Consider the following 121,556-nt stretch of genomic DNA (forward strand, 5'->3'; position numbering starts at 1 on the left):
AGGCCAAGGTGGTGGATCACTTGAGTTCAAGAGTTCGAGACCAGCCTGGGGAACATGGTGAAATCCCCCATCTCTACCAAAAATACAGAAAAGTTAGCCGGTGTGGTGGCACACGCCTGTAGTCCCACCTACTTGGGAGGCTGAGGTGAGAGGATCGTTTGAGCCTGGGAGGTGGAGGTTGCAGTGAGCCGAGATCACGCCACTGTATTCCAACCTGGGTAACACAGTGAGACCCCACATCAAAAGGAAGAAAAAAAAGAAATTGGAAGTCTTACAAGAGTATTTTTTTCAGCAAAAGATTTTTTTGCACACATTCTGGATTATGATTATAATGATAGCATTATCAGTCATTGAATTTCAAATGACCTATAGTGGATTTTTAAAAATTTTATTATCTTTACAAAGAGACTTTTATTCTTAAACTAACTTCAATTGTCTCTTCTATTTTTATTTAATAAGATGTACAATTTATAGGCAGTGATTAAAAGGTTGGAGGTCTTTTGTGGTTTTTGTTAAGATAATTGAGGGATATTAAAATGAAGGAAGTGAAAATGTCTGAGTATCAATATAGATACACATACAAAGTAGGATAAGTAATGTACTCTAAAGTTGTCAAAGGCCTTGAAATTTTTTTGATTCTATGCCATTTAGGTCAAAATTAGAAAATTTTCCTCAAAAGAAAGTGATTCTGAAAACAATATGCTTTTGCTTTTTTTTTTTTTTTTTTGAGATGGAGTCTCACTGTATCGCTGGGTAGAGTGCAGTGGTATGAGATCAGCTCACGGCAACCTCAGCCTCCCAGGTTCAAGCGATTCTCCTGCCTCAGCCTCCCGAGTAGCTGGGACTACAGGTGCAGGCCACGACGCCCAGCTAATTTTTTGCATTTTAAGTAGAGATAGGGTTTCACCATGTTGGCCAGGATGGTATCAATCTCCTGACCTCTTGATCTGCCCGCCTCACCTCCTAAAGTGCTGGGATTACAGGCGTGAGCCACCGCGCCTGGCCACAATGTGCTTTTGCTTTTTAAAATTAAGTTGCTGATTGTATGCCAGCCATGATCAGAGATGGCTGTTAGTTTGAGAACTGTTTAGTTTAGGACCCCTTTACACTCTTAAGAATTATTGAGTTCCTCCAAGAGCTTTTGTTTATGAGGATTTTATCTATAGATATCTGCCATATTAGAAATTAACACTAATTTTAATTTAGTTTAATGTTTAAATTTTTTAATTTATTACAAAATAACAACAAAATTGTTAACATAAATAACATTTTAAATGAAAAATAACTTTATTTTCCTAATCAAAAGAATTTCGAAAAGAATGACATTGTTTTGCATTTTTATTTTTATTTTTGAGACAGAGTCTTGCTTTCTCACCCAGGCTGGAGTGCAGTGGCATGATCTCGGCTCACTGCAACTTCCACCTCCCAGGTTCAAGCAATTCTTCTGCCTCAACCTCCCAAGTAGCTGGAATTACAGGCGCCCACCACCACGCCTGGCTAATTTTTCTATTTTTTTAGTAGAGACGGGGTTTCACCATGTCGATCAGGCTGGTCTCGAACTCCTGACCTCAAGTGATCCGCCCACCTCAGCCTCCCGAAATACTGGGATTATAGGCATGAGACACTGTGCCAGGCCGACTTAAGTGAAGAAAATCTGGCCTCACACAGATACATAGTTAGAAAAGAGAGTTCCTTAAGGAGCCCCTGAAAAGGTCTCCAGGTACCCACGGGGCTTGGAACTATACTTTGATACACTGAGAAACTCTGCTTATAGTACAACTAATTAATGTGTTTCAGAGACTCTTTTTGTTGTTACTGCTCTAAGTAGGATAAAAGTATGGTTTGAAACATAAATAAGTAAATCAAAGTGGATATTATTTTATTAAATGGCATATATATACGAAATATAGGCTGGGTGGGTGCGGTGCCTCACGCCTGTGATCCCAGCACTTTGAGAGGCCGAGGCGGGTGGATCACCTGAGGTCAGGAGTTCGAGACCAGCCTGGCCAACATGGTGAAATCCCATCTCTACTAAAAAATACAAAAATCAGCCGGGCGTGGTGGCAGGTGCCTTAGTCCCAGCTACTTGGGAGGCAGAGGCAGGAGAATCGTTTGGACTCGGGAGGCGGAGGTTGCAGTGAGCCGAGATCGAGCCAGTGCACTCAAGCCTGGGGGACAAGAGCGAGACTTCTCTCGAACAAACAAAAAACAAAAACGATGATAGAAGGGTAATGTAGCTGGAAGGAGGACACAGCCAGGAATTGAAGCTGGAAAGGCAAGCTGGGTCTGGACCATGCTGGGTCTTCTTGCACAGCACTGTGATATGAATTTTTTTTTTTTTTTTGAGACGGAGTTTCGTTCTTGTTGCCCAGGCTGGAGTGCAATGGTGGCCTTTTGGCTCACTGTAACCTCCGCCTCCCGGCTTCAAGAGTTTCTCCTGCCTGAGCCTCCCAAGTAGCTGGGATTACAGGCGCCGGCCACCACGCCTGTGTAATTTTTTTGTATTTTTAGTAGAGACAGAGTTTCGCCATTTTGGCCAGGCTGGTCTCGAACTCCTGGCCTCAGGTGATCCGCCTGCCTCGGCCTCCCAAAGTGTTGGGATTACAGGCGTGAGCCACCGCGCCCAGCCGAGATACTAATTTTGGATTCTACTAAGGACGACGGGAGCCAGCTCAAGGTTTTTAAGTGACTCGATCAGATTCACGAGGTTGGTTCACAAGGAACTTCGATAACCCCAAAGTCTAGTGAGCATAATTCGACTTGGAGAAGACACTGCTGCAAGGAATTCTGTGAGTCAGACAGATTTGAGGGCACCAACCAGGGTGAATGGCAGATAAGGTCTTAACAGCCTCAAGGTGATTTGCTTCCTTGTTGAAGGCTTTAATTAATCCTCTTAAGTAACTTTCAAGTTCTTGAGTTCAAGTAAACACATTGGCACACTAGGGGAGGAGTGGCAGGCTATAAGCATTTTAATAATTAAAAAAAAAAAAAAAGCCTTTTATTGTTCAAAGTGTTCCTTTTCTACGGAGTGCTCCCAACCAGAAGATGAGGGAAATGGAGATAATGAAACACGTCCCTCCTACCAAACACGATAAATTCTAGAGGCACTGTAAGATCAAGAATTTAAGATTATTTTTGTCCCACCCTATTTTACAGGTGAGGTATCAAGCACAGTAACTCGTAATTTTATTTTGGCCCAATTGAAAGGTATCATATAAAATAAGAGAAAGCTGTGTGTGCGTGAAAAGGATCCGCCTTTCTTTCTGAAGAAAAGGGTGGTTACGGCTTCGGAAACGCTTTTCAAGCCAACTCTGCAGCCCGGCTGGCGGCAGCAGCGGCGGCGGCGGCAACGTCAGATTCCTGCAGAGGCGGCGCCCGGCAGGGGCGGCAGGAGCTCAGGAGAGGCCGCCGAGGATCGGGCTGGGCCCCACGTGAGAGCTAAGCGACTGCCCTCGCGCCCGCAGAACAGCAGGGCCTGCATCGACTCTAAGGCGAGACCAGAAACTTGCTAGTGGAGCAATTCTGGTGCCCCTGCCCGGGCTGTGAACCCTCTGAGATCATCCCTCAATCAAACGAATAGAAATCCTCGGGAAGAAAAAAAAAAATTGCGGCAATCCGGCTAAAATTCAGCAGCTTTCAGGGACCGATTCAGGACATTATCCCTGCGGTTCCCTCAGTGAAAGGAGACTCGAAGCGCGACTGGAAGTCGCCGGGCCCCATAGAGCTGCGGTGCCCAGGCCGTAGGCGGAGGCGCGGGCAGAGGCGGCGGCGGCGGCTGGAGGACCCGGCGCTGGGGGCGCTGAGCGGCAGCCTCGCTTCCGGAGCTCGGCGGGTGGCGTCAGCGGAACGGGCGGCGTCAGCGGAACGGGCGGCTTCCGGCCGCGGCGTAAACAAGGCCGTGGACTGCAGGAGGCGGGGCGGACGGGCTGCAAGAGGGAGCCGGCCCGACGCGGACCGCTTCCCTGCAGTGCCCCGAGTCCCGGGCCCGCGCCGCCGCCGCCTGGCTCCGCTCGCGGCCCTGCTGTCTGCAGGCGTGCCCCGGCGGCGGCGGAGAGCCGTCCTCGGCCGAGGAGGCTGGGAAACTCGAGCGCAGGCGGCAGAGAGGCCTCAACGCCGTCCCTTTCGCCACCGCCTTCTCCTTGCCTCGCGCCGCTGTGCATTTCTCTCCTTTTCCTTTGTTTCTTTGGCCCCTCGCGGGTGTGGGCATTGTTGGTTAGCAAAAGTGCAGCCTCAAGATGGCTGATGGCAACGAGGATCTGCGGGCTGACGACTTGCCTGGGCCAGCCTTCGAGAGCTATGAGTCCATGGAGCTTGCCTGCCCCGCTGAGCGCAGCGGCCACGTAGCCGTCAGCGACGGGCGCCACATGTTCGTCTGGGGCGGCTACAAGGTCAGTGAGTGGCCGGGCCGCGACGGACGTCGCTCGGCTGTGACTCGGGTCTGCGTTCGCGGCCAGGCGGGGAGGCCAGAGCGGGCCGCGGAGGGCGCTCCCCGCCTGCGTCGCGCGCCCCACCTCAGACTCTGCCCGTTGGTTGTTTTTTTTTTGCGCGCGGGAATCTTCCTTCTCTCGAGTCCCCCAACCCGTCTCGAACCTCCAGGGCTGCTGTCATGTCACCCTGGTGCTCACAAAGCCAACTCACTCCCACCCCCGTTGTTGCCATTGGAGCGTTATTCCGGGGAAGGTCCTGTTAATGTTGCTTGGGCGGTGCATTCGGAAGGGTTGGGGTGTGAAAGGTGACGGTGTGTGATATCACTCAGACGCGTTATGAGGACGGCCTACGAGGACTTCACCCTCTGGAGCTGGGAACCGCTGCCCACTTACAGGGAGGCCGAGGCGTAGGAAAACTGGAATTCCAAAAGGTTACAGGAACCACCTTATTCAGCCTTCCCGCCTGTGCAAATGGCCATCAGGACTGTTTTCCTTCTGGCTTCAGCTGGGTTGAAGTTTTTCAGCAGACACCCCTATTAAGATAATGGAAAAGCTCCACCAGTAACCAAAAAATCCCCAGCATCAAATGAACTACAGAGTGCAGCTCTTTGACTCTCCGATCCCCTGGTTATAAACAACGTGATTAGTTAGCAGTTTAAAGCCAGTTGCCATTCTTTACCCTGCTAACCTCGGAAATCTAGAATTTTATTTGCTAGGATGGCTCTGAGCCAGTCCTACCACAAAATTCCTCTTTGGTCTTGAAAATGTTCTCCGCCCTCCCCACGCCCGTGCCTTGGATGACTTGCTTTGTGATTGTTTTTAGCTTATGGTACAGCTGACTTGATCATAGTTGACCATTTTTGAGATAGCTTTCAAAGATAGCTGTCCTGATACTTTAATTTGGTTTAACTGCAAAAGTAATTTTTTGCCAATCCTAATGAATCTGCAGTGTTTTCCCCAGTTTCCAATGAATGTGGTTAGAAAATAGAAAGGGGGCCGGGCGCGGTGGCTCACGCCTGTAATCCTAGCACTTTGGGAGGCCAAGGTAGGTGGATCAGCTGAAGTCAGGAGCTCGAGACCAGCCTGGCCAACATAGTGAAACTCCGTCTCTACTAAAAATACAAAAAAAAAATTAGCCTGGCGTGGTGACGGGCGCCCTAATCCCGGCTACTTCAGAGGCTAAGGCAGGAGAATCACTTGAACCCGGGAGGCGGAGTTTGCAGTGAGCTGAGACGGCGCCATTGCACTCCAGCCTGGGCAACAAGAAGGAAACTGTCTCAAAAATACTTTAGAAAGGGGTAGAGAATTGCAAGAAGGGGGGCGGGGGGGGGGCAAGCATGTAGTCACCCTTATAAAAATGTAAATTAATTCCCCTGGAGAAACCTGTCAATCACACTTCTAAGCTACCTAATTCATAATTGTATTTTTAAAATGGCAGCATGAGAGAATAAGACTTTGGGAGTGGGGCAGGGGAGGATTCTTAGTGTGGAATATTTCTTATGGATTTAAAAGGGCCTGGATGATTGGGGCCGATTCAGGGAGGAGCAGCACAATCACTGAATTGGATGGTTCTGAAACAGACTGCCCTCCCCATTTATGGCTGGTGGCTGGAACCCTGAGGGTAGGCACAGAAGTCCTTGGAGATTGTTTCAAAGGCAGTAAACCTTGGCTTCCTACATAGTAGGCAGTTTTCCTCCCCAGGACAGGCTGGTCCCCTGTGGGTCAGCCCGCTTCCAGCCTTTCCCTTCATCACTGGTGGGGTGGAAAAAGAAGTTGTTTTACGTGGTCAACTGTTCTGTTTCTGTATGTTTAATATTCAAGCTTGCTGGACTTTGACACTCATTTTTGGCTAACCGCAGTCGTTTACTGTGTCAACATTGTTCAGAAAGTGGCTGGGGAGGGTCAAAGGCTGGGAATGTCAGGCAGTTGTTAAAGTTCAGGGAAAGGATAGAATCCTGGCTCCACCATTACTTCATAAATAACCTTGGGCAAATTACTTAAACTCTAAACTTGTTTTCTCATAACATCAGCTACTTTTTAGGGTTGTTGTGAGGATTAAATAAAGCAATCCATGGATAGCTTTCAGCTGTGGCATATGGTAGGCTCAGTCTGTGTTAGGAATTAATACCTGAAGGGAAATGGAGCAGAACAAAGAACTTAAAATTCTACATAAGGATTTAATATTTTGCATATTTGCAGTTCTGCCCTCTCTATTGCTGCTTAGAGAATGGATAGGTGAAAGGAAGGCATGGCTAGAAAACCACGCATCGTGTTAGCGTGGATCAGGCACTTTCAGTAACAGCCTGCTGACCATGGCACAGGCAGTCTCCTGAAGTCATGCAGCTGAAATTTGGTGCATGGTTCTGTTCAGGATAAAGCTGCCTTAGAGAGTTCCCAGAGATCTCTTGGCTGGGCACAATGGCTCACAGCCTGTAATCCCAGCACTTTGGGAGGCTGAGGTGGGTGGATTGCTTGAGGTTGGGAGTTTGAGACCAGCCTGGCCAACATGGTGAAACCCTGTCTCTACTAAAAATACAAAAATTAGCCAGGCGTGATGGCGAGTGCGTGCAGTCCCAGCTACTTAGGAGGCTGAGGCAGGAGAATCGCTTGAACCCAGGAGGTGGACATTGCAGTGAGCCAGCCAAGATTGCGCCACTGCACTCCATCCTGAGCAATAGAGACTTGGACTAAAAAAAAAAAAGTTCCCAGAGATCTCTTCTTGTCCTATTGCAACTGCTGTATCAAAATTCTGAATTAAGAGCTATCTATGTTGAGCTTTACCTTGAGTGTGTGGCATGGGTGGGGGAGGATTGTGCACTGTAATACCTATTTTTCATACTAATTATGAAATTAGTATCTCAAGATCGATTTAAAAAATACAGTAGTGCCTCTTTAAAATACCAGTTTTTATATTTACAATTTTTTTTATTCTTAGAGTAATCAAGTCAGAGGATTATATGACTTTTATCTGCCTAGAGAAGAACTATGGATCTACAACATGGAGACTGGAAGATGGTAAATGTGGATATTATAAGGGGGACTAAAAAATTCAGATAAGGGCTGGGCACGGTGGCTGGCTCATGCCTATAATCCCAGCACTTTGGGAGGCCAACGCGGGCGGATCTCTCGAGGTCAAGAGTTCAACACCAGCCTGGGCACCAGGCTGGGGTGAAACCCCATCTCTATTAAAAATACAAAAATTAGCCGGGCGTGGTGGCATGCTAATTCCAGCTACTTGGGAGGCCGAGGTGGGAGAATCGCTTGAATCCGGGAGGCGGAGGTTGCAGTGAGCTGAGATCGAGCCACTGCACTCCAGTCTGGGTGACAGAGCAAAACTGTCTCCAAAAACAAACAAATCAGATATGGCTGCAAAGAAAAAAATGTAAAACACTTTCTAAGCTACTTATATATTCTAAAAACACTGTTCTGCTACTTTAGCTTAGCTGCTAAGCTTAATTTAGCACCTGTTCTGTAGTTACTAGATACTTTTATGAACTTAGAATAAATTTCTATCTCAAGTATCATAGTAATATTTAAAATAGATGTAGAGGCTTCAGATCCAGAATGGAAAAATAAATGTTCCATTTTTTTCAAGATGTTAAGTCTTCTGTTATATGATCTCTTGAATAAGGAAAGGAATTTATAAATGGTTAAATTGTTAGATTTTAGATTGTATAGAATTTTATCTGCTAAAAATACAGGTGGTATTCTATTTTAATAAGCTCTCAAAATTTGCATGCAAATCTTTTTAAAAATAGTGTTGTTCTGTTTAAAAACCAAAATGACCTCCAGTTTGCCCTTTTTGTAAACTGGAGATAATCTGAAATGATCTTTTGCAGTTTCATAACAGTAGTAGTCAAGAGCATGTCCCTGGTAGAATCAAGGTGTTTCTCAAAATGCTGGGTTAGCCATGGTTGCGGATTTACAAAGTAGTTTTCCCCATGGTGTGCTTTGTGAGAACTTTATGCTTTAAATATTTTACTTACTGTAGATCTCAGAATTAACATAGTAGTCCCACTTAACAGTTAGGCTGGATGCTGTGGCTCACGCCTGTAATCCCAGCACTTTGGGAGGCCGAGGTAGGCAGCTCACCTTAGGTGAGGAGTTCAAGACCAGCCTGGCCAACATTGTGAAACCCATCTCTACAAAAATACAAAAATTAGCCAGGCATGATGGCAGGTGCCTATAATCCCAGCTACTAGGGAGGCTGAGGCAGGAGAATCACCTGAACCCGGGAGGCAGAGGTTGCAGTGAACTGAGATCATGCCATTGCACTCCAGCCTGGGTGATAGAGTGAGACTCCCTCTCAAAAAACAAAAACATTTAACAGTTACAAACTAAAAATAAGTCATGATTATTTCTGTATATAACAAATTGGTGTTAATATGAAGCTGTTTCTTAATCTTTTTCTGGAGAATTGGAAATTTATAATTGTATTCTCTTAAAAGCAGAATGCTACATATTTTTAAAGATAATTTTTAAGGGGCCGGGCACGGTGGCTCACACCTGTAATCCCAGCACTTTGGGAAGCAGAGGCAGGTGGATCATGAGGTCAGGAGATCCAGACCATCCTGGCTAACATGGTGAAACCCTGTCTCTACTAAAAAATACAAAAAATTAGCTGGGCGCGGAGGCACGCGCCTGTAGTCCCAGCTACTCGGGAGGCTGAGGCAGGAGAATGGCATGAACCCGGAAGGCGGAGCTTGCAGTGAGCAGAGATCGCGCCACTGCACTCCAGCCTGGGCGAAAGAGTCAGACTCCATCTCAAAAAAAAAAAAAAAAAAAAAAAAAAAAAAAAATTAAGGCCAGGTATGGTGGCTCACACCTGTAATCCTAGCACTTTGGGAGGCCGAGGTGGGAGGATCACTTGAGCCCAGGAGTTCAAGACCAGCCTGAGCAATACAGTGAGACCCTGTTTCTATTTAAAAATAATAACTTTTTTTTTTTTTAATGAGAGGGAGTCTCGCTCTGTCGCCCAGGCTGGAGTGCAGTGGCGCAATCTCGACTCGCTGCAAGCTCCGCCTCCTGGCTTCACACCATTCTGTTGCCTCAGCCCCCTGAGTAGCTGGGACTACAGGCGCCCGCCACCACGCCTGGCTAATTTTTTGTATTTTTAGTAGAGATAGGGTTTCACCATGTTAAACAGTATGGTCTCGATTTCTTGACCTTGTGATCCACCTGCCTCAGCCTCCCAAAGTGCTGGGATTACAGACATGAGCCACCGCGCCCAGCCAAAAATAGTAACTTTTAAAAAAAGAGCCTTCTAAAACTTTTGTTTAGCAAAGATAAATATTATTATATCTGACAGTTTTAGCAGAAGACCTTGAGTATACTATTAGAATTTTAAATCTTAGATTCCTTAGGTTGATTCAGATCAATTTTTAGATTCAGAATGAGTTAATACATACAAAGCACTCAGGAATGCCTGGCACATGGCACTACCTGTTTGTAGTGTTACATAAAGGACTGAATCTGATGCATATGAACAGCTAAAAGGGGACTGAAGAAAAAACACTGAATTAATCTATCAGCACTGGGAATGTTGAGGTTTTCCTTCTGGGCTCCTGGCCCACTCAAAAGCAAAACAACTTATGGCCATGTAAATAAATAGCAAACAATTTAGTCTGAGAAACATAAAATGGTATGCTCCTAGAATAATAAAATATGACTTAGGCTTTCAGAATCTCTCATGCCTGTACACATGGGGCCAGCTGGCACTGTTTGTGGAATGGGTAAAGAGGGAAAAGCCCATTCCTTGAATTAAGTTTAGACCTAGGAGAGATCCTAGCGGCACTGTCTACTCTGCCTTCTCATTTTATTCCTTTATTGTGAGGATATAAGTAGAAGAAGAAAAATTAATAGACTTTTGCATTTCTTCCCTTTAACTTACATACATTTAATTTATTCCCCCTCAGGAAAAAAATCAACACTGAAGGTGATGTTCCTCCTTCTATGTCAGGAAGCTGTGCTGTGTGTGTAGACAGGGTGCTGTACTTGTTTGGAGGACACCATTCAAGAGGCAATACCAATAAGGTTAGTGTTTCTAAGGATTATGGCTTGAGGCATTTTTATTCTTATTATCTTTCAAACAACTGCAAATTTCTAAGGTTAGCCCCAGACTTATTTGTGTCACAGTTAAAAATGATGTGTACTTGATTATGATATGAATGTGCATTTTAGTATTTTGTGTGCCAATCTGTATTTACCTAGGCATTATGTAAAATCAACTTTTGTTGGTAACCTGTGTGCAGTAACTTCCTGGGTGGTTTTTCTTTGTGCTTTTTGCAGCTACTTGTTCTCTTAGAACCTTAAATGTTAGATGAACATTAGTAATAAAATTGCAGACAAAATGAAGACAAGATGTAATGGAGGGAAGGGTAAAAATGAGCAGGCAACCAGTCAGAAAGCCGTAAGGATAAATTAAAACTGACAAAACTTTACATGTTAACATTCCTATAAAGTGGTGCCCAAAGACAATGCTATTCAGACTTTGCCGTATTTTGTTCCAAGTAGGAAAAAATATATCACTTCTTCTCTTTCAGACCAATAAGAGACAGATTAAGTCAATCAGAAATGATACATATGACATATATTAGCGCTTACTGAGTTGCCAAATAAATGAATCCATAGGAGTCTATTAAGTTGGCAACTTAGTAAGCACTTTATGTGCTGAGCACTTGGCTGGACACTGGAGACAGAAAGAATGATATAGTTCTCACCTCCTGGAACTCACATTCTAGAAGGGACACATATAGTAAGTAAACCACTGCAGTAGCACCTGCTAGAGAGATACACAGCACCTGGCATATAGAAAATAACTCAGTAAGTATTGTTGAAGCTGAAAACTTTGACATTGTGTTTGGTGGGATGAGGGAACAGAACAAGGAAAATCTTGACCGAAGAGGTGATGCTTGAACTGAATAATAAAATTGGAAGGAGTAGCCAAGATACAAAGATATAAGCAAATGTCTTTTTTTTTTTTTTTCGGATGGGGACAGTCTCGCTCTGTCGCCCAGGCTGGAGTGCAGTGGTGCAATCTTGGCTCCCTGCAACCTCCGCCTCCCAGGTTCAAGTGATTCTCGTACCTCAGCCTCCTGAGTAGCTGGGATTACAGGCATGCATCACTACGCCCAGCTAATTTTTTTATTTTTAGTAGAGACAGGGTTTCGCCACGTTGGCCAGGCTGGTCTTAAACTCCTGACCTCAGGTGATCCACCTGCTTTGGCCTCCCAAAGTGCTGGGATTACAGGCATGAGCCACCGTGCCCGGCAGCAAATGTCTTAATTATGGAAATTCCAAGTGGATGGAATATGTGGCTGAGATGGTTTCAAACTATGTTCCTAGAAACTTTAGGGATTTGAGATGCCTTGGGACACCTGTGGGAGGAGCATATGGTGTTAGGTAGGCTCCAAGCTGCCCCTTCCTCCTCCATTTTAACAAGTGTAGCTCCACTTTTGTTTGTATACGTTGGGCTTTTGCTTAGTATTTTGCTTGAAGAAGAGTTCTATGCCTGAAAGATTCTGTGAGGCACATCTATAGGCTATCATTGAGCCATATGTATTTCAGAGCCAAGGGGGAGAATAATAACTGACACAACTTAAAAGCTTGGGGGAGGAGACAAGCTGTGGTTTTATGGAGGTAGTTACAGAAACAGTAGTAGTTTGTCAAGTGGCTAGGGTTGTGTGTTTTAAGTTTGACTGAATGGAAGCTTGAGTGTCTCAGAGAAGTAAAAAATATATAGTGGTCGGATATATTCAGTTGCCTGGATGTGAACCCTTTAAAGGAAAGATGAATATTTAATCTTTTAAGTATTGATCCTTAATAAATCTCTTTAATCTTAAAGATTAACTCAATTAACTCTTTAATCTTAGAGTTAGACACCGAACACATATTTGTTAAATTGAATTTAAAGGTAAAATTACTAAACCTAATTTTTTTGGGTAATACCATTCTGATACCCATAAAATAAATATCAGGGCTGGGTGTGGTGGCTTATGCTTATAATCCCAGCACTTTGGGAGGCCCAAGTGGGCACATCACTTGAGGCCAGGAGTTTGAGACCAGCCTGGCCAACATGACAAAAACTCGTCTCTACTAAAAATACAAAAATTAGCTGGGCATGTTGGTGCGTGCCTGTAATCTTAGCTAGTCGGGTGGCTGAGGTACAAGAATTGCTTGAACCCAGGAGGCAGAAATTGCAGTGAGCCGAGATCATGCCACTGCACTCCAGCCTGGGTGACAGAGCGAGATTCTGTCCCCACCAAAAAAAAAAAAGAAATATATATATATATATATATATATATATATATATATATATATATGGCTATCAGCACAATTTTGCAATTGCAAAAATATGGAACCAGACCAAATGCCCACCAATCAACAAGTGGATAAAGAAAATGTGGTGCATACATATACCAGGGAATACTACTACGCCATAAGAAGGAACAAAATAATGGCATTTGCAGCAACCTGGATGGAACTGGAGACGATTATTCTAAGTGAAGTAACTCAGGAATGGAAAACCAAACACCACATGTTCTCACTCATAAGTGGGAGCTAAGCTATGAGGATGCAAAGGCATAAGTATGATACAGTGGACTTTGGGGACTCAGGGGTAAAGGGTGATAGATGGGTGAGGGATAAAAGACTACACATTGGGTACAGTGTACACTGCTTGGGTGATGAGTGCACCAAAATCTCAGAAATCACCACAAAAGAACTTATCCATGTAACCAAACACCACCTGTTCCCCCAAAACCTATTGAGATAAAAAATAAAAAAATAAAAATGGGAAAAGAAAATGTCCGGCTGTCTTAGCCAGGTATGGTGGTACATGGCTGTAGTCCATCTATGTGGGAAGCTCAGGTGGGAAGATGACTTAAGCCCAGGAGTTTAGGTTACAGTAATCTATGATTGTGCCACTGCACTCCAGCATGCGCAAGAGAGACCCTGTCTCTTAAAAAAAAAAGTGTGACTATGAAAAAAAAAATTAGTTGAGCTAAAAGTGTGCTTAGTGACTTAGGAAATTGGTATTCAGTCACAGAATCCTCATCTGGACTCTGAGCAGTCTGGCAACCAGTCTGCAGTCACAATTTCAGTAGCACTGAATTAGATGGCACTCTTATCATAAATCATAGTAAAATTAAATGCTAAACTTGAATTTCTTTCATATAACCAACTCTAACTGAAATCATTGCTTCTGACAGTTCTATATGCTGGATTCAAGGTCTACAGACAGAGTGTTACAGTGGGAAAGAATTGATTGCCAAGGAATTCCTCCATCATCAAAGGACAAACTTGGTGTCTGGGTATATAAAAACAAGTGAGTTGGCAGCACTACAGGTTTGGGTTTTTATGTGTAAAGTGGTTTACCATTCAGGTATCCTTAGCCAGTAAACATTTGCACAGAACATACCTCATAGGGCCCATATGAAGATTAACTGAATTAATACATGAAAGCATTTAACACAGCACCTAAGATAAATTGCTTGTATCCTATCCTATGGGTATTTGAATTTTTAGTGTCTTGGTTTTTCACCCAACAGGTTAATATTTTTTGGAGGGTATGGGTATTTGCCTGAAGATAAAGTATTGGGAACTTTTGAATTCGATGAAACATCTTTTTGGGTAAGTGAAGTTTCATATTTGCATATGGCCTCCTTAGTATGTTGAAATAATACATTTTATAAGTTTTGTGCATTTTTCTTTGGTAATCAGGCAGGCTGTCTAATTTTATAAATATCATTTCTAAAATAACGCGGATTCTTATTTTCTGTAGAATTCAAGTCATCCAAGAGGATGGAATGATCATGTACATATTTTAGATACTGAAACATTTACCTGGAGCCAGCCTATAACTACTGTGAGTTACTAAAGAATAATGAATTGTTAAGGATACTTAGAGGCAGTAGGGAGGGGTGGGGTAGGGGAGAGGGGTGCGCCAGAGTTGGAAGATACTGTGAAAGTGACGGTTCATTCTTGTTTTCTGGGGAGAAGATCCATAACTTTAATGATTTCCAAGGAATCTAGAACTCAGAAGTTTAATGAATGTATGAAATGACTAACCCAGCATCTATTATCTAATAATCTAATACTTTTTTTTTTTTGAGACAGAGTCTCGCACTGTTGCCTGGGCTGGAGTGCAGTGGCGGGATCTCTGCTTACTGCAATCTCCACCTCCCAGGTTCAAGCGATTCTCCTGCCTCAGCCTCCTGAGTATCTGGGATTACAGATGCCCGCAACCACGCCCAGCTAATTTTTTTGTATTTTTAGTAGAGACGGGTTTCATCACATTGGCCAGGCTGGTCTTGAACTCCTGACCTTGTGATTCGCCCACCTCGGCCTCCCAAAGTGTTGGGATTACAGGCATGAGCCACCGTGCCCAACCTATCTAATACACTTTACGTGGTAGAAGTGTTTCAGATTTTGGAATATTTGCATTATATACTTAACAGTCAACTATCTCTAATCCAAAGATCCGAAATGCTCCAATGAGCATTTCCTTTCAGCATCATGTTGGCACTCAAATTTTCAGATTTGGAGCATCTCATATTTTGGATTTTCCGATTACAGATACTCAAACTGTAATTAAATAACTCTGCACTAGATTGCAATTTGTATTACTTAAATATTAGATTTCTTTTCCCTCTGACAGATGATTATATTTCTTTTCCCTTTGACACAGATATTATATAATATGCCAGCCTTTATTTTAAAAGAGAAAAAATAAAGCAGCCTATTGTGTTAGCCAGCCCATTCAGTAACACATTTCAAAAATAGAAAATTAAAATGCCCAGTTTTGGTAGTCAGCTTGTAGTACGACTGTTGTCTAGAAGTCTACACTCCAACTTTTAAAAGCTCAAGTGCCTTACATATTCTTATCCCATATCCAGAGTAGACATTGGTATTTTCCCTGTTTATAAAAAGTTCACTAACTTGCTTATGTGCCTCTAATAGGGTAAAGCACCTTCACCTCGTGCTGCCCATGCCTGTGCAACTGTCGGAAATAGAGGCTTCGTGTTTGGAGGCAGATATCGAGTAAGTATTCAAACAACTTCAATGACTTGCTTTTGAATTCTTCAAAATGATAACTTAATTATCCTTTTTTAGGATGCTAGAATGAATGATCTTCACTATCTTAATCTGGATACATGGGAGTGGAATGAATTGTAGGTATCACTTTAGATACATTTTTCCAAAATTCAGATTGTTTTTACCCTATACTCCCTACTATTGGTATATAATGTCCTTGCTTAACTTTTCTTTAACTATGAAATTAAATAAACATAATTACTAGGTCCTTAAGGAATGAATTTTATTTTTGTGTTTCCAATTCCTGTAACTATGTGCCTAGTACATAGCATGTGCTCAGTGTCTGTTGAAAGGAAAAGGTCTGAAGTTGATTCTAACGTCAAAGAAAATATTTCAGTATAAAGCATGTAGTTTATACCAAGAAGCCTTTTTAAACTTAAGGTCTCTTTTTTCATAACATGTACATATAAATTTTAAAAGAAAACTTAAAAATACAGTAGCTGCTTCTAAATGCAGATATTGTAACTTAGCTATTATTTTCAGAATTCCACAAGGCATATGCCCAGTTGGTCGATCTTGGCACTCACTAACACCAGTTTCTTCAGATCATCTTTTTCTCTTTGGAGGATTTACCACTGATAAACAGCCACTAAGTAAGTCCTTGAAAAATATGATAATGAAATCATCATATATCATCCATATCTAATAGCTGAAAATGAGTCTATTAGAGACTGATGAGACGGCTTATAGGGTTGGTTGGAAGGTTTGAAATTAATTTTGATCCTGTAACATAGCTGTGATTGTACTATATGGCATACTTCTGTTCAATAAAGAACCTGGAGCACTTAAGAGCCCTGCTGAAGGGCTATAACATGCAAAGGGCTTACTTGGCTAATTGCGGGGGGGGGGGGGGGGGGGAAGAAAATATACTCTCTGTATCTGCTCATGATCTATTACCTTTCTTGCCAAAGCTGTGCCCTTTAAATGTCAATGTCATATTGACAGACTAACATACTTCATTTCTTTGCTTGAATCAGGTGATGCCTGGACTTACTGCATCAGTAAAAATGAATGGATACAATTTAATCATCCATATACTGAAAAACCAAGGTATTTAAAAGCAATTCATATACTGAATATGCATAAGACATAAGAATTGAGGTTTTGGCTGCATTATATCCAGCATTCTTAGTTATAAAAATCTCAGCATTCACTAAGGTTTGAAATACTTCTCAAAGAAAAGAAAACCAATGTTATCCTAGTATCGAATGATCTCCTTTCCGTCATCTGTGCATGAAGAGTAGGGCTGGATTTTTATTTTTGCTTCTTCCTTCTGTTATAAAATTGACACATAGTTAAAATATACAATCAAGCTTTTCACTTCAATGAGTTGAACTGCATCTAAGTTTATTAAAAATGAGGGTTGGCCAGGCGTGGTGGCTCATGCCGGTAATCCCAGCACTTTGGGAGGCTGAGGCAGGTGGATCACCTGAGGTCAGGAGTTCCAGCCTGGCCAACATGGTGAAACCCCGTCTCTAGTAAAAATGCAAAATTAGCTGGGCATGGTGGCGTATGCCTGTAATCCCAGCTACTTGAGAGGCTGAGGCAGGAGAATTGCCTGAACCAGGAAGGCAGAGGTTGCAGTGAGCTGAGATCGTGCCATTGCACTCCAGCTTGGGCAACAAGAGTGAAACTCTGTCTCCAAAAAAAAAAAAAAAAAAGGGGGGTAGAGGTGCTGGAATGGGTAAAATGTTTAAACCTTAATCACATGGGAGGCGAGGTGCAGTGGGATTACAGGATTACAGCTGTAATCCCAGCACTTCTGGAGGCTGAGGCAGGCAGAGTGCTTTAACCCAGGCGTTCAAGACCAGCTTGGGCAACTTGGCAAAACCCCATCTCTACAAATAATAGAAAAATTAGCTAGGTGTGGTAGCATATGCCTGTAGTCCCAGCTATTCAGGAGGCAGAGGATGTAGTGAGCTGAGATTGCACCACTGCACTCCAGCCTGGGTGATAGAGCAAGACTCTGTCTCTTAAAAAAAAAAAAAAATACATGGGGAAAAAACAAGAACTGTCAATTAGACTTGCAGTAGCACTGTATAACAAAGATGAAGAAATCAAATCATCCAAAAAAAGCTTATTAAACACTGATAATTTTCTCTTGTTAATCTCAGAACAAAATGCTAAAGGAAATGATACAGTCAAAATTCATGTTCAAAGCCTGCATTTTTTCCCCAAGTATCTAAACCAAGTATAGTCATGCAAGTAAGACTTCATTTGCACAAATGATCTCTCCATAAAACTACCAGGCTTTCTGAGACTTTATAGTTTACTCAAGCGGGGCTTTCACCATCCCTCAGATGTTCTGTGTAAGGCCAGTTGGCCCTACCTATGGAAGAAGAAGGCATATACTACTCAGGTCCCATACGATTTTTATTGCTAACAAAGACCTAGAGAACAGATCGTTCAGTTCAAACTCATTGCATAAATGAGAACGACCAGAGAGAGAAAATAATATCCAGATAAAATAGATATTGATTGATCTGCTTTTGCTACTTTCCCTTAAGATTTTACTTCTCGCCATGATGTTTTGGTCTGAACTACCTTAAGATCGCTAGTCTTTATTTCATAGCTCTATTCTGTAGTATAAAATGGCCAACTGGTGTTCTGGGTGGCTTCAAACTCGTTTTTGTTTTAAATGCAGGTTATGGCACACAGCTTGTGCCAGCGATGAAGGAGAAGTAATTGTTTTTGGTGGATGTGCCAACAACTTGCTTGTCCATCACAGAGCTGTAAGTATACTACCTTCACATTATTACTGAAACTTACTTGCAAAGCATTTGCTTTTAAATGTGTTCTTCCTATTTATTTTTCAGGCACACAGTAATGAAATACTAATATTTTCAGTTCAACCAAAATCTCTTGTACGGTAAGTAACTTTGTACTTGGCACTTATTTAAAATTGTGTTTCCTAAGACTTAGCACTCTCGAAAAACTAGGTTTATGGATTATTTAAGGGCAATAAAACTTCATTGCTATAACCAGTTCCTATGAAAATCTTTGAAGAAAGAAAGAGGGATGTTTGATGTAGTTTTTCAAGTGAATGTACTTCCAAACAGTAAAGTGAAATTACTTTTCTCTTTCCTTGTCCACTTTCAGGCTAAGCTTAGAAGCAGTCATTTGCTTTAAAGAAATGTTAGCCAACTCATGGAACTGCCTTCCAAAACACTTACTTCACAGTGTTAATCAGAGGTTTGGTAGTAACAACACTTCTGGATCTTAAGGCTTCATAAATAATGCCTATGATCACCTTGCATGGACAGCAATCCTGTAAACATCACAGAGTGGCATCATTTGTATAATTATATGCATTGTTGTAGTTTGCACCTGTTGGTTTTAATGTGCATGTGAATGGCCTAGAGAACCTATTTTTGTGTCTAAAGTTTACAATAAATGTATTTAACACCAGTAGCTGTCCTCTATTAAAGTAAAGTAAAGTAATGGTTGGGCTTTTTACCCTGAAGAATGGTTGCTACATTTTCTTTTCAGTAACTTCAGGATATGTATCTGTAGAAACGTTATAGTCTTACCATCATCAAAATGCTGAAGTCATTTTTTAAAAACATTATAGATTTTTTTTTAATGGCAAGAGTAGTCTATAGTTATGTAACCTAGTGTTGTAAATACAATATAATAAAGGTTTTTTTTTAAACATTAATATTCACATTATGACGAAGCTGGGAAAACAAAGTGTGGAGGGACCAACAACTGTTTAGTACTTTGACCTTAATGCTTCAGTGTAGGGGCTGGAGCAAGTGGTCATGCTGAATACAGGCAGGTGTTGTCCAGTCAATTAAGAAGTTTTTTTTTAATTAATAAGTTTTATAGCTCATGAAGGAATGGAAATAATGATGACATCATTTTCCATTCTGTTAAGAGACAGAGGAAAAGTGGGTTAGAGTCTTTAGTGGTAAGCCTAAAATGCGCTTCTGATATTATAGGTTAAGATACTCTAACGTGCTATATTGGTAATTAATTACTAAAGGTGGAAATTAAAATGGTACAGAACTGAATCAGATTACAAGGAAAAAACTAAGATCAAACCTGAAGGTCTACAAATGAACAGAAATGATTAACACCAATTTCTTCTAGGAGTTATTAAGCTGAGTCATGAGAATTATTACTTATATTTTACATTTTGGTCTAATATATTTTTTGACAAGTATCAATGAAAGCAGAAGAAAATCCACTCCAATACTTAGTTTTCAAGACACAATCCTAAATATTTAAACCCCTTGTAGCTGGCCTATAATATATATATTAGATGTTATATACAGTAGACTTACCAAGTCAATAGTTTAAGCAATCAAGCCACTTCACTGTTCAGTTTCTTTACATCATGAAATGAATACTTGGTATTAACCTCTCAAATTTCAAGAAAATGGAGAATAACTACAGATGTATATAATTAGCATTTAACTGTCCACAAATACTTTAGGAAATCCTATCATAGTGTTTCCTCTATATAAAACTGGGAAAAAAAACAAGAATTAAGTCCTTTTGGTGAATATAGCAAGGCAATGTTTAGTTCATTTGGCCTGTAATATATATATTAGATGTTATATACAGTAGACTTACCAAGTCAATAGTTTAATTAGATGTTATATACAGTAGACTTACCAAGTCAATAGTTTAAGCAATCAAGCCACTTCACTGTTCAGTTTCTTTACATCATGAAATGAATACTTGGTATTAACCTCCCAAATTTCAAGAAAATGTAGAATAACTACAGATGTATATTAATTAGCATTTACCTGTCCACAAATACTTTAGGAAATCCTATCACAGACAGTGTTTCCTCTATATAAAACAAAACTGGGAAAAAACAAGAAGTAAGTCCTTTTGGTGAATATAGCAAGGCAATGTTTAGTTCATTTTTATAATGCGGAAATCCTGATACATGGTGCTTTAATCTTTGAACTTCCAAAACGCTATAAAATTGGCTCTTCTCAAATATTTTAGAATTTCATTTCAGCTATTTCCTTTTTACATTCAGAAGATTGGGTGCAGACACTTTCACTTTGCCAGGAATGTTTCTTGATAAATCTGTGTCCTAAAAAAAGAAAATTGCTGAATATCTTCACATCCTGTATGGTCAATCATGTTTCTTTTATGACAAAAAAGAAAAACATTTCCAAACTTTTAGCTGAGATGGTTTTACTGCTTCTAATAAGACAGCATTTTCTACTAAAATAACAAAAAACTGCTAACATTTTAAATTGTACTGTCAGTCTCCACATTCCTTTTCTGAAGGAGAACTTTACCTTTACGCTGCGGAATAAGTCTTTTTCTCTTGCTGTTGCTTCTTTGGAATGCATGAAACTATTCAAGGCTGTTTTTGCAGCTGTAAATACAAAAAAGAGTGAGAATAATCTACTGTTAAGTCACTGAACTGTTTAAAATCATAATTCAAAAAAACAAATTTAAATACCTTTTCCCTTTTTCTGCACTCCGGGAGTAAGTTTCACTTTATATCTTTAAAAAGGAATTACATGTGTTACTAAATAGACGTTACAAAACAATTCACAAAAGCCATTCTGTCAACTAATGGTAACTTACTTGTAGTTTGTCATGGTGGTGTAAGGGGCACATATTGGAATGGCAAACAGTAGTACATCTTCAGGATGTGGCTGGCCTGTCAAAGAATCAAATAGGTTTTCCTAAAAAGGGAAAATAACAGTTACAAAGGCAATTTATACCGCCCTTTACAAAAAATGCTAAAACACTTGAATTAGTATCTCAACATATTTTCTATCTTTTCCTGATATACATACCATCTAAGCTGGAACAGTGGTACTTAAACTCTGCTTCATAGTTCCAAAGAGTTGAAGACCAATGTTTAAATATATTCTTTACTACTTAATTTTTGCCTAGCATAATAAGTAATGAGAACAATAATTTTCAAAATCCTACCTACAGTTACATTTAAGAGAAAGAAGGCCCAGGAGCAGTGGTTCACGCCTATAATCCTAGGACTCTGGAAGGCTCAGGCTGAGGCGGGTGGATCGCTTGAGCCCAGGAGTTCAAGACCAGCCTAAGCAACATGGAGAAACACCATCTCTACAAAAAATATAAAAGTTAGCTGGATATAGTGGGTGCCTGTAGTCCCAGCTACTCAGAAGACTGAGGGGGGGAGGATCACCTGAGCCCAGGAGGTAGACGTTGTGGAGAGCCATGATCCTGTCACTGCACTGGGTGACACCAGCCTGGGTGACAGAGACCCTGTCTCAAAAAAAAAAAAAAAAAAAAAAAGGAAAAAAACTATTGGATATTACCTGAGTTGCAGAAACCTGCTGTGGATTAAAATGATGCAATAATAACCACAAATAGATTTAAGTCCTATCACATGGAAATGGGACTAATACCTTGGCTATACCACTATTTCTCGTCCTGGGGAGATTCTGCCCTCAGAAGACAATGGGCAATGTCTAGAGATAGTTTTGGTTGACACAATGAGGGGTGAGAAGGAATAGGTAGGGGCTGCTACTGGGATCTAGTGGGTAAAGGCCAAGGATGTCGCTAAACATTTTATAATGAATGGGACAGACCCCACAACAAAGAATTAACCAACCCCTAATGTTAACAGTGCCAAAGTTGAGAAACCCTGGGCTAGAACAGCCTTCTCTGTTACCCATTATTAAGGAGAAATCCCAGAGTTCTTATTTGCTGTGCTGCCTGTGAGATTGCCCCCATTTATTTTACAATATGAATAAACTTAGATTTAGGACAGAATGCTTGGTGCTGAAGTATAATTAATATTTGAGTGTTTGCTATGTGCCATAAACTTTTCTAAATGCCCTTTACATACATTAGTTATCAAAACAACCCTCTCCTGGGTAGGGACATTATCCCCATTCTTCAGATGAGGAAACTGAGGCACAAAGAATGTTTCCAAGTTTGTACAGTTACATATAGCAGAGTTGGGATTAAGACCCCGAAAGCTTGACTTCGTAGCCTGCAATCTTGTCTTAGGTTTCTAAGTTTTAATAAGTTGTGTTTCAAACATTCTGGGAACTGAACTGTAATCACAGTGTTGTAGTAGGAACCCCAACATAAAATCATACCTCATTTCCCTGTTGATCCAGATCTTGCTCTTCCTGTTCCGAACATATAAAAATAAAAATGTCAGCTATAATGTAAAATGAAAATTCCACACCATTAAACCATAAGGAGAAAGAAACAGTGATACAACCAGACTGTCATTTCTGACCCACAGGATAGGGGGCCTCAAGGTTATATTCTTCCTAAGACTCTGAAGTGGATTCGTATATGTGTTTGTGTGTGTCTGTGTTTATTACTTAAGAAAGTAATGTCATTCAAGAGAAGAAGGGTAGTTCTCTGAAGTAGAGGAGGTGGGAACTGAAACTTTCATATAAAGTATATGTTAAAGCAGCAAAAGTTACAAGTACAATTTAAAATGACAACTAAGGTTGATAAGTTTGCCAAGAGAAAAGCAAATGGAGAATTTTGGTCAACAGAACTTTTATTTTTAAATATCTGTTCAACAGTTTTGGATAAATTTTTCCCATATCCCATAAAATATGCTTAATTTTGTTTGCTTAAGAAAAATCTATCTGGAGATAACTGACTGTCTCAGTCTGTTCAGGCTGCTGTAACAAAATACCTTAGCCTGTATAATTTAGAAACAACAGAAATTTTACTTCTTACAGTTCTGAAGGCTGGGAAGTCCAGCATCAAGGCACCAGCAGATTCAATGTCTGATAAGGGCTTGCCTCAAAGATGGTATCTTAGGCTGGGTGTGGTGGCTCATACCTGTAATCCCAGCACTTTGGGAGGCCAAGGTCGGGGGATCCCTTGAGCCCAGGAGTTCGACACCAGCCTGGGCAACATAGGGAGACCTCATCTTAAAAAAAGATGGCACCTTATTGCAGTGTCCTCACATGGCAAAAGGGCACTCATCTCATTCATGACAGAAGAGCCCTCGTGACTTCACTTCCTAAAGGCCCAACCTCTTAATACCATCACACTGGGTATTTAGGTTCTCATATATGAATTGTGGGGGGATATTAACATTTAGACCATAGCACCTACTCATGAAAGAACATTAATAATTAACACCTCTAGTGAGTATTTGTGAGTCTAGGATTTACAGAACATAAGAATATTGTACAAATTTTAAAAGCCAAAATGAGTTTTAGTATTACTAAACAACAACTGTTCAGCAGGAAAAAAAAGAAAATAGTAATACAGAATCCCTGTAAGCATTACCTGCACTAAACTGAGCACACAATTATAACTCAAGCTTTACATAAAAAAAATGCTGGTGACAAAGGTAAAAATTTTTTATCTGGCCTCTATTTTAAGCCAGGTTATTAAAAAATAAACAGGCTGGGCATGTGTCTTACGCCTGTAATCCCAACACTTTGGGAGGCCAAGGCAGGCGGATCACCTGAGATCAGGAGTTCAAGACCAGCCTGGCCAACATGGTGAAACCCCATCTCCACTAAAAATACAAAAATTAGCCAGGCGTGATGGTGCATGCTTGTAATCCCAGCTACTCAGAAGGCTGAGGCAGGATAATTGCTTGAATCCGGGAGGTGGAGGTTGCAGTGAGCCGAGATTGTGCCACTGCACTCCAGCCTGGGCAACAGAGCGAGACTGCCTCAAAAAAAAAAAAAAAAAATTCAAGAAGATGTACATATTCATGTAAGAAGATATACAGAAGGCTGGGCTTGCTGTACTGTTAATAAAACAATTAGGCAATCATCTTAGCTGGAAAAATACGAACTCACTGGTTTTGTAACCAGAGTACTTGGCTCTTAAATGGTGTACTCATTTTCAACATTATGTACGACCATATGGCATAGATTCCTATAGAAAAGCTTAGAGAAAGTGAAAATTTATTTTCTACACATCTTCAAGACAATCCCAATTTTCTCTCTCTCTTTTTTTTTTTTTTTGAGATGGAGTCTCGCTCTGTCGCCCAGGCTGGAGTGCAGTGGCGCGATCTCGGCTCACTGCAAACTCTGCCTCCCAGGTTCACACTATTCTGCCTCAGCCTCCCAAGTAGCTGAGACTACAGGCGCTCACCACCACACCCGGCTAATTTTTTTGTATTTTTTTAGTAGAGACAGGGTTTCACCACGTTAGCCAGCATGGTCTCAATCTCCTGACCTTGTGATCTGCCTGCCTTGGCCTCTCAAAGTGCTGGGATTACAGGCGTGAGCCACCGTGCCAGGCCTCTCTGTCTTAATTTAACTCAGTTCCCATCAGAATCAAAGCCTCTCCGTAAAACTGATTACTTCCTAAAGGCTTGTAACAAAATTGTTATCAGCTATCAGTACTACCATTATCATGCTTAGATAAGATACCGCAATTTTAGTCTTTCAGGTTGTATTTCTGGATGACATTCCATTAAGAATAGGGTTACTCACTTGTCTTGGTTTTAGCACTGAAAGTCCCATGTCCTGGGAACTCCCGGATGGGTAATCACCCTAATTAAGAAGCAGAAGCCCACAAAGTAGCCATACCTTGTCATCATGTGGATCATCTACAGCAAAGTCTTGTAACTCATGAGTTATAACCTCAAGGAACGGAGTTTCTTTCTTAATGTTGTCAGAGACCCTCTGTCCACCTCTAGGTTTCTGGGGCTGTTTCTTCACAGGTTCGTCCTTTGTTTTTCCTTTCTTCCCCTTCTTCCCTTTTTCTTCTTTGTTTGAACCTGCAGACTTTGATTCATAGAGGAAACATCAGTCAGTGTTGTATTTTCAATATTGTGAATATTTTAACAAGAATGTATTGAATGCCTGTCATACGCTAGGCAGTGGGCTAGATGCCCATTTGAAAAGCAAAAGAAAAAATGTTTTTAGATGTTATTTACCCCCAGCAACTTCATGATAAGTTCACGGTCTTCTTCATCCTGGTCTTTGTATTTTTCTTTCATTTTTTTCATTTTACTCTACAAAATCAGAAGATTTTGGTTGGAAATATTCAGCAGCAAAAAAATGTCAACAAATACTTGCAAAGAAATGGTGTTACTTTATATTCTCTGTCAAAAATGCTTACTGAATAAGGCACCATTATAATAAACAATATGAAGGCTACAAAGTTGGATAACCGAAGTCCTCATCTTCAAGGAATTTACCATAGGGTGGAGAGAAGATACACAGAGAAGAAAGAAATACATTAACAAAACATAAAGAACTGTGAGGAAGAAATAAAGTAAAACAGTATTGGAAAAGCAAGTCTAAAAAGGAAGAGAACAGTAATAGCAAGTCATCACATTTGGTTTGAGTCAGGGTACACATGGAGGAAGAACAGGAAATAAAGCAGCAAAGCTAGGCTAGGCACTTATTCTAGAGGCTTTCAAGACTCTGTATTTTATTAAATAAACCAATGATTCTTTACCCTGATTACATCCCCAAATCACTCTAGGGGTTTTAAACTATAAACATCTAGGCCCCGCCCTAGATATTTTTGTCTTGATTAACTGTGTTAACTGGGACCGAAATAACACATTTTGAAAATTGTAAAGACTTCCCTAAACAGGACACAAACACCGTAAAAGACTGATACATCAGACTCAATTAGAATTTAAAAATGCTACTCATCAAAAAAGACTATTAAAAAGTGAAAAACAGCAAGCCCCAAAGTGTGAAAAGCGCTTGCAATACATATATCCGAGAAAGGACTTGTATTCAGGATTGCAGAGAACCCTTATACATCAACTAGAAAGACAGGACAAACCAATTTTTAAAATAGGCACTTCGAAAGAGGATACACAAAGGTCCAAAAAACATGAGAAAGTGCTCAATATCATTAGTCATCAGGAACATGAAATAAAAGCCAAATGAGCTATCAGCATATACACACTTAAATGACTGAAAAAAGAAAACAATACCAAGTGTTACTACGGATGGGGGACAACTGGAACTCTCATACACTGCTTGGTGGGAAATTGATACAGGTGCTCTGGAAAACTGATTGACAGGATCTAATAAAGGCAAACAACATGTATGCCACAACCCAGAAAATTCCACTCATATGTATATGAACAGAAATGCATACTTAGGGATCCAAAAGTCATGTGAGGGTCTGGCACGGTGGCTCACACCTGTAATCCCAACACTTTGGGAGGTCTGGGTAGGTGGATCACCTGAGGTCAGGAGTTCAAGACCAGCCTGACCAACATGGTGAAACACCATCTCTACCAAAAATACAAACAAAATTAGCCAGGCGTGGTGGTGCATGCCTGTAATCCCAGCTACTTGGGAGTCTGAGGTAGGAGAAACGCTTGAACCTGGGAGACAGAGGTTGCGGTGAGCCGAGATCATGCTATTGCACTCCAACCTGGGCAACAAGAGTAAAACTCTGTCTCAAAAAACAAAAAAAATGTCAAGTGGGGATATTCTTAGAAAGTGGCAAGCATGAGCCTTCTGGCTGGGCGCAGTGGCTCACGCCTGTAATCCCAGCACTTTGGGTGGCTGAGGCGGGTGGATCACAAGGTCAGGAGATCGAGACCATCCTGGCCAACATAAGTGAAACCCCGTCTGCACTAAAAATACAAAAATTAGCTGGGTGTGGTGGCGTGTGCCTGTAGTGCCAGCTACTCAGGAGGCTGAAGCAGGAGAATCGCTTGAACCCAGGAGGCAGAGGTTGCAGTGAGCTGAGATCACACCACTGTACTCCATCCAGGCTGGCAACACAGTGAGAACCCGTCTCAGAAAAAAAGAAACTGGCAAGCAAGCATGAGCCTTCTGGGATGCTGGAAACATTCCAAGTAAAGTATCTGTATCTGAGTGGTGGTTTCACAGATGTGTGTGCTTATAAAAATTCACTGAGGCCAGGCATGGTGGCTCATGCCTGTAATCCCAGCCCTTTGGGAGGCCGAGGCAGGCGGATCACAAGGTCAAGAGATCCAGACCATCCTGACCAACATGGTGAAACTCTGTCGCTACTAAAAATACAAAAAGTAGCTGGGCATAGTGGTGCACGCCTGTAGTCCCAGCTACTCAGAAGGCTGAGGCAGGAGAATTGCTTGAACCCAGGAGGCGGAGGTTGCAGTGAGCCGAGATCGCGCCACCGCACTCCAGCCTGGGCAACAGAGCGAGACTCCATTTCAAAAAAAAAAAAAAAAAAGTTCACTGAGCCAAAGATTTGTGGATTTTACTACTATGTACACTGTACCTCAAAAAAAAATTGAGAAAGAATATTGTAACCAATAAACAGGACTGAGGAATGGAAAACCTGATGACAACAGAGTTTCTTAGAAAATACAACTTCGGAAAACCAAGTTCAAAAAAAATCCCGGAAAACCTGAATAAACCTAAAATCATTAAAGAAATTGAAATTAGTTCTTACAAACCTCCTCAAAATAGCCGGGCATGGTGGCACACACCTGTGGTCTCAGCTACTAGGGAAGCTGAGATAGGAGGATTGCTTGAGCCCAGGAGGTCGAGGCTGCAGTGAGCCAAGATTGCAACACTACATCCCAGCCTGGGCAACAAAGTAAGACCCAGTCTAAAAAAAAAAAAAGTCTCCTCACAAAACCCAAAACATTAGGTCTAGTTTTATAAGCAAATGCTATCCAATTTCAAGGAACAATCTCCGTTTTTTGACAGAGTCTTGCTCTGTCACCCAGGCTGGAGTGCAGTGCATGACCTTGGCTCACTGCAACCTCTGCCTCCCAGGCTCAAGCAATTCTCCTGCCTCAGCCTCCAAGAAGCTGGGACCTACAGGTCCCACCACACCGGGCTAATTTTTGTATTTTTAATACAGATGGGGTTTCAGCATGTTAGCCAGGCGGGTCTTGAACTCCTGACCTCAGGTGACCCAACTGCCTCAGCCTCCCAAAGTGCTGGGATTACAGGCATGAGCCACCGTGCCCAGCCACAATCTCCATTTTATACAAAGTTCTAGAGAGCAGAAAAAGAGGGAAAGGTCCTAAACTTATTTTATGAAACTGGTATAATGTAAACACAAAAAACAGGCAGAGACAGTACGAGAAATTAGAAGCCAATTAATAGATTTTTCTCAACTAATATACCATACTGACTGATTAACAGATAAAATAATACAATAGTCTGGGCATGGTGGCTCATGCCTGTTAATTTTAGCACTTTTGGATAACAAGCAGGAGGATAACTTGAGCCTAGGAGTTAGACCAGCCTGGGCAAATAGGAAGAGCCTGTCTCTAAAAATAATAAAAATAAAAATTAGCCAGACATGGTGGCACATGCCTGTGATCCCAGCTGTTTGGGAAGCTGAGGTATTAGGATGGTTTGGGCCCAGGAGATCGAGGCTGCAGTGAGCCATAACCACACCACTGCAGTCCAGCCTGGGCAACAGAGTGACACCCTGTCTCAAAAACAAAAAAACAAACAAAAAGAATGCAATAGACACAGAAAAACCATTCAGTAACATTTAACTCATTGTTATTAAAAATAACTTTCAAAAAGGTGTCCTTCAACAACCCAAAGGAAACATCCCGCAATGATAAAATCTTAGAAACAGTTCCTTTAATGGAATTAACAAAGATATACACGATTACTACTTCTATGAAACATTATATTTTTGCTTTTCAGTCACTGCAAAAAAAACATGGGGAAAATAAAAAGATATTAAGACTAGAAGAAAAGCCATAATTTGCAGACGATATGACTGCCTACAGATGAAGTATTAAAATTAGTAAGTGCTCTATAAGATTGCCCATTACTTGATCAACATGAAAGTTGTCTTCCCATGTACCAGCAAGTAACAGCTAGGAAATGAAAGTTTTAAAAACAGGTAGGGCGCAGTGGCTCACGTCTGTAATCCCAACACTTTGGGAGGCTGAGGCGGGCAGATTGCTCAGTTATAGTTTTATAATTGCACAATTATAGTTTTCCACAGGAAGACTCAAAGTGGTAAAAATGACAATTCCCCAGAAAATAATCTAAAAGTTTAATGTATTTTAATAAACATTCTATCAGGATTTGCCTTGAAACTTAACCTATCTGCAGAATATTTCATTGTAAAAATGCATCATTTATTGTTATTTCACATTGTTGTACACTTAAAGATTAATTGCAGTATTTTTTTTGCTACTACAAATATAAACTTCAACGTCCTCAGTGCGTACCCATAATTTTTTTTAGGATAAATTCCTATAAGAGGAATTGCTGAGTCAAAGGGCAGAAGCACTGTTAAGACTTTTGACTGGAATTCCCATGTTGTACACTCAAACTGACAATGTAGTATCTATTAATTTGATGGGTAAAAAAAATTCCCCAGGTTTACACAGCATTTCTGTCATCACTTTTTTTTTTCCAGATTTGTCATTTGTTTTTTAATTTTACTGGTGGTTCTTTACTTTCTCCACCTGCAATTCACCGTGGTACCGTTTTCACATGGTTACCCATCATTTTGAATATTTCATATCTTCTCAAATGATCTGCAATATTATTTTATCACGTACTAAAATGCTAAATATCAGGTAGTGGTCCTCTGTCTAGATTTTATTCTGTCTCATTTTTTTCTGTCTAGCTATTCCTATGTTAATAACATGCTGTTGTAAAAATTCTAGCATTAAATATTTTACTACCTCATAGGGAAATCCCTCCTTATTTCCTTAGCTATTCTCAAGCATTTACTCCTTTCAAAATAAATTTAGAATTATTTTATCAAGCATTAAAATCTCAATTCTGATTAAAGTCATGTTGAATTTATATATGAGGGGAATTTATATTTTTATTATGTTGAGTCTTCCCTTCCTTATGCACATGTCATTTGCAGCTCACTGGAAAAAAGCATAGGAAAATCTGACCTGTATGGAAGAAGGAAAGATCATAAAACATCTTTATAAAGATTATAGCCTAGTGTGGTGGCATGCACTTGTGGTCCCAGCTACTTAGGAGGCTGAGGTAGGAGGAATGCGTGAGCCCAGGAGTTCAAAGCTGTAGTATGCTACAAACATGCCTGTAAATAGCCACTACACTCCAGCCTGGGCAACAGAGCAAGACCCTGTCTCTAAAAAAAAAAAAAAAAAAAAAAAAAAGAAAAGAAATTTAAATTTTAAAAGGGGTACACTGATAAATTAGCCCATAATCCCCTCATTTTTATACTGCTACAGCTTTTTTTTTTTTTTTTTTTTGAGACAGGCGAGTCTCGCCATGTCACCCAGGCTGCGGTGCAGTGGCGTGATCTTGGCTCACTGCAACCTCCGCCTCCTAGGTTCAAGCAATTCTTCTGCCTCAGCCTCTCGAGTAGCTGGGACTATAGGCATGTACCACCATGCCTGGCTAATTTTTCTATATTTAGTAGAGATAGGGTTCACCATGTTGGATAGGCTGTTCTTGAACTCCTGGCCTCAAGTGATCCACCTGCCTCAGCCTCCCAAAGTGCTGAGATTACAGGCATGAGCCACTGTGCCTGGCTGCTACAGCATTTTGAAGAGTGTATTATATCATAACCAGACATGGTGGCTAACACACCTCTAGTTACAAGCACTTTGGGAGGGTGAGGCAGGAAGATCACTTGAGCCTGGGAGTTTGAGACCAGCCTAGACAATATAGTTAGACCCCATCGTTACAAAAAATAAAAAAATTTAGCTGAGCTTGGTGGCATGCACCTGTGCAGTCCCAGCTACTTGGAAGACTGAGATGGGAGGATCACTTGAGCCTAGGAGTTAAGGCTACTGCAGTGAGCCCTGACTGCACCACTGCATTCCAGCGTGGGTGACAGAGCAAGACTATCTTGGGGGAGCTGACAGCGGGGGGTGGGGGGGTGGGGAGGTGGGGGCAGGGGCAGTGTGGAAAGAGTATGTTCTATCATAAGTACTTCTTTCTTCACCATCCACCTTTAGCGAAATATCTAAGAACTCTAACCAAAATCTAAAAATTACTGAGCTAAATTCTCAATAAATATCAGCTCTGCTACTTAACTAGCTGGGTGACTTTGGCAAGCCATAATCTCCTATTACTCTTCCAGATAAAATGAGAGCTTCTGTGCAGATGATCTTGAAAGTCTAAAGAACTTCTAACAGTGATCTCTATGTTCCCTAAATGCTGTATCTACTCAACTAATTTTTAGTCAAAGGAAATCACACAGGATTATTTTTTGGCCTACATTTTCTATTTCCCTTCAACTTTAAAAAATTAAAAAGGAACCTCACAAATTAACTGTGAACCATATAGATCATCCTGAAGTTTACCTTTTGTCCTCGTTTCATTGGCTGCACAGCCGCAACATTTTTGCTTGTGTTCTGATGAGTTTCAATGTGTACAGTACTTTCTTTTTCTTTATCCTTTCCCTCTAACGCTTCTAAATCTCCTGAGTCACTTGGAAGTTTTTTCTTTTTCATTTCCCTGAATAAAAAAGACATGAAAACATTTCATTCTTAGAATTTGAAATTCTTAGTGCCCTAAAAAAGTTCCATGGGAAAGGCACATATACAGTATATAAATGGTCATGGCTTCTGCTTCACTTGATAATCACCAAGTTAGAAAATACAAAGATGCTCAAAATCATCATGTGGGAAAAAGATGAAAGTTTTTCATCTCTCATGGATTTATCTTTCTTTCCATCATCCAAGCTCAACATATTGTCACCCCTGACTCATCCTTACTCACTAGGCACATTTTGCCCCTGATCACCTTGATGGCCAGGCACTGGGATTTGTAGTCTTTGTACCAACATAGCATTGGCAGGTCTTAGGCATTCAATAAAACATCTGTTGACTGGTTGGTTGACTAAATGGATTAAAAAATACACAGGTTAAGAAGGAAGGGTAAATTTTATTACTGTGGTATTCTTCTTTCTGTTCCCAATGCCAACGTCTTAGTTCAGATCCTCATTACATCCCACCCAGACTTCCTCCAGAGTCTACATACTCTGAATTTTTTTTTTTTTAAACGGAGTTTGTGCCACCACACCCAGTTAACTTTGTATTTTTAGTAGATATGGGGTTTCACCATGTTGGTCAGGCTGGTCTCAAACTTCTGACCTCAGGTGATCTATTCGCCTTGGCCTCCCAAAGTGCTGGGATTATAGGCGTGAGCCACCACATCCGGCCATTAACTTCTATATTAATCTTCCTTAATCATTTGCCTATGTCACATTCTCTTTGTATCACTTTAAAGGGTATAGTCCAAAATCCTTAGCTTTTAAGTACTCCACTTTTAGTCCAAATTTACTTCTCCAATCATATTATCTACCATTTAATACACAAACTTTCTCTTCCTTCCAACTCAGTCTATTTATCATTTCCCCAAAGCACTATGCATATTACCCCAAAGAAGCACTCCCCTTTGTTAATGCTAATTCTCCTTGGAGTCTCCCTCCTTCATTTACTTAACTGCTAACATATCTTTCAAGGTATACTTCTGATGTTATTTCCCCCAAACATCTCAACTCACAGCAATCTCTTACTCTTGAACTACTTTATCACTTTCAGACACTATTTACATATTTATGACTACTTCCTGAATCCAGGACTCAAAAGTTTCTTGAAGGCATGAGCTTTATACTTTACCTCTTTGTATACTCAGTAAGTATCTAGCACAGGGCTATGTGCTCAGAATTCTCTGTACTTGTTCAATGATTATGTTTCTCAAATGAAAAGGCTTTATTGTCCATTCTGTTCTAGGGCCTCTTCCTGGAGTGCTTTAGTTTGCTTAGTCTTTCCCACCCTACAGTAGTTGTTCCCTTCCCTTCCGCCCTTCCCTTGCTTCTACTTGCTTCCTGAGACCTGCTATTTAAAAAAAAAAAAAAAAATCGGCCAGGCGCGGTGGCTCACACCTGTAATCCAGCACTTTGGGAGGCCAAGGCGGGTGGATCGCGAGGTCAGAAGATCGAGACAATCCTGGCTAACACGGTGACACCCCATCTCTACTAAAAATACAAAAACAAAATTAGCCGGGCGTGGTGGTGGGTGCCTGTAGTCCCAGCTACTCGGGAGGCTAAGGCAGGAGAATAGCATGAATCTGGGAGGCAGAGCTTGCAGTGAGCCGAGATCGCAGCCACTGCACTCCAGCCTGGGCCACAGAGCGAGACTCCGTCTCAAAAAAAACAAAAAACAAAAAATCAACTATTCTGCCTTACATAAAACTTTCCTAATTTCAGGTATTCATATTTATTCCTGACAATATCACCCTAGAACTAGTCTATGTAATACACTGAAATCATTATTGTACATGTTTATGTAATAAAAGGTCTTATTAGAGCTAGTCCTCAAATAACATCATTTCATTCAACATCATTGTGTTATAACTTTGATGAGAACAAAATTGATTCCTGGCCACGGCTACCATCTGTGCAGAGTTTACATGTTCTCCCCATGTCTGTGTGGGTTTTCACCAGGTACTCAGGTTTTCTCTCACATCCCAAAATGCGCATGTCAGGTTAACTGGTGTGTGTAAATTATCCCAGCATGAATGAGTGTAGGTATGTGTGCCCTGCAACAGAATGACATCCTGTTCTAGGTTGGTTCTGGCCTTTTGCCCTGACCTGCCAGGATAGGCTCTAGCCACCAATGACCCTTAACTGGAATAAGCGGTTGAAAAACGAATGAATGAATGAATGAATGAATGACTTAATAAAAATGATTGTCAAAAATTCCTAAACTATAGTCATACAAATGTATAACAATCAACAATGTAGTATGAAAGTGTTTAATGAATGTGCCACATTTTTCTTTTTGAACCTCATGGTAGTAGGAGGTACTCTATAATTTTCACTTTGCAAATAGTCCTTGATTTAACCCACTACCACTACAACTGCCATCACTCATTGATTTACCAAAAATTGGGTAAATAATTATCTTGCTCGCTTTCATTCATCTTCCTTAAATATACGTACAGTTTACATTTATTTTAACGTTTAATATTAGAAGAGTTTTCAGTCTTTATTTAGAAGCTTGGTGATGGTTTTGTGACCAAAAATATGCCAGAGGAACTTAACTCTTGTTTATATCAATTAGCCCACGGCAAAACTGGTTTCATTACACACTGTTTCCCTGAAGTCCAAGTTTCCAAGAACCTATTGAAAATGTTAAGTGGGCCAGGCGCGGTGGCTTATGCCTATAATCCCAGCACTTTGGGAGGCCAAAGCGGGTGATCATGAGGTCAGAAGATCGAGACCATCCTGGCTAACACGGTGAAACCCCGTCTCTACTAAAAATACAAAAAATTAGCCGGGCATGGTGGTGGGCGACTCTAGTCCCAGCTACTCGGGAGGCTGAGGCAGCAGAACGGCGTGAACCCGGGAGGTGGGGCTTGCAGTGAGCCGAGATCATGCCACTGCACTCCAGCCTGGGCGACAGAGCGAGACTCCATCTCAAAAAAAAAGAAAATGTTAAGTGAAGGCCGGGCACAATGGCTCATGTCTGTAATCCCAGCACTTTGGGCAGCCAAGGTGGGAGGATCACTTGAGCCCAGGGGTTTAAGACCAGCCTGGGTAACATGATGAAACCCTGTCTCTACAAAAAATATAAAAATTTTTGTAGTGGCACACGCCTGTAGTCCCAGCTACTCAGGAGGCTGAAGCAGGAGACTGCCTGAGCCTGGGAGTTTGAGGCTGCAGTGAGCCATGACTGCGCCATAGCACTCTAGCCTGGGCAACAAAGCGAGACCCTGTTTCAAAAAAAAAAAAAAAAGAAAAGAAAATGTTAAGTGAGGACTTACTCTACTAGGTCTATTTCATTGATTATAGTTACAGATTAGGGCCCTTAAACAGAAAAATGTATTAGAGCTTAATATTAAAAACTAAACATTTGTGCTAAATCTTGGTAAATTTAATGAAGGAAGTCTTTAAACAGCTAAGTAATCTGTGGTAGCTGAGCTATCAATTAAAAAAAAAGAAAAACATGCTTTTTAGTTAATTAACACAGATGTGTTTACCTTCTTTCCTTGGCTGACAAATGTCTCCGGCTCTGTGATTTACTGTCACTCTATTAAAACAAAAAAACAGGCAAATGCAAATATCACTATTAACTTTTTTGAAAAGTAGAAAATTATTCACTGAGAATAGGATGTTCTTCATAAAACTGAAAATAGCTTACAGAATTAGAAGATTCCTCTTTTGAAGCCAATTTCTGGATGGACCTATGAAAATAAACACAAGGGAGTCTCTACTGGCCTGTAAAAGACATGCATTTACAAAGTCCCAAAACATTCCCATATCATACTCTTAAGTACTGGCAATCCAACAAATTTTCAAATTTGGTGAAGTGAGAAAAACATACAACCAAATTGCTCCTCTCTCCACACTTCCATATACATTTTTAAATAGGTGACGTGTATTGAAAACTTACTGCGTGTCAGGCACTGCCAGATGGTATACACACATGAAACCTTCACCAAATCCCTATAAAAGGGATACCATTCTGTTTTCACCAAGAAGGAAACTGAAGCTTAAGCACAAAGTAATTTTCCCAAGGACACACCCTAAGACCCAATACTGGTCTGTCTGACTCCTAGACTGTTCTGAATTACCCCTAAGTTAATTATGCATTTATAACTATGGACTATTCACCTGATGATCTGCAAAACATTATATAGACTAAAACACATTTCTTTGATGGAATTGTCTTTGTTATGTTTTTAGCATTTATAACCATTTACTTGTTTCTATTTGGATCTAGTTTGGCCACTCTATATGCACTGTATTTTTCTACCCTGGTCCTGGGAATTTCTTTGCAGAGAGACCCAATCAAATGTTGAAAAAGTATTAAGACAATGGAGTGTAAAAGTACTGATGTCAATCTTGGTATTATCTTTGTAAGGATTACCTCATCATCATTCTCAGCTTACACAATAATATGTAAAATTTTATTTTTTAATTACCTTTGGGGTTGAAGGTGAGACAAGTCAATGGTAGTATCAGGATAATTTAATGTCTCTTCCCCTTCATCCTTCATTTCACCAACAGAATCCTGATCTTTTCTAACCTCTTCATATTCTCCTTCATCTTCAGAGCTTTCTTCCTGAATGAGCTCCTCACTTAGTTCATCTCTGCCACTCTGAAGAGTGATATCCTCTTGGTCAACCTGAGTCATGAGTTCTACTTCCACAGGAGTTTCATGTTCTTCTTTATCCTCATCACTGCTAGTGTCACCTCCATCTGTAGAATTATCATAAGGAAAGTCAGTGTGGGACTACCAACCAAGCCAGGTGATTTCCTAAAAATGTCATAAAAATATTCCACTGTTTCTCCCATATTTCTCCAAAAAATCAACAGAAAAGTGCCTCATCATTCCCAAAGGGTACTCTTAGACAAAAGAATAAACTGTATCATGAATAGGTTGAACTAAATGATCTCCAAGATCCTTTACCACAATAAATTTCTTGGACATTGCTATCCTTTCAACAACGAAAACCACAACTCTGCCTTAGTTGGGTATTTCCAAAAACCAAGACAGCAAAATTAGTTGCATAACTTTTGCTGCTTTTATTATAATTTGCACATAAAAACTTAAATACGTATTATATAACGCCCACATAGCAGGTGCTCATTCTTCTGCAAAAGGAACACTGTCTAATAGTAGTAACAGGGTCTACCGCCTCACCTGTAAAATGAGATGCCACCACTCATCTGACAAGGATGGTTGTGAGAATAGAAAATAATGTAAATAGGCCAGGTGCAGTGGCTCATGCCTGTAATCCTAGCACTCTGAGAGGCCGAGGTGGGTGGATCACAAGGTCAGGAGTACAAGACCAGCCTGGCCAAGATGGTGAAACCCCGTCTCTACTAAAAATACAAAAATTAGCCAGGCGTGGTGGCAGGCGCCTGTAATCCTAGCTACTCGGGAGGCTGAGGCAGAAGAATTGCTAGAACCTGGGCGGCAGAGGTTGCAGTGAGCCGAGATTGTGCCACTGCACTCCAGCCTGGCGACAGACTGAGACTCCCTCTCGGGGGAAAAAAAAAAAAAGAAAAGAATGTAAATAAGGCACTTTATACAGTCCCAGGGAAATGGTGAGCCTCAATCAACAAAATCTTGCAGCACAACAGTAATAGTAAATGAAACAATGCAATATTACCTGTAAAGAGGAATGACATTAGCAGAGAGAATAACTACAAAAGTAGTTTAGTGGGAATATTTTTCCTAGTTTCCTCAGGTAGGCAGGTGAATTTATTCCAGCAACTATAATTGCTCTCTACTTGAAACAAGTATTTTATTAAATCAAGCCAAATTTTCATATGAGAAACTGCACTTTATAAATTCATCTATCACTTGTAATTCCTAAACCCAAAACTAAATGCTAATGCACATTTACCTGAGTCTACCTTTGTTAAACACATTTATGCATTACCCATTAAATACTGAAGTCTCACTATATAAACATACATTAAAGTATGTTAGTATGGATCCAATTAAATACTTTTTTTTTTTTTTTTTGAGACAGGGTCTCATTCTGTGGCCCAGGCTGGAGTGCAGTGGCAGTGGCGTGATCTAGGCTCACTGTAACCTCTGCCTCCCAGGTTCAAGCAATCCTCCTACCTCAGCCTCTTCAGTAGCTGGGACTATAGGCGCTCACAACGCCTGGGTGATTTTTTTGGTAGAGATGGGGTTTTGCCATGTTGCCCAGGCTGGTCTCAAACTCCTGAGCTCTAGCAATCCACCTGCCTCGGACTCCCAAAAGTGCTGGGATTACAGACATGAGCCACAATGCCCGGCCTGATAAATATTTTTAAATTCACTAGAATAAGTATATTTAGCATTTCCAAAAAAAAATTCAGTAAAACAGCACGTACTTTGGGTTTTCGGGGTTTTTTTGAAATTTAGATTATCCCAAAGAGACATGATCATCTAAGGATTTAGAAGCAAAACTAGGTAACAAAAAACATCACAAGCTAATTTCTTAAAATCTATAAACTACCTAATTGTTCCATTTCTTCTGATATGAGTTCACTTGTACAACTTGCCAGTGTCTCCATGTCTTCATCCTGTACTCTGACTTTTCGTTCACCCTGATGTCTCCAAACACAAGACTCATCTACCTAAAGAAACAGTTATTTTTCAGTGATGGAGCTTCAGACAAGACTAATGAAAATCAGGAAAAAAACAAATAAATAACCAAGAAGCTGAAGAGTACCTTAAAAAGGAAGCTAAACCCCATCATTAGGTATGAGGGAGGAAGAAAATTCTTTTTTCCTACAAAAGATAACATACATTAATGCTTTAAAAATCAGTTTTCTCCATTTTTTGCTTGTAAAACAAAAAAAAATTAGTGTCAGATGACACTAATGGTCATATCCATTTTGTCTTTTACTATGTCAAGAATAACATTTCCCATTTATAGAACTGGGCAGTATGTATAGGAACAGTTATTAAGAAGTAAAAAATATACACACTTGCTCTGATATTCTGGGTCAGTCAGACCCTGAATATTCTATTTTCAGAAATAAGTTCAGGCTATACTTTCTTACCCTTATAACTAAACTATGTGAAAGTGCACTGCCCTCAATAAAAATATACATGAAGAAGATATGACAAACACTAAACTTGTCACACCAAGGCAAAAATTTCTTTACTTCATAGCAGACTTCATATAGGAAATCCGAGTAATTTGTTTTTGTTCTAAGAGTATTTGTAAACTGTCTCAAACCTGTCTCCATAATCCATTGACAAGTCTAGTGATATTTTTCCTGTCAAGACATTACCTCTTATCATGAAGCTTCCTGTTGTCAAATATTCTCCAGTTGGTGCTGTTTTAGATACCTGAAGAACACAATAATACATTATATTCTTATTTAAAAAAATACTCTAGTTTTCTTTTTCCACTTGAGGAGAAAGTAAAGTCAGAGTCAAGTAAGCCACACTGTCTTCTGAAAAGTTTATAATTTCGTACAAATTCTCAATACTAAAGGGAAAGATACCCCTTTAATGACAGATAAGCCTTTGGAAGTAACAAAGAAAAAAACAAAGAATCCACTACATCAATAATTTTCTTTCTTTTTTTTTTTTTTTTTGAGATGAAGTCTCACTCTGTTGCCCAAGCTGAAGTGCAGTGGCACAATCTCGGCTCACTGCAACCTCCACCTCCTTGGTTGAAGCGATTCTCCTGCCTCAGCCTCCTGAGTAGCTGGGACTACAGGCACGCACCACCATGCCCAGCTGATTTTTGTATTTTTAGTAAGGACGGGGTTTCACTATGTTGGCCAGGCTGGTCTTGAACTCCTAACCTCATGATCCGCCTGCCTCAGCCTCCCAAAGTGCTGGGATTACAAGTGTGAGCCACCACGCCCGGCAATAATTTTCAAATGCCATGGACGACAGACAGAACTGGTCCACTCATCTCTTCCAGCATGAGATGTAATGAGAAAACTAAGGATAGGCTAATGAGCTTATCATAAAGCTATGTTTACTAAAATAAAGCTCTATTTATTAAATAAAATCCTTGTCTAAGATACTGTTTTTGATAATAAAGTTTTGCCTTTTTTTTTTTTTTTTGAGACAGAGTCTCACACTGTCACCCAGGCTGGAGTGCAGTGGCCTGATCTTGGCTCACTGCAATCTCCACCTCCCAGGTTCCAGAGATTCTCCTGCCTCAGCCTCCCAAGTACCTGGGATTACAGGTGCGCACCACCACGCCCGGCTAATTTTTGTATTTTTTAGTAGAGACGGGGTTTCACCATATTGGCCAGGCTGGCCTTAAACTCCTGACTTCATGATCTGCCCACCTTGGCCTTCCAAAGTGCTGGGATTACAGGCATGAGGCAAAAGTTACCTTTGTCTATATGAAATAGCAGATTTTTAAAAATATATCCTATTTTGGCAAAACAGAAAGTGAGTAAACTTATCCCATAATTTAAAAAAATTTTGGGGCCAGGTACGGTGGCTCACACCTGTAATCCCAGCACTCTGGGAGGCCGAGGCAGGTGGATCGTGAGGTCAGGAGTTCAAGACCAGCCTGGCTAAGATGGTGAAACCCTGTCTCTACTAAAATTAGCCAGGCGTGGTGGTGGGTGCCTATAATCCCAGCTACTTGGGAGGCTGAAGCAGAGAATTGCTTGAACCCAGGAGGCAGAGGTTGCAGTGAGCCGAGATCGCGCCATTGCATTCTAGCCTGGGTGACAGAGCAACATTCTATCTCATAAAAAAAAAAAATGTATACATCTGTGAAACCCCCAAATCTTGAGAGTATCTTTATTAGTCATAGTTATTAAAATAGCAAGGGGCCAAGTGTGCTAGCTCATGCCTGTAATCCCAGCATTTTGGGAGGCGGAAGCAGGAGGATCACTTGAGGCCAGGAGTTTGAGACCGGCCTGGCCAACATGGCAAAACCCCATCTCTACAAAAATAGAAAAAGTAGCCAGGTATGGTGGGACACTCCTGTAGTCCCAGCTACTCAGGAGGCAGAGGCAGGAGAATCGCTTGAACCCAGGAGGCGGAGGCTGCAGTGAGCTAAGATTGCACCACTACACTCCAGCCTGGACAACAGAGCAAGACTCCATCTCAAAACGAACAAACAAACACAAAAAACCAGCAAGGGATTAAAAACACTAAATTTCATTCTAAAAAATTTCTTAATGAAAGAATTAAAACCACTTTTATAACAGCACTGAGGTAGCAATTTATAATCCCCCTATATGACAATATCACAGCACAGCATATAATATAAAAAGATATAAAAATGAAACTAAATCTAAGGGAGTATAATGAAACTGAATTCTTTTTATCCTACTGTACAGCTTTAGGAACTTATAAAAGTAAATCATCATCAATTATAATTCTCAAAAGTATGATAAGAAATCAATAGCAATGTGAGGTCAAATATAGAATGAAGTATCACCAAACTCAACAGCACTGGCCAGGCACCATGGCTCACGCCTGTAATCTCAGCATTTTGGGAGGCTGAGGCAAGAGGACCACTTAAGGTCAGGAATTTGAGACCAGCTTGGCCAACATGGTGAAACCTCATCTCTATAAAGAAAAAAAAAATGCAAAAAAACCCCAACAACATCATTAACCACAAAGAAGGGCAATTAATAAAAACAAGTGAATTTAAAAAACAAACAAACAGGATATGCCTACTTTTCTGGAAGGGCCCAAGAGAATTCAGAATATTCCAACAAAGATGAACAGAAGAAAGGCCTTTTAGGTCAGTATGCCAATAATAATCAATAATAACTGGAACACTCTTTATCCTGTATAATTGTGTGGATCACTCTCTCTTCATTTACCTCTCCGCTCAAATCCTACCTTCCTAGAAAGGTTCCCCCAATACTTCATCCAAAACGGTATCCCCTATCACTCTCTATCCCCTTCCATGCTTTTAAAAACACTATTTTATGGCACTTATTACCTGACATTATGTACATATTTTCCTCTACCAAAAAGAGTTAGCTCTATTGAGCCTTGTCTGCTTTATTTACTTCTATACTCTCAAAATTTGGCACACAGTAGCTCTTAGTAAATTAAGAAAAAGGACAAGAGCCCTTATTACCTGATGATGGTACACCCACCAAGCACTAGTGATAACTCGTGCATCCCAAGCAGCACTGTAGCAAAGTGCCATTGTGCCAGCTTCAGTCAAGGTCCGTGGGGGGATGGGTTCTCCTGGAATAACAATGCATAATGTTTCAATACCAAAGTATGGACTTTCTCCAGAGCAAGATATGAAAATCACATGCCGCATGACAGGGTCAATGATATATATATATATATATATTTTTTTTTTTTTTTTGAGATGGAGTTTCGCTCTGTTGTTCTGGCTGGAGTGCAATGGCGCAATCTCAGCTCACTGCAACCTCCGCCTCCCGGGTTCAAGCAATTCTCTGCCTCAGCCTCCCGAGTAGCTGCAATTACCAGCGCCCGCCACCATGCCCGGCTAAATTTTTGTATCTTTAGTAGAGATGGGGTTTCACCATCTTGGTCAGGCTGGTCTTGAACTCCTGACCTCGTGATCCACCCACCTTGGCCTCCCAGAGTGGTGGAACTACAGGCATGAGCCACCGAACCCGGCCGGTCAATCATATATCTTAAATACTAATACATTTTTACTTCACTATTATAAAAAGTTATTATTTTAATTAAAAATGTATTTTTAATATTCCTATTTACAGAGCAAGCTTTTAAATGACCTACGTAAATAAAACATGTCAGAGAAGAAATATCCTCTCACATCAATAATTCTAACTTCACTCCAGAAAAGATAATTTAGAGAAATCCATTTAAAGTTTGAAGACTTCCAAAATTAAAATAGATTGGCTGAATCATGAACATGAAGAGCATATATGAATAACATGTCCCTTATGGTTAGATTTCAAATATTTTAAAATTGGGGTATAATTCACATGCCATAAAATTCACCCCTTTAAAGTATACAATTCAATGGCTTTTTGTATATTCATAATGCTGTGTGACCATGACCATCAATACTATTTAATTCCAGAATATTTTCATCATCCCAGAAAAGAAACCCTATATTCATTAGCAGCCACTCCCCATTTTCTCCTCTGTACCCAGCCCCTGGCAATTACTAATCTATTTTCTGTCTCTACGGTTTTGCCTATTTTGGATGTTTCATACAAATGTAATCATACACAGCATTTTAGGTTTGGCTTCTTTCACTTAGCTTAATGTTTTTCAAGGTTCATCCATGTTAAAAGCACATATAAGTACTTCTGTTCTTTGCAAGTCTGAATAATATTCCATTATATGGATATATCACATTTTGTTTATTCATTAATTGAATGACATATGGATTGTTTCCATTTCTTGGCTATTATAAATAATGCTGCTATCAATATCTGCAAACAAGTTTTGTGTAGACACATACCTTTGCTCATCTTGGGTATATACCTAAGAGAGGAATTGCTGGGTCAATTATGTTTAACATTTTTTGGAACTGCCAAACCACTTCCCACAGCAGCTGTATCATTGTCCATTCCTACCAGCAGTATTCTATTTTCTCCACCATCATCACCAACACGTGTTATTGTTTTCTCCAGCATCATCACCAGCACATGTTAGTGGGTATAAAGTGGTATCTTGTGATTTTTTTTTTTTTTTTTTTTGAGACAGAGTCTCTCTCTTTTCACCCCGGCTGGAGTGCAGTGGCGTGATCTCGGCTCACTGCAACCTCCACCACCTGGGAAGTGATTCTCCTGCCTCAGCCTCCTGAGTAGCTGGGATTACAGGCATGTACCACTACGCCCGGCTAATTTTTATATATATATATATATTTTTACTAGGGATGGGGTTTCACTATACTGGCCAGGCTGGTCTCAAACTCCTGACCTCAAGTGATCTACCTGCCTCTGCCTCCCAAAGTGCTGGGATTACATGCATGAGCCACAGCGCCTGACTGGTATCTTGTGATTTTGATTTAAATTTTCCTAATAACTGATGATACTGAGAATCGTTTCATGTGATTCTTGGCCATTCACGTATCTTTGCAGAAATATCCATTCAAATCTCTTGCTCATTTTTCAGCTGGGTTACTTCCCTTTCTATTGTTGAAACTTAGGAATTCTTTGGACACTAGACTCATCAGATATATGATTTGCAAATATTTTCTCTTATTCTGTGGGTTGTCTTTTTACTTTCTTGATAATGTTCTTTGGATTAAGGTTTTATTTATTTATTTTATTTTTTGAGACAGAATTTCACTCATTGCTCAGGCTGGAGTGCAATGATGCCATCTCAGCTCACTGCAACCTTCGCCTCCAGGGTCCAAGCGATTCTCCTGACTCAGCCTCCCAAGTAGCTTGGATTACAGGCGCCCGCCATCATACCAGGCTAATTTTTCATATTTTTTAGTTGATACAGGGTTTCACCATGTTGGCCAGGCTGGTCTCGAACTCTTGACCTCAGGTGATCCACCTGCCTCAGCCTCCCAAAGTGTTGGGATTACAGGCATGAGCCACCGTGCCGGGCTGAATTAAGGTTTTTAATTTTATGTCTAACTTACCTGTTTTTTGTTTGATTACTTATGATTTTGGTATCATATCTAAGAAATTACTGCATGATACAAGATCATGAAAATTTATTTATTGTTTTCTTCTAGCAGCTTTATACTTCTGGCTTTTAAGTTTAGGTCTTGGATGCATTTTAAGTTAATTTTTATAAATGGTGTGATTAAGAGGTCTAACCTCAATCTTTTGCATGTGGATATCTAGTAGTGCCATACTACCGTTAAAAAGTTAAGCCACTGACTGGCAGAAAATACTTGCAAAAGACATAGCAGATAAAAGACTGTTATCTAAAATATAAAAAAACTCTTAGAACTCAACAGTAAAAACACAAACAGCCCAATTAACAAATGGGCCAAAGACTTTTAACAGATACTGCATCAAAGATATACATATGAATATCTAATAAGCATATGAAAAGATGCTCTGCATCATATGTCACCAAGGAAATGCAAATTACAACAACACTGAAATACACTATGCATTAATGATAATGGCCAAAATCCAAAACACTGACAACACTAAATTCTGGTGGCAGTGGAACAACAGGAACTCCCATTGCTGGTGGTGATGTAAAAGGGTACAGCCACTTTAGAATAGACAGTCTGGTGGTTTCTTACAAAACTAAAAATACTCTTACCATGTGATTCAACAATATTGATGTTTGGTATTTACCAAAATGAACTGAAAACTTATATCTGTACAAAAACCTGCACAGATGTTTATAGTAGCTTTATTCATATTGCCAAAACATGGAAGCAACCAAATTCAGTAGATTAATGGATAAACTGTGGTTCATCCAGACAACTGAATATTATTCAGGGATAAAAAGAAATGAGCTATCAAGCCATGAAGAGACATGGAGGAAAGGTAAAAGCATACTATTAAGTGAAGAAGCCAGCCTTTAAAGATCAGTGGTTGTCGGGGGTTGGGGGAAGGGAGGGATGAACAGGCAGGGCACAGAGGACTTTTTTAGCACAACCAAACTAAATCTGTATGATAATACAATGGCAGATACGTGTTTTATACATTTGTGCAAACTCAAAGACTATATACATCAAGAGTGAACCCTGGCTGGGCTTGGTGACTCATGCCTGTAATCCCAGCACTTTGGGAGGCTGAGGTGGGCAGAACACTTGTCAGGAGTTCGAGACCAGCCTGGCCAACATAGTAAAACCCTGTTTCTTCTAAAAATACAAAAACTAGCCGGGTGTGGTGGCACGTGCCTGTTAATTCCAGCTACTCTGGAGGCTGAGGCAGGAGAATCGCTTGAACCCGGGAGGCAGAGGTTGCAGTGAGCTGAGATTACGCAACTGCACTCCAGGCTGGGCAACAGAGCAAGACTCTGTCTCAAAAAAAGAGAGTGAACTCTAATACAAACTATGGACTCTGGGCCATAATGATGTGTCAATGTAGGTTCATTAGTTGTAACAAATGTACCGTTCTGGTGGGGGATATCGATAATAGGGGAGGCTACGCATGCATGCAGCACGGGGTATGTGGGAAATCACTACACATTCTGCTCAATTTTGTTGTGAACCTAAAACTGGTCGAAAAAAATGTCTATTTAAAAAAAGAGGCCGGGTGCAGTGGCTCGTGCCTGTAATCCCAGCACTTTGGGAGGCTGAGGCGGGCGGATCACAAGGTCAAGAGATCAAGACCATCCTGGCTAACACGGTGAAAACTCGTCTCTACTAAAAATACAAAAAATTAGCCGGGCGTGGTGGAGGGCGCCTGTAGTCCCAGCTACTCGGGAGGCTGAGGCAGGAGAATGGTGAGGCAGGAGAATGCCCAGGAGGCAGAGCTTGCATGAGCCGAGATCGCACCACTGCACTCCAGCCTAGGTGACAGTGCAAGACTCCATCTCAAAAAACCAAAAACAAAAAAGAAAAAAAAAAAGAAAAAAGAAAAAAAGAAAGAGGAAATTCTATCCCCATTGGTCTTGGCACCCCTGCTGAAAATTAACTGACCATAAACTACAGGTTTATTTCTGGAATCTCGATTCTATCCCTTGATCTATTTGTCCATCCTCATGCCAGTACCAGTGTCCTGATTACTGTTACTCTGTAGAAAGCTTTAAAATCAGGAAACATGAGTCCTTCAAAATTTGCTCTTCATTTTCAATACTGCTTTCGCTAATCTGAGTCTCCTTGCATTACCACATGAATTTTAGAATCAGCTTCTCCATCTCTGAAAAAATAAAATAAAATAAAATGCAGGGCCAGGGGCAGTGGCTCATGTCTGTAATCCCAGTACTTTAGGAGGTCAAAGTGGATGGACTGCTCGAGCTCAGGAGCTCGACACTAGTCTGGACAACATGGCAAAACCTCGTCTCTACAAAAAACACAAAAATAAGTTGGGCACAGTGGCAAATGTCTATGGTCCCAACTACTCAGGAGGTTGAGATGGGAGGATCGCTTCAGCCTGAAAGTTCAAGGCTGCAGTGAGCCAATCGCACCACTTTATTACAGCCTGGGTGACAGGAGACCCTGTTTCAAAACAAAACAAAAAAAGCAGCTGCAATTTTGAGAGGGATTACATTGAATTCCTAGATTACTGGGGAGTACTGCTATCAGAACAATATTAAGACTTCCAATACATACACATGGGATATCCAATTTAGGTCTTTAATTCCTTAAAATAATTTTATAGTTTGTTATCTATAAGCGTTGTAAGTGTTTTGGTAAATTGATTCCTAAGTATTTTATTCTTTTTAATGCTAATTATAAATTGAATTGTTTTATTAATTTCCTTTTCAGATTGTTCACTGGTAGTGTACAGAAATACAACTGATTTTTGTTTACTGATCTCATATCCTGGACATTGCTGAACTTGTTTATTAGCTCTGATAATTACTGGTAGATTCTTTAGGTTTTTTAAATGTGTGAGACCATATCAACTGTAAACATAGGTAGCTTTACTTTTGCCTAATTTGGATTTTTTTTCTTTTTATTGCCTAATGACCTATATAGAACCACCAGTATAATGTTAAATAGAAATGGCAAGAACAGACATATTTGTCTTATTACTGATGGGAGGAGGAAGGTACCCAATCTTTCAGCATTAAGTATGATTGTTAGCTGTCGGTTTTTCATAAATGCTTGTTTACCAAGTTGAGGAATATCCCTTCTATTCCTAGTTTGCTGAGTGTTTTTATCACGAATGTTGAATTTTGTCAAATGGTTTTTCTTCATAAGTTGAGATAATCCATGTGTGTTTTTTGTCCTTTATTAGTAGATTATATTACATTAATTTCCATATACTGAAACAAGCTTTCATTCCTGAGATAAATTACACTTTGTCATCGTATATAGTCATTTTAATATGCTGCTAGATTCAGTTTGCTAATATTTTGTCAAAGATTTTTGTCTATATTTATAACCGGTATTGGTCTGTAGTTTTCTTGTGTTATCTTTGGTTTTGTAATACTGGCCTTGTAGAATGAGTTAGGAAGTGTTCCCATTGATCCTATTTTTTGGAAGAGTTTGTGAAGAACTGGCATTCAACCTTCTTTATAATTCACCAGTGAAGCCATCTGGCCTAGGGTTTTCTTTGATGAGTATTTTTTTAATGTTTTTCTTTATTATTAATCCAATCTCTGTACTTACAGGTTTATTTCAATTCTCTATTTCTTCTTGAGTCAGTTTTAGTATTTATATCTTTCTAGGAATTTGTCCATTTCATCCAGGTTACATAATCTGTTGGTATATAATTGTTCATGGTATTCCCTTATAATCCTTTCAATATCTGTAAAGTCAGTAGTAATGTTCCCTATTTCATTCCTGATTTTAGGGATTTGAGTCCTCTATTTTCTTGGTCAGTCTAGCCAAGGGTTTATCAATTTTGTTTATCTTTTCAAAGAACCAACTTGGGTTTTGTTCATTTTCTCTATTTTTTTTCCTATTCTCTGTTTTGTTCATTTCTACTCTAATATTTACTATTTTCTTCCTTCTCCTTGCTTTGGGTTATTTTTCTAGTTCTTAAGGTGCAAAGTTAGGTTACTGATTTGAGATCTTTCTTCTTTTTAAATATAGGCATTTACAGCTATAAATTACCCCCTAAGGGCTGCTCTTTTTGCATCTCATAAGTTTTGACACACTGTATTTTCATTTCATTCATCTCAAAGTGTTTTGTGGCATCTTTTGTGATTTCCTCTTTGTTCCATTGCTTATTTATAACTGTGGTATTTAATTTCCACATACTTACGAATTTAAAACATTTTCTCTACTCCTGGTTTCTAATTTCACCCCATTATAGTCAGAAAACTTACTTTGTCTAATTTCAACAGTTTTAAATGTATTGAGGCTTTTTTTTTTTTGAGATGGAGTCTCACCCTGTCGCCCAGGCTGGAGTGCAATGGCACCGTCTCAGCTCCTGGGTTCAAGCGATTCTCCTGCCTCAGCCTCCCGAGTAGCTGGGACTACAGGCGTGTGCCACCACGCCCAGCTAATTTTTTGTATTTTTAGTAGAGACAGGGTTTCACCATGTTAGCCAGGTTGGTCTCGACCTCCTGACCTCACAATCTGCTTGCCTCAGCCTCCCAAAGTGCTGGGATTACAGATGTGAGTCACCGCATCCAGCCGAGGCTTGTTTTATAGACTATCCTATGGTCTACCCCAGAGAATATTTCATGTGCACTTAAGAATACAGGGTGAGCACCCCAAATCTGAAAATCTAAAATGCTCCAAAATCTAAAACTTTCTGAGTGCAGCATGATGACTCAAAGAAAATGCCCACTGGAGTTTGCTAGAAACGTTTTGCAGCATTTTGAATCTGTGATTTTTGGATTTGGGATGCTCAACTGGTAAGTATAATGCAAATACTTCAAAATATAAAAACACTCTGGTCCCAAGCATTTCAGATAGGATACTCAACCTGTATGATGCTGCTATTAAGTAGAGTATTCTAGAGATGTCTGTTAGATTTAGCTTACAGTGTTGTTCAAGTCTTCCATTTCCTTGCTGATTCTGTGTCTAGTTATTCTATCTATGACTGAAAGTTGGGTATTAAAGTCCTCAACTATTATTGTAGAACTATCTCTCTCTCCCTTCGATTCTGTCAGGTTTGCTTTATGCATTCTAGGGCTCTGTTATTAGCGGCACATATGTTTATAATTGTTACATCTTCTTGATAAGACTGATCCTTTTATCATTACATCTTTTTTTATTATGTGTGTGTGTGTGTGTGTGTGTGTTTTAGAGACAAAGTCTCACTCTGTCACCCAAGCTGATCCTCCCACCTCAGCTTTCTGTAGCTGGGACTACAGGTGCATGCCACTGCACCCAGCTTTTTAAAAAAATTTTTCTAGAGATGAGGTTTCACTTTCTTGCCCAGTCTGGTCTCAAACTCCTGGCCTCAAATAATCCTCACACTTCAGCCTCCCAAAGTGCTGGGATTACAGGCATGAGCCACCACATCTGGCCCTCTATTAAATTTTTGTCTTACAGTCACACTAAAAATATTTTAAAGAAAGGAACAGGAATTCTGAATAGAAAGAAATATATTACCTGTTGGATTCTTAATTACACAGCTAGTAGCTCCATGAAGATCGGCATGTACATAAATGTCTCCTTAAATACAGACAAATAAAAAATGACACTTTAAGTCCTAATTATTCTTTTTTCCTTTTTTTTTTTCAGATGGAGTCTCGCTCTGTCACCCAGGCTGGAGTGCAGTGGCACGATTTCAGCTCACTGCAACTTCTGCCCCCGAAGTTCAGGCAATTCTCCCACCTCAGCCTCCCAAGTAGCTGGGATTACAGGCGTGCACCACCACGTCCAGCTAATGTTTTTGGTATTTTTAGTGGAGACAGGGTTTCACCATGTTGGCCAGGCTGTTCTTGAACTCCTGACCTCAGGTGATCCACCTGCCTCAGCCTCCCAAAGTGGCTGAGATTACAGGCGTGAGCCACCACGCCCGGCCAAGTCCTACTTCTAGGTGTGAAAAATGATTGCAAACTTTAACACCACTACAGTAAGCTTTTAAAAATTTGACCTACAATAACTTTGAAGACTGAAAGTTATTCTGTTAATGTAATAGAGTACTGAAAGTCCAACACTGCAGATTAGCTCAGCAATACCATTTTAGGAATATTCACTTAAGAACTAAAAGCATCAAAACACATATGCAACAAACCATGAAGCATCATGCATCAAATCTTTCTACTAGTTAAATGTATCAAACAAAAGAGTATAACAAGAAAATCAGTCCCTAATATTGAGATAACTGATCCAAACATTCAAGAGAAAATTTTTCCGAATTTTAATCTTACCTACCTGGTGTCAAGTATCTTTTCACAATTATTTCATTCTGTTGCTGATCTCGTCCACCTATAATTAGATAGTTCTCTGAGCTAATGAACCATAGAAATTTCTCAAACCTATCAAAATGAAAGAAAAAAAGTTAACTTTTCTTTATAGCTGCCTGAATTCATACCCTTTTTGCAAACAAAACAAAACAGGAAGCTATCCTGCCTGTGTAGTTTAAGACAAGTTGATGGTTTAATTTTTTTAAGGCATCAAGCTGAATTTTACTAAAAACCTATAATACAAATTGCCCTAGGATATTCTTTAGACAGTCTTAGAAAAAAGAAATTAAATTCTATGTTTAAAAAAGTTATCTCCTTACTCCATATAGCCTTCTTAAACTCAACTTCTAACAATAAATTTCATAAAGCAAAAGTATAAAATGTCATATGGTCCTTAGGTTTAGCTTTCTTTTAGTGAGGCACTGAATAGGCTTTAGACCACTAATAAGAAAGAAATGTTGTTTTCCCACTCTGCTCTCAATAAATGAACGTAATTAATCTTTATATATGATATTCTTTACATTTTTTTAAATACAAAAGACCAAAAATTGTCTTTAGGAGGATAAAATTACAACTTTTCTCAAAAGACAAAATAACTTGGGTTTTCATGATTAATACCTGCAAGATAAAAAGTATAGAGTATATTATCTGTATGACATTTAGAAAATGACATGCAAGATAGATGAACATAAATACTTGCTACATTATATATGACTACAGAGATTATCTTCTGTATGATTTAATCCACACTTTTTAAAACTTTTGGTTAAAAATGGTAGACTAAGCACAGATACTTAACTTAAACTCCCTAATATAATAGTGAAAGGACTTTACTATTTTCTAATCTGATTTTTTGATTGGGTAACACATACTCATGGTTGAATAAAATTTTTTACTTATATAAAAAAGGTCAGCTGGACACGGTGCCTCACGCCTGTAATCCCAGCACTTCGAGAGGCCGAGGTGGGCGGATCACGAGCTCAGGAGATCGAGACCATCCCGGTTAACATGGTGAAACCCCGTCTCTACTGAAAATATGAAAAATTAGCCGGGTGTGGTGACAGGTGCCTGTAGTATCACCTACTCGGGAGGCTAAGGCAAAAGAATGGGGTGAACCTGGGAGGCGGAGCTTGCAGTGAGCTGAGATGGCACCCCTGCACTCCAGCCTAGGCAACAGAGCGAGACTCTGTCTCAAAAAATAAATAAATAAAAAACAAAAAAATATAAAAAAGATAGTGAGAGATCCTGCATCCCTTCAGTTCCTGTCACTACACCAAAGAGGGAGCCATTGTGACTGGCTTCCTGAGTATCCGTCTCAAGATTCTTTATACATAGAAAAGCTAAAATATTTATCCCAATCTTCTCTTTTTTGTTGCGGGAAGTCAGGGACCCTGAACAGAGGGACCAGCTGGAGCTGTGGCAGAGGAATATAAATTGTGAAGATTTCATGGACATTTACCAGTTCCCAAACAATACTTTCACAATTTCTTACGCCTGTCTTACTTTAATCTCTTAATCCTGTTAATCTTTTGTCCTTTGCCTTGTGATCTTTGCTTTTGCCCTTTGCCTTGTGATCTTTGTTGGACCCTTATCAGGAGTTTCTGATTTTGCCCTTGTCCTGTTTCCTCAGAAGCATGTGATCTTTGTTCTCCTTTTTGCCCTTTGAAGCATGTGATCTTTGTGACCTACTCCCTGTTCTTGCACCTCCCTCCCCTTTTGAAATCCTTAATAAAACTTGCTGGCTTTAAGGCTCAGGTGGGCATCATGGTCCTACCAATACGTGATGTCACCCCCGGCAGTCCAGCTGTAAAATTCCTCTTTGTACTCTTTCTCTTTATTTCTCAGCTGGCTGACACTTAAGGAAAATAGAAAGAACCTATGTTGAAATACTGGAGGTGGGTTTCCCTGATACATTTTTAGACATAGCACAAACTGTTCTGCATATTGCTTTTTTCACCTAAAAGTACATTTTCTTCATTGCTGAATGGATGCACTACACTTACTTAACCATTCCCCTACTGATAGTAAAGAGGTTTGTAAAAAGACAAAGACATAGGGACAAAAAGAATGGGAGAGAAAAATCAAAGATGTATTTTGTAATCATCCTAGTAAGGGAATGTATAGCCAACAAGTCAATAAAAAGTAGTCAATCAAAAGAAGGCAATAATGAAGACAAAAGAGGACACAGAACAAATGGGACAAGCAAAAAGCAAACAGTAAGATGGGTGGATTTAAACCCAAATATATCAGAGATTACATTAAATATAAATGCATTAAATGCCCAGGTAAAAGGCAAAGACTGTCAGACTGGAAAACAATGACAATGATATATATGATGCTCCTTTAAAATATAAGGATGGAAAGGTTGAAATATAATGATGAAAAAAGATAGGCCAGGCGCGGTGGCTTATGCCTGTAATCCCAGCACTTTGGGAGGCCAACGCAGGCGTATCACTTGAGGTCCAGAGTTTGAGACCAGCCTGGCCAACATGATGAAACCTCATCTCTAATAAAAATAGAAAAATTAGCCAGGCATGGTGGTGGGCGCCTGTAATCCCAGCTACTCAGAGGGCTGAGGCAGAATTGCTTGAACCCAGGAGGCAGAAGTTGCAATGAGCTAAGATTGCACCACTGCACTTCAGCCTGGGTGACAGAGCAAGACTATGTCTCAAAAAACAAAAAACAAACAAATAAAAAAGATATACCATGTAAACACTAACCAAAAGAAAGCTCATCTAGTTACACCTGACAAACAAGGAAAAAATAGTTACAAGTTAGAAGGACATTTCATTAAAGTTGATAAAAGACTCAATTAGGAAGACGTAACAGTTATATAGTTTTATCACCTAATTACATTGTCTCATATATAAAAAGCAAAAACTGGCAGAAGTAAAAGGAGAAATGGACAAATTCGCAGAATATTATAAACTTTCTGCCAATATATTTTAAACTTTAGACAAAGTCTTTAAAAAAACACTGCTTACCAAAACTAGGAAATTTGAACAGTCCTTACATTTACTAAATAATTTGAATCTGCAATGACAAGCTTTCCCAAAGAAAACTCCAGGACTACTCAGCTTCACAGGTGAATTTCATCAGCTATTTAAGAACAACTGAAAAAGGAACACTTTCCAACTTGTTTTATGAGGCAATATGACCTTGATACCAATACCCAACAAGAACATTACAAGAAATGAAAACTATAGGATAATCCTATGCATCAACAGAGATGTCAAACAAAACAGAGAGGGAGAAGAGACAAATACAACCAAATTTTGAAAGCTGGAAAACAAATGGACAAGTGATGAGACTTTTTTTTTTTTTTTCCCGAGACAGAGTCTTGCACTGTCACCCAGACTGGAGTGCAGTGGCCCGATCTCGGCTCACTGCAAGCTCCGCCTTCTGGGTTCACGCCATTCTCCTGTCTCAGCCTCCTGAGTAGCTGGGACTACAGGCACCTGCCACCACGCCCGGCTAATTTTTTTTGTATTTTTAGTAGAGACGGGGTTTCACTGTGTTAGCCAGGATGGTCTCGATCTCTTGACCTCGTGATCCGCCCGCCTCGGCCTCCCAAAGTGCTGGGATTACAGGCGTGAGCCACTGCGCCCGGCTGTGATCAGACTTAAGAAGCTGAATCCTAAGCTGATGGTGAAAAAAACAACAACTAAATTTGCAATGTAAAACTCATAAAAGGCTAAACAAATGGCAGCACAAACACTTATTTCCTTAAGAGTTTAAGATGGGAATGAAAACAGGAGGACTGGCTGAGAGTCTGTTCAAGAAGCAGTTAGTTCCATATATGTTCTTTCCAGCTAATTCCTGTTCCATTTCCTAACAGAAGGCCAGAGGTTAATTTCTCTAGAAAGGGTATAAAGAAGATCTCTGGACAAGGGTAAATGTGGCACAGCTATATAATCAGGAGTAATATATGTAAAATACAGCAAATAAGTAAATGAATTACTGGATCCTAAGACTCTCAGCCTATTATTTCCACTGGGCTCCCCAAATGCTGCAGCAGCCAGGTCTTCACCTTACAAGCAGGAGAAAAAAAGAATCTTTTCTGGGAAATGAGACTAGCTCAAGGGGAAAAGGGCTAAAGACAATGAGGATTCTACACAAAATGGCCAACACAGATCATTTCACAAGCCCAACCACCCAGGGAACTTCCAAACAGCATTTTAATACCCTACCATAAAATGTAAAACGTTGAACAGACAATCAAGGAGCACCAGACACTAATATGAAAGATGGAGACAAAAGCAACATTTTTAAAAAAGTGCCTGTAGTCCCAGCTACTCAGCAGCCTGTGCCACAGAGCGAAACTCTGTCTCCAAAAGAAAAAAAGAAAAGGAGGGTGCCGTAGGGCTGATGTAGGTATGTCAAAAACTAACAAGTTACAGTAACATGAGTAACTCTAGACATCCAATATATGGCATGAGGAATACAGTTAACAATACTGTATTACATACTGGAAATTTGCTAAGAGTATATTTTTAAGTGCTCTTACCAGACACACAAAAAACAGAGTAACTACGTGAGATGATGGATATGTTAATGTGCTTGACTGTTTCATTTCATTATGCATATGTATATAATAAAAACATATTATAGACCATATATATATATATATATATATATATATGTTTATTTTTTTGAGATGGAGTCTCGCTCTGTTGCCCAGGCTGGAGGGCAGTGGCACAGTCTTGGCTCACTGCAACGTCTGCCTCCCAGGCTCAAGTGATCCTCCCACCTCAGCCTTTCAAGTAGCTGGGACTACAGGTGTGCACAACCACACCTAGCTAATTTTTGTATTTTTGTAGAGACGGGGTTTCGCCATGTTGCCCAGGCTGGTCTCGAACTCCTCACCTCAGGTTATCTGCCCACCTATGGTCTCCCAAAGTGCTGGGATTACAGGCATGAGCCACCGCACCTAGCCTATCCCTGTCTTTATAGAAACATCTTGAAAAGGAGAGAGTTCTGAATGTTGATGTCCCTGAGGTAGAGCAATTGCATGTACCCAAAATCTGTGTGTTTTCATTTGTGAGCATCTGGTCCAGTGCCCTCCCTTCACTTGCTCTGAGGATGTAGGATGTTGTGATACCCATTAGCTAATTACCTTTGGGAAATGATTTCAGAGGATTAGAATGCCACTTCAGCCACCCATTTTTTGTTTGTTTGTTTTTTGTTTTTTCTGAGACAGAGTCTCACTCTGTTGCCCAGACTGGAGTGCAGTGGCGCCATCTTGGCTCACTGCAACCTCCGCCTCCCAGGTTCAAGCGATTCTTCTGCCTCAGTCACCCGAGTAGCTTGGTCTACAGGCACAAGCCACCACACCTGGCTAATTTTTGTATTTTTAGTAGAAACGGGGGTTCGCCTTATTGTCCAGGCTGGTCTCAAACTCCTGATCTTGTCATCTGCCCGCCTCGGCCTCCCAAAGTGCTGGGATAACAGGCATGAGCCACTGTGGCTGGCCCCCATTTCCTTTTGTGTGACAGCAGGCAAGTGTCTGTGTGTTTGTTGAAATGACACATTTGATCCTTTTTATGGCTCAAAGAAAAGTTAATGAATACCTTTTGAGTTTGGTGCCATGACAGAGTCATTCCTCAAACCTGTCAGCACTTATGCGTTGTCCTCTGGTCACTGCATGACTTCGCCTAAGTTCCTTACCCTCTCCGTTTCAGATTCTGAAAGTATTGTATCAAGAGCTAATAATCAGCTGGGCGCGCATGCCTATAATCCCGGCACTTTGGAAGGCCGAGGAGGGTGGATCACTTGAGGTCAGGAGTTCGAGACTAGCCTGGCCAATATGGTGAAATCCATCTCTACAAAAAGTACAAAATCCCCTCTCCCCTCTCCCCTCCCCTTTCCACGGTCTCCCTCTCATGCCGAGCCAAAGCTGGACTGTGCTGCTGCCATCTCGGCTCACTGCAACCTCCCTGCCTGATTCTCCTGCCTCAGCCTGCCGAGTGCCTGCGATTGCAGGCGCGCGCCGCCACGCCTGACTGGTTTTCGTATTTTTTTGGTGGAGACGGGGTTTTGCTGTGTTGGCCGGGCTGGTCTCCAGCTCCTAACCGCGAGTGATCTGCCAGCCTCGGCATCCCGAGGTGCCGGGATTGCAGACGGAGTCTTGTTAACTCAGTGCTCAATGGTGCCCAGGCTGGAGTGCAGTGGCGTGATCTCGGCTCGCTACAACCTCCACCTCCCAGCTGCCTGCCTTGGCCCCCCAAAGTGCGGAGATTGCAGCCTCTGCCCGGCCGCCACCCCGTCTGGGAAGTGAGGAGCGTCTCTGCCTGGCCGCCCATCGTCTGGGATGTGAGGAGCCCCTCTGCCTGGCTGCCCAGTCTGGAAAGTGAGGAGCGTCTCTGCCCGGCTGCCATCCCACCTGGGAAGTGAAGAGCGCCTCTTCCCGGCCGCCATCCCATCTAGGAAGTGAGGAGCGTCTCTGCCCGGCCACCCATCGTCTGAGATGTGGGGAGCGCCTCTGCCCCGCCGCCCCGTCTGGGATGTGAGGAGCACCTCGGCCCGGCCGCGACCCCGTCTGGGAGGTGAGGAGCGTCTCTGCCTGGCCGCCCCGTCTGAGAAGTGAGGAGCCCCTCCGCCCGGCTGCCACCCCATCTGGGAAGTGAGGAGCGTCTCCGCCCGGCAGCCACCCCGCCCGGGAGGGAGGTGGGGGGTCAGCCCCCGCCAGGCCAGCCGCCCCGTCCGGGAGGGAGGTGGGGGGTCAGCCCCCCGCCCGGCCAGCCGCCCCGTCCGGGAGGGAGGTGGGGGGGTCAGCCCCCCGCCCGGCCAGCCGCCCCATCCGGGAGGGAGGTGGGGGGGGTCAGCCCCCCGCCCAGTCAGCTGCCCCGTCCGCGAGGTGAGGGGTGCCTCTGCCCGGCCACCCCTACTGGGAAGTGAGGAGCCCCTCTGCCCGGCCAGCCGCCCCGTCCGGGAGGGAGGTGGGGGGCTCAGCCCCCCGCCCGGCCAGCCGCCCCGTCTGGGAGGGAGGTGGGGGGGGTCAGCCCCCGGCCCGGCCAGCTGCCCTGTCTGGGAGGGAGGTGGGGGGGGTCAGGGTTAAATGGATTAAGGGCGGTGCAAGATGTGCTTTGTTAAACAGATGCTTGAAGGCAGCATGCTCATTGAGAGTCATCACCACTCCCCAATCTCAAGTACCCAGGGACACAAACACTCTGCCTAGGAAAACCAGAGACCTTTGTTCACTTGTTTGCCTGCTGACCTTCCCTCCGCTGTTGTCCTATGACCCTGCCAAATCCCCCTCTGCGAGAAACACCCAAGAATGATCAATAAAAAAATAAATAAATAAATAAAAATAAAAGAATGATGCACATTTTAATAAAAAAAAAAAAAGAGAAAAAAAAAAAAAAGTACAAAAGTTAGCCGGGCATGGTGGCGCACACCTGTAGTCCCAGCTACTTGGGAGGCTGAGGCAGGAGAATCCCTTGAGCCTGGGAGGTGAAGGTTGCAGTGAGCCAAGATCGCACCACTGCACTCCAACATGGGCAACAGAGCTAGGACTCTGTCTCAAAGAAAAAAAAAGTAATAATGGCAGGGCCAGGCATGGTGGCTTTTATCTGTAATCCCAGCACTTTGGGAGGCTGAAGTGGGAGGATCACTTGAGCCCAGGAGTTCGAGATCAGCCTGGCCAACACTGAAAGATCCCGTCTCTACTTAAAAAAAAAAAAAAAAAAAAAAAAGAGGTAATGGTGGCCCTTTCCTCTCATTTATGCACTGCAGGGATGAAAAGGATGACAATGTCTGTGTGTGTGATAGATTGTGGAAAGCCTACCGCCATGTTAAGTGAAGAAAGGGAGTATGTCTGCTGAACAGATTAACTTCTGGTCTCCTATCAGTATGTGTGGTGTGGTAGGGGGACTGCATGACCTTAACTTTTTGTTCTTGAGAGGCCTAGCATTATCAGAGTCCCCTTAGAGAATTTTTTTTTTTTTTTTGGAGAAAGAGTCTTGCTCTGTCACCCAGGCTGGAGTGCAGTGGCACAATCTCGGCTTACTGAAACCTCTGCCTCCCAAGTTCAAGTGATTCTTGTGTCTCAGCCTCCCTAGTAGCTGGGATTACAGGCACCTGCCACCACACTCAGCTAATTTTTTTTCTATTTTTAGTAGAGATGGGTTTTCACCATGTTGGCCAGGTTGGTCTCGAACTCCTAACCCCCAGTGATCCACCTGTCTTGGTCTCCCAAAGTGCTAGGATTACATGAGTGAACACCACCGTGCCCAGCCTAAATATATATAATTTTAAAAAATTTAAAAAGAAACAACTTGGAGAAGACAGAGACTTGCAAAAAAAGAATACTAAAAAAATTTAATACATCAAAACTATTCTCAGAGAGCTAAAAGAAACTAAAGCAGAAACTTATTTATTTTTTTAAAAAGGGTATATTCCAAGAACCAAAAAAAAAAGTCCTCTCTTTTTTTGCCAGGAACATTATGTTGAAAAGAGAGTTCTTAAAATTAAAAACATGATAGGAAGTAATAAAATATTCAGTGGAAAGATTTGGTGGAAGATAAAGCTGAGGAAACTCCCAGGATGTAGAGCAAAACGATAGACTTGAAAATAGAAAATACAACAAAATTGGAGGACTGGTCTAGGGGGTTCCATATCTTAAAAACAAGATTTCCAGAAGGAAAAGAAAAAAGAAAGCAGAGGTCAGGCAGTTTTTCAAGAACTATTTCCAGAAAATGTCTCAGAACTGAAAGTTTCTGAATTAAAACAGCCCACAAAGTATCCAACATAATGGATTAAAACATCACCACCAACCCCAATTGTAAAATTTTGAAAAATCTGGAGAAAAAATTGGGAGGGGAGAAATATCTACAAGCTTGTAGAAAGGCAAAAACAAGTTTCATGTAAAATATCAACTATCAGCCAGGTGTGATGGCTCAAGCCTGTAATCCCAGCATTTTGGGAGGCTGAGGCGGGCAGATCACTTGAGGCCAAGAGTTAAGAGACCAGCATGGGCAACATGGCAGACACCCTTCTCTACTAAACACACAAAAATTAGTTGGGCATGGTGGCGTGCACCTGTAATCCCAGCTACTCGGGAGGCTGAGACAGGAGAATCACTTGAACCCAGGAAGCAGAGGTTGCAGTGAGCCAAGATCATGCCACTGCACTCCAGCCTGGGCAACAAAGTGAGACTCTGTCTCAAAAAAAATAAAATAAATAAAATATCAACTATCAAAATAATACCAGATTTCTCAAGTTACTATAATGAAGCAATACCTTTAAAAGTCTGAGGAGGCAGGGCGTGGTGGCTCACGCCTGTAATCCCAACACTTTGGGAGGCCGAGGCGGGTGGAACACGAGGTCAGGAGTTTGAGACCAGGGTGGCAAGTAAGGTGAAACCCCATCTCTACTAAAAATACAAAAATTAGCCAGGCGTGGTGGTGGGTGCCTGTAATCCCAGCTACTCCAGAGGCTGAGGCATGAGAATCGCTTCAAACCGGAAGGCAGAGGTTACAGTGAGCCAAGACTGCGCCACTGCACTCCAGCCTGGGCAATAAAAGTGAAATTCCGTCTCAAAAAAAAAAAAAAAGAAAGTCTGAGGAAAACATATTTTCATAGAATTCTATACTCAATTTTTTTTTTTAAGAGACAGGGTTTGGCATGTTGCACAGGCTAGTCTCGAACTCCAGAGGTCAAGAGGTCCACCCACCTCACCCTCCCAGAGTGCTGAGATTACAGGAATGGGCCACCGTGCCCAGTCCACTCAAACTATAAGAGTAAAATGTTTTATACATTGGAGACCTCAAAAACTCTGCTTTCTATACACCCTTTCTTGTGAAGCTTCTGGAACACACACTCTTTCAACCAAGAAAGAAGTATGAGATCCAGAAAAGAGTTTCCAAAACAGAGAAGGATAAAGATAACAATAAAAAGAAAAGTGTACGATGCTTAGAGAGAACCAATATAAAATTAAGTAAGTCAAAAAGCTCCAGGAGAGACTTCTGACCTCTGCAAGATGATACTGATTGAATTCCAATGTGTCTGAACACACTTGGAAGATATTATTTAGATAAATTAGTGATAAGAACAAAAATAAAAAGCAAATGAAATGACAATTAATAACTCCAGGGAAGATTTTTAAAACTGAGCAAGGAAGGAAAAAGAAAACAGAATTCTATGTGGGTCAGCTATAACATATAAATTATATGACTACAATTTAAATATTTATAATGATGCCAATGCTATTAATCTTGACAAAATTATGCTGTAACTGTGTGTGTATGTAATGGAACACAAGTGGAAAGAGGGAAATCCTCATCTTTCCCAGTGGGAAGTTAGTAAGAATATAAAACAGAAAAATTAAGAAGTAGCAATATAAACATATTACTAAGATAAATAAAGGCAAATATCAAAAGAATCAACTAAAAGAGCTAAAAGTGGTTTCCTTCGGAGAGCAGGCAATAGGAGTAAAGGTGAGGAACTGGAGAACTAGCTGAGTGCAGAAGCGTATGCCTGTAATCCAGCACTGAGGCTGAGGCAGGAGGATCTCTTGAGCCTAGAAGTTTGAGACCAGCCTGGGCAACAAAGTGAGACCCTGCCTCTACAAAAAATTAAAAAATTAGCTGGGCACAGTGGCATGTGCCTGTAGTCTCAGCTACTTGGGAGGGTGAGGTGGGAGAACTGCCAGAGCCCAGGAGGTCAATGCTACAGTGAGCCATGTTCATGCCACTGTATTCCACCCTGGGTGACAGAGACCCTGTCTCAAACAAACCAACAAAAAATTGCAGAGCTACTGGTTTTGTAACAAGCTTTGTAGAACTGTTTGACTTTTCTAAACAATGTGCATGGATAATTTTAATAAAAACAAAAACTGTATTTGAAAGAGACAGAACACTTACCAATATACTTTTCTTGCTTTTTGAATAGAGGTAACAGTCTGAACTTCTTTTAATGTTTGCTTTGTTTTCTTTTCTGCTGACTTGAATGCCTATTTATAGAAAAGAGTTTTAAAAACAATTTGTTAAGAATGTATTTAAATAACACCAAAGTAAATAATGGGGCAAGAATTTTTTTAAATGTCACAAAATGGCACAATCTACACACACACACACAAACACACACACACACAAATACGCATACTTGAAAGTAATGAAGAAATGAAAATATTTTTGCCTGAAGTATTAAAATAATCTAAACTAAAGAATTATTACATGAAAATATTTGCCCAAGACCTACAAAGTAATAAATACCTTGTCATTTTCTAGATACTGAGTACCTATCATATGCTTGGTTCTAGGCTAGATGCCATTAGAGATATAAGAGTGAACAAGATGGACAAAGCCCCCACTCCCACCCCACTAGGTCTAGAAGAGACAACTATTAATCATATAATCCTTTAAATAAATATATAATGGTGAGTGCTTCTAAAGAAGCTACAGGAATATAACAAGGAAACCTGATTTACACTGGATTATGGTCAAAGAAGGTATCTCTGAGGAAATGACATTTAAGCTGAATCCTCAACGACTAACGGGGTTATCAGGCAAAGAATAGGAAAAAGGGCATTACAAGCAAAAAAAAAAAAAAAAAAAGACCAGCAAGTACAGCAAGTAGTAATCAAGGGCATAATGTCAAGAAATGAGGTTGAAGCAATAGACAGAGGGCCAAGTCATGAAGGCCACTCATTTAACAGCTATTAAAGTGCCTACTCTGTTCCAGGCAATATTCCAGGGATTGGGATGCAGCAATGAACAACACAAAGATTCTACTTTCATGCAATCTATATTCTAGAGGGAATCCAGAAAAAATATTCAAATAAACATACGTTGGGCTGGGGGGAGTGTTTTTCAAGAAGAAAATAAGGCAAAATAAAGAGAGATTCAGGGTGGTACTATCGTTAGTAATGAGTGGTCAAGGAAGGATTCTCTGATTAAATCTCATTTAAGTGGATATGTAAATGAAGAGAGGGGTCAAACTGAAAATTCCAGGTAGAGAGAACAGCAAGGGCAAAGACCCTGAGAGGGGAGCACGTGTCATTATTTTATGAACAGCTAAGATCCCAGTGTAGCCAGAAAGAGTGTATGAGAGGAGGAATGCAGGTGTTGAGATCAGAGGGGAGGAGATCTCCCGTCCTTCTTGCAGGATAGGAGAAGGGCTCTGAATTGTATTAAGATGGGAAGCAACTGGAAGAGAAAAAGGACTTCACTTTCGATTTATTTATTTTAATATATTTTTTGAGACGGAGTCTCGCTCTGTGTCCCAGGCTAGAGTGCAATGGCATGATCTCAGCTCACTGCAACCTCCACCTCCCGGGTTCATTAGATTCTCCCACCTCAGCAGCCCAAGTAGCTGGGATTACAGGTACCCGCCATCACGTCAGGCTAATTTTTGTATTTTCAGTAGATATGGGGTTTCACCATGTTGGCCAGGCTGGTCTCAAACTCCTGGCTTCAAGCGATCCACCGGCCTCAGCCTTCCAAAGTGCTGGAATTACAGGCATCAACCACCACACCCAGTCTTCACTTTTGATTCAAAAGGATCACAACAGGGCTAGGCATGGTGGCTCACACCTGTAATCCCAGCACTTTGGGAGGCTGAAGGTCAAGGCCTGAAGCGGGCGGATCACCTGAGGTCAGCAGTTTGAGACCAAGCTGACCAACATGGTGAAACCCCGTCTCTACTAAAACTACAAAAATTAGCTGGGTGTGGTGGCCGGCACCTGGAATCCCAGCTACTTAGGAGGCTGAGGTGGGAGAATCGCTTGAACCTGGGAGGCAGAAGTTGCAGTGAGCTGAGATCAAGCCATTGCACTCCAGCCTGAGCAATAAGAGCAAAACTCCATCTCAAAAAAAAAAAAAAGGGTCACAATGGCTGCTATGTGGAGAACAGACTGTAGAGGGAAAAGGAGGAGGAGGAGAGAGATCCAATAAGAGGCTACTGTCAACACAGAGGTGACAGGGGACTGACCAGTGGAAATAATGAGTAGTAGCCAGATTCTGGCTGTACTTTAAAGAAAGAACCAAAGGATTTACTGATGGATTGCATGATTTATGGGAAAAGAGTCCAGGATATCACAAACATTTTTAACCTGAGTGAACAGAAAAATGAAGGTGTTATTTACTGAGATGAGGAAGAATAGGGGAGGAGCAGTCCTGGGGGGAAAAAAAATACTGGAAATACATATATTTAAAGCAAAGTTAAGTTTGAAAGATACTTCTGAATTAGAAAACCTCATTTAAACAGAAGAAATAATTATGTCCATTAAATTACGCAGGCACAAACAACTAACATTCACTCTAAGAAATACTCAGTACCTTCTCAGCAGCTTCAACAGTCTTTTGTGTTTTCTTAGCAGCATATCTCTTGTGATCATAATACCTAGAAAAACATATTTCTCTTAAATTTTAAGTATAATATTTATTCTTCAGTTTTCTACTTAGTTCTAACTTGACAAATTCTCAAATTATATGGAACAAATCAGAACAAACTGTATAATTAACAAAACTAAATTTAAAAAAGTATTTTCACCCAAAAAAAGTATGCATGTACAAGTGAAATTTAAAAATTTTTTTAAATGTCCTTAATTCCTTAATTTATTGCAGATAACACTTGGCCTAAAATGTAAAGTTAAATGACTTACTTTTTGGCATTGGCATATGCTGACAAGCTGAGATCAACATCTACAAGTAACGGCTTATTTTTCTGAGGCTTCTGCAGCTGTTTATTCTTTTGTTTTTTCTTTTTTCCTTTTGGTGGTTCGGTTTCATTTTTCTCAACATTGACGTCACCATCAACATCATCATCTTCCTCCTCTGATAACAAGTATGGATTTCTATTAAAAATATTCAATAGCATTTCACTAACGTCAATGACATCACTTTTATTTTCAATTTTTTTCTTCAATAAAATTATAAATGGTTTACAGTACTGGAAGTTTCATTATTTATTTTAATCTAAATTAGTTTTTTCCCTTTCTTTGAGAATTTCAAAATATGAAGAAAAAATGTTTAATACAGTGAACAATTAAAATAACAAAATAAAGACACGCATTAACTGCTTGACTAAGAGTCAAACTTACCTTAGCAGCATTGTAACATGGTTTGTTTGTAGTTTTAATTCTTTGATTGCACTTGCAACAGGGTCTCCTTGAGCCTGGGCTTCTTTCACAATTAACCCAATTTCTGTCCAATCTATCTGGTTAGCTAAAGCACTTCGAACTACCTGAATGGCTCTGTCAACTATTTGTAGGTTCATTTCTATAAGCTCTCCTTTCAGTTTGTCTATTTCCTTAAAAAACAAACCACACACATTTACTACATTGCCAGTTAAAGTTAACATTTTTGAAAAAGCACTGAGAAAGCCAAACATAATACCTGAGCCTGCTGAAGAGCTTCCAATCTGTTTTCGTGATCCTTTCGAACATTATCTAATTTCTTCAATGCTTGCTTTTCCTTTTATTGGCAAAACAGATTTTTTAAAAATTAGATTTCTCCTACCTCATGACATCCCTCTCTTACTTCCCAACACTCACTATCCTGACCCCATCTATGCTGTTATCTAGCTAGCTGAAGTTCCCATAGTCTACCACCCTAGGCCTATCCCACTACAATGCGTTCCATGCCCCAAAATTACTTCTCCTGTCTTCCTAACTCCCACTCCTTATATAGAAAGGTATTTTGATTACAGCTTACTGTGTATATAAGATATACCCCTAATACCCTTGGCATTATTCAAACAGGCAGAAATCAAGACATTTTTTCCTATGGCTGAAAGTAAAGTTTGGGAGAACGAATTCTTTATTTTTTTTTAAATAATAGAGACCGGGTCCCGCTACGTTGCCCAGGCTGCTCTCGAATGTCTGAGCTCAATCCTCCCACCTTGGCCTCCCAGAGTGCTGGGATTACAGGCCTGAGCCACTGCACCTGGCAGGGAATGAATTCCCAAAGAGCATAAATTACCAAATGACTTTGTATTTTTTGCTACTTTTGATTTTCTCAGAACTATTTCCAGTATTTTACAGAAACTTTTTCCCCTAAATTAATAAGACAAAGGCTCATGGTAGTTATTTGACCTTCTATATGGCATTTTATCATATATACTTTTCATTTCAAGGTTATCAATTGGGGGGCAAAATTTCTAACACTAGCAATATCATCAATTAATGAGTATTTAAATGCTAGATGAAATATTTTTTAAAATTTAGATAAGAATGATGACTATTAAAACCCACAAAATGATTACCAAAATAAATCACTAGTATTTTGACACCCATGAAACCATGGGGTTCAGTTTACTAGCCAAAGTGCTGCCACCATGTGGTAATTACATGATGTATATAATTCATCTGACTGGCCTACCTGCTTTGAAATTGTGCTATGATTAACTAATTTTTAAAAACTGAAGGGGAAGTGGTACAGGGATTCAAACAATTTGATTTTTTTTTCTTTAAGGCAGAGTCTCACTCTGTCACCCAGGCTGGAGTGCAGTGGCACAGTCTCAGCTCATTGCAACCTCCACCTCCCAGGGTCAAACAATTCTTGTGCCTCAGGCTCCTGAGTAGCTGGACACCCATACCACACCCCATTAATTTTTGTATTTCCAGCAGAGACAGGTTTTCACCATGCTGGCCAGGCTGTTCTCGAACTCCTGACCTCAAGTGATCTGCCCGCCTCGGCCTCCCAAAGTGCTGGGATTTACAGGCGTGCGCCACCGCGCCCAGCCTCAAATAATTTGAAATTTTTGCACACATATTTTAAGACTGTTTTTGAAAAAATCAAATCCCCTTCAAATCAAGAGGGACTATTAACAATTTATGAAACTGTTCTGCAGCAAATGCTCTAAAAACATGGTCAAATGTGCTGGGAAAATACTGTATATCACTTCTTTTGGAGTCATGATACACAGAAAACATATTAAGACTTGGCTTTAAAGTCCATTTAAAAAAGAAACAGTTTAATGATAAACAATATCCCCTCCTCTGGCCTATTTAAAATCTCCCTAAAACAGTATCTCCTTAACAGCAATGTTTGAGAAGCTTTGGGTTGTTCTGAGCAAACCACATTAAGGTGTAAATAACAGGCCTCACGTTCCCACCGTATTTTCCTTTTTTTACAGAATATCTGAAATACTCATGAAACAAATGAGGACATACTTTTCAACAATAAAATCCCCCATGGACCTTCTTCATAAACCTTTATCATAAATAAAGAGGCAGGTCAGAGAGTTCCCATACTACTTCTTACACTCTTTCTGAAAGGCTACCCTTTCCTATACCATCTACCCATCAAACCGCTAAAGACTAGCTGGTTTAATATGTGTTTTTAATAATACATACCTGTTGTAAAGCTTTTAAGTCAATTTTCTGGCCTTCTATCTTGGAATAAAATTCATCCACCGCCTTATTAAAAAAACAGACAAACAACTAGTTGGAAAAAAAAAAGCACAGTCTCTACTTCAACTTGCATACACAGAATTTTATTTTACTTTTTTTTTTCTTTTTTTTTGAGACAGAGTCTCACTCTGTTGCCCAGGCTGGATTGCAGTGGCGCGATCTAGGCTCACTGCAACTTCCACCTCCGAGGTTCAAGTGATTCTCCTGCCTCAGCCTCTCAAACAGCTGGGACTACAGGTGCACCCCACCACACACCGCTAATTTTTGTAGTTTTTCAGAGACAGGGTTTCACTGTGTTGGCCAGACTGGTCTTGAACTCCTGACCTCAAGTGATCTGCCTGCCTTGGCCTCCCAAAATGCTGAGATTATAGGCATGAGCCAGCATGCCCAGCTGCATACACAGAATTTTAGATTCCATTGTGTTTCATAACACCACTCAAAGAACTTGAACAGATTTCCAGTAAATGTATTATATGGCTAAACAGTATCAAGAATCAAATGAAGTTCAAACCTCTGGTCCTTCATCCTGAAATAAAGTGGCAACAATTATTTCCAACAGCTGTATCTGTGACGACACTGATCTTTAATGCCCAGATTCACAGTGAATGTAAAGCAAGTATAGTTTCAGTTTCTCAATAGAAGCAAGTTGATATTAACAGCTCATATCATGCTAACTAACTGGTAAAGGAACAGAACGGAAAACCCACCTTGTCAAATGATTCAAATTCTATATATGGACATTGTGAATGTTGAGAAAACAAGAAAGGATGAAATTCCTCATACCTGTAAAACATATTTATAATATCACATTCGAGAACATTAACAAACATCCAAAGCAAATTGACCCATGCCTATATGCTTACGTGAATATGTCTTCAACTGGTTTATCTGCTTCCAAGCTTGGTTTTATTTCTCTTTTCTGAATGATATATCCCTACAAAAATGCAACATTAAAATCATTCCTATTCATAATTAACAAAGATTTACTTCTTTTTTTTTTTTTGATACAGTCGCGCTCACTCCATCACCCAGGCTGGAGTGCAGTGGTGTATTCTCGGCTCACTGCAACCTCTGCCTCCCGGGTTCAAGCAATTCTCATGCCTCAGCCTCCCAAGTAGCTGGGATTACAGGTGTGCGCCACCATACCTGGCTAATTTTTGTATTTTTAGTAGAGACAGGGGTTTTGCCGTGATGGCCAGGGTGGTGTCGAACTCTTGGTCTCAAGTGATCCGCCCACCTTGGCCTCCAAAAGTGCTGAGATCACAGGTGTGAGCCACTGCACCTAAAAATTTAGTTTCTGTGACTGATATTAATTTGCACCTAATCCAAAGGTTTACTTTCTATGACTGATATTAATTTTAATTTTCTATAAATAGTTATACTTTGAAAAGGGAAGAAAAACACTCATAAGCTACTGGGTAATTCAAAAAATATTTAATGGTTGGGAGCTGTAAATCACAACATTTTTGAAAAGGGCTGACAAATGAAAATGTGCTTCTCTATCTGAAACTAAAGAAATAACTGTAAATTCCTCAACTTTTCTGAAGAGCCGATACTAACCTGACATTGTACTTTCTATAACAGATAGGGAACAGAAAAAAACTTATAAACCAACAGAAACTTTTAAAACACGATCCTGGGCCGGGTGCAGTGGCCCATGTCTATAATCCCAGCACTTTGGGAGGCCAAGGCAGGCGGATGACTTGAGGTCAGGAGTTCGAGACCAGCCTGGCCAACACGGTGAAACCTCATCTCTACTGAAAATATAAAAACTGTCCAGGCATGGTGGCACGTGCCTGTAGTCCCAGCTACTCGGGAGGCTGAGACAGGAGAATCACTTCAACCAGGGAAGTAGAGGTTGCAATGAGCCAAGATCATGCCACTGCACTCCAGCCTGGGTAACAGAGCAAGAGTGTCTCAAAAAACAAAACAAAAAAACTATCCTGGAATAAGCATATTACAGATAACAATTTTCCAAATTAAAATAAAATGTATATATAATGATCCTTTAATGAACATTTAATTTCTGAAAACCCAAATAAATCACAACAATATATAGTAAGTATACATGGTGCTACCTTCCCACTGAAGTTGGATGTTGTTTTCATATAGTCTTCTGCTTTCTGCAGAGAAACAAGTACTTTTTCAATATCTAATGGTGGGGGAAAAAAAGGAAAAAAGGAGTGCCAATCAAGTGTCAATTAACCGTGGCTAAACAACTATGTAGAAAAACAGGAAAGTGCTTACGAAATAATGTTGCGTTCAAGAAAATTAGAGATAGTGATTTCATGTTTATAACCAGTATATGTGGATATATGGTTTCATTTTGAACAGCCTGTTGTCCAAGTAGCTTTTATTGAATCATCCACCCTTCCCTCCATGACCTGAAAGGAACTTTGTTCATAAACTAAATTCCCATATTATTTCAAACTATTTTTGGAATCTTTATGCTATTCCTTCTCCAAAAACTTACAGTTTTAATTACTATAGCTTCATATTTTAATCTGTGAAGGGTTACACAGACAGTAATAAATCATTACTAGTATTTTCCAGAGTTATCCTGAACATTTTCACATGCTTTTGCTCCATATAAACATCAGAGTCATTTTATAGAAACAAACAAAAACAAAACACCACCACCAGCACCTGTTGTCATTTTATGAGTGCACTGATTTAGTATATTGCAGAAACTAAAACATTCACTAAAATCTTATTCAATTTTTTTTTTTTTGAGAGTGGTGATACTTGTTTTTGTGGGGTTTTTTGAGATGGGGGTCTCACTCTGTTGCTCAGGCTGGAGTGCAGCTGTGCAGTCACCACCCACTGCAGCCTCAAACACCCAGGCTTAAGTGATCCTCCCACCTTAGCCTCCCAAAGTGCTGGGATTGCAGGCATGAGCCAGTGTGCCCGGTCAAATGTTTTTCATTCTAGAACCACCTGCTCCCTTATTACTTTCCCAGAAAAAATTTTCATAGTTTAAAAAAAACGAAATAAATGAAAAATGTACCATGCAGACATACCTTTAGTTTCAAGTTTTTCATCCACTTTGACATTACCCGAGAATCCATTTTCTAAAAGACAGTGTTCAATGAGAGCTGGTCCATAGGCTATAAATGCAGAGGATATTACTTTTAGTATTTTCCTATAAATTCTTTTTTGTTTTTGTTTTTTGAGATGGAGTTTTACCCGTCGCCCAGGCCGGAGTGCAATGGTGCAATCTTGGCTCACTGCAACCTCTGCCTCCCACCTCCTGCCTCAGCCTCCTGAGTAGCTGGGATCACAAGCACCCACCACCATGCCCAGCTAATTTTTGTATTTTTAGTAGGGACAAGGTTTCACCATGTTGTCCAGGCTGGTCTCGAACTCCTAACCTCAGGTGATCCACTCACCTCAACCTCCAAAAGTGCTCAGATTACAGGTGTGAGCCACCATGACCTAGCCTAAAATTTAACATTCAAAATATAGCACAAATTTATATCCCAATATCAATGATCTGCTCAATAACAGTGGCTGGTGAAAACAATAAGTTTACTTATTTTGAAGTGTTACTTAGAAATGACAATTCTAGTTCTTAGACTGGGTGCGGTGGCTCATGCCTATAATCCCAGCACTTTGGGAGGCCAAGGCAGGCGGATCACCTGAGGTCGGGAGTTGGAGACCAGCCTGACCAACATGGAGAAACCCCATCTCTACTAAGAATACAATAAATTAGCCAGGCGTGGTGGCACATGCCTGTAATCCCAGCTACTCAGGAGGCTGAGGCAGGAGAATCACTTGAACCCGGGGGGCGGAGGCTGTGGCGAGCCAAGATCGTGCCATTGCACTGCAGCCTGGGCAAAAAGAGTGAAACTCCGTCCCCCGCCCCACCCCCCAACCAAAAAAAAAAAAAATGACAATTCTAGTCCTTAAAGAAATTTGAAACTACAATTAACTTACAAAAGTCAGTGCAAGTTATAGGAATTTAATGGGCTTCAACCACAATGAGGATTTATCCCTGGAATGCAAGGTTGGTTTGGCAACCAAAAATTGGTTAATACTCCATATTGATAAAATAAAGGAAAAGAGCCATATATCATTTCAGTAGATGCAGAAAAAGCATTTGACAAAATTCAACACTAATTCCTAATAAAAACTCTCAATAAACTAGGAATAGAGGGAGCATTCTCAACCTTATAAGGACACCTATGAAAAACCTACAGCTAACATGATAATTACTGGTGAAGGACTGAATATTATCCCCCTAAGATCAGGAACAAGGAAAGAATATTCAGTCTCACACTGCTATTCAACATTGTACTGGAAGCTATAGCTAGCACAATAAGGCAAATTAATTAATAGCATTCAGATTCTAAAGGAAGAAGTAAAGCATCCTTATTCACAGATGACATGATCCTGTATGTTAAAAAATCCTAAGGAACCCACAAAAATAAACCTACTAGAATGAATAAACAAGTTTATCAGGTTTGCAGGATACAAAAACCAATATATAGAAATCAATTGTATTTCTATGCAAAAATGAAATTAAGAAAATTCCACTGACAATAGCATCAAAAAGAACAGAATGTTTAGGAATAAATCTAACTGAGAGAAATTAAAGATCTAAATAAATAGTCAGACATTCTCTCTTCATAGAAGACTCAATGTAGTTAAAACGGCAATTCTCCCCAAACTGATCCACAGACTTAATGTAATCCTTACCAGGCCAGGCAGTGGCTCACAGCTGTAATTGAGACCAGCCTGGCCAAGAAGGTGAAACCCCATCTCTACTAAAAACACAAAACTTAGTGGGTGTAGTGGCACACACTTGTAATCCCAGCTACGTGGGAGGCTGAGGCAAGACAATCACTTGAACCCAGGAAACGGAGGTTGCAGTGAGCCGAGATCATGCCACTGCACTCCAGCCTGGGCAACAGAATGAGATTGTCTCAAATAATAGTAATAACGTAATCCTTATCAAAATCCTATGAGGCTTTTTTCATAGAAAGTAACAAGTCAACTCTAAATTTTATAAGGAAATGCTGGCCGAGCGCAGTTGCTCACGCTTGTAATCCCAGCACTTTGGGAGGCTGAGGCGGGCAGACTGCTTGAGTTCAGGAGTTGGAGACCAACCCGGACAACATGGTAAAACCCTGTCTCTACCAAAAAATAGAAAAATTAGCCAGGAGTTCATCCCTATAGTCCCAGCTACTTGTGGGGCTGAGGCAGGAGGATGGCCTGAACCTGGGAGGTGGAAGCTGCAGTGAGCAGTGTTCGTGGCACCGCACTTCAGCCTGGGCAACAGAGCGAGACCCTTGGGAAATGCAGAAGATCTTTTGAAATGCCAAATGCCAAAACTCTTTTGAAAAAAAAAAGTGAACAGTTAAGAGGACATGTAAGTTGAGTATCCCTTATGTGATGTGTTGGGATAGAAGTGTTTGAGATTTCAGATTTTTTCACATTTTGGAATATCTGCATATACACAATGAGATACCTTGGGGATGGAACCCAAATCTAAACACAAAATTCATTTATGACTTTACACAATATAGCCTGGAGGTGATTTTATACAATATTTTAAATAATTCTGTATAGCTGTCACATAAGGTCAGTGTGGAATTTTCCACCTGTGGCATCATGTCTGTGCTCAAAAAGTTTCAGACTTCAGGCCAGGCACAGTGCCTCACACCTGTAATCCCAGCACTTTGGGAGGCCAATGCAGGTGGATCACGAGGTCAAGAGATCAAGGCCATCCTGGCCAACATGGTGAAACCCCATCTCCACTAAAAATACAAAAAAAATTAGCTGAGCATGGTGGCATGAGCCTGTAGTCCCAGCTACTTGGGAGGCTGAGGCAGGAGAATTGCTTGAACCCGGGAGGCAGAGGTTGCAGTGAGCTGAGACTGCACCACTGCACTCCAGCCTGGTGACAGAGAGAGACTCTGTCTCAAAAATAATAGTAATTTTAGGCTTAAGATTTTCACATTAGTAATGTTCAACCTGTACTACCTGATTTCAAACATTACAGAAATTTGCCAGGGGAAGGCCAAGTGTGGTGGCTCACGTCTATAATCCCAGCAATTTGGGTGGCCAAGGTGGTTGGATTGCTTGAGCTCGGAGTTTGAGACCAGCCTGGGCAACATAATGAGACCCTACCTCTAAAACAAACAAAAAAATAAATTAAAAAAGAAAAGAAATTTGCATTTGCCAGGGAGACACTGGCTTAAACATACAAATTTTACACATGCTATACTAACAGCTGGAAAGTTCTAAAGATAACTTTTGAATGCATTCTAATTTCATAAGAGAGGAAGAGTAACTCTCTAGTGCTCAGTAATCAATGGTACCTGCCTCCCCCTGTCTTCTCTAGATTCCTTAATATAGGGCTAAGTGATGATCTTCTCAAGTATAAAAGTGTATTGGGATCAAAAATGCTTATTGGGATCAAAAGGACCTGTCAGATGCTGGGATGCCCTGAGACCCACCAATTAAAAAAAAAAAAAAAACTAAGCTAAGTGGTTATTAAATCAAAGACTCACAACGAAAAAATCTGATTTCTTAGAATACTACCATTAGCACTGAAGTACTAGATAACACAATCTGCATTGCTTTTAAATAAAATCTAATAGATAAAGCTCAAACTTCATGTGGTTTAACTTCTCTTTCTTTGACAATAAACTCCTACTTACTCCAAGGATCACTTGTTCAAATTTTCTAATAAAACCATAAAAGATTTCAATATATTCCTGAAAACCACACTGTCTTGCAAACATTTCACTGCTATTTGCAGGAATACTCACGAAGTAATGGGTTAAGCACCCTCTTCAGTAGTTCACCCTTAGGTGCGCTGGCTACTATTTCAGTCAACCTGTGAAACAAAATGGACATGCCTCTATCATATCTTAAATAAACCTTACAGCAATCTTCATATTAATACTACTTTCATCTGTATCAGTTCACCTGATCTTTACAATAATCTGAAACGTAACAGGAATTCATTCTTCTGTTGTGAGAAAATGGATCATAAAAGATATTTACCCAAGATTAACAGGTTCTTGAATGGCAGTTTTCTAAGATAAACCAGTATTTTTTCGACCAAGGCATATTGTCAGCAATGTGCCCACATATAAATGACATAAAAATGACATTTTTCTGTAAAAGTTAAATGTTTGTAAGTTTTCCTGCCATATCTTAATATCCAAAATGGTTTACCTAATTAAGCATCGAACAACTTTTTTTTTGTTTGGTTTTTTTTTTTTTTTTTTTGAGACGGCATCTTGCTCTGTCGCCCAGGCTGAAGTACAGTGGCACGATCTCGGCTCGCTACAAGCTCCGCCTCCTGGGTTCACGCCATTCTCCTGCCTCAGCCTCCCGAGTAGCTAGGACTACAGGCGCCCGCCACCACGCCCGGCTAATTTTTTGTATTTTTAGTAGAGACGGGGTTTCACCATATTAGCCAGGATGGTCTCAATCTCCTGACCTTGTGATCCGCCCGCCTTGGCCTCCCAAAGCGGTGGGATTACAGGCGTGAGACACCGTGCCCAGCCAGCATCTAACAACTTTTAAGAATGCTGTACATCAATGTGGTCCCCATACCAGCATCAGCATTACCTGAGAACTAGTTAGAAATGCAAATTCCTGGGTCCTAGACTAGATCTACTGAATTAGCAGAGGATGGGGGTGGCAATCTACGTTTTAACAAGCCCTCCAGGTAATGCTGAAGCATGTTAATTTTTTTTATTTTTGAGACAGAGTTTTGCTCTGTTGCCAAGGCTGGAGTGCAATGGCGCAATCTCGGCTCACTGCAACCTCTGCCTCCTGGGTTCAAGAGATTCTCCTGCCTCAGCCTCCCAAATAGCTGAAATTACAGGCATGCACCACCATGCCCGGCTAATTTTTTTTTTTTTAATTTAGTAGAGTCGGGGTTTCACCATGTTGGTCAGGCTGGTCTGAACTCCTGACCTCAGGTGATCCATCCCCCTCGGCCTCCCAAAGTGCTGGAATTACAGGCGTGAGCTACAGTGCCTGATCAACTTTATTTATTTATTTAATGTAGACTAGTTAAGTGAAGCAGTGGGAGTGGAAAAGGAACAAAGAAATGATGTATGTTAAACTTTAGGAACCACTGCTATAGAATATGAGTCAGCAGGGCCTTCCAGCTAGCTGGAATACAGCTGAAATACAAAAATACAGCTACAATCATCACTTTACCTCACCTTACTTCCCTTTTTCTTACGTAAACCAGAATTTCTCTCCCTTTGCCCTCTGCACAAGATATCCATCTGTCTTCTCACAGAGTAGCTAGTAAGTCTCCTCAATTTACCAAGAAATCATAACCATTTGAAGTAACCCAAAACTTAGCTAAAAAACACATTGGGCTTGCTTCGGCAGCACATATACTAAAATTAGAACGAAACAGAGATTAGCACGACCCCTGCACAAGGATGACATGAAATTTGTTAAGTGTTCCACATTTTTTAATTTTAAATTTAAAATTTTAAAAAATTAAAATGAAAAAGAAAGACATTGGCTGGGCCCGGTCGCTCATACCTGTAACTCCAACACTTTAGAAGGCTGAAGCAGGAGGATTGCTAAAGCCACAAGTTCATGACCAACTTGGGCGACAAAGCAAGACCCCATGTCTACAAAAAAATTTAAAAATTAGCCAGGCATTGTGGTGGGCTCCTGTAGTTCCATCTACTTGGGAGGCTGAGGCAGGAGGATTGCTTGAGCCCAGGAGTTCAAGACTGCAGTGAGCTATGATCACGCCAACTGCACTCCAGCCTCAGGGAAGGGGGAGTGAGACACCACCTCTAAAAAAACTAAAGACAACCGAGCGCAGTGGCTCATGCCTGTAATCCCAGTACTTTGGGAGGCCGAGGCAGGCAGATTGCCTGAGGTCAAGAGATCAAGACCAGCAAGGCTAACATGTTGAAACCCCATCTCTACTAAAAATACAAAAGTTAGCTGGGCGTGGTGGCGCACGCCTATAGTCCCAGCTACTCGGGAGGCTGCGGCAGGAGAATCGCTTGAACCTGGGATGCAGAGGTTGCAGTGAGCTGAGATCGTGCCACTGCTCTCTAGCCTGAGCAACAGAGCGAGACTCCATCTCAAAAAAAAAAAAAACACCTAAGGACATACATTTGCCTCTCCCAAATAAGACTTAATTGCTTACATGCACATTCATGTAGTACAAACAGTCTAAATTGAGTTACGTTATCTAAGTAAAACAATTTTATCTCACAGTTCTTTCACGTTCTGACATATGACCCATTTTACCTTTTTTTTAAGAGACAGGGTCTCATTATGTTGCCCAGTACATTTTAATACAACATGAAATGGGTTTAAAAACAAAACACTTTACCTTTCCAAAGTAAGCAAAGGTTCAGCAGCTCTAGCATGATCAAGTGGATAGCGTTCACGAACAGCAAATTTAACATCATCTGCCTCATCAGTTCGAAACCTTAGAATATTTAAAATTACGTACTCATAATCTGTAAGAACAATGTTCCCCTGCAATAAAATAAAATACAATTTAGCACTCTTTCAAATAATTTTTGAGGCCGGGCACAGTGGCTCACACCTGTAACCCCAGCACTGTGGAAGGCCGAGGCAGGCAGATCACTTGAGGTCAGGACTTTGAGACCAGCCTGGCCAACATGGTGAAATTCCATCTCTACTAAAAATACAAAAGTTAGCCAGGTATGGTGGCGGGTGCCTATAATCCCAGCTACTTGGGAGGCTGAGGCAGGAGAATCACTTGAATCTGGGGGGTGGAGACTGCAGTGAGTTGAGATCGCACCACTGCATTCCAGCCTGGGCAACAAGAGCAAACTCTGTCTCAAAAAAAAAAAAAAAAGGAAATAAAAAAACAAAACAAAACAGAAAAAAACAAAGCAAATCATTTTTGAGACTACTTAAAAATTGAGAAAGAAGCCAGGCATGGTGGCTCATGCCTGTAATCACAGCACTCTGGGAGGCCGAGGCAGGAGGATCACCTGAGGTCGGGAGTTCAAAACCAGCTTGACCAACATGGAGAAACCCTGTCTCTACTAAAAATACAAAATTAGTTGGGCGTGGTGGTGCATGCCTGTAATCCCAGCCACTTGGGAGACTGAGGCAGGAGAATCACTTGAACCTGGGAGGTGGAGGTTGCAGTGAGCTGAGACTGAGCCATTGCACTCCAGCCTGGGCAACAAGAGCGAAACTCTCGTCTTAAAAAAAAAAAAAAAAAAAAAAATTGAGAAAGAAAATGTGGTCAATTTCAGAAGCCAGCCAGGCAAGGAACATATTACACTTTCACCTGCAATTTGTCTTTTAATATTAATAGTTACATGGCAAGAGCAATATAGTTAATTATACCATTTGCCCACATATTTCCACATTTGGTAATGTAGCCCAATGAAGTAACTCCAACACTCCAGTAAAACCAAAGGCAATATGCTTAAAGATGTTCACTGAATGGCTGGGCGCGGTGGCTCACGCCTGTAATCCCAGCACTTTGGGAGGCTGAGGCGGGCAGATCACCTGAGGTCCGGAGTTCAAGACCAGCCTGACCAACATGGAGAAACCCCGTCTCTACTAAAAATACAAAATTAGCCAGGCATGGTGGCGCATGCCTGTAATCCCAGCTACTCAGGAGGCTGAGGCAGGAGAATGGCTTGAACCTGGGAGGCGGAGGTTGCTGTGAGCCGAGATCACACCATTGCACTCCAGCCTGGGCAACAAGAGCGAAACTCCGTCTCAAAAAAAAAAGATGTTCACTGAAATTTATCTACAATAGAAAAAAAAAAAACCCAAACAGCCTAAATGTAAAAGTTAGGGAAATTAAATTATGATAGCTCAACACAACAAAATAGTAGAAAGAGGTTACCTAATGGAAACAATGTTAAAAAGAAAAAAAGGAAAATATAAATAATGTTAGGTAAAACATAGCAAAGACACACAAAAAAGTTGTATCCTAGAAAATGGAAGGCATATGTAGGCTAAAATGAAATTACTTCTTAAAGATTTAGAATTAAAGACTTTAAAATTTAATATTGCTAGATAACCTTTTCAATAAAAAAGAAGGGGGAACATAATGAAAATAAAGCTAACGAAAGAATACCACCTTCCAAATTTATTACTGACAGTGAAGATCAGAGTTACTCTACAGGTGTAATTAAAATACAAAGAAGCATCCATGAAAACAGTCAAAAATGCCTTACAGCTGTTTACAAGATAGTCACAGAATACGGTGGGAGTAATCCCAAATTCATCTGAAATGACAGGTTGCAATGTAAGTGGCTTCAGTAAATGTAGCCACCATTTACCTTGGTTAGAGGGATAGATAACCAGAAATTACTAAGTGCTGAAAAACTAGTAGCAGGCCGGGCGCAGTGGCTCATGCCTGTAATCCCAGCACTTTGGGAGGCCAAGGTGGGCAGATTATCTGAGGTCAGGAGTTCAAGACCAGACTGGCCAACATGGTGAATCCCTGTTTTACTAAGAGTACAAAAACTAGCTGGGCGTGGTGGCAGGTGCCTGTAATCCCAGCTACTCGGGAGGCTAAGGCAGGAGAATCGCTTGAACCCGGGAGGCGGAGGTTGCAGTGAGCCAAGATCACACCACTGCACTCCAGCCTGGCGACAGGGTGAGACTTATTCTCAAAAAAAATTAAAAAATAAAAAAAAAGAAAGAGTAAAGACTCAGGTTAGAGTAGAAAAGGACATTTACTACACAAATAATCAGCAAAGGGCTCATAATCAGATTAGATAAAGAGCTCTAAGAGATCATATCAAATGTTGCTAAGGATGTGGAGCTAAGGGAATTCTCAACATCAATGAATCTCACAGACATTATACATTGAATAAAAGAGCCAGGCGTGGTGGCTCACCCCCGTAATCCCAACACCTTAGGAGGTTGAGATGGGAAGATTGCTTGAGCCAGGGGTCCAAGGTCAGCCTGGGAAACGAAGTGAGAGTCTGTCTCTACAAAAAATAAAAAAATTGGCCAGGCATGGTGGTGCACATCTGTGGTACCAGCTACATGAAAGGCTAAGGCAAGAGGGTCACTTGAGCCCAGGAGGCCGAGTTTGCAGTAAGCCCTGATCATGCCACTGCATTCCAGGCTGGCCAACAGAGCAAGACTCTATCTCAAAAAAATAAAAAAATATTGCATAAAATAAGGCAGACCCAATGTCATGCATTGCTTAACAATGGGGATGCATTCTAAGAAATGCATTTAGGCAACTTCGATGTCGTGTGAACGTAATAGAGTATACTTACACAAACCTAGATGGTGTAGCCTAATACATCCACCAAAGATATGATATAACCTATTGCTCCTAGGCTAGGAATCTGTATAGCATGTTACTGAATACTGTAGTCAACCGTAATACAATGGCAAGTATTTGTGTATTTAAGTATATCTAAATATAGAAAAAGTACAGTAAAAATATGGTATTACAACAACAGTTCCAGGCCAGGCACAGTGGCTCATGCCTGTGATCCCAGCATTTTGGGAGGCCAAGGTGAGCAGATCACCTGAGGTCAGGACTTTGAGAACAGTCTGGCCAATATGGTGAAACCCCATCTCTACTAAAAATACAAAAATTAGCTGGGCATGGTAGTACATGCCAGTAATACCAGCTACTCAGGAGGCTGAGGCACTAGGATCGCTTGAACCCGGGAGGCAGAGGTTGCAGTGAGCTGAGATCACACCCTTGCACTGCAGCCTGGGCAACAAAGTGAGACTCTGTCTCAAAAAAAACAAAACAAAACAAAACAAAACAAAAAAACCGCAGTCCCCAGCCTTTGGCACCAGGGACCAGTTTCATGGAAGACAATTTTTCCATGGATGGGGGGTGCAGGGGTATGGTTTCCGGATGAAACTGTTCCACCTCAGATCATCAGGCATTAGATTCTCGCAAGAAGCACGCAACCTAGATCCCTTGCATGCACAGTTCACAATAGGGTTCACGCTCCTATAAGAATCTAATGCCACCACTGATCTGACAGGAGGCAGAGCTCAGGTGAGTAATGCTCACTCGAATACTGCTCACCTCCTGCCGTGTGGCCTGGTTCCACAGACCGGTTCCAGTCTGTGGCACAGGGGTTGAAGATCCCTGGTATAAAAGATTAAAAATGGAACACCTGTATAGGGCACTTACCATGAATGGAGCATGCAGGACTGAAAACTGCTCTGGGTGAGTGACAGTGAGTAAATGTGAAGGCCTGGGACATTACTGCATACTACTGTAGACTTGATAAATACTGCACACTTGGGCTACACTAAATTTGTTTTTTATTTTTTAATTTTTAAAAAAATTATGCTTACCTCAGACCAGATTAAATTTATGTATTTATTTATATACATACATACACACACACACACATATATATATATTTTTTTCCTTTTTGAGACTGAATCTCACTCTGTCACCTGAGCTGGAGTACAATGGCATGATCTCAGCTCACTGCAACCACTGCCTCCCAGGTTCAAGTGATTCTCCTGCCTCAGCCTCCCGAGTAGCTGGGACTACAGGCACGCACCACCACACCAGGCTAATTTTTGTATTTTTAGTAGAGATGCAGTTTTGCCACATTGGGTGGGCTGGTCTCAAACTCCTGACCTCAGGTGATCCACTCGCCTTGGCCTCCCAAAGTGCTGGGATTACAGGTGTGAGCCACCACACCCGGCCCAGATTAAGTTAGTTAGTTAGTTAGTTTATTTATTTTTGAGACAAAGTCTTGCTCTGTTGCCCAGGCTGGAGCACAGTGACACAATCTGAGCTCACTGGAATCTCCGCCTCCCAGGTTCAAGTGATTCTCCTGCCTCAGCCTCCCGAGTAGCTGGGATTATAGGTGCCCGCCACCACGCCCAGCTAATTTTTGTATTTTTTAATAGAGATGGGGTTTTGCCATGTTGGCCAGGCTGGTCTTGAACTCCTGACCTCAGGTGATCTGCCCTCCTCGGCCTCCCAAAATGCTAGGATTACAGGTGTGAGCCACTGTGCCCGGCCTGAGTCATTGTGCTCAGCCAAATTTATTTTTAAGATGTTTTTCTTTCTTCAATAATAAATTAACCTTAGCTTCCTGGAACTTTTTTACTTTATAAACGTTAAACTTTTTAGCTTTTTGACTCTTGTAATAACACTTAGCTTAAAACACATATCGTACAGCTGTACAATACTTTCTTTCTTTAGATCCATATTCTCTAAGCTTTTTTCCATTTTAAATTGTTTTGTTTTTACTTTTAATGTTTTTGTTAAAAACTAACACACAAACTCACACACCAGCCTAGGCCTACACAGAGTCAGGATCAAGATGTCACTAAGCAGTAAGAATTTATTAGATCCATTACAATCTTACAGGACCAACGTTTATATGCAGTCTGTTGTTGACTGAAACATCACTATACATACAGCGCATCAGTGCATGACCGTATTTGACTATTTTCTGGTTGCATATTAGTCCTGAAATGTCAAGTACCAAATAATTTACTTCTCAGATCTTCATCTCCTACATTCATAAGGCTATTCTAAATGGCTAAAGTCTGTCTAAACTCAGACCTACAGATAAAATGAAGGTTATTACTGGAAAATTTTATTTTATTTGTGTGGCACCCATTTCCTAGGGTAGTAACAACCTTTGACACAGAAAAAAAATGTTCCCCCACTCATGTTATATAGCACTATTACAAAATGATTAATAAGGAATTTTCCTTCACCATATCCCACAAATTTAACTTACCCTATCATAGAGCTCAATGATTAAATGATAAGCAGCTTCATCACTTCCAAATTGAAAATCTACAATTCTATCCACACCAAGCTGTTTTGCACTGACTAATCTCCGACTCTTCAAATGTTTTCGGCACTAGCAAGAGAAAGAAAAAGGCATTCATTTAGTAAAAGTGAATTCCTAACCACTTGGTATTGGTTTATAAATAAGCTTCTTTTCATTATCATCAGGAATATTTAAAACGTTGTGAATAACAGTATAGTCATAAAGTAATAGATTGCAGATGATAATCAGAAGGAAAACATTTTATTATAAACACTAACTCTGAAACAGTGTTTTATTTGCATTTTTTTAAGACAGGGTCTCACTCTGTCACCCAAACTGGAGCCCAGAGGTGTGATCATGGCTCGCTGCAGCCTCGACTTCCCTGGCTCAGGTGATCCTCCTGCATCAGCCTCCTGAGGATTGGGACCACAGGCACATGCCACTATCCCCAGCTAATTTTTTCATTATTTGTAGAGACAGGGTCTCACTATGTTGCCCAGGCTAATCTCAAACTCCTGGGCACAAGCAATCCTCCTGCCTTGGCCTCCCAAAATGCTGGGATTACAAGCGTAAGCTACTGAGCCAGGCTTTTATTTTCAATTTTTAAGTAGAGAATGATGGACCTATAGCAAAATTTGCTTTGTTGCTTTATACCACTGCTAAATTCCTTGTTGTTGTCCTAATGACCTCACTCAAAAGCCACAACCTTTATTTATTTACTTTATTTTGAGACAGAGTCTCGCTCTGTCGCCCAGGCTGGAATGCAGTGGCACAGTCTCAGCTCACTGCAACCTCCGCCTCCCAGGTTCAAGTGATTCTCCTGCCTCAGCCTCCTGAGTAGCTGAAATTACAGGCGTGTGCCACCACACCCGGCTAATTTTTCTATTTTTAATAGAGACGGGGTTTCACCATGTTGGTCAGGCTGGTCTCGAAGTTCTGACCTTGTGATCCGCCCACCTCAGCCTCCCAAAGTGCTGGGATTACAGGCGTGAGCCACTGTGCCCAGCCAACCTTTATTTATTTATTTTTATTTTTATTTTTTTTGGAGACGGAGTCTCACTTTGTCACCCAGGCTGGAGTACAGTAGCACAATCTTGGCTCACTGCAACTTCTGCCTCCCAGGTTCAAGCAATCCTCCTGCCTCACCCTCCCAAGAGTAGCTGGGACTACAGGCGCCCACTACCACGCCTGGCTAATTTTTTGTATTTTAGTAGAGACGGGGTTTCACCACGTTGCCCAGGCTGGTCTCGAACTCCTGAGCTCAGGCAATCTGCCCACCTCGGCCTCCCAAAGTGTTAGGATTACAGGCGTGAGCCACCACACCCAGTCCCTTTATTTTTTTTAAGTCTCTTTGATGACACTTCTAAGTATGCCAAATTTCCCTTTTGTGTGCTTCATTTATGTTCAAAATTAATTAATTGTTTCCACTAATCTTCTACTTCTAATACATATCAACTATGGACCATGAGCTTATGGCTTATGGTATCCTGTAAATAGTCCACCACCTTATATCCAGTTACCCCTACCAATTCTTTTTTTTTTTTTTTTTTAAGAGACAGAGTCTTTGCCAGGAGCGGTGGCTCAGGCCTGTAATCCCAACACTTTGGGAGGCCGAGGTAGGTGGATCACTTGAGGTCAGGAGTTCAAGACCAGCCTGGCCAATATGGTGAAACCCCATCTCTACTAAAAATACAAAAATTAGCTGGGCGTGCTGGCGCATGCCTGTAATCCCAGCTACTCAGGAGGCTGAGGCAAAAGAATCGCTTGAACCCAAGAGGCGGAGGTTACAGTGAGCCGAGATGACACTACTGCAATCCAGCCTGGGAAACAGAGCAAGACTCTGTCTCAAAAAAAAAAAAAAAAAAGAAAGGGACAGAGTCTCTCTGTTGCCCAGGCAAGGCTCAAACTCCTGGACTCAAGCAATCCTCCCACCTTAGCCTCCCAAGTAGCTAGGATTACAAGTGCCCTGCCACTGTGCCCAGCTTATTCCTACAAACTTTACTAATATAACCCAAAGAGAATTTTCCTCGTATCGTCTCTAAGCTTTTGATAACCTATTTCAATCCAATGTAATAACTCTCATTCTTTATTAAATCCCTTTCCTCCTATCCCTGGCCATAAGGTTTTTTTTCTTATTAACAATTAAAATAATATTAGCATATCAAATCCAAATACAATTTACTTGGCAATACCTACTCTTTTAGATTACATGTACCGTCTTTTTGTACAAATATTGAAGTATGACATGGACTGGTAACAACACTACTCTGTAGCCTCTAAAATATCTTACAATTGTTTCTAATTTTTTAATATAAAAGACCCTTTAGTTAAGATCAATAAGAAAGAATGCTTTCTTCAAGACTCAAATACGGTCTGGGTATGGCAGCTCACGCCTGTAATCCCAGCACTCTGGGAGGCCGAGGCAGGCGGATCACGACGTCAGGAGTTCAAGACCAGCCTGGCCAACATGGTGAAACCCCATCTCTACTAAAAATACAAAAATTAGCCAGGCATGGTGGCGTGTGCCTGTAATCCCAGCTACTTGGGAGGCTGAGACACGAGAATCACTTGAACCCAGCAGACTGAGGTTTCAGTGAGCCAAGACTGCGCCACTGCCCTCCAGCCTGGTGACAGAGCAAGACTCCGTCTCAAAAAAAAAAAAAGACTTAAATACGAAACAAATTTTACAGAAGTTAATCTAAAACCACCTTCAAAAAAAGGACAAAAAATCCACTCCTTGACAGAGGTTGAAAAAAACAACAAGAAACACATAAATTCATTATTAAAATTAATGCTAACATTTTCATAACTAAGAAGAGTTCTTCTCCAGACCTTATAGCTCAAATTGACTGAAATTCGCATTTTATATACTCACATAGGCAGAATAACTTCCTAGGATAAACAATCTGCTCCTCCTTAACTCAGTAGTTTTAAGAATGACCTATACTGATTTGATTAAACAGTAACCTACATGTAGGGCTATCTTTAAATCCCTAGAGGAAAATCACAATCAGTTCTTCCAGAGTCCCTGAGTAATAATTTTATTCAAGAAAAATGAAGACAAAAGGCATCATTGAAAGGACAGAAGTTCACACAAAGGAATAGTAAAAAGGGGATTATTTATCATGGAGAGTACAGATGGACACATAGTACATATTTAAAGCTTGTTTCATTTCCCTATCAACAGCTTGGTGAAATCAACCTGCTGCTGTGTGCCACAAAGCTATAGCTGTCATCCCCAAATGTGAATACTGGAACAACCACTGTGATTTATCACATAATAGACATAACTCTGCCTGTGCCAGGCAACAGTAACAGCTCTTTGATTTATAAAGTGCTTAACATTGTCTGCTCCATTGAGGAAATCTTTCTATACATTTAGATTGACACGTACACCTAACCCATAGAATTCTAAGTATTTTTTAAAGTGACTGACCTATTAGTGTAGTCTGATTTGGAGATGTTTACACAATCCCAGTGTCCTATTTCATTGGCCTGTTACCTCATCCATAAAACTGAAATTGTATTTGTTCTTCACAGTCCACTGAGTTGCTAAACAACTTAAATGAAATACATATTATTCATCTGCCTTAAAAAGTGCTACACAACAGGTAGCATTATTATTGTCATTATTATTAAGGACAGGCCCCAAAAGAACTATTTTGGGTTACTATTAAATAAATTAAACTTTAATAATCTGAGAATTTTGTGAAAGCCCTTGTGATATGGAAACACTTACCTAATTTGTAATCCAAAACAGACTCTAAATTGCTGGGGGGTAAAGCTCTTCTCTGTAAAGCCTCTAATGAAATAACTCAATGCCATAACAGATACATTTCCAAAGTAAGGAGCGGAGCAGGAAGGAAATGAACATGTATGGAGTTCTAATATGTGTCAGGTATTGTTTCAGGTGCCTTTCTTTTTTTTTTAGATGGAGTCTCGCTCTGTCGCCCAGGCTGGAGTGAAACCGTGCGAACTCAGCTGACTGCAATCTCTATCTCCCAGGTTCAAGTGGTTCTCCTGCCCCATCCTCCCAAGTAGCTGGAATTACAGGCGTGTGCCACCACGCCTGGCCAGTAGAGACAGGGTTTCACCATGTTGGCTGGGCTGGCCTTGAACTTCTGACCTCAAGTGATCCACCTGCCTCAGCCTCCCAAAGTGTTGGGATTACAGGCATGAGCCACCGCACCTGGTCTGTTTTAGGTGTTTTATATATCATTTCAATTAATCCAATAATTTCATGAAGGAGGTACTATCCCCATTTTACATTTAAAGAAACTAAATTCCAAGAGGTTAAGTAACTTTTCCAGGTTATAAAATTACTTTCTGACAAAGCCATTAATTCAAAGTTAAGTATATGTGACTCGAAAGTCTCGTGTACCACATGAATTTTCAATCTATATGTTACATCAATAAAAGAATGGGTAGCATGCCCACCCATGTAAAAATCTGTTTTAATAGTAAAAACAAAACAGAAAAATAAAAAGACTTAGTAACATATTAATGTCAGTGAGTACTCCAAAAAAAAAAAAAATACTGACTGGGTACAGAGGAATACGACTCACAAAAGTGAGTTCTGGAAGATAAGACTAGGAAAAAAAGGTGGGGCAGGGAGGAGAAAGAACACAGAAAGCCAAGAATGTTAGGCTATAGAATATGGATTTAGAAATTAGGAAACCATAAAAGGTGAGGTAACTAATGAAAATTATACTTTAAAAAAATTAATGTTGGGCCAGGCGCGGTGGCTCATGCCTGTAATCCCAGCACTTCAGGAGGCTGAGGCTGGCAGATCACCTGAGGTCACGCATTTGAGATCAGACTGGCCAACATGGTGAAACCCCATCTCTACTAAAAATAGAGAAATTAGCCGGGTCTGGTGGCACACACCTGTAATCCCAGCTACTGAGGAGGCTGAGGCAAGAGAATCACTTGAACCTGGGAGGCAGAGGTTGCAGTGAGCCAAGACTGTGCCACCGCACTCCAGCCTGGGTGACAGAGCGAGACTCCTTCTCAAAAACAAACAAAAAAACAAACAAACAAAAACAAAAAAATTAACGTTGGTCTAATTTAGAATTGTTTTGATGCAGAGAAGTGAATTACAGTTAAGGAACTGTAAGGCTGAATGTGATAAAAGCTTGAACTCTAATAGTGACTGCGGAAACAGAAGATCTGGAGCAGAACAGGATGTGAAAGGTAATGGGGAGAAATCAATTAATAAATATTCACTTTATTCAACCCATTATCTGTCAACCACTCCCTTTACCTTCATTTTATCTGCACTTTATTCGTAACAGTGAAGGAAACCCCAATTAAAAACTTGTTAGTGAGCAATCTCTTAAAATTTAGCTTCAAGCGTAACAAGTTTACCTTCATGGCAAAACTAGACGGCATCATATTCTTAGGCCACTCAAATTCTGTTGTATGAATTCGTATGCCAGATTCAAGTAAAAGTGTAGCTTTAAAGTCCGGTCTGTAGAAGAAAAAAGTCGAATTTTTCTTTAGGGTATATGCCAAAGCTAATTGCTAAACAGGCTTAAAATGTAGGTAAAAAAAAAAAAAAAATCAGTAATCTCATACTTAATTGTCAAAGAGAAAATAAGCCTATAAAATGTTCTTACTTTTGAAGACGAATAAGGTATGTCTTATTATCCACATCATAAACATTGTTTACTCTCATTCCTAGCAAGCTGCAAAGATAAAGGAAACATGTAACATGTTACACTACTGTCTGAAACATAAAACTACACATAATTTAATAAAAGCTCCGAAAGAGCGGATCTCAGTCTCTAAGGATATGGAGTCAGCCGAGGAGCAGAGTCTGAAAGCCATTTGGAGATTCAGTTCAAAACTTAAGAGTAACGATTTAAAAACAGAAGTGGTCTATCAGCTCTAGGAACAACACACTATAACTTGCGTCTTCCAAATGACCCAATTTTGGGGGAGAAATACAGTAAAATATAATCCAATTAATTTATTACAAAGGAGAAAAAAAAAAAGATAAAAGAGGGCCCCGAAAATATGACAAAGCTCACAGGGCTGAATAATAGAATCCAGACTAGAATCCAGATCTCAGTCCAAATCTGCTCAATCCAGCTAAAACCGCGATGCTCTCTCTCTCTCTGGGGTGAGGGGAGGGAGGTGTTCAAGAAACCAAGCCCCCGTCTGGAAACCTCTGAAGCAAACGACCACTCTGGCGTCTCGTGTTTTAACAAACGTTTCCTGCCCGACCCGGACAACCCAGGCCAACAATGCAAGAGCTTCGCGCTAGCGGGGCAAGCCAGAGAGCTGGGAGGACGCGGGGGATGGGGCACGAGGTGCCTGGGACACCCAGGGGTATCCTAAGGGTCACGGGAAAGACACCACACGCCTGTCCACTCAGGCCTAGGCAGGTCCATAGACGCACTAGGAAATAAGGAAACACATCAAGCTGGTCTGTTTGCGCCATGGGACTCCGGCCTCTGCCTCCTGCACTCCCCACACAAGCCTCGTCACTTAGGGTACTGTACCTAGCATTCAGCTCCGCGAGTACGGCGCGGAGGTCAATGGTGCTAAAGCGGCTCTTCATGGCGAGGCCCGAGGGTCACTACCGCAATTTCCTCTACTGCCCGGCCGGACTCGACGCCACTTCTCTTCCGCGCAGGCGCACTTGGCGGAGCTCTACGGCCGCGCAGAAGACCCAATATTCCTCGAGGCGAACGTATTTGTGTCGCTTTTCTGAGGATTTCGATTGTCAAGTTGCAGCTGACTCTCTTCATTGTACCAAAATTCAAATTCGAATAAAGATTCAAACTGTTCTCTTGAAGCTGCATTCCTTCCTGGAACCCTTACGGACCAGTCTGGTTACCGTGCCCCATTGTGTTTTGGGCTCAAGTCAGCCTTCATAGTGACCCCTGCTGGTCGAAACAATTTTCGAGATGATTATCAGGAGTATTTCCCCACAGGGGGGCCGTAGGGCTCAGTGTAGAAGAGCAAGGACCCCTTTCTGCGTGCTTACTTTGACATAAGATTTTGAAATGTAACGAAACGGAACTGCTTCGGTCCTTCTAAGATTATCCTCAACGATCGAGGCGAACTCTCAAAACGGAGTTCCTATTTTGATGGGTCCTGTTCTCCGAAGGAGCATTCTGCAGTTGATTACAGGATTCTCATCGAACCTCGGTCTTGGTACCCCTGAGACTCACCGCAGTACCTGGTGTACAATCGGTGCTCCATAAACACCTGGCAGCATGAATGTGCAAGTGTTTAGCTAGATAATGGTGAAATAAGATAAAAATAAAAACAAGAAGATTCCCAATGGGGGTGGGGTGGGAGGGGGGATTCACAGTGTAGTGAGGAAAATAGTCCTGTAAGAATGTAAATTCTGCATTTCTTTTGTCTTAGGATAGATGCATGGGAAGAAAGGCTACTTTATAAGGTGAGAACTCAAAAGAGGCAGGGTCTCACTATGTTGCCCAGGCTGGAGTGCAGTGGCTATTCACAGGCGCGATCCCACTACTGATCAGCACGGGAGTTTTGACCTGCTCCGTTTCCGACCTGGGCCGGTTCACCCCTCCTTAGGCAACCTGGTGGTCCCCCGCTCCCGGGAGGTCACCATATTGATGCCGAACTCAGTGCGGACACCCGATCGGCATAGCGCACTACAGCCCAGAACTCCTGAACTCAAGGGATCCTCCAGCCTCAGCCTCCCGAGTAGCTGGGACTACAGGCACGCGCCACCGCGCCCGGCGCTCGGCGTCGCTGCAAAAGAGCTGCTAGAGGCTTGCAGGCTACACATGGTAGCAACCAGAATTCCTACCACCAGAAGGCGACTCTAAACAGAAAGGGCGCCGCTGCTATTTCAGAACTGGTACCAGTAGATGCAAAAATGGCTATAGCACATACTGCACAGCATTACTGTCATACGGTACAGTAAACCATACAGAATGGCCCAAAATATGAAAGCATTGGCGAGAATGTGGAGAACAGGGAACTTTTGTATGCTGTTGATGGGAATGTAAATTAGTAGAGCCATTGTGCAAAACAGTATAAAGGCTCCTCACAAAATTAAGAATAGAATTACCATGTGATCTAGCAACAAAATCACTATCCTGAAGATATATGTTCATGTTCATTGCAGCATTATTCACAATAGCCGAGATATAGGGATAATCTACTTTTCATCAACGAATGAACGGATAATGAGTGCAAATATATATGTACACACACACACACACATACATACAGTGGAATATTAATCAGCTTTCAAAAAAGAAATAAATCTTGCTGTTTGCAACTGGCATGGATTTAACAACATGGATGAACCTGGAGGACATTATGCTAAGTGAAATAAGCCAGACATAAAAAGACAAATACTGCATGATCTCACTTATACGTGGAATCTAGAAGTTTCTCATAGAAACAGACAGCAGAAATGTGGTTTCCAGGACTTGGGATGTGGGGGAAATGGGAAGATACTGGTCAAAATGCACAAACTTTCGGTTATACGTGGAATAAGTTCTGGAGACTTAATGTACAACATGCTGATTATAGTTCATAGTAATGTACTGTATGCTTGAAATTTGCATGGGAACAGAAAACCAAATACCGTATGTTCTCACTTATAAATGGGAGCTGAATGATGAGAACACATGGACCCATGGAGGGGAACAGCACACACTGGCGCTTACCAGAGGGTGGAGAATGGGAGGAGGGAGAGGGTCAGCAAAAATAACTAATGGGTACTAGGTTTAATACCTGGGTGATGAAATAACCTGTAAAACAAACCCCATGACACAAATTTACCTATATAACAAACCTGCACATATACCCCATGAACTTAAAATAAAAGTTAAATTAAAATAAAAAACAGAAATTTGCTAAGAAAGTGGATATCAAATACACAGATACAAAGTGTGAGGTTATGGATGTGTTAATTGGCTTGATTGTAGTAATCATCTCACAGTGTATACATACATCAAAACATCACATGGCTGGGCCGGGTTGCTCACACCTATAATTCCAACACCTTGGGAGGCCAAGGCTGGCAGATGGCCTGAGCCCAGAAGACCAGCCCGGACAACATAGTGAGGCCCCTTCACCAATCTCTACAAAAAAATAAAAAAATTAGCCAGGTGTGATGGCGTGTACCTATGGTCCCAGCTACATGGGAGGCTGAGGCAGGAGGATCCCTTCAGCCCAGGAGGTCAAGGCATAGTGGCCATAATTGTGCCACCACACTCCAGCAGGAGCTTCAGAGTAACACCCTGTCTAATAAAAAAAAAAAAAAAAACAAATTGGCCGGCTGCAGTGGCTCCCGCCTGTAATCCCAGCACTTTGGGAGGCCAAGGTGAGTGTATAACCTGAGGTTGGGAGTTCAAGATCAGCCTGGTCAACATGCTGAAACCCTGTCTCTACTAAAAATACAAAAATTAGCCGGGCGTGGTGGCAGGCATCTGTAATCCCAGCTACTTGGGAGGCTAAGGCAGGAGAATCACTTGAACCCAGGAGGTGGAGGTTGCAAAGAGCCGAGACTGTGCCATTGTACTCTAGCCTGGGCAACAAGAGGGAAACCCTGTCTCAAAAAAATATATATAAATATTATATATATAATATTTATATTATATATATTATATATATATTTATATATAATATTTATATTATATATATTATATATATTTATATATAAATATATGTATATAATATTATATATAAATATATTATATAATATATAAATATATGTATAATATATTTATATAATATGTATAATATATTTATATAATATTTATATAATATGTATAATATATTTATATAATATTAATATAATATATTTATATATATACACACCTCAAATATATGCAAATTTTATTTGTTCCCATAATTCATTTTACACTACTATAACAGAACACCACAAACTAAGTAATTTATAAAGAACATAAATTTAATGCCTCACAGTTCTGGAGACTAGGAAGTCCAAGATCAAAGGACTGGCATCGGACTGGCATCTTGAAAGGGCTTTCTTGGTGTTACATCCCATGGTGGAAGAGCAACGAGAGAATGAGAGAGACAAGAGGACCAAACTCATCCTTTTATAAGGAAACCATTCCCATTTCTTTTTTCAGTAGCCCGAAACTGAGCCCCAGGCACTGTCTTATATAAAATATTTTAGTCTCTTATAAGCTTAGCATTAACCATCACTATGTTTGGCCTCATCAATAGATGTCTGGGATCTAGAATGAGAGATGGGATTTTTCAGTCCTATGCTTAGAGAGTAAATCAGAGATAGAATACATTGTTGTGTACTGGGGAATCATATTTTCCCAGAAAGACATACAAATGGAACAAACAGAATAGTGGAATTCAATTGAAACCATGTAATACAAAAAATAGTTGTGGTTCTTCTGGGTAAAAATAATGCTAAATTTGTTATTTATAACCCCAAGGGTTAAAGAAAGTACTAATGAAAAAATTTCAGGGCAATGGATTAAATCTTAACATAAGGAAGAACTTTCTGGTAGTCAAGACCGTTCAAATATTATTTAGAGATATATTCAGGCACTAAAAACCATTAAGAATAACAAGAGAATGCCACGAAGTCAGAATAGTGGTTATTTCTAAGAGGAAAGGTACTTGGGTGCGGGTTTCTGGGATGCAGGCAAAGTTCTATTTCTAGATGCCAATTATATAGTTTCTCACTTTATAAATTCCTTAAACTTATATTATGTGTATGTCTTATGCACAGTTTCATATGTACGACACAGCTCATAAAGTTTAAAAAACAAAACAGCCAGGCACAGTGGCTTGCGCCTGTAATCCCAGCCCTTTAGGAGACTGAGGCGGGTGGATCAGTCTCCTTGAGCCCAGGAGTTTAAAACCAGCCTGTGCAACATGTTGAAATCCAGTCTCTACAAAAAATATAAGAAACTAGCCAGATGTGGTGGCATGCATCTGTAGTCCCAGCTACTAGGGAGGCTGAGGTGAGAGGACCACCTGAGCCCAGGAGGTTGAGGCTGCAGTGAGCTGTGAGTGTGCCACTGCACTCCAGCCTGGGTGACTGAGTGAGACCCTGTCTCAAACAAAACAAAACAAAATAAATTTTAAAATGAAATTAAAGAGGCTGGGCACGGTGGCTCACACCTGTACTCCCAGCAATTTGGGAGGCTGAGGCAGGCGCAGATCACCTGAGATCAGGAGTTCGAGACCACCCTGGGCAACATGGTGAAACCCCGTCTCTACTAAAAATACAAAAATTAGCCAGGTGTGGTGGCACATGCCTGTAATGCCAGCTACTGGGGAAGCTTAGGCAGGAGAATCACTTGAACCTGGGACGTGGAGGTTGCGGTGAGTCAAGATCGCAACACTATACTCCAGCCCGGGTGACACAGCGAACGAGACTCTGTCTCAAAAACACAACAACAACAAAACCAAGAAGTTAAAGAGTAGGTATGATAGAAATTAAAAATGGCCACACATTCTTTAACACTCATGAAGTAGGTTCTGTTTTCTTCCCGTCTTTGAATCCAGGCTAGCCTGTGATTCCTTTGACCAACAAAGCGTGGTGAACAGAAGTGATACTATGCTATTTTTGGCTCTAGCCTTTAATAAGACTTATAGCTTCCAGTTTGGCCTCTTGAAGCTTGAGTTACAATGTTAGAAGTCTAATACCCTACTGTAGAGAGGCATTGAGACTACAGGGAGAGGAAGAGGAGCATGTCTTTACAGCCAAGCCTGTCAAGGCAGAGGCATGTGAATTCAGTTATCTTGGGCCCTACAAATTAGACCAGCCACCAGCTGAATACCACAATCAACTTCACCTGGAGCAGAAGAATGTTCAGCAGAGTTTTGCTACAAATTCCTAACCCTCAAAGTCATGAAACCTAATAAAACCTAGTTGTATTTTCAAATTACTAAATGTTGGAGTAGTTTGTTATACGCAATAAATTACACAAAAATAGGCAGATTTAAGCAAATACATTAAAAAAGAAAGTAAGGGCCGGGTGAGGTGGCTCATGCCTGTAATCCCAGCACTTTGGGAGGCCGAGGCAGGTGGATCACGAGGTCAGGAGATCGAGACCAGCCTGGCCAAGATGGTGAAACCCCTTATCTACTTAAAAAAATACAAAAATTAGCTGGGCACGGTGGCAGGCGCCTATAATCCCAGTTACTCGGGAGGCTGAGGCAGGAGAATCGCTTGAACCCAGAAGGTGGAGGTTGCAGTGAGCCGAGATTGCTGCACTCTAGCCTGGGTGACAGAGAAAGACCCCGTCTCAAAAAAAAAAAAAAAAAAAAAAGAAAGTAAGAGTTCCGCTACATTAAATTTGGCCTAAGGCTGCTGCTGTACCTTGAGTCCCTTAATACTGAACAACAATCCAATTTGATACGTAAACAAATCGAAAGCTTACGAGTATATTCTTGTAACAAATAGCTGTCTCAGCCATCACAGCTGCCAAGCTTCAGCTAATCATAGGCTGTTAATTGAGCAAACCATGTCCAAATAAGGCAAATACTTGGCTGTAACCAATCAAGCTGTTTCAGTATCTCACTTCCCTTCTCTATCTGTGAATAGTCTCTGCCCACAATGTGGAATGCTCTGAATCTCTTCTGGTTCTGAGTGCTGTCCTGTTCATGAATCATTCTTTGGTCAAAAAAAACTCTGAAAAATTTAATTTGTCTGAAAGTTTTTTTTTTTTTAACAGTTCTCATATTACTAGTAAACAAATTTAACCTGGGCATGGTGGCATGTGCCTATAGTTCCAATTGCTTGGAAGGCTGTGACAAAAGGCTTGAGCCCAGGAGTGAGGCTGCAGTGAGCTATGATCTATGATCATGCCACTGCAATCCAGCCTGGTGACGGAGCAAGACTCCATCTCTTAAAAAAAAAATAGAGTTTTAGAATAAGAAAACATTGTTTTGGACAAGGAATATTATTTTATTTATGTATTTTTTTTTTTTGAGACAGAGTATCACTCTGTCACCCAGACTGCCAGACTAGGGTGCAGTGGCACAATCTCGGCTCACTGCAACCTCCACCTCCCGGGTCCAAGTAATTCTCCTGTCTCAGCCTCCTCAGTAGCTGGGATTACAGGCATACACCACCACACCCAGCTAATTTTTGTATTTTTAGTAGAGACAGGGTTTCGCCATGTTGGTCAGGCTGGTCTCAAACTCCTGACCTCGTGATCCGCCTGCCTCAGCTTCCCAAAGTGCTAGGATTACAGGCGTGAGCCACTGTGCCCGGCCTAGGATGTTATTTTTAAATCAGTGAAGTACATACTCTAAAAGATAAAAGTCATAAACATTTATGTGAATATTTATATCCTCTTGGCATGGGTGAGACCATTCAAAGCAAAACACCAAAAGCAGAAAACATAAATGATTAGATTAACAGATCTGAATACATTAAAGGGGTATTGTTTTTGTTTTGTTTTGTTTTGTTTTTGACACTGAGTTTCACTCTTGTTGCCCAGGCTGACAGTGCAATGGCTCACTCTTGGCTCACCTCAGCCTCTGCCTCCCGGGTTCAAGCGATTCTCCTGCCTCAGTCTCCCCAGTAGCTGGGATTATAGGCATGTACCACCACACCTGGCTAATTTTGTATTTTTATTACAGATGGGGGTTTCTCCATGTTGGTCAGGCTGGTCTTGAACTCCCGACCTCAGGTGATCTGCCCGCCTCGGCCTCCCAAAGTGTTAGGATTACAGGCGTGAGCCACTGCGCCCAGCCCATAAAAGTTTAAAGTCACCATATGTCAAAAATATTCCACCATAACCCTAATCTTAACCCTAAACATAATTAAAACCTTAAAAGTGTAGTCCACACACACACACACACACACAGAAAAAAATATCAATGTGAAAATGTGTTCAACTTAAAAGTTGTTTTTTTTTTTAAAGTATAAGTATGTTAAAGAACACAGTTACTGGCTGGGCACGGTTGAGGTAGGTGCATCACTTGAGGTCAGGAGTTCGAGAAGACAGTTACTGAAAGGATACCTTTCTGTCCTCTCAGAGTTTTGTCAGTTACAGACTGAGCTTGATTCCCCCCATGTATTACTTTCCTATTCTGTGGTAATTTGCTGTATCAAATTACCACAAATTTAGAGGCTTAAACAACATAAATTTATTATTATTATTATTGAGATGGGGTCTCACTCTGTCCCCTTGGCTGGAATGCAGTGGGACACTAACAACTCACTGCAGCCTCAACCTCCTGGGCTCAGGTGATCCTCCCACCTCAGCCTCCCTGGTAGCTGAGACTACAGGCACATACTACCACACATGGTTAATTTTCATATTTTTTGTAGAGACAGGGTTTCACCATTTTGTGCAGGCTGGTCTCCAAATCCTGAGCTCAAGCAATCCACCTTCCTTGGCCTCTCAAAGTGCTGGGAATTACAGGTGTGAGCCACTACATGCGGCCAAATTTATTATTTAAGAGTTCTGGAGATCAGAAGTACCAAATGGGTGAAGAGGGCTGCATTCCTTCTGGAAACTCTTGAAGAGAATCCCTTTCCTTGCCTTTTCCAGCTTCAGGGGGGCTGTCCACATTCCTTGGTTAGTTAGCACATAGATATCTTTGGGGAGGGGGTCATTATGCTGCCTATTGCACCTCAGTTCCACAAAGCTGAGTTATCCCAGAGGTCATGGTACTCAGGAAGTAGGAACCCCAGGGCTAATGGAGGCAGCTACTCAAAAGCAGTTCTTACATCCATAGCTAAGTCATTCTGGGTCCAATTCAGGGATCCATTTAGTGAAAAACAAGAGATACAAAAATTAGCCGGGCATGCTGGTGTGTGTGTGCCTGTAATCCCAGCTACTCGGGAGGCTTGAGGCAGGTGAAGCGCTTGAACCCGGGAGGCAGAGGTTGCAGTGAGCAGAGATCGCTCCCCGGAACTCCAGCCTGGGAGACAGAGCAAGACTCTGTCTCAAAAAAAAAAAAAAAAAAAAAAAAAAAAAAAAAAAGATATACCAAAATTATTTTGCTTCTTATTTTAAGGTTGGTGAGAAGGTAAAGTTTTTTTTTTTAAAATAGCATCTCTACCTATTTTCATTTTGTAAAAATGCATTCATTTGGAGGTGATTTTTTAATTCTTGAAAAGTTGTCCTGAAGAACTGGAATCAGACCTATTCCATGCGGTTGCAGAGGGCAGACCCAGAAGCAGCCATGGGGGAGATATCTGTTTTATTCAAAGAGGATCTTTTCTGACAGTTATCCTTGTTCAAAATGCAATGAACTACCTCAAAAAAAAAAAAGGGAATACAATTAGCTTTATAAAAAATTTAGTACAATGCTTCTTTCCTCTTTCATTTTATAGACAGTGAGGAAAATCTGTGTTTAGTGCTTAGAGTCTTTAAACTCCCAGTAGATTAATGTTAAGACTGATGTGAATGCTTAACCAATTTCCACTGGCCCTAAAATGCCTGAATTTAACAGTAAGCCCTCCAAAACAGTTATTTCATATAGATGAAATTTCTAATCACAGACCACCAAGAACTTTTGAAAAATTTAAAGGTTGTCTTCTTTCATAGCTTATTCACTTACTTCTGTTTTTAAAATGAAGCATGATTATGAGACATGCTCAAGGACAGCTCAGTGGAGGATGCAGAGGTTTTTGCTCTCATTAACACTGGGTTCAAGACCCAGGCGGCTGGGCGCGTTCTTTAAACTCCCTTTGCTTCAGTTACTTTTCGGAGTCTAGGTGCCCTTCCCTTTTTGGCAATCCGACGGAGAGAGAAGCAAGCGAGGAGACAGGGTGGTGCATTCTGCCGCGCTGGCCCCTCACCTCTGTCATCACAGGGCGTTCTGGGTTCCTCTAAGAGTAGTTTTTCCCTTATAAGGAGGCAGTAGTGGGATTCCTCTTCGGAAGATTAGCCCTGCTTGTAGCCAAGTAGAACGAAAGGATTTGTGTGTAAGACTGTTGATTAGCCCGTCTTTGGTCTATAGCATTCTAAAGCAAAAACCTTGACAGGACAGGGGTGAAAGAAGGTGACATCCGTGACAGGAGGTAGGCAGGGAAGCTCAGGTCAGCTCAGTGCAGGGGAATAGTGTTGGTAACTGCAAGCAGCATCCTGAACGGCCGCGGGAAGAACTTGGAAATTCTTTAAGAGAACGTACTTTCTGCTCTCTGTGATCCGGCGGCCATTTTTTCCGACTGTCTGTGGGTAAACGAGCAGCCCCTGTTGGCTCCGAGGGTAATAACAGCTTTTCGCAGAGACGTTTTGAATATGCGCCGGTAGGGGGCAGCGATGAGGCGGTTGCAAATCCCCAAGCATCCCGTCAACTGGTGAGCTTTCGCGCTGAAGGAAACGTAAAACAGTGGATAAATATAAGAGTGGAGAGAGAAAGCCAACTATAAACCTCAGTAACATCTTTCTCTATATATTTTTTCCTTTAGAGGAAGAGAGGACTCGTCTTTAAATGCGCACATTAGTATGTTTCTTAATACGTATGAACCGGAAAGGAGGCAAACTTCTTAACTTCAAAGACACTACTTACAAAGGTACCCTTAATTAGGGAGGGGGGCAAAAGAGACGGGGTCTCGCTATGTTGCTCAGGCTGGAGTGCAGTGGCTATTCACAGGCGCGATCCCACTACTGATCAGCACGGGAGTTTTGACCTGCTCCGTTTCCGACCTGGGCCGGTTCACCCCTCCTTAGGCAACCTGGTGGTCCCCCGCTCCCGGGAGGTCACCATATTGATGCCGAACTTAGTGCGGACACCCGATCGGCATAGCGCACTACAGCCCAGAACTCCTGGGCTCAAGCGATCCTCCCACCTCAGCCTCCCGAGTAGCTGGGACTACAGGCACGCGCCACCGCGCCCGGCGGTCGGAGACGCTGCGAAAAGCTACTAGAAGCTGCAGTGCAGTTACGTCATTGGGGACGGGGGGAGCCACGCCGGGCGACGTGGGCTTGGACACACCCACACTGGGCGGTCTGGAGGCTACGTTAGTGTGGCGTCATCCAAGCTGGGCAGCCGTTCTGCCTTACAGGGTTGGGACCCCGGAAGCTTATCGGCGCGGTTGCTGCCGCGGCTCCCTGTGTTTTGATCCAAACACCACGTTCCTGCTTAACAGAAATTGGTCAGTATGCGCTTAATGCTCATAGTGTGGCGTCCGGACACGCAGCAAGAGAAAAACGCAATAACCTGGTCCGTCAGCGTTCCTTGCTTCAGCAGGCCTTAAATATGTGCTGCATCTTTTGGGGGACGTTACTTAAGAGGCAAACATCTGGCTCGAAGTCTTCCATTATTTTCAGCAAGCATTTAGGAGGTGACTGCACTATAAGGAGAATAACCCACAGTAGCACAGGTTGGGAGTCTGCACAGTGCCGAGGCCAGCTCAGTCTTCACTATTCGAACGAAGGAAGCCTGGGGCAACTGTTTGTTTTCTCTGCCCTGCATGTTAGTTGCCCGTTGTTTTTGGAGAAAAAACTAGTATCGGGGTATATAGGTGGAAAAATTTGGATTTGGCAGCTTGAAGCCTTTTTTGCGACAAGCTTAGGTTAGGAAGGGATAGAGGGGAGGAAAGAAAAAATAATTTTCCACCATAGTAGATCTGCGAAAGCAGACCTTCTGTTTGTCCTCTTATCTATTGTCTTTCCCTCACCCCTCACCCCCCACCCCTTGTCTCCTAAAAACCAGTCCAGACTTTCCCCGCCACCTCCGTCCTTGTAGCAGATAACGTTGCTCCTTCCTTCATGGATAAATTGAAGGCCAACAGACAAAAACTTTTCAACTCTTTGCTGCTCTCCCCGCTCTAAATTTATCTTTACACCTTCAGAGAAGAGCACCCTTCTGTTTTCCCCTCCTACCTCAAACCCAGTAGGTCAAAATTCTTCCGTCAATCATTTTTACCCATCCTATCTCCCTCTTTCATTTATACAGATTCCAAGCTGCCTTTCTTCTTCTAAAAAAAAAAAAAAAAAAAAAGCAAAAAAACTCCTTTGACCTTGCCTGTCTTTCTAAATGAAATCTGTCTGTTGTTTTCATGGCTGCACTTCTTGAAACCATGTTCTACAATTGCCACATTTGCTTCTTAACCTTCTATCTTCAGTCCATAGCCCACCAATCCACTGAAACTATTCTAGCTAAGGCTACGATACCCAAGCCTCCTAATTGGCAGGTCTAAGGGACCCTTTCTGACATAGGTGATGTAATTTACCACCAATCTCTGTCACTTGTGACTGCTGTTTCCTCCCTGAACGTTTCTTCTCCCTGGTTCTTGTTCACAGCCCCTGATATTTCCTCCCAGGCTCTCTCTTCTGCCCACCCAGCAAATGTTTTTGTTCCTTACAGTTCCCTCCTAAATGTTCTCTGTTCTCTCACCGTGTTCTTCATGAGTGATGTAATCAATTCTCAAGGCTCTCAAATCTGTAGTTCCAATCTGATGCTGTTTCCAGAGCTTCAGATTCACATTTTTAGTTGCCTTCTGGATGTCACCTTGAAATCATTCAAAACTTCAAATTCAGTATTTGCAAACAAAACTGATCATCTTCTCTTCTTCCTCCAAGCTTGCCCATTTTTTCTTTTTATCAATATGTTTATTTATTTATTTTTCGAGACAGAGTCTTGCTCTGTTGCCCAGGCTGGAGTGCAGTGGCACGATCTCGGCTCACTGCAACCTCCGCCTCCTGGGTTCAAGTGATTCTCCTGCCTCAGCCTCCTCAGTAGCTGGGATTACAGGTGCCCACCACCGCACCCAGCTAATTTTTGTATTTTCAGTAAAGATGGGGTTTCGCCATGTTGGCCAGGCTGGTCTTGAACTCCTGACCTCATGATCCACCTGCCTCGGCCTCCCAAAGTGCTGAGATTACAGGCGTGAGCCACTGTGCCTGGCTCATCAGTATGTTTAGTTGCTCACTTCAGAACTCTCAGAGTCATCCTTGACTACTATTTCATCCATTCAATACCAAATACTTACTTTTTACTTATCCAATGACAGGCACTGTACTAGGTGGTAGAGATGTGGTGGTGAAGAAAAGAGACAGAGTGGAAGAGACAGACAAAAACTTAGCAAAAAAAATTATAATTTCAAACTGTGATAAGTACCGGTGAAGGAAGCACAGTACTGAGATATGAACAATGGTGGTAGGAAGCAGGTGGGGCACCTGCTTTTGAGAATGTAGTCAGGTAAGCCTCTTTTAGGAGGTATCATTTAAATTAGGGCCTGAAGAATGAGGCATCGGTTAAGGTACATTGAAGCAAACAAGGACTGTCTGTAAACTGAAGTAAACGAACCTTTCTTTAGGAAATTCAGAAGAAAGAAAATTATCTCAAGGAAGTTGGTCAGAAGAAAATGGGCAGACCATGAAATGTTAGTTGTCCCCCAAAGTCGGTTCTCCCCTTTTACAGTGCTAATACATTGCTACTTGGGCACATGAATCCCAGCTAGAGACCACATTGCCTGAATTTCCTTACAACCAAGTGTGGTCAAGTTCTCACTAATGGAATATGAATGAAAGTTGTATGTGTCCTCTGCATCACTTGCTTAAAAAGAAATCGGTTGCCCTCTACTTTGGCCCTTTTGGCCTTTCCAGCGCTAGGTGGCGCCAGTGCAGATCCACTGCAGTGCCCCATCTTTAACCATGCAAATTAGGAAAAATACCTAGGGTCGAGGAAAGAAACCAGTGAATTCAGAAGGGGCAGGATTGGAAAACAAAACAAAACAAAAACCAAAACAAAAAAACAACCAAACCAAACCAAAATAAAACCAAAACAGCAGAGTCCATGGATGAATTAATGAAGCTGATCCACCCTATAGCCTCCACCACTCCTACCTCTGGACTGTTAGATGAGAAATAAGCTTCCATCTCAATTCAATCACTATATTTTGGGGTCTCTTTATTATTACAGCATACTCTGTACTCTAACTAATAGAGGGAGGTTCCCAGAAGAAAATCCTGGATAAGCAGAACTCAGAGCAGGAACCAAAAGAGCTCCAGGTATCTACAGGGCACCCCAATGGGATGAACCATCCTCAGTATCCTCTAAGAAGAGTCTGATTTTCTAGTTTGAGTTCTGTATTCTTCTACAATCTGTATTTATATGCATACCTATTTTTATTTTTGTTATTTATTTATTTATTTTTTGAGACGAAGTTTCGCTCCGCTTGCCCAAGCCGGAGTGCAATGGTGTGATCTCAGCTCATTGCAACCTCCGCCTCCTGGGTTCAAGTGATTCTCCTGCCTCAGCCTCCAGAGTAGCTGGGATTACAGGCACGTGCCACCATGCCCGGCTAATTTTTTGTATTTTTAGTAGAAACGGGGTTTCACCATGTTAGCCAGGCTGGTCTCGAACTCCTGATCTTAGGTGATCCACCCGCCTCAGCCTCCCAAAGTGCTGGGCTTACAGGCATGAGCCACCATGCCCGGCCATGCATACCTATTTTTATTATAATTATGTTGTAAATAAAACATCTGTGTCTTGCTTTTCTTTCCCACATGTTACTATGTTTTTGGTGGCAGTATAATCTTTTATTATTATTATTATTTGAGACAGAGTCTTGCTCTGTCTCCCAGGCTGGAGTGCAGTAGCGTGTCTCAGCTCACTGCAACCACCACCTTCCCAGTTCAAATGATTCTCCTGCTTTAGCCTCCTGAGTAGCTGGGACTACAGGCAGGCTTCACCACACCCAGCTAATTTTTGTATTTTTAGTAGAGATGGGGGTTTCACCATGTTGGCCAGGCTGGTCTCGCACTCCTGGCCTCAGGTGATCTGCCCGCCTCCCAAAGTGCCGGGATTACAGGTGTGAGCCACTGCTCCCGGCCAGGTGGCCCTATAATCTTTTGATTTGGTGCATCATAATTTATGACTATTTAAATTGAACCACTATCAGTCACACTAATCACCACTTTACTATTCTATATATTTCACCTGTATTGTTTTATGAATTAGTGATCGGCATAGTATCCAATGCTAAGTCAGTTATGCACAACCTCGAATCAGCCGTTTGCTTTTTTTTTTTTTTTGAGACGGAGTCTCGCTCTGTCGCCAAAGCTGTAGTGCAGTGACGCGATCTCAGCTCACTGCAAGCTTCGGCTCCCGGGTTCACGCCATTCTCCTGCCTCAGCCTCTCAAGTAGCTGGGACTACAGGAGCCCGCCACCACGCCCAGCTTTTTTGTTTGTTTTTTCAGTAGAGACGGGGTTTCACCGTGTTAGCCAGGATGGTCTCGATCTCCTGACCTCGTGTTCCGCCCGCCTCGGCCTCCCAAAGTGCTGGGATTACAGGCGTGAGCCACCGCACCTTTTTTAACAGTGCAAAAAACAAGGCCGTGTCTGGCTATATGGGGCTTTGCTTGTTCAAAATGTAACCTCTATACGGCCGCGCGCAGTGGCTCACGCCTGTAATCCTAGCACTTTGTAAGGCCCCGGCAGGCGGATCACTTGAGGGCAGGAGTTCGAGGCCAGCCTGGCCAACATGGTGAAACCCCATCTCTACTAAAAATACAAAAATTAGCCTGGCCTGGTGGCGCGCGCCTGTAGTCCCAGTTATTCAGGAGGCTAAGGCAGGAGAATCGCTTGAACCCGGGAAGAGGAGGTTGCAGTAAGCCGAGACGTGCAACTGCATTCCAGTATGGGCAAGACTCCGTCTCAAAAAAAAAAAAAAAAAAAGTAACCTGTATGAAAGTTAATTTTGTGGCACTAAACAGAGTAGATAATAACCTCATCTGAAATGGGATGTCTCAATCTGTCTACAAAAAACTCCATGCCATAGAGCTCAAAAGTTTGTAAATTAGTCCTTTGGAGACGTTAAAGAGCATGGAGTCATACGAAAAGGCTTTCTGCCCTGGTAAGGGAAGAAAGCTTGTGGGCAGGTTGAGTCTGGTCCTTGAGTTCTCAGCTCTCACCAGGGAAGGGGTACGAGACAAAGCTGAGGCTGAACTTGAGCCGCACAGGCCCTGATTGCTGGGCCGTGAGAGAACACCCGAGGAGGGGGCCCAACGCACCTGAAGAAAAGACGACGTGGAGGTCATAAACGACCAAGAGAAAGGGGCGCACCGCGGACACTATCGCCAGCCGGACCCCAGATCAAGAGAAATAGAAGAGGAGCCGGGGTCTCCAAACACTACAGGCTGGGGTCCCAGGGCAAGGGACTGGGCCGCCGGCGGAAGCGTCGGGGAGAGGCGGGACTGCCGGCGGGGTGTGGGAGAGGCGGGGCCACCAGCAAGTGGGCGGGCGGGAGGCGGGGCCGCAGTTGGGGTGTGGAAGAGGTGGGGCAGCCAGCAACTGGGAGGGGAGGGAGGCGGGGCCGCCGGCGGGGCGCGGTGAAGAGGCAGGCTGCCAGAGGGCCTGGCCGACAAATTACCCAGCGTGAGCTCGGTCACCTGGGTGTGGCGGTTCAGCCCTGAGCTGCGTCCTCCCACGGCGCCCGCAGTTCCCCCACCCTTGACACAGTGCCTATTCGCAGCTCGCTGCAGCGGAGTCATCTACTGCTGCTGGCAGGATTTTCATTGCGACGGGTTGTTATGTGCATATCAGGACATACCCCGTGGGTTGTCCCTGATTCAGTTACATTTAATAAACGAGCGGTGGATTAACCGGAATTACAGTTTGACAGAAAACACGTTTTCTTCTGGACAACACCCTGCGTGTAGGAAGAGCCTTTAATATGGTTGATACACAATATTTAATCGATCCAGAAACACATTTCTTGTGACAGGCTTTTAAATATCAGAATAAATCCTAAGAGTGAACAGTTGAAGTTACTTATCCAATGTTACACTGCTAGGCCTATAAATAAACTTGCGGGGTCTATTTTCTCCCATTTGAATATGCTTTGATTTCCATATGACAGTTCTGCCGAAATGTTTTGACATTTTAGATCTTAGTAGAACTCCATTACAACACGACTATTTATTACGTTGATTCTGGTCTGACGTGTAATAAATCATGTCCCCAAACCAAAACTCCATACATTAATATCCTGATATTTAACACACTTTATCTAACTATTGATTCTATCTGTTCACACCAATGTGGTAAAACCTTTATGTCGTATTTAATTTATTCATTTTGAAAATATTTAAAATGCTTCATTTTCATTAGCTAACTTTGAAGAGTGCTTCTTTTGTTTGGGGACTCTGTAGATTTAGGCTAATGTCACACATTCAGAATAATTGGCAAATTGATTTGCCTTTCTTTGACTTTCTATTCTCCAAGCTGATTATACGCTGAGGTTAACACATTTGAACTGGCCGGCCGGTTGGGTGGCTCACGCTTGTAATGCCAGCACTTTGGGAGGCGGAGGTGGGTGGATCACCTGAGGTGAGGAGTTCGAGACCAGCCTGGCCAACATGGTGAAACCCCGTCTCTACTAAAAATACAAAAAATTAACCGGGCGTGGTGGCGGGCGCCTGTAATCCCAGCTACCCGGGAGACAGAGGTTGCAGTGAGCCGCGGTCGCGCCATTGCACTCCAGCCTGGGCAATAAGAGCGAAACTCTGTCTCAAAAAAATATATATATGTATATATATATATGTATGTGTATATATATGTGTGTATATATATGTATATATATATGTATGTGTATATATATGTGTGTATATATATATATATATATTTGAACGTGCCTAGATTGTGGTAGGAAAACAAATACTTTAAATTGCATACAGCTTTCACTGACTAAGGTAAGAGGATCAGGATAACATTATTTGCCTAAACCATTCATTTACTCATTCAACAAATAAGTACTGAGATCTGCTATGTGCTAGGTGTCCCAATGTGTCAACTATTAGTTAATATGGGGGAAAAATAATAGTTTTGAGAATAAAAGTGTAAAAAATGAAACAATTTGCTTGACATGATGCAAACAGTTTAATCATATATAGGTTTATGTCTATTCATCTTGGACCTGGAAGAGAGGACATAATTTCTGAGTAGAAGAATGACTGGGTTAATGTCTAATTTTGCATGTCCTCTGGCCCCAGCCATGATTAGTATAAAAATCCTAGGGTTTCCCTAGGTCTAGGGGAAGATATTAGTCTCCTCACCACCTCCACATAGAGTAATATCTTCCCCTAGACCTCCTCCCCTTATGAACAAATGGAGGAACATTAAGGCTGTAAATGGCCTTTTGAGGTTCATATGACAGTCTACTTTCACTTCTTTTATTTTAGAGGGGGAAATTTTAAGCTTTCATGCGTGTGGTTTAGACAGTTTTTAAATATTACTTTGTTGAGAGTTTATGATGTGGTGGTTGAACAAATAGCACCATAGGTACTTGCTAGGGAATACATTACACATACAGTATGTCATCACAATTCACACTGTTAATAATTAAAAATATATTCTGTTACACTATGGTTTATCCTGAGATGGAGTCTCACTCTGTTGCCCAGGCTGGAGTGCCGTGGCACGATCTCGGCTCACTGCAACCTCTGCCTCCTGGGTTCAAGCGATTCTCCTGCCTCAGCCTCCCGAGTAGCTGGGATTACAGACGTGCACCACTATGCCTGGCTAATTTTTTTTTTTTTTTTTTTTTTGTCAGTAGAGACGGGGTTTCGCTATGTTGGCCAGGCTGGTCTCAAACTCCTAACCTGAAGTGAACCGCCTGCCTCGGCCTCCCAAAGTGCTGGGATTACAAGCGTGAGGCACCGTGACCAGGCAGTTTATGTGTATGATACATTTCTTTTTTGAGACAGAGTTTCACTCTTTTTGCCCAGGCTGGAGTGCAGTGGTGTAATCTTGGCTCAACTCAACCTCCACCTCCTGGGTTCAAGCGATTCTTCTGCCTCAGCCTCCCAAGTAGGTGGGATTACAGGCATGTACCACCACACCCAGCTAATTTTTTTTTTTTTTTTGTATTTTTAGTAGAGACAGGGTTTCTCCATGTTGGTCAGGCTAGTCTCGAACTCCCAACCTCAGGTGATCCATCCGCCTAGGCCTTTCAAAGTGCTGGGATTACACGTGTGAGCCACCGTGCCCAGCCTATATGTATATTTTATGACCAAAGGAATTCACACTTTTCTCAGTGTTTGCTTTTAGGGCTAATGAACTGGAAAAGCAGTCCAATTTATACAGAGAATACTGAAGGCACAAGCTGCCTGTGTCTGTTCAGCTGAAACCCCTTGCTGACAAGGTTCTAATTCATTTTGTGACACAGCTCATTTTCCAAGGGGGAGTATAGCCTGGGGTGTGGCAAGAAACAAATAAAGGCAAAACCACTACACATTAGTTAGAATATTGTTAAAAGAGACAGTCTATAGTCACTGTGATGTATGGATAAACAATATTGCATATTACAAGAGTATTTGTATAATCAAAACCATTATATACAAATGCTATTATGATTTATTATCATTATAAAAACAAATATTAATGTTCTTGTACATTATAATAATCATATAAACTAGAAGAGTGATTTATCCCCTTTTGAGCATAAGATTTATTAAAATAGTAGGTCCCTTTGTGCATTCATTCATTCATTCATTAACTCTACATCATTAGTCATTGGGGAAATGCAATCAAAACCACAAGAGATACAATTTCTTACCTACTAGGATCACGAAAATAACAACAGCAAAACAGAAAATAACAAGTGTTGAACTGGGCAGGTGGTGCATGTCTGTAGTCCCAACTACTCAGGAGGCTGAGATGGGAGGATCTGTTGAGCCGAGGAGTTCCAGGCCGGCCTGGGCAACATAGCAAGACCTCATCTGAAAACAATGAAACAAACAAAAACAACAAAGAAAAGAATAACAAGTGTTGGCAAGGATGTGGAGAAATTAGAACTCTCATACATTGCCAGCGGGAATGTAAAATAGTGCAGCTGCTGTGAAAAACAGTTTGACAGTTCCTCAAAAATGTAAACATACAATCACCATATGATTGAGTGATTCCACTCCTAGGTACAGACCCCACAAAGAACCAAAAGCAGGTACTCAAAGAGATACTCGCATTAATGTTTGTCACAGCATTATTCACAATAGTCAAAAGGTGGAAACAACTCAACTGTCCATCAACAGATGAATAAGTAAACAAAATGTGATGCATATTCATATTCAGCCATAAAAAGGAATAAGGTTCTGATGCATGCTACAACATAAATGAGCCTTGAAAACATGTAAAGTGAAATAAACCAGACACTAAAGGACAAATAAATCCATTTGTGTGAAATCTGTAGAATAGGCAAATATGTAGAGATAGAAAGTAGACAGAGGTTGGGAATTAGGGTAGGGAATTAGGAATTTTTATCTTATCTTATCTTTTCATTTTTTTGAGACAGGGTCCTACTCTGTCACCCAGGCTGGAGAGAAGTGGCTCACTGCAGCATTGAACTCCCCTGGCTCAGGTGATCCTCCCACCTCCAGCCTCCAAGGTAGCTGGGGCTACAGGTGTGCACCACCACACCTGGCTACTTTTTGCATTTTTTTTTTATAGAGATGGTGTTTCACCATGTTTCCCAGGCTGGAGTTATTACTTAATGGGTATAGAATTTCTGTTTGAGGTGTTGAAAAAGTTTTGGAAATAGTAGTGATGGATGTACATACAATATTGTGAGCGTAATTGATGCTCCTGAATTATACACTTGAAATGGTTGGCCGGGCGAGGTGGCTCACGCCTGTAATCCCAGCACTTTGGGAGGCCGAAGCGGGAGGATCACAAGGTCAGGAGATAGAGACCTTCCTGGCTAACACGGTGAAACAACCCTGTCTCTACTAAAAATACAAAAAATTAGCCAGGCCTGGTGGTGGGTACCTGTAGTCCCAGTTACTTGGGAGGCTGAGGCAGGTTTGGCATGAACCCAGGAGGCGGAGCTTGCAGTGAGCTGAGATCATGCCACTGCACTCCAGCCTGGGCGACAGAGCAAGACTCCATCTCAAAAAAAAAAAAAAAAAAAAAAAGAAAAGAAAAAAAGAAAAGAAAAGAAAGAAAAACAAAAAAGAAAAAAATTGGTTAAAATGGCAAATTTTATGTTACATACATTTTAACAGTTGGGCATATCTGTGTGGGTTCATTTCTGGGTTCTCTGTTGTGTGTCACTGATCTGCTTATCCCTACATCAAGATGACAAAGTCTTGATTACTAGCTATGTAATAAATATTAAAATTGGGTAGACTGATTCGTCCCACTTTTCTTTTTGAAAATTGTTTTAGCTATTTTAGTTCCTTTGCATTTCCATATAAATTTTAGAATAATCTTGTCTATATCTACAAAATAAATCTTGCTAGGATTCTGATAGGAATTGCACTAAACCTGGAGGAAATTGACATTTTTTTACCATGCTGAATCTTCCAATCCATGAACATAATGTATCTTCCCATATGTTTGGATATTATTTTATTTCTTTTGTGTTTTGTAGTTTTTGATATATACATTCTGTATATTTCAATTTTTTGAGTGAATACAAATATTGTATTTAAAATTTTAGTGTCCATGTGTTTATTGCCAGTATATAAAATACAGTTGATTATTATTATTATTATTTGTTTTTTTTGAGACATAGTCTCACTCTGTCCCCCAGGCTGGAGTGCAGTGGTACAATATCGACTCACTGCAACCTCGGCCTCCCAGGTTCAAGTGATTCTCCTGCCTCAGCCTCCTGAGTAGCTGGGATTACAGGTGCCTGCCACCAGACCCGGCTAATTTTTTGTATTTTTAGTAGAGACAGGGTTTCACTATGTTGGCCAGGCTGGTCTCAAATGCCTGACCTCATGATCCACCCACCTCGGCCTCTCAAAGTGCTGGCATATAGGCGTGAGTCACCATGCCTGGCTGAAATACAGTTAATTATTGTGGGAGGTTTGTGTTTTCAGATTTCTTGGGATTTTATATGTAGGAAATAACGTCTTCTATAAGTAGCAAAAGTTTTATTTTTTCCTTCCCAATCTATATGCCTTTTATTAATATTTCACTTTCTAGCCCTAATGCATGGCTAGAACTTTGAGCACCATGTTGAACGAGACCAGTGAGGTTGAACATCTTCCCTTGTTCTGATCTTAGTGAGAGAGCATTCAGTTTTTTACCATTAAGTATGTTAGCTGTAGGGATATTCTTTTCTTTTCTTTCCTCTTTTCTTTTCTTTCTTTCTTTCTTTGGAGGTTAAAAAAAATCAAATTGGGAAAGTTCTTCTCTATTCCTGTTTTTCATAAAATTTTATACCATGAGTAGGTGCTAAATTTTGTCAAATATTTTTTCTGCCTTCATAGAAATGATCAAGTGATTTTCTTTCTTTCTTTCTTTCTTTCTTTCTCTCTCTTTCTTTCTGTCTTTCTCTCTCTCTCTCTTTTTTTTTTTTTTTTTTTGACAGAGTCTCACTCTGTCGCCCAGGCTGGAGCACAGTAGTGGCGTGATCTCGGCTCACTGCAACCTCTGCCTCCCAGGTTCAAGCACTTCTACTGCCTTAGCCTCTGGAGTAGCTGGGACTACAGGCATGTGTCACCAAGCCCAGCTAATTTTTGTATTTTTAGTAGAGACAGGGTTTTGCAGTGTTGGCCAGGCTGGTCTCGAACTCCTGACCTCAAGTCATCCGCCCACCTCAGCCTCCCAAAGTGCTGGGATTGTAGGCAAATTTTCTTCTTTATCCCATTGATTGATTGGATTACATGATTTCCAAATATTCAAACATTCTTGCATCCCTGAAATAAACTCCATTTCATGGTGGTATATGATTATATTTATACATTGCTAAATTTTATTTGCTAATATTTTGTTAAGATTTTTGTATCTGTATGAATTATTAATATAGATGGCTCACACTTGTAATCCCAGCACTTTGGGAGGTCATTTGAGGTCAGGAGTTCGAAACCAGCCTGGCCAACATAGTGAAACCCCATCTCTACTAAAAATACAAAAATTAGCTGGGAGTGGTGGGGGGTGCCTATAATGCCAGCTACTCGGGAGGCTGAGGCAAGAGAACTGCTTGAACCCAGGAGGCGGAGGTTGCAGGGAGCAGAGATTGTGCCACTGCATTTCAGCCTGGGTGACAGAGCAAGACTCCATCTCAATAAATAAATTAATAATAATAATAATAAAATACAAAAATTAACCAGGCATGGTGGCACACGCCTGTAGTCCCAGTTCCTTGGGAGGCTAAGGTAGGAGAATTGCTTGAACCTGGGAGGTGGAGGTTGCAGTGAGCAGGATCGCAACAGAGGGAGACTCTGTCTCAAAAAAACAAGAAAAGAGAAATATAGGTCCAGCTGGGCAGGTTGGCTCAAGCCTGTAATCCCAGCACTTTGGGAAGCCAAGGCAGGCAGATCATGAGGGTCAGGAGTTTGAGACCAGCCTGGCCAACATAGCGAAACCCCATCTCTACTAAAAATACAAAAATTAGCTGAGCGTGGTGACGCACGCCTGTAGTCCCAGCTACTCGGGAGGCTGAGGCAGGAGAATCGCTTGAACCCGGGAGGCGGAGCTTGCAGTGAGCTGAGATCCCACCACTGCACTCCATTCTGTGCAACAGAGTGAGACTCTGTCTCAAAAAAAAACAAAAAGAAAAGAAAAGAAATATAGGTCTGTAGTTTTATATTCTTTGTGTGTGTGCGCACTTATTTGTACTGAATTATCTGGTTTTAGTATCAACTTCACAAAATAACTGAGAAGTATTCCCTCCTCTTACATATCCTGAAACTATTAAAATGTTGGGTAGCAATCTCCTGGAACATAAAGGTGCATCCTATAACCATCTGGGTCATGAGATTTCTTTTTTGGCAGTTTTAAAATTATAAATTCTATTTCCTTAATGATTACAGGCTACTAGGTTGGGCGCAGTGGCTCACACCTGTAATGCCTGTAATCCCAGCAATTTGGGAGGCCGAAGCAGGAGGATCACATGATGTCAAGAATTTGAGACCAGCCTGGCTAATATGACAAAACCCCGTCTCTATTAAAAATACAAAAATTAGCCGGGTGTGGTGACAGGTGACTGTAATCCCAGCTACTTGGGAGGGTGAGGCATGAGAATCGCTTAAACTCAGGAGGCGAAGGTTGCAGTGAGCCGAGATTGCGTCACTGCACTCCAGCCTGGGCGACAGAGTGAGACTGTGTCTGAAAATAAGAAAAAAATTAATAATAATAATAGGCTACTAAAATTATCTATTTTATATTGGGCGAGTTGGGGTACTTTGCGCTTTTGAGAAATTGGTCTTTTCACGTGCATTGTCAAGTGTATGTGTACGCAGTTCTTTGTAGCATTCTGTTATTATTTTGATATCTGCAGGGTCTATAGTGATATCTCATGTTTCACTTCTGTTATTGGTAATTTATGTCTTCTTTCTTTTTTTCTTTTTAGTCGTGATAGCAGTTGTTGCTTTAACTGATATTTTCAAAGAACAAGCTCTTTTTCTCATTGATTTTCTCTATTGTTTTTCTCTTCTCGATTTTATTGATTTCTACTCTTATTATTTCTTTCCTTTTATTGCTTTGGATTTATTTTGCTCTTTTTAAAGTAGGTTCTTGAGATGGGAGTTTAGAATATTAGTTTGTGAGTTTTCCTCTTCTAATGTGCGCATTTAGTGCTATAAATTTCTCTCTAAGCAGTACGTTAGCTGTGTCCTTATAATTATGATATACTGTATTTTCTTTTTTTTTTTTTTCATAGAGGTAGGGTCTCACCTTGTCACCCAGGTTGGTCTCAAACTCCTAGCTTCAAGCAATCCTCCTGCCTCAGCCTGATATGTTGTATTTTCATCTTTTTCTTTTTTTTTTCTTTTTCTATTTTTTGAGACAAGGTCTTGACCTGTTGCCCAGGCTGGAGTTCAGTGACGTGATCATGGCTAGCTGCCACCTGTCACCCCAGGGCTGAAGTGACCCTCCTGCCTCAGCCTCCTGAGTAGCTGGGACTACAGGCAAGCACCACCAAGCCTGGCTTTTTTTTTTTTTAAAGAGATGGGGTCTCACTATGTTGCCCAGGCTGGTCTTGAACTCCTGGGCTCAACAGATCCTCCCGCCTTGGCCTCCCAAAGTTCTGGGATTATAGGCATGAGCCACCGCACCTGGCCTGTATTTTCATTTTCATTTATTTCAATGTATTTTCATTTCCCTGAGACTTACTTTTTGGCCCATGGATTATTCAGAAGCATGTTGTTTATTTTCCAAGTGTTTAGAGACTTCCCTGCTACCTTTCTGTTATTGATTTCTACTTTGAGTCCATTGTAGCTGGAGAACATACTCTGTATCATTTCTTTTTTTTTTTTTTGAGATGGAGTTTCACTTTTTTTGAGATGGATTTTCGCTCTTGTTGCCCAGGCTGGAGTGCAATGGCGTGATCTCGGCTCACTGCAACATCCGCCTCCTGGGTTCAAGCAATTCTCCTGCCTCAGCCTCCCTAGTAGCTGGGATTACAGGCAGGCAGCTGCCACCACGCCCAGCGAATTTCTTGTATTTTTAGTAGAGACTGGGATTCACTATATTGGCCAGGCTGGTCTTGAATTCCTGACCTCAGGAAATCCACCCGCCTCAGCCTCCCAAAGTGCTGAGATTACAGGTGTGAGCCACCGTGCCCGGCCCCACTTCAATTCTTTATATATTTGTTGAGGTTTGTTTTATGGCCCAGGGTATGGTCTATTTTGGTATATGTTCCATGGGCACTTGATAATAAGATATGTGATATGTTGTCTTTCAGTCCTCAGTTTTTGCTGATATTTATGTTCTTTTATTCTTCTCTGCTTATAATTGTCTTATTTATTTATTTATTTATTTTTGAGATGGAGTTTCGCTCTTGTTGCCCAGGCTGAAGTGCAATGGTGCAATCTCGGCTCACCACAACCTCCGCCTCCTGGGTTCAAGCAATTCTCCTGCCTCAGCCTCCCAAGTAGCTGGGATTACAGGCATGCGCCACCACAACTGGCTAATTTTGTATTTTTAGTAGAGACGGGGTTTCTCCACGTTGGTCAGGCTGGTCTCGAACTCTCGACCTCAGGTGATCCACCCGCCTTGGCCTCCCAAAGTGCTGGGGTTACAGGCATGAGTCACCGCACACAGCCCTTTTCTTTTTTCTTTATGAGCAAGGACTTGAGCAATAATTGTCTTTACTATGCCCTCTACATACATTTAGAACTACATTGGAGAGTTATAACTTTTACTTCAATCATCAAACATAATTTAGAAAACTCAAGAGGAGAAGAAAAATCTATTGCATTTACCCATATTTTTGCTTACCATGTTCTTTCTTGCTTCCTGATGTACCAACATTCCTTTTTTTAAAAAAAATCCTTTCCTTTCTGTTTAGAGAAATTCCAACTTCTTTTAGCTATTTTTTAAAAAATTGTAGAGATGGAGCCAGGTGCAGTGGCTCACGCCTGTAATCCCAGCACTTTGGGGGGCTGAGACGGGTGGATCACCTGAGGTCAGGAGTTCAAGACCAGCCTGGCCAATATGGTGAAACCCCATCTCTACTAAAAATACAAAAATTAGTCGGGCCTGGTGGCGCATGCCTGTAATTCCAGTTACTCAGGAGGCTAAGGCAGGAGAATTGCTTGAACCCAGGAGGTGGAGGCTGCAGTGAGCCGAGATTATGCCACTGCACTCCAGCCTGGGCAACAGAGCAAGACTCTGTCTCAAGAAGAATTTAAAAATTAAAAAAAAATTGTGGAGATGGGGGTCTCACTATGTTGTCTGGGCTGGTCTCAAACTCCTTGCCTCAAATGATCCTCCTGCCTCGGCCTCCCAAAGTGCTGGGATTACAGGTGTGAGTCACTGTGCCCAGCCCTTCTTTATATCTTCTTTATCTCTGCTGAGACTTTCTATTTCTTTGCTGAGACTATTTTTTTAATTGTTTCAAGTGTGTTCATAATTGCTAATTAAAGCATTTTTTACGCTGGCTGTAGTAAAAACTTTGTCATATTATTCTAACATCTTTTTCATCTTGATGCTGACATTTATTGTCTTTTTTCATTCAATTTGATATATTGTTATGAAGAGTGATTTTTGGTGGTGACCTGAATATTTTGAGTATTATGTTATAAGACTCTGGATGTTATTTATTTTTAATTTAATTAATTAATTAATTAATTTATTTATTTTAAGATGGAATCTCCCTCTGTTGCCCAGGCTGGAGTGCAGTGGCAGGATCTCGGCTCACTAAACCTCTGCCTCCCGAGTTCAAGCTATTATCCTGCCTCAGCCTCCCAAGTAGCTGGGATTACAGGTGCATGCCACCACACCCAACTAATTTTTATATTTTTAGCAGAGATAGGATTTCACCATGTTGGCCAGGCTGGTCTCGACCACCTGACCTCAAGTGATCCACCCGACTTGGCCTCCCAAACTGCTGGGATTGTAGCTGTGAGCCATCCCACCCGGCCTAATTTTAATTTTTAATTAAGATTCCCCATTGTTAAGCAATGAATCTTATTTATTTATTGAGATGGAGTCTCACTGTGTCGCCATCTCGGCTCACTTCAACCTCTGCCTCCTGGGGTCAAGCGATCCTCATGCTCATGCCTCAGCCTCCCAAATAGCTGGGATCACAAACCTGTACCACCATACCCGACTTTTTTCTTTTTCTCTTTTTTTTTTTTTTTTTTTTGAGACAGAGTCTCGCTCTGTTGCCCAGGCTGGAGTGCAGTGGCATGATCTCGGCTCACTGCAACCTCTGCCTCCTGGGTTCATGTGATTCTCCCGCCACAGCCTCTGGAGTAGCTACGACTACAGGTGCACGCCACCATGCCCAGCTAATTTTTTGTACTTTTTGTAGAGATGGGGTTTCACCATGTTGGCCAGGCTGGTCTTGAACTCCTGACCTCAGGTGATCTGCAGCGCCTCAGCCTCCCAAAGTGCTGTGATTACAGGTGTGACCCACCCCACCCGGCCACTGCACCCAGCTGGATCTTACTTAAACTTCTGTTTTAGCTGGCCTCCTCTAACACCAGCAAGGAAAGAGGAGCACTACCTTGTTACTGCCAGATGGGGGCAGATGTCCAGGTTCCTCATTTGGCCTCTGTTGACAACCTAGGAGTGGCTCCTTGTTACTACAAGGTGAGGGTGGGAGTACTCGCTCCCCACTAGGCCTCCAGTGATAGCTCCCTGGCTGGAAAGCGTAAGAGTACATTATGCTCCCCATGGGGTTTTCACTGACTCTATACCACAAGGGAGGCTGGTATTGGGGGTGAGGGAGTAAAAGAAAAAAAACTGTTTTCCAGTGGGGCGCAGTGGCTCACGCCTGTAATACTAGCACTTTGGGAGGCCAAGGTGGGTGGATCACCTGAGGTCGGGAGTTTGAGACCAGCCTGGCCAACGTGGCGAAACCTCCGTCTCTACAAAAAATACAAAAAATTAGCCGGGTGTGGTGGCAGTCGCCTATAATCCCAGCTACTAGGCAGGGTGAGGCAGGAGACTCGCTTGAACCTGGGGGGTGGCGGAGGTTGCAGTAAGCCTAGGTGGCACCACTTCACTCCAGCCTGGGCAAAAGAGTGAAACTCTGTCTCAAAAAAAAAAAAAAAAAGAAGAAGAAAAAAATTGTTTTCCTGTACACTCATGAAACTTCTGACACCAAATGTGTGGAGTTTTCCCTCACAGTAAGCAATTCTCCAGCTCTCTAGATCCCAGTCGGGTGTACTACAATTATGACAGTAACTACCCAGAATTAGCACAGACCACACAGGTTAAGGGTTCAGTCTCACAAGACTATCCCAGTTCAGAAGTCAGTCTCAAATTCCAAGTTGTGACTTGTACTTCTGACCCACTGGCTATAAATCAGGGGCTCCCATGACTCCCTCCTGGGGCTTGATAATTTGCTGGATGGCTCGAGGAACTCAGGAAAGCACTTTACTTGCAATTACCCGTTTATTATAATGAATACTATTCAGGAAGAGCCAAATGAAAGAGATGGATTGGGGCCAGGCACAGTGGCTCACGTTTGTAATTCCAGCACTTTGAGAAGTGGTAGTAGGTAGATTGCTTGAGTCCAGGAGTTTGAGACCAGCCTGGGCAACACAGTGAGACTGTCTCAAAAAACAAAAAACAAAAACAAAAACAAAGAAAGAGATACATTGGGCAAGGTATAGGAATGGATGGGCTGTATGAGGGTTCCAGGCCCTTGCTAGAGGTGCCACCCTTCTAGCACCTCAGTGTGTTCACCAACCCAGAACCTCTCCAAACCTTGTCGGTTAGGGATTTTATGGAGGTTCTATTATGTAGGCATGATTAATTAAGTCAGTGGCCATTGGTAACTAAGATCCTCTCCCTTCCCTGGAGTTCAAGGTGTGGGACTGAACATTCTATCCAGGGTTGGTTCCTCTGGCAACTAACCCCTATCCTCTAAGAGTTACCTCATTAGCATAAATTCAGGAATGGTTAAACGGGCTTATTACTGTTAACTTAAAAAAAAAATCACAAGATTTATAAATTTAGAAGTGGAGACTTTATTTCTTGTAAAGTGTTACAGCCTGCAAGGTGGCCATCCCAGAGGCTGGGAAGCGCAGCCTCCAGTAGAGACCTGGAAACAGGCATTTCAAAGGAGGAGGGGCTGGGGTAGGAGCTTTATGCTGAAGGAGTTGGCTAAACATATATATTTAACAGGCTAGAGGAGGAGCTATGAATATTCATGAAGGTGGTCCTGGTGCATGCATGTTGAATAAACATGCATGTTACTTATGAACTATGTTCACCTTGGGGTGGAGACTCAACATTTAAATGTATTACGGTTAGGCCCTATTCATCAGAGGTCTTTTCAGGACACCAAAGGACTTTTAAGCACGCAGTCTACGTAAACTGGCTAGACCCAGTCCTTGGTCAGTGGTCTTCTTATCAGGAGAAAGTTACTGAAATCAATCTCTTGTCCAATCAGAGCTGTAGTTATGGCTTATGGAACAAAGTCAGTTGGTCAGCATCTGGTGGTTGTAAGCTGCAACTGCTTCAACATTGTTTATCTCAAGGCCAGTGCTTATTTAGCTGCTAGAGAAAAAGAAAAACCTTGTGGTGGTTAGGACATAGCTTATTCTTTAAGGGTAGGAGTGCAAGGCTTAACGCTTGCCTGGCATGGCCTTAGATCCTGTTTATAATTTGTATCTTATTACCATAAAGATAATCTGTTCTGTCAGTCTTTTTTTTTTGAGATGGAGCTTCGCTCTTTTGCCCAGGCTGGAGTGCAATGGCGCGATCTTGGCTCACCACAACCTCCGCCTCCCAGGTTCAAGTCATTCTCCTGCCTCAGCCTCTTGTGTAGCTGGGATTACAGGCATGTGCCACCACACGTGGCTAATTTTGTATTTTTAGTAGAGACGGGGTTTCTCCATATTGGTCAGGCTGGTCTCAAACTCCCGACCTCAGGTGATCTGCCCGCCTCGGCCTCCCAAAGTGTTGGGATTACAGCCGTGAGCTACTGTGCCCTTCTGTCAGTCTTTTTGAGACAGGGTCTTGCTCTGTTACCCAGGCTGGAGGGCCAGGGCACAATCATGGCTCACTGCAGCCTCGAACTCCAGGCTCAAGTGATCCTCCACCTCACCCTTCCAAGTAGTTGGTACCACAGGTGTGCACCACCATGACCAGCTAATTTTATTTTATTTTACTTTTGTAGATGCGGAGGGTGGGAGGGTGGTCTCCCTGTGGTGTTCAAGTGAAACCCCATGGCAAAATTGGAACTGACACAGGGAAAGAGATCTGAACCTAACCAACTCCAACTTGCTTCTAATCTCCTATCTGTCCTTGTTCATTCCTGGGCGTAGGCCAAAGTAACTTTGGGAGGCACTTAGTTTTTAGTTTATGGTTTAAAGCAAAGATGATAACAGCCCTTTCCCAAAACAAACCCCTTTCTTGCCTGGAGACTAGGCTGCCTTTGTGGGACTAACAAACTATCCAAAAGATTAAAAATTATGGTTTAGGAGTCATGCAGCTGGAGGCGATAAGATTCTGACCCTTCCCAAATTGCTCCTGGGGCTAACATCACTATTGTAAAGATTCAGATCAGTGCTTGAGATATTTTGCAAACTCTGAACTTGATGGATCAACTGGCACCACCCAGACTGATACATTGACTCATGTGATCTTGTTGCCCCCACCCAGGAACTGACTCAGCGCAAGAGGAAAGCTTCAACTCCCTTCCATTTCATCTCCTACTTGACCAATCAGCACTCTTGACTCACTGGCTGCCCCCTCACCCACCAAGTTGTCCTTAAAAACTCCGATCCTGGGCTCAGTGGGGTGGCTCACGTCTGTAATCCCAGCACTCTGGGAGGCAGAGGTGGGCGGATCAATTTGAGACCAGCCTGGCCAACATGGCAAAAACCCACCTCTACTAAAAATACAAAAATTAGTCTGGCGTGATGGCACCCCTGTAATCCCAGTTACTCGAGAAGCTGAGGCAGGAGAATCGCTTGCCTCCCTTGCTGGGAGGCTGAGGTTGCAGTGAGATCGCACCACTGCACTCCAGCCTGGGCAACAGAGTGAGACTACCTCTCAAAAAAAACGAAAAACAAAACAACAAAAATCCTACTCTGATCCCTGAATGCTCCGGGAGACTGATTTGAATAACAATAAAACTCTGGTCTCCAGCACAGCTGGCTCTGCATGAATAACTTTCTCTATTGCCATTCCCCTGTCTTGATAAATCGGCTCTGCCTAAACAGTGGGCAAGGTGAACCCATTGGGCAGTTACACAGGCTGGTCTCTAACTCCTGGACTCAAGCAATCCTTCACCTCGGGCTCTCAAAGTATTGGGATTACAGACATGAGGCTCTGTGCCCAACCTGTTTTGTCAATCTTATGATCTCTATTTTAACATCAATGCTGGTCAGTTGTGTCTAAACTGCAACAGGGAGGGGGTACAAAGAGGCATGTCTGACCTCCTATCTCATTATAGCTGGGAACTCAGTTTTTAAGGTTTCTTTGGGGTCCTCTTGGCCAAGAGGTGGTTCATTCAGTCAGTTGCAGGGCTTAGGATTTCATTTTTAGCTAACGTGATGAATAACAAAAGATGTTCCCCTCACATCTATCAGTCAGGAAATTCCAAGGGTCTCAGAAGTTTTGTGCAAGAAACTGGGACCAAAAATCAAATATAGATCTCTTATTAATATATCACAATATCAGAAGGAAGCAGTGGTGGGAGAGGGAACTGGACTCCTTATAGTGAAAATCCTGACTTTCCAGTAGGCCTCCTCTGATCCACCCCAGCAGGGAGGGGTACGATGCCTCCTACTACCAAAGGAAGGTAGAAATCCAGGTTCCCCAAGTGATCTCCATTGACACCAAGAATTTAGGTGGGGCTCATTATCACCTGGTGGGGATGGACAACCCTGTTCCCTACTCAACTTGGTGAGGGGACAAGAGATTGGGGCACCTCATTAAGAGCCTGGCAAGTGCGGATGCCTAGGCTCTAAGAAAAGAAAGACAGCTACGAACAGTCTGAGCTCTGTGAGGTATGTAAAACTTATCAGGCCCAGAGACATGAGTATGGGCCTTCAGGCACCTCCCCACTTATGTCTGGGGGCATTTTTTTTTTTTTGAGTGTCGCTCAGGCTGGAGAGCAGTGGCACAATATCTGTTCACTGCAGCCTCAACTTCCTGGGCTCAGGCAGTCCTCCCACTTTAGCCTCCTGAGGAGCTGGGACTACAGGCATGCGCCACCACACCCAGCTAAATTTTTGTATTTTGTAAAGATGGGGTTTCACCATGTTGCCCAAGTCTCGAACTCCTGAGCTCAACTGAGCCACCACTCCAGGCTGGGGGCAATTGCTCCTGACTAGTATTTTGTTCCGGACTAGCTGCCTCACCCATTGTCTTCATGTTCCTGGAACTTGTGATACAACGAACAATCAATAGCTTAAGTTATTTTAATGTAAATTCTTGGTAAACAATCTAGGAACTGCCTATTTCCTTTAGAAATACACTTGTGGCCGGGCACGGTGGCTCATGCCTGTAATCCCAGCGCTTTGGGAGGCCGAGGTAGGTGGATCGCTGGAGATCAGGAGTTTGAGACCAGTCTGGCCAACATAGTGAAACTCCATCTCAACTAAAAATACAAAAGAAAGTAGCCAGGTGTGGTGGCGCATGCCTGTAGTCTCAGCTACTCGGCAGGCTGAGGCAGGAGGCAGAGGTTGCAGTGGGCCGAGATCCAGCCACTGCACTCCAGCCTGAGCGACAGAGTGAGACTCCGTCTCAGGAAAAAAAAAAAAAAAAAAAAGAAAAGAAAGAAAGAAAGAGAAACACATTTGTAATGACTGCTAATTAGAGTATATTCAGAGCAACTTGGATCTACACTCCTCGTTTGCAGTCCTCAGACTTGGCCCAACTAAACTCTCTACTTATATTAAGATTGCCTCAGTTTTTTTCCCTTTAGGTTGATAGCTCTCCACCTGGCCTTTATTACCATTGGTGGAAGTGGGGCTACAGATTTTTCTTTGGTGTTTGGCTGACATGGTTATTTTCTAAAAGTTTTCTGCCTTTCTAGGCTTTCTTCTGGTCCTTTGGCTGTCTGTCTTCCTGCACTTTCCTCATCATTTGGCTAAAGAGAGAAGGCTTCTCTTGGAGCTTCTTTCATATTTCAAGGTTTCAACTTCTTAAGTTCCAGGTTTGGAAGATATAAGGACAAAAAAGCAGCAAGAAACTTACCACTAAGTCATTCCTTGGGTTTCCAGGTCGCTAGCCAGCCTGCCTCCTTCTCGCCAGCTGTCAAAGTCTTCTTATGCTTCTTGTATTTGTAATGCCTCGGGTTTTTAGTTGTACTTAGAAAAAGAATTGGAAAAAGTATGCCTACTCTATCTCCCTGAAAGTGAATTCTATTGTATTAATTTTATGCTTACCTTTTGTTTAGGGCAAATGATACTGGCTGAAAAACTCCAGTGACTCTGATTTTTTTTTTCTATTCCCACATTAAGACAACTATTGTTATGGTATGAGGAATACATTAAATTATTCTAAGAGCTCT

At 41.6% G+C, this 121,556-nt stretch overlaps 2 protein-coding genes, 1 long non-coding RNA gene and 1 other non-coding gene across 12 annotated transcripts; 2 read left to right on the plus strand and 2 right to left on the minus strand.

Annotated features, from left to right (window-relative positions):
• The first annotated feature begins 3,324 nt into the window (after positions 1 to 3,324).
• KLHDC2 (kelch domain containing 2) lies at positions 3,325 to 22,253 on the plus strand. Of its 3 annotated transcripts, none has more exons than XM_509933.8 (13): positions 3,325 to 4,388; positions 7,363 to 7,442; positions 10,343 to 10,460; positions 13,637 to 13,752; positions 13,976 to 14,057; positions 14,209 to 14,292; positions 15,387 to 15,467; positions 15,540 to 15,598; positions 16,005 to 16,114; positions 16,499 to 16,571; positions 18,166 to 18,253; positions 18,338 to 18,390; positions 18,621 to 18,929. In XM_509933.8, the coding sequence occupies exons 1-13, from the start codon at positions 4,236 to 4,238 to the stop codon at positions 18,742 to 18,744; spliced, it is 1,221 nt and encodes a 406-aa protein (XP_509933.3). In that variant the 5' UTR covers positions 3,325 to 4,235; the 3' UTR covers positions 18,745 to 18,929. The 3 variants fall into 3 exon arrangements, with proteins under 3 accessions (XP_509933.3, XP_016781537.1, XP_054522487.1); XM_016926048.4 differs by having other exon boundaries at positions 3,856 to 4,858; XM_054666512.2 differs by lacking the exon at positions 18,621 to 18,929 and adding an exon at positions 21,441 to 22,253 and having other exon boundaries at positions 4,236 to 4,388.
• On the minus strand, positions 19,303 to 88,998 carry NEMF (nuclear export mediator factor). 7 transcript variants are annotated; one of them, XM_009427765.5, is made up of 33 exons: positions 88,287 to 88,998; positions 87,399 to 87,467; positions 87,148 to 87,250; positions 81,745 to 81,870; positions 76,377 to 76,525; positions 73,813 to 73,880; positions 70,057 to 70,143; positions 69,115 to 69,188; positions 67,900 to 67,970; positions 67,744 to 67,819; positions 66,980 to 67,042; positions 65,019 to 65,096; positions 64,724 to 64,932; positions 64,286 to 64,477; positions 63,960 to 64,023; positions 61,545 to 61,633; positions 50,651 to 50,754; positions 49,883 to 49,945; positions 41,906 to 42,018; positions 39,120 to 39,177; positions 38,552 to 38,610; positions 38,336 to 38,456; positions 36,302 to 36,578; positions 35,518 to 35,560; positions 35,357 to 35,406; positions 31,672 to 31,825; positions 25,363 to 25,440; positions 25,013 to 25,210; positions 22,586 to 22,618; positions 21,081 to 21,181; positions 20,953 to 20,996; positions 20,786 to 20,865; positions 19,303 to 20,574 (listed from the first exon to the last, which is right to left on the minus strand). In XM_009427765.5, the coding sequence occupies exons 1-33, from the start codon at positions 88,343 to 88,345 to the stop codon at positions 20,497 to 20,499; spliced, it is 3,231 nt and encodes a 1,076-aa protein (XP_009426040.3). In that variant the 5' UTR covers positions 88,346 to 88,998; the 3' UTR covers positions 19,303 to 20,496. The 7 variants fall into 7 exon arrangements, with proteins under 7 accessions (XP_009426040.3, XP_009426041.3, XP_054522486.2 ...); XM_009427766.5 differs by lacking the exon at positions 49,883 to 49,945; XM_054666511.2 differs by lacking the exon at positions 25,363 to 25,440.
• On the plus strand, positions 75,388 to 75,490 carry LOC112205546 (U6 spliceosomal RNA). The gene has a single exon (XR_002939483.1). It is a non-coding gene; the product is annotated as a U6 spliceosomal RNA (small nuclear RNA).
• A 6,616-nt stretch (positions 88,999 to 95,614) lies between the features above and the next one.
• Positions 95,615 to 103,928, minus strand: LOC129137060 (uncharacterized). Its single transcript, XR_008539215.2, has 3 exons — positions 103,702 to 103,928; positions 100,081 to 100,194; positions 95,615 to 98,051 (listed from the first exon to the last, which is right to left on the minus strand). It is a non-coding gene; the product is annotated as an uncharacterized LOC129137060 (long non-coding RNA).
• Between the last annotated feature and the right edge of the window lie 17,628 nt (positions 103,929 to 121,556).

This window comes from Pan troglodytes, chromosome 15 (genome assembly GCF_028858775.2).
Source record: "Pan troglodytes isolate AG18354 chromosome 15, NHGRI_mPanTro3-v2.0_pri, whole genome shotgun sequence".
Classification (NCBI taxonomy): Eukaryota; Metazoa; Chordata; class Mammalia; order Primates; family Hominidae; genus Pan; species Pan troglodytes.

Bases quoted from the DNA above. Each gene is read 5' to 3' on its own strand.
- KLHDC2 (XM_509933.8), top strand. From the start codon at position 4,236: ATGGCTGATGGCAACGAGGATCTGCGGGCTGACGACTTGCCTGGGCCA. The intron at 15,468-15,539 runs GTAAGTATTCAA...ATCCTTTTTTAG, and splicing joins TGTTTGGAGGCAGATATCGA to GATGCTAGAATGAATGATCT. The intron at 18,391-18,620 runs GTAAGTAACTTT...GTCCACTTTCAG, and splicing joins CAACCAAAATCTCTTGTACG to GCTAAGCTTAGAAGCAGTCA.
- NEMF (XM_009427765.5), bottom strand. From the start codon at position 88,345: ATGAAGAGCCGCTTTAGCACCATTGACCTCCGCGCCGTACTCGCGGAG. The intron at 67,043-67,743 runs GTGGGTTTTCCG...TTTTTTAATAAG, and splicing joins AATTTGAATCATTTGACAAG to GCGGTGGATGAATTTTATTC. The intron at 38,611-39,119 runs GTAATGTCTTGA...TATCTTTTGTAG, and splicing joins AGGAAGCTTCATGATAAGAG to GAAAAAAGAATTTTCTTCCT.